The sequence below is a fragment of the Peromyscus californicus genome, unplaced genomic scaffold (assembly GCF_007827085.1).
Source record: "Peromyscus californicus insignis strain IS unplaced genomic scaffold, ASM782708v3 Scaffold_9__1_contigs__length_137607984, whole genome shotgun sequence".
Taxonomy (NCBI): Eukaryota; Metazoa; Chordata; class Mammalia; order Rodentia; family Cricetidae; genus Peromyscus; species Peromyscus californicus.
The window spans coordinates 129014578-129158756 of record NW_026294617.1 but is presented as its reverse complement, the minus strand read 5'-3'; the positions used below and the strand labels follow the sequence as shown (position 1 = coordinate 129158756).

The following is a 144179-nucleotide window of genomic DNA, read 5'->3' as shown; positions in this document are numbered from 1 at the left end:
GAGTTTGGAACAGGAGACGAGAGAGAGAGAGAGAGAGAGAGAGAGAGAGAGAGAGAGAGAGAGAGAGAGAGAGAGAGAGAGAGAGAGAGAGGCGGGGGATATAATGTAGGTAAGAACAGTGGCACAGTGGCGTAGTACATCTTCTATTAGGATTTATGAACTAGTGTCAGCTCCTAATTTTTAGAATGAGGAGGAGTTATTACAACATGAAGGATACTTTTGTTCTGGGCTTTGAGTAGGTCTGTGTGCAATAAATACTGTCCTATGATCTGGGTAGGAAAATTCTACTTTTTACTCTTTGCTGTAACATGGTTTCCAGAGAACTCCAAGAACAGTGACTATACTACATTGGAGAATTAGATTCTGATGTGCTCCCCAAAGAGTACTCTCAGCTGTGATCCTGAGACATGTTTTTATGACCTTCCAGCAATGGATGTGGACAGAAGAAACCAGACAGGCAATGGAGAACTGGACAGACAGCACTGTGACTTCGCTTTAAGTTACTTTGTATTTCCAGCTTCTCCCATTTTCAGAAGTGTCTGTGGAGACCTAGGGAGATTTGTGACAGCTTGAAATCAGGGGTACAGAGTGGAGATGGAGCTTAGAGACACTGCTGTGGAGGCTTTATATGTGAGTGAACTTTCATTTGTACTCACTGGTTCATAAGGCAATCGGAAGTTAATCATCACTCTCTCACACGGAGTAGTGTGTGGTGTTGAGTTATAGAGACACATACAGCATACCTATTGGGGGCTAGTTAGTCAACTCCTATCTTGTCATAAGACAATTTCAGTTGGTGGTGGTTGGAAGCACATTTCCTTTGTACTCCATGCATATAATCCGAGTACTAGCCAACATGTTTTCCCAAGGTCCATTAATGGAAACACAGTCCATTTTACTGCACTGCTAAAGCACATCTTGAGAGCACATCCCATAGTCCTATCTGAGGAGTAAATGCTGCTCAGGGCTACTGTGTCCTCGGAATGTCTGTGTGGACTCCCCATTAGTGTTTAATAGAAGCTGGGCATGTGTATCAAGGAGCTAACACGAAGAGCACCTGAGACTGTGAAAAGAACCCATAATATTAGGGCTTTCTCGTCGAATGGACATAAAAATGATTGAAATCCTGGTTTAAGGGGAAAAAAAATCCATGTATTCATTTTAACTGTCTTCTTTGGTGGTATTTATAGAAACAGTTTTTATTCTTTTTCCAGCGGTTTCTTTAACTGTGGAAAAAATAAATGATCTCAGTATGATTTAATGTAATATATAAGCCCCCACTCTGTAGCTGTTCCAAGTGCTCCTCAGCTATAATAATATTCCCTGGAATCTGGAAGACTGGTTATAGTGGACTACCAAAACTTGATTTGAATTGAAAGGATTAAAAGATTCCTGTAATGTCTTTGTACATATATTAGTACATATAATAATTCCTCTGTATGTCTCTGTACAGGTATTGGTACATATAAGTGCAAAATGCTCTTGTAGAATATTCAGATATGTACATAAAATAAATCACCTAATTCAGTTAGAAAATGTTGAATATTCTAAATTCTGATTTGATCTCTTTTCAAGGTTGGCTTATAAAAAATGCCTTGTGTGTTTTTCTTTTTTAAATTTCATCTTCTGGTTCCAGTGACATTACAAAAATAGTTTAATTTTCAGGAAACATTCTAATAAATCTGCAAAGGACTAAATGAAACTATTTTAAAATTCTGTCTCTCTGCAGTTAAGGAACCCACTGTGATGAAGCATAATGGCTTCGGTTTCGTTTTTAAAGGCACATGCCCCCAAACCTCACATTCAAATTCAGTGAAGAATCCCTTGAAGAACTCTTACTAGAGGCTGTTTCTCTGAGTGAGATCTGTGGAAACTGCAAGGATTTCCTTTCTTTTGACTCCAAAAAGGCCCTGTGTACGAGGCCGGGCCTGGTTGTGGACCCAGGTATTGAGCCATTTTTCCGAGAGTTGGGAACACTCACCTGAGGAACCAGCCTTTCAGAATTCAGGTCTGTAGAGACCCCAGGCACTCTGTTGGAAGCTGTCTTGTTACGTTCAGATAAATCAACACTTGCGTCTTGTGAGGATTTTGTCTTTGCATTTTATTCTGTACTGAGCTCAAGGTAATTAAAATTTTAAAATTTAATTTTCTTTTTCAAACACCATATGTGCTGTTTTGAATGTGTTTCTGAGATGGAATTTCATTTCTAAAAGTCAACCCTATTATTATTTAAATCTATTTAAATTGCACATCTATTGCTCCTCATATTGGAGTCCCTTTTAGTGAATCCTGAATCAATGTGACATTGTCTACTTATATTTTCTGGAATTTTGAAGTAATCTATCTTAACTCATGATTTAATTTTCATGTAAAATTATCTTGGGAAGATTTTTCTTTTAAAGATTTCCCACAAAACATGCTAAAAGTGCCTAAATTTTAAGTATCTCACGCACAAAAAAAAGTCATATCAGTCTAAATCCTATTTATTCCTGTCTTGACCCATTTTCTCTCTTTCGTTCATCTTTTTTTTTTTTTTTTTTTTTTTTTTTTTTTTTTTTTTTTTTTTTTTTTTTTTTTTTTTTTGTAATTTATTTTAATTTATTTTGCAATACAATTCAGTTCTACATATTGGTCACGGATTCCCTTGTTCTCCCCCCCTCCCGTCCCCCTCACCTTCCCCCCAACGCCCCCCCCCAATTTGTGTTGTTTCTTTTTTTTTTTTTTTTTTTTTTCCCCTTTTCTATTTTAATAAAAAGGAAAAAAAAGAAAAAGGTTATAACTAACAAAAGAAAAACTATATACAAAAGTACAATGACTATATACAATATATACAAGTAATAAATGTCTAAACAATGTCTAGTCCATTTGTATTTGACAAATTCAGAGAAAATAATTTCATTATCTATCCTATTTTGTTAAGTCCAAAATGTATCTAATTCACTTTCTATCCTAATTAATCTTCAACTATAACTAACTAACCTTCAACTATAACTAACTAATCTTCAACTCCCTCAGAGACCCAAGAAGGAAATAATATTAGCTAACAAAAATAAAAACAGAAAGTGCATGCAAGCAACTTCCAAAAAATTTGTGAGTTGACAGAAACAGCCAGCTGCCTGGACAGTCACCTGAGGTTTCTCCACAGTGTTGGGGCATCATCTTCAGCCTATAGGCTTAGCATATCTGACAGACTCATTTGTGAAGTAGGATGTACACAAGGTCGACAGTTCAACCTCACATTGGGTGAGAGCAGTCCATGTACCAGAAACACCTGAATTCCACTAGTGTCATGTCATGATTCAGGATTTTAAATTCTGGAAATTGTTGTTGATTTTTTAATTCAGCTGTCCATTCTTGGCTGTGTATATATGGCTTCATCTTAACGTCGTACTCACTCATAGCAGGATACTAGACATGAAACAAGGATGACTTGTCTGCTACTCACATCACCAGGGAGGCTACCTGGAAAACAGGACCCCAAGAAAGACACAGGGATCACCCAATGACAGAGAAATGGAATGAGATCTACATGAACAGCCTGGACATGAGTGGGGGTAATGAAAGGCGAGGGTTGAGGGAAAGAGAGCTTGGGGGAGCGGGAGATCCCAGCTGGATCAACAACAGAGAGGGAGAACAAGGAATAGGAGACCATGGTAAATAAAGACCACATGAGAATAGGAAGAAGCAAAGTGCTAGAGAGGCCCACAGAAATCCACAAAGATACCCACACAACAGACTGCTGGCAGAGGTCGAGAGACAGCCCGAACTGACCTACTCTGGTGATGGGATGGCCAAACACCCTAATTGTTGTGCTAGAAACCCCATCCAACTACTGAGGGATCTGGATGCAGAGATCCATGACTAGGCCCCGGGTGGATCTCTGGGAGTCCAATTAGCGAGAATGAGGAGGGTTTATATGAGCGAGAGTTGTTGAGACCAAGGTTGGATAAAGCACAGGGACAAATGGCCAAATGAATGGAAACACATGAACTATGAACCAATGGCTGAGGGGTCCCCACTGGATCAGGCCCTCTGAATGGATGAGACAGTTGATTGGCTTGATCTGTTTGGGAGGCACCCAGGCAGTGGGACCAGATCTTGTGCTCATTGCATGAGTTGGCTGTTTGAAACCTAGGGCCTATGCAGGATTGTTTGGCTCGGCCTGGGAGGAGGGGACTAGACCTACCTGGACTGAGTCTACCAGGTTGACCTCAGTCTGTGGGGAAGGCTTTGCCCTGGAGGAGATAGGAATGGGGGGGGGGTGTTGAGGGGAAGGTGAGGGGGACGGGAGGGGGGAGAGAACAAGGGAATCCGTGGCTGATATGTAGAACTGAATTGTATTGCAAAATAAATTAATAAAAAAAAAAAAAGAAATGAAAGTTAGTAGTTAGACATTACAATAGAAGTTGTAGTCGTTCATCTTTTTAACCAAACTCCAAAATATGAAAACTTTCTTTTCTTTGGATAGGTTTGTTGTTTGTTCCAATTATTTCTAAATTAATTAATTAATTGATTTATTTATTGCACGTGTTATTAAAATCTCCAGGTAATTGTTGCTGAGTTTAGGAAAGAAGAGTAAGTTCGATTTCCTCACCTCTTGCTTTCAAAGACTTTTCCAGGAGGTGGCAGTAAAGCATCATATAAAGGTTGTGTCATGCTTATCAATTTTAAAATTACACCCACCTGGAAGAAAAAAAAAACATTTCAGCAAGGTCAAGAGGTTGTGGTATGCAAAGAAGGTCTGTTTGCAAACAAACAAACTACCAAAAAAAAAAAAAAGAACACTTTTTCACTTGAAAAATCTTAACACCTTAACATTAGGTGAACAGATTAGAAATGGTTCCAATATTTAAGTAAACCTTTTCTTCTGAATAAAAGAAATGAATATTATAGAGAAATGAGGATTTTGTAAAAATATGTGTCTCCTCTGGCAGGAATTAATAGAGGCAATCTTTGTCTGCAAAGAGTTTGCTAAGTGTTGTATAAAATATCACATGAAATCTGCATAAAATTGGAATTAAAAATGTATTTATTAGTATCCATATGGTTATGGACTCATTTCAACACAAGGGAATTGGCGTACACACTCCAACTCCTATTAGTGTTAATGGGAATTATATGTGTGAATCCCCAACTCCCAGTACTTGGAGACCGAAGTCTCCAAAAGGATTTTTAAAGTCTGTATTTGTATTGCTTTTGGTTATGGTGAAACTAAAATCAAGGTAGGTGTTTTTAACATCTCTAAACTTAGTAGGGATGGCTTGCACCTGAAGCAACAGCCCCAGAGTGTTATTTATTCCAGTTGAACATTCAGTCTCCTGATGATCAGTTCAGAGCCAAAAGCTAGAGCAGTTTCTTGCATTGCCAGGCCTGAGTTCTGGAACAGGGCCATCCTCAAAGAGCTACCACAGCTGTTCCCTCAGTAGCCAAGGTTGCTCTGGGTTTAGCTTCTAAGAAGAGAAATCTTTTCGAAGCAAACGGGAGAGAGCAATGCTGTTTGTTCCCTCCTGACCCTTTCTTCTGCACCGTCTTCGTTTCAGACTGCAGGACTGCCGGGCATTACTGATTGCTTTCTGGTCCTTCTTACTCTGCTTGGACCTGAAGCTGGTAGGCAGTGGTCCCGTGGAAATAGGTTCTTCCCAGAATGCCCCAGTTCCAGAAGCAAAAGGTGGATGAGAGCTATACTACAGCAACGAGCAAGTTCTGACTGACATCTCTGGTTTGGCACGTACCCAGGAAAGCGAAGAAAGAGTTTTGACAGCTGGAAGATCCCCTGCCATACAGACCTAGAAGATTCTTGTGTGGGTAAAGAACCCTTCTACCCAGGACTGCAATAAGCTAGCCAGTCTTTCCCTCAAACAAGGTGTCTTCTGGCCCTGCTTCTCTGAGTTCTGCCATCCTAAATGACTAATAAATATGGAAGGCTGGGAGACTGCGTGTGGCCTCCACGCAGTGGCATCCCCTGCCTTACTGGGTCCCGTAGGCTTTCTGGCCACAGGTAGAAGCCTATCTGCTCTTGAGTATGTATGTCCAGTAGTCAGTTTTCAGCTTTCTGTCGCTAGATCAGACGATTAACCAGTGCTTATTGAGTAGTTCTAGGGTGGCCGCTGCTGTTTGTGCTGCTTATATACTGGCTGGGCTAAAAAATTCCCACTCCTCTCCATTTTCTTCTTCTTCTCCTTAAGCCTCTTGGTTTTAATTGGCCTTGAAATAAAATTTAAAAAAAGAAAATTTATTTTCTCTCTTCTAGGTGGGTTGTATCAACCACTTTGGACACTACTGGTTGTAATTGCCAAAATGGTGGTTATCGTTGGTTTTTGGATTTCATAACTAGGTTTCAGAAGGGTATGACTGAGTACATTCTATAGAGACAGAGTTCTCTTTGGTTTTAGGAAATGAGTTTTTTAAGTCCTTTGTGTTAACTCAAAGATTCACTCTCCTTTATCTCTTTCAGGTTTTTTATTTCTAAAGGAAAAGAAAATAGCTGCCTGCCTGCTTGTCTGTCTGTCTGTCTATCTATCTATCTATCTATCTATCTATCTATCTATCTAATCATCTATCGTCTATCTATCTCTCTATCTATCTGTCTATCGATCTAATCATCTATCGTCTATCTATCTATCTATCTATCTATCTATCTATCATCTATCGTCTATCTACCTATCATCTATTTACCTTCCTAACTATCATCTACCTTCCTACTTGTTTGTAGGTATCTATCTTGTATTTATGTATCTATCTGCTGTCCTTTTTTTCACTTCATATTCAAGGCAGGAGTGAAAGCTGCAGGCTTGTACTATGTGTGCAGTGATGATTTGCTTCACTGATAGAGCAAGTGACCTGTTGACAGTGTTGACTGCAGTTGACATTGCCTAATAAGGGATGGAGGCTTTTTATTGATCACAGCCCAAAAGTACCCAAACTGAGCTTTATCCCTTTACTTTTATTGACCCTGTAAAATGGAGAACTTGTGCCTCTTCAGTTTAAATTTACTCTGATATTACAAGTACTTTTTACTATCTCTCTATTCACACTCTCTGAAAGGACATACACATTTATTCAAAGAAAGAAAGACATAATACTATTCCTTAGCAGGCTCTTTGCTTAGGAACACAGTCCCCCAAGCAGAGAAAATCCGAAGAAAAAGATGAATATATTTTAAGTTTAAGGGACATTTTGAGGTCCTTGCTGAAATGTTTTGATTTAATGTCATTTTTTCCAAGTTGAATATAAAATAGTATTTCTGTAGCAAAGGATCTTCAATCCATATCTCATTTACCATATTTAAATACCTAATCCTCTAATACCAATTCAAATAGCAGTCCACTTACTAAATGCCAACTTTGGGTCACCATTCAATGAGAAGTGACAGGCAGTGAGATCAGAAGAACTCACTACCAAGTAGATAATGGGTATCAAAGAAAGCCTGGATGACTCAAATGGCCAGAGTTTATAAATTACCCAATAAATAAGAATTTTCCAATCATTGTGCTAGACAGTGACGGAAGCAATAACCATTCTCAAGAAAGCATTGCTGTTTCCCAGGGGCATCTGGGCTTTGGGAAGGGAGAGCACAGGGATGGCTACAGGTACAAATAACAATATAAACCTCCTTATTCTTTTTTTAAATTTTATTTTACAATACAATTCAGTTCTACATATCAGCCACGGATTCCCTTGTTCTCCCCCCTCCCGCCCCCCTCCCCCTTCCCCCCAGCCCACCCCCCATTCCCACCTCCTCCAGCGCAAAGCCTCCCCCACGGACTGAGATCAACCTGGTAGACTCAGTCCAGGCAGGTCCAGTCCCCTCCTCCCAGGCCGAGCCAAGCATTCCTGCATAAGCCCCAGGTTTCAAACAGCCAACTCATGCACTGAGCACAGGACCCGGTCCCACTGCCTGGATGTCTCCCAAACAGATCAAGCCAATCAACTGTCTCACCCATTCAGAGGGCCTGATCCAGTGGGGACCCCTCAGCCATTGGTTCATAGTTCATGTGTTTCCATTCGTTTGGCTATTTGTCCCTGTGCTTTATCCAACCTTGGTCTCAACAATTCTCGCTCATATAAACCCTCCTCTTTCTCGCTAATTGGATTCCTGGAGCTCCACCTGGGGCCTAGCTGTGGATCTCTGCAACCAGATCCCTCAGTCATTGTTTGGGGGTAAACCTCCTTATTCTTAATGCCTCATGCCGGCTAAGCACCCAACATCCACCATCTCCCTAACCTTCAGAACCACCTCATGAAATATACATCCCCATCTCCATTTTACCAATGAGGTAATTAAGGCTTAGAGAGGTCACATTGCATGGCTAAGGAGTTCCTTAGTAAGTGACAAAGGCATCATTGTAACCAGAGATTGTCAGACATCTGAGATGGAGACCTTTCTCCACACCTTGCTGGCTCCTGCCCTTGGAAAAGCAAATGATTAAATGAACACTGTGAAACGGGTGAGGCTTCACAGAGCAGTATCACTTGGGACTGAGGAATACATTTTCATTTTCTTGGCACATTTCAATGGCTAATTAAAAAAAAAGAAGTGCTGGGGTAGTTATATTTTATTCCATTTCAAGTTGGGAAAATACCTTGCTTCAAAGCTTTGTTTTTTTGTGTGTTGTGGTGTGTGTGTGTGTGTGTGTGTGTGTGTGTGTGTGTGTGTGTGTGTATTTAGAGGGGTGGATCATATTGTTGGCAATTTGAAGGAAATGTTTGTAGTTATACAGGCTGGGAGTCTGGTCCTTCCCCAACACATATTTTAGCATACAGCAAAACACAGCCACAATATAGTCCTGCTGTTCAGAGCTTGATTCTGGGCCATATAAACTGGAGTGTGACTTTGGGAGGCAGGAGTTAATTCTCTGTCTTTGGCATTTGTAAAGTCCTTATCCACGCTTCACGCTAACCAAGTGAAGCAATTCAAACAAGATATGTAGACCCTAAGAAAACCCAGAGGAGAGGGGAGGACTAAACAAGGCTTTCTTCAACTTCATTTGAAAGATTTTATTATTCATCAAATATTTCAGCATCCGGGAATCTCCAGAAAGACACAGCCCCAAGGGCTCGGTCCAGATCTGGTTTACCAGTTCAAACTACTGTAGTTGTGAGCCTTGCTGTGGATACAAAGACTACTCAGGTCTACACATAGGAGAAGAAAGGGAATCAACAAATTCACAAAGGAAAAAGTGGTTCATTCTATTGTTCCCTGAGTGGCCATGGATGATTCTGGTAGGGTTGAACTCTTGAGGGAGTTTTCTCTAGGTTAGTGGGAGAATTTCTTGTGGGGTCAGTCTGTAAAAGCAGACCAGGACTCTATGCTGTGTTCATGGGAGGTCGATGGAACAATAGCAACATGAAGCTCAGGAAGTGAGACCGGAGGAAGGGGGTCAAAATTGAAGGTGATCTCAAGCATGGAAGGTTTGAATGTCATGCTAAGAAGTTCTTAGGTTTTCTTTTCTTTAATCTGTGAAGAACAGAACTAAAATTTATTAAACTGTGATAGGATCACAGTTCATAAGAAGAAATATATAACTTATAAAAATATTCTTTCTTAATCCTTAAAACTGTGCAGAGACATGGAAAGTTTAAGCAATGTTCTCGTTACCTATCCTGAAAAGAACATGTCTGTCTGAATCTGTGTCTGCTTGCCCTGAGTCCGGGCAGGGCAGCAACTGTTAAGTCAGAATGCTTTGTTATCAGTCGGTGCTGGGGAAAGAACTCATGCTATTAAAATCATATTATCAATCTGAAGGATGCCTTAGAAATACAGAAAAGCAGAGATAATAAAATCAATAATATTATTGCAGTAGTCCAAGGAAGCATCATTTAAAGATACAGACATAGAAACAGTGGCTGAAATGAAGATTTGACTGAGATACAAAGGTAATCTAATAAGGACTCAGTTGGATGATAGAGTATTTCTAATGCTATTAGGAAAATAGTTTTTAATCTTCTCTTAACATTGAAGGTACACTGTCTTCTTGTGATTGGATGGGGTCATGCAATTAATTTGCAATAAGAAGTTGTAGGAAGAAGTAAAGTGTCTTAACTCTTGCCTGCATGTTTAACCTCTAGTGCATGGCTTTTTAGAGTCCATATCCCCTCTTTCTCTTTAATATTGGAGAAGGTGAATTCACTTTCAGCCTAGTCCTTCAGTGCCTATAGGGAGTAGAGGCCTGCTGGCCCACAAGAGACTTAAATGACATAAAAACAACCAACCAACCAAACAAACAAACAAATCCCCCCACATCAATGCCTGAGGTAGGTGGGAGAGGTGGCCCTGAGGTCCTAAGAGTGGGAGATCTGTCCCTGCCCTCTACCAGCTACAACATTCTGGAGAGTAGACCTTGCCCCTTGCCTGGGTATTACAATAGAGCTGTCCCTGAAGGTACAGATATGGGAGAATGACCCTGAGGACATGAAAGCCAGAGAACTAGCCCTATCCCTTGTTGACCTCTGCAAGAGGTGAACTAGCCAGGGCAATACTGAAGAGCTCACCCTGGTGGGGAAGACAGGGGAGAGCTAGTGGGGTGATCAACCCTGCAAATAACCAGACCCAGAACCAGAGTTATGTGTTGGCCCACCCCAACATCCACCCTATCTGTGATCTGTGATCTGCTGGAGCACGGGGCATGGGGGCCAGTTTTGCAGACTCCAGGCTGCAGGATCTCCCCAACACAAGGCAGCAAGAGGATGTCCAGGAAGAGTCCCAGTGAGGGCCCGGCATCAAACCAGACCAGTGATTCTTTGCGGTAACCGCCTGCATGTAAAAATTTATGGATAAAGCAGTTTAATGCATGAGTGACTCTCTGTGTCACACTGCAGCTTCCATGATGAGATTTTCTCCTTCCATTTTTTTCTTTCTTCCCCACCCCATTTATTCTCTCAAATTTTGTTTTATTTTTTTGGGGGAGGGAGATGGGCAGGATTGGGAGGCATGATGTGAAAGACACAAAGAATAAATAATAAATAAATAGAAAGAAAAAAGAAAAACAACCAACAACAACAACAAAAACTCACCCTCCAACCAGACAAAATCTGTTACAACACACTCCGGTGCTTATTTGTTTCTATGGCAAACCTAACCTGTTGTGTCATATAGACAATGAGGCCAATAGCTTCAAGTTATTAAATACTCACTGTGTCCCTCCCAAAGGCAACTGGTATCATTATTACTCCTACGTTAAGATGAGGATCTGAGATGTGCTATTGTTAAAAAAACTTGACTAGTGGATACTTAAATACATAGCCCAGAATGTGGACCTAGATAATTTCCCCCAAAGGCTCACTTTCTTGAAAACCGTCTTCTCTGTGTATCACATATCCTTGTCTTGAAGACTGGGGTAATGGCCATGCATATTTACTTGAAATAGAAAGAGCAGGATTCTTCACTGTGTGTGCAGAGGCGTTGTATTTTAAATGCTTTTAAGTAAGGTTGGAAATTGAAGCCACAGAATCTTGGACAACTTTATATAATTTACTACTTGGGAGAAAAATTAAGGTTAGTTTGTTAGACAGAATAATGCTTTTCAAAGGTATTCCACTGTAATCACAAGATCTGTGTATTTATTTAAATGACACAATAATTTGTAGATGTGATCAAGTTAAAACCTTGAGATAGATTTTCTTAGATTATTTGAACATTTTCAGAAATCAACTGAAGAGTCTCTATAAGGGAAAGAAAGAAGAAAGAAACGCAAAGATCAAAAAAGGCAGAATGTTGAAAGTCAGAGGGAAACCTGAAGAAGCTTTCCCGCTGACTTTGAAGGTAGAGGACAGGGTCATGAGCCAAGGGAAGCAGACATCCTCCAAGTTCTCCTCTACAGTCTGAGAAAAGAATACAGCTATGTCAACCTACTTCTGACTTCAGACCCCAAATTCAAACAATTCACTTTTGTTGCTTTAAGCCATTAACTTTGGAGATGGTTTATAGTTATTGAACAACAGTAGATTTGGGTGGTTTTCCTAAGGAGACAGATACTGACACTAATTGCTGGTGAGACTGTCTGGAGAGGAATGCAAAGGGAAATGGGAACTGCCAAAGGTTGGGCCAAGGTCAACTATAAATGTTTTCAAGAAGAAATCTATAGAGGCAGACTCAGGCCATGGCAAAGATAGGCCACCACAGCTCTGTGAGATGTGGTATCCAGCTACCTACACATCTGCTGTGAAGTAAGTGCTGCTTACCCCTCTATGGTTGGCTTTTCTATGGGTGCTGGAGGTGGAACTCAGTTTTTATGCTTTCAAGGAAGGCACTTGATGGAATACCATCTCCTCAGCCCCTAAAATAAATAAGCTGTTAATAATACCCCAATAGACGTAGCCACTACAGGTGCACTCTTGTTGATCTTGATGGTTTCAGACAATACAAAGCAAACCCAAAAAGTCTGACCTCCCAACCTCATTGCACTACAAGAGAAAAGGCAGACTCACTAGAAGTGTAGTGGTGTTTCTCAGTGTAGAAACAAGGGAGAGAATTCTGGGAAAGTACAGAAACCAGTCTGTCTGGAAATCCCAGCCAGGTGAGTGCCGTCAACACGCACTTAGGATCTGTCTCTTTTATGTCTCTGTTAGCATGTATTTGCCATCTCCTACAGTGAAAGGACTGCCTCCACTCACTACTGATCAGGTCGTTTGGACTTTGTCAGTGCTTCCCGCCACCTCATGAGTGCACACTCATCACATGGGCAGCCTAGCAATGTTTCTCAAAACTCACTTCCTTCCACTCTTCCAAATGCTCCTCCAGGCAGTCACAGTGCTCGGTCGGTTCTTCGTTGTACCTTCCAGGAACACTCCTACAACAGGCTCCTGGCCCATCGTCCCACCCCCAGATGAAAACACTAGCAGCCAAGTATTATCCATCACATTCAGACATTGTGCGGTAGACTCTACTGACAAACTAACTCCTTTCATATTCATCCACAAAACTCAAAAAAAGACAGTGTTTTAAATCCAACATCATAACTAATTCAAGGAAAGGTATTTCACCCCCCAAAAATCACATAATTAATCAATTTCATAGACAGATTCAAGTCATAGCTTGAACATGGCTGTAGGGTCTGAGATTTTGTATCTTACTTTCTATTTTTATCAACTCTTTTTAACTACTCTTTTCTTCAATACCAAACCAGCTTACCTAAACTAAAGTCTTCACCAATCTCTATCTTCTTCCCATACTCTGGTATTTCTAAATACTTGGAATTATAGTGTGTGTTTATTGGTTGCTGCCTGTGCTCTGCAAGGCCCATAGAAACATAGCCTTGATCTACTTGTCTAACAACCTGGTATGGAGTGACATACACAGCTTTGATTGACTCAATGATTAAATTATTGGGTACTTACTGCAGACCAAGCATTGTTACAGATACTTGTCAGAGGATTTGAAGGGAAGAGAGAGGACAGTAATTATGACATCATAAGAAATGTTTTAGTATGGTTCATGATGATAAATTATATGAGATCACCAGGATTTAGAGTAATGAAGAGACTATCAGAAAATGAAGGAAAGAGCCCCCTATGGATGAATGCAGGCTGAGGTCATGCAGCAAGGCAAAGGCCCTGATGCTGTGCTCAGCTGCAGAATGATTTTCTACTATGATCAGGGAAGGGAAGAGGATGTTAGAGTGAAAAGCTGAGTGAGGAGATAGAAGGGAAGGAGAGAAGAAAAACGGGTCATCAAGAGCCTTGGCATTGTAAATGAGCAGGGAGGTGACTTGAGTATGGAGGATGAATAAATGAATCAATGATGATTTAAGAAGTCCCAAGTCTCCATTGTTGATGGTCATGTTTAAAAACATGTGAGAGTGACTAAGTATCTGGACCTGTCTCTATTTGTGAACCAATCCATAATTATTTCTGGGGAACAAGAGTAGATCAAATGTGCTCAGTTTTTGTCCTCAAATTTTGTTTTGTCTACTTAGATAATTTTTAATAGTTTTATTTGTACCATTTGGCTATTTTGGAAAAGAACAGTTATTTCCTCAATGGTCAGAAGACAATTTCAGGTATGGTCTAGGATAATAAATTTTAACAAGGGACTACCAGGCAAACAGTGGATTCTAATTACATTATCACACTCTTTTATCTCTTTTAGTCAGTGGGAAACATTCCTTTGGCACTTGTGGCCTCAGCCTTAGATTATCTTTCATTAAAGTCACTGTTCCAGGCATTGGGAACATAAAATTAATTGACCAAGACATGCCCTCAAGAAGCTCATAGTCTAGTCAAACAAAATATAAACAAATCACATTAATACGACGTGCTGCTTGGCATAGTGGAGACACACTGCTTGCTACGGGGGCATGCTGGCTGGAGCACTTAGCTCATGTTCACGACTCAGAGCATCCCACAGCCTTGTTCATAGACTGCCTTTACTGTAGTCTCCATGAAAGTGTGTGTGTGTGTGTGTGTGTGTGTGTGTGTGTGTGTGTGCTAACGCACACACGCCCAGCCCATGCCAGGTCTGTGGATTCGGCATCTCTACAGATCAGGTTCAGGGGCCGCCCTTTTGACCAGACTCCCAAGGACTTCTACCCACACTAGCATTGTTGAACTGCTGCCACGTTTTCCTCTCTCCTCAGGTGCTGCCTGGTAACAGGGCTGAGCACTGCACCTGTTGAAATGAGCTGGTTTTTTTCAGCTGAGCTGAGTCAGGGGAGTTCAGAAGGAAGTCAGTCTGCTGCAAGCTGCACAGACCTGAAACTCTAGAACTGAAAACAGAATAACACAGGCCCCCAAGCTACTCTTCAGACCAAGCCACTGCCGTGGTTACCTGTGTGGAGAGCCCATATAAGTGCTGTGGGTGATGTTCTTGCCCATTGTGACTTAATTATTTTGGAAAAATAATTGGTGTTTGAGAAAGTCCTTCTCTGACCACTGATATGCTGAATGCAGTTTTCCTTAGGGTCAAATAGATGCATTTATCAGAGTTAACCTGATGATCTGATTAGAGACAGGGAGGTTGATAATTTAGCTGATACATTTTGTGCAATCTGCCTGGAAAGAAAGGCAATGAATAGCTCTACTTAGCTGTAAAGCCTCTGAACCACAACAATGACCAGCATGGCAAGATATACCCAAAGGTGCAATGGTAGCACTTGCATTTTGAGTGGTAACCAACGGCTGTCTGACTGGACTCAAGGTCTGCTCAATAGGAGGGAATTCATACCCAGTACTGCCAACCTCACCAACTACCTGTGGTTGGAATGGTCATAGCCCATAAAACAGAATCTACTTCTGTTATTTCTACATCAATATAGTTTCTAACTACTTTCCAAATGCTTATTCTTATGCCTACAGATAAGTGTAGCGTGTAGCTCCCATTTCCTCATAAAAAGCTTCCCCCCCCAGAGGCTATTCCAGAGAGCCATAACTGATCAAAATATATAGAACAAGTGATTATGGGGTGCCCAGCCCCAGGTGATCCATCTGCAGTGCAACCCCTGTAACCTAAGACTCAGAACATCACAGAAGAAGGGTTGAACAGAATGTAAGGACTTGAGGAACAGGTTGCCTTCTCTGAGGTAGTGTCTTCTAGACACGAGAGGGATGATATACCCATGAAATAGCAATGTGTTTTACTAACTAAGACCCGAATCATGACTGCACCACTGACATGCCAGTCTGGATGGGGGAAAGCTCACACACTCCCAATCGTAGATGAAGAGCTTCAGTAAATCAATGGATGCTGAAAGAGGAGGAATCGGTTTTGTCCAGCAATAAGTTACAGCTGGCCACCTCTAAACACGGGCACACATGAGCTACACTAAATAGACTCATTAGGTTTGGGGTATGTGTGCATGCATGTGTGTGTGTAGTGTATGAACACAGACATATACACATTTGCTCAGAGGTCAGGGGAGGATGCATGGTATCTTACTCTATCACCCTTGACCTTATTCTTTCTAGATATGGTCTCTGGCTGAACTGGCAGTCAGCAAGCCCTAATTGGCCCGTTATCTCAGTCCACACAGTGCTGAAATTGCAGGCTTATACACATGGCCACACTCAGTTTTTTTTTTTTGTGTGTGTGTGTGTGGCACTAGGGAATTGAACTCGGAGTCTCATGATTGTGTAGCAATCACTCTGTCCTACTGAACCACTTCCTTAGCCCCTAGGAAGTTTCTTGAAGTAGAGAATTTAGCTGAAGAAAATAATTAGGAAGGAAGAAGCATAATGAGGAGGAAATAAAGTTCAAACAAAACTGTGACAACGAGACTATCTATGATTTGATCCCAAGCTCACTCTCATTGTATTAGAGCTTTTACCGATGCTAGGCACTCCCACCTCCTTACCAGGAAGCTAAGAACTGATTTCTGCATGACTGTTTTATCTCCGATAGCAATGGCTTTTATTATGTCCTCATTAGACATTTGAAGAAGCTCAGGCTAAATAGAAAATAGTTTTTTTTTTACAGAAGTCATTCTTCAGAGTATCTTAAAGAAAGCCAGATACCCACAGGAATACATGCATAAGAAATAAAAAGTGTGTGTGTGTGTGTGTGTGTGTGTGTGTGTGTGTGTGTGTGTGTGTGTGTGTTGTTTAGTGTTCTAGCTATACCATCTAGTAAGTGGGTTACTAGTGGACGAGAGATTTCAAAGACTTAGTGGTGAAGGCAAAATAAGGTCAAATGTGATTTCCTTACTTGAGCCACAAATAAATTGATCTTGGTGCTAGAACGCACCATTTGACCTTATTTTGCCTTCCTTGACAAGACTCCTTACCATGTGAGAGAATGGTAACACCTAATATACCCTGCTAAATTACATTCTGGTCGCCTTAGGGACTTGTTCCAGGTTATCTGCATAAGAATTTTTGTCATTCCAGGGAGCCCATCATATTTCTTGCCTTCCGGACTTCCTTGATTGCATGCTATCCCTCAATACACATTTTCTTTCAAGTCTTACTGTGCTAATGTGACAAAGTTAGGTGGACTTTACCATGTCAGAGGACTTCACCACACTGATGGAAACTCAAGCCTGATCACCACTCCTCAAGGTGGACCACTTGGCTTGGACATCTTGCAAGTAAGAACAGATCTTGTTTCACGAGCTTTAGAAGCTGAGGCTATAATCATGTCACTAGCTATTTTTCTTCCTTGCTTGATACTGCTTTCTGAGGTATATCCATTTAATTTTTTCTCCCCTGAATTAGTTTATCATTATTTGTAGGCAGAGTTTCCCATGTCCAATTACCAAGTAGCAAAATTATGTACTGATACCTAGATATCCATTGTATACCTAGGAGCCACAAAGTAAGAAGCTCATGCTACATTCTTTGTGTACATAGAGACACTCTGTTTATTGTCCTGGGCAACCCAGGGCTGAACAATCCCAGCCCAGGTACCAGCCATGGGAAGACATAAGCTATTCTAGAAGTATACTCTCTAGCCTCAGTCTTTGCACCCTGATCAGCTGTGTGGCTGATATATGAGATTCTGGGCATAAAAAGAAGACAAGTTTCATTACCAGGCTCTACTAGAACTTCTGGATCCCAATGGTGGCTATATTGAAGTAGAAGCGGCTATATGCTACTAAGTTTGAGTCATTTTCCTATGGATCAAGAGAAAGCCACAGCATGCTCTGTGCTCCAAGTTCTCAGCATGTATTTTTACACATGGCAAAGAATGCTTTCTCTGTCATCTAAAATACAATTACTCCAAGTGAGAAACAGATATCCTGAAAATAATATTTTAAAATAATGTATTACCTTTTCTCCACTGTCCTCTATAACACTGTTAATGGTATTTCAAAATAATGAATTGGGAAGTTCTAACATGGGTAAAACAATATGAATCAATGCAAAACAAAATCTAGATGCAAAGAGCTCAGAAATGAGTTCAAATATTGAAGAACAAGAAGAAATTAGGTTGATCATGACACATGAAAAGTAATAGAGAAGGATTTTAGTGCAGCAGCAAAGTAGTGGGGGTCCTAGCTTGCTTTCTGCTGCAGTGGTAAAGTGCAGACCAAAGCTACCTAGGAGATGAAATGGTTTGTTTTACCTACATATCCACATCACAGACCATTACTGGAGGAGGTCAGGGCAGGAATTCAAGCAAGGACCTAGAGGCAGGAACTGAAGTAGAGAGTTCAAAGGATGCCGATTATTGGTTGACTCCCTCTGATTTGCGCTTCTCACAGAACCTAGCACCACATGCCCAGGAATGGGACCTTCCAGAGTGGGCTGGGGCTGTCTCAATTAATCAGCAATCAAGAAAGTGTCTGTAGACATGTCCACAGATCCATCTGATCCATCCATTCCTCACCAGAGGTTCTTTCTTCCTTGTTGTTGACAACAAAACTACCATGAGATAGAGTCTAAGTTTATGACTAAATAATAACTAATAAAGTGATTACTCATTTTGTTGTTGTTGTCAGGGAAGTTAGGTATCAGGTGCTGTAAACATGGCCAACAGTAAAGAAGTAATAAATGGAACCATCACATCTTGCAGTGATCAGTGTCCATTAAAACATAGGCCATTGGATAAATGTAGAAATGTTAGAAGCATGAGACAATTTTGTAGCCAACTGTATTTAAGGATTAATAATATATTTTTTATTCTACAAACAAATAATTTCCACATTAATTCCAGGACAAGCACCTCAATTGTTAAGGAAGAACAGCCAGAAAAAAAAGGTTATGCTGAGGAACTTTTAAGAACTACTTGCAAGAAATTTTGTTGTCAAAACTAGTTAGAGACATAAAGATACTTTCACATGACTTTTAAAAATGAATTTTGCTTTCCCCCATTATTCACAGTTCTCAAACAGATTAATAGAATGTTTTCTACCTGATGTAGCACTATGTTGGTTTAGGGCTTCAAATATCCAGTTAATAGCATATGATTAGCAGCTAGCATGGTATGAACTCAGTCTCATGTAAGATAACCATTATTTCACTATATTTATGGGAGGATTTGATGAGTAAACAGAATGTTTGGCATACTGTAAAGTGGTGTGAAGACAGAATAGTGTCATTATGAAACTACTCAGTTAGCTTTGGGGGATTCAGAAGAATTTATCAGAACTTTTCAGTTAAATCAAGGAGTTGGCTATGGGAAAGGGGACATTAAAACTGGTCTGGTTTCCAGATTTTACATGTAGTGATTAAGAGAGGCATGTTTCAGCATAGCTTGAATATTGGGAATTCTATCAAGTATCACAATAGAATAGACCAACAGCTATATAGGAGCCAATGATGGGCATAAAGATTTCAAGTTATAGGTAGAAATTATGTTGAACTCAATGGTGAGAATTAGTGAGTCAGTGAAGAACAGTTAGTAAAACTGACTTACATAATTGAAAGGGAATTCAGAGAAACCTGTGAGTGTCAGAAACTGAGAAACACTGGTACAGTTAATTTGTTTTATCTGTGTTCTGCTGATGTGAGCATTCATCCAGGAGTTCAGTGCAAAATTTGCTTAAAGTTAAGATTTATGTAACATTTCTTTAGTGGTTTTAATTCTCAAGATTGCTGTGTCTGATACTTTGTAATAGTCACAGTCTAGTCAATGTAGTCAAATGTGGGGCTGTATTCTAAGATCCTTCAATTTCCTAAATAATCTTTAATTTTGAATTCGTTACTGTTTGCTCTGCATAATCATTTTTTTATGGGTTTTAACATATAGTCTTGTAGCCATTATTACAGTATAATACAGAATGGTCAGTGAATTAACAATCCCTCATGTTTCACCTAGTCCTAGACCCATCTCCCCACTGCTGTCCTCTGGGAACTGCTGAACTGTTTTTGGTCTTTGAAGGCTTGCATTTTGCAGAATGCAATATGAAGGAGCTTGACAGTATGTATTTTTCTCTAGAGCAGATTCATCCACTTAGCAATATGCTCTGAAGGGTCACCCATGTCTTTTCTGGCTCCATAACACATTAATTGCAGACATCAAATATCCATCATGTGGCTGTACTGCAGTTGTTCACCCATCCACCTATTGAGGGACATTTTTGTGATTATGAATAAAGCCTTTATAAACATTCATGAGCAGGTCTGTGTAGACATTAATTTTCAAATCAGTTGGATAAATACTTAGGAACAGAATGGCTGGATCATACGGTAAGACTGTATTTAGCTTTGTAAAAAGCTGCCAGGATTTCTCAGAGTAGAGGCTTAGTATTTCCACCAGCATGGGGTGAAAATTGATGAATTTCATTCCTGAAATATTGTTGTTTAACTTTAATATTTGGCCCTATAATCTATTGTGAGTTACTTTTTTATGTATGAGATAGCACGTGCTTCTAGTTTCTTTCTGTTGTTGTCTTTTACATCCAATTGTTCAGTAACATTTGTTGAAACTGTTGTCTTCTCTCTCTTGAGTTATCTTTGAACCTTTGTCAAGGATTAGCTCAATATATGTATGTGGGTCTATCTATACTTTAACCAATTATGCAGTAAGTGAACATGATCCTCACAAGACCTTTCTTACTAGCCACAAGTTCCAGACCTCCCTTTCTCAGCTCAGATGTCTACTATGATTATCAGGATTTTTAAAATTAAAAGTATTAGTTATGTGTATGTGTGCATCTGTGTATGGTTATGTGCAAATGACTGCTGGTGCTTGTGGAGGCTCAGCATCTGATCCCTCTGAAGATAGAGTTATGGGCGATTGCGAACCAACAGAATTGGGTAGAGGTCCAAACTTGTGTCCTCTGGTACTCTTAACCACTGAGCCATCTCTTCAGCCTTGTGACTATTAGTTTTATGTATCATCTTGTCTAGGCTAGAGTACTCAGACATTTAATCAAATGCAAGTCTGGATGTTACCATGAGGGCATTTTGTAGAGGAGGTTAATCTCTACAATAAAGTGACTTTGAAGAGAGATTGCCCTATCTAATGTGGCTAAAACACTACCAGTCTGTTTAAGACTGAGTTCTCTCCTTGAGGAAAAGAAACATCTGCCTGAAGACTGAATCACCAACAGTTTTTGAGTTTCAAGTTTGCTGGATTCTTCTACAGATTCAAGCTTCTAATCCACCTTATAAATTTAGCTTTACCAGATACTGCATTGTGTTATAGAAGTCTTTAAAATGAGTATTATATTCGAATGCATTTATATGATCATATGTTATATATATAAAATCTATTTATCATATACATAGAGTTACAATGTTAGTGTTCTCAAGAAATATATCATATAATAATATATCATTTATGTATATGATAAACAGATAAAAATACCCATAAGTTTAATAATGCATTAGGAAAACTACAGTTGAGGAACACAGTGTACCTAACATTATGTTTATTCTCATTGTTATTATTATTAATTATTTGAAACAGGCTCTACTATATATTCTGGGAAGATCTTGAACTTGCATTCTTCTCTTCCTGCCTTAGATTCCTGAGAGCTGGAATCGCAGGTTTTTGCCATTGTGTCTGGAATGTTTTCAGGCTTATTATGGTGCAACTGTAAGGATTAAAATCAGCCAGAGAAAGCACTATCCATGGGATGGAGCCCAAGATGGGCCCTTACTGCAATGCTAGCCATCCTGTTCCTGTAGGATCCAGAGTACCCCAAAAGATATAGAACAAATGTGGACTATTAGGGAAACTCCCCTGATCGATTAGTACATAAAGCTTCAATAGGGTCTGCAATCTCCTGTCTCTCTCAGAGGTTAGGTCAATGTTCTTATTAGCCTCTAGTTCCTTTGGCGATCAAATCAATATGACCTGGCCAAATTTTCAAACACAAACATGTTGTTTGACTGTTTCATGGCCAAAGACCCAATGCCATCAGATCTTCTAGTCAGAGAAGAAACACCTTCAACAAGTTGCTGGCAAAAGTTAGACTCTTACTTGAACCAGTTCAATTCTTCATTAAACATCATTTAATATAAGAAAAATATACAATTTTGAAATGTTAGGAAACTGAATTTAATTATGTATGGTATCTATGATATTTACTAGTGTTGAAAAAATGTATTTTGAGCCTTTTAAAGGGAATTAAATTTTCTACCTTTCCATCAGAAAGAAAACCATAAATTTTGTAGGGTAAGGAAGACCTCCACACCTACTCTATTATTTTGACAGAGGTATAATGAACATTAAGTACTAGATTTTGTTTATAAAGTAATTATTTGTGTTTTTTTTTATAGTGATTGGACTATCATAATGTGTAAAGATCTTTCATTGGTTCCCTCAATTTATAGTACATTTGGAATGTCATTTCTTGAAAACTACTTACCTGAAATCAGAGTATGTGGTTGACATATTGTGCACCATCATAAAGCTTTCTTGGGGATCAGGGAACAGGACAGCTACCAGACAGTGATGGCACACATGCCTTTAATCTTATCACTCAGGAGGCACTCTGGATCTCTGTGAGTTCAAGGCCACACTGAAAACAGAGCCAAGGGTGGTAGCACACAGCTTTAATCCCAGCACTTGAGATCTCATATCTTTCCTTGGGAAAGACACATGCCTTCAATCCCAGGAAGTGATGGCAGGAAGCAGAAAGGTATATAAGGCATGAGGACCAGGAACTAGGGGCTTTTAAGCAGTTCAGCTAAGGATCTTTTGGGTGAGGACTCAGAGGCTTTTAGTCTGAGGAAACAGGATCAGCTGAGGAGTTGGCAAGGTGAGGTTGGCTGTGGCTTGTTCCGTCTCTCTGATCTTTCAGAATTTACCCCAATATCTGGCTCTTTTTTTTATTAATAAGACCATTTAGCAATTCATCTTATATTGGGAAAAATTTCTTTTTGAATTAATTTCTCCCTTTAAGATATTTTAATTGACTCACCAAGTCTGTGGACTGTGTAGAACAATAGAAGTCCAAGGGAGTTTCAAAGCAGCTACCTAGTGTGGTAGCAGACCGAGATGGAAATCCAGAGAGAGCCCACCACCTATCAGGGGAGGAGAAGCCAAAGAGTCTCTGGCCCACATGGTTGGAGACTCCGGCCACAAGCAGCTTGGGTCTGTGCGATGCAGCTCAAGCCTGAGCCAGGGGCCTATAAGGCCATAAGTGGCTTTTTAGTGAATTCATGCCACAAACGTTAGGGCTCCAGATATAAGACACATTGCTAAATGGTCTTACTAATACAAAAAAAAAAAAAAAACCCAGAGCCAAATATTGGGGTAAATTCTGAAAGATCAGAGAGACAGAACAAGCCACAGCCAACCTCAAGAGTAGCTGTCTGTCTTCATTTCATCATGTTCACACCTGTAGTGTCACTTCATTTCATCATGTTCACACCTGTAGTGTCACTTCATTTCATCATGTTCACACCTGTAGTGTCACCACTTGCTATCAGCTGTTACGTTGAGATCCAACATTATGAGAAAGTGAGTTAGCCTAATTAGCCTAAACCAAATGGGTTAAGTTTTTGTAGTGGTTTATTTTCCCTTCAAAGTGAGAGACATAAGCTCCAGCCAAGGCTGTGTGATAAGAGGGGCAGTGCTGCCGTTCTGTGTTGTTTGGGAGGTTTCAGAGGGAAACATTTTGAACATGCAATTTCTCACTCTTCCTCTATTCTCTCCAGCTGGGTGCGTGGTATGATTACGTCTGACTCAGTAGTCTGTAATGCTCTCATCTCACTTGGAAGTGTTGCATACAAATTATCCATTAAAAGGACAGGCTGGAAGACATCACTGAATGCTGTTTTAAGATTCCAAAGATACCACTTCCATTTTATGTGGCTTCAGGGGAGGCATCCTTGTAAAGGACTTTTGTTTAAAACTCATTAGTATCCTCACTAATTCATAAAATCACTTTTCTGTAAATGCCTCCTCATCAGTTTTCTTTCCTGTTTTGTGCAAAGTAATAATGAGAGAGGGATCTAGGAGCTCTTTGATGTCGGGAGTAATGTATGTGTTTTTCAGATTACTGTTCTATCTAGCCTTAGTGTTTAACTTTTAGGTTACAACCTTGGACACACTAGTTATGAAACAAAAAGAGAATGACATAAATTAAGTTACAGTCTTATTTTTTGTCTCAATCAATATATTGAAATGTGAAATCCATTCCTACATGTATAAGCTTTTCTCATATTAAATGTTTGCATTCTGATTTCTCTTGTTTCTAGTCAGACAAGTGTTTTGAAATATTATTTTATAAGCAGCACCTGCTTCCCAGAGCAGTGTCAGAATGGTATGTGATTATATAATCTTGAAAATACTTGAATGTACTAATATTCAGTATAGAATATTAGTTAACTCAGAGTAGAATATATGTATATACTCATATATATAATTTGTGTATACATATGGGTAAATAGGTAAAGTCTTCATATTTTTACTAGTTTTAACCTTTATTATGGCACTGATGTTTTTCATTAGCTTAGCTTATGTCATAGAATCTAGTTATTCATCTTTATAAATGCCTAGATCTCATTTGTAAAGCAATACTTAAAAAATGATTCTTTCATTTTCTTATTCTTTTGTTTCTATGTGTATGTGTGTGTGGTATGCATGCATATGTGTACACATTTTTCCTGTGTATGTAGGCATACATGTGTGCAGTTGCTTGCACATGTGTGTGAGAATGGGTGTGGAGGCCTCAAGTTGTAGTCAGGAGTCTTCCTTGATTTCATTCTACCTTATTCAATGAGGCAAAGCCTCTCAGTCAAACCCGGAACTCACCGATAGAGGCTGTGTAGTATCAGTTGACCCAGAGCTCATTGATAGATACTGTAGGGATTCCTTATCTCTGCCTTCGGAGTTCAGGCATAACAGAGAAGCCTTCATGCACACTGGCATTATGTAGGTGCTAAGGATTTCCAGCTTTAGTCTGCTGAAGTGAGAGTTAGTTCTTTCAATGATACATCTAATCTTGAATGCTGCTGTGTTTTCTCCAATGTTTTAAGTGACCTACTTCTTAAAACAACACTATGCCATAAGTTCTATTGTCAATATTCCATAGACCACTGAGACACTGGACTGTGACTTGCTAACAGTTGCAGAAAGGAGACGTCAATGGGGCCGTTTGACCACAGTCCTAGCTGGATCCATAGCACCGAGATACCTTGAGGAAAGAGAAGTTCTAAGATGCGCAAGGCTATTGTTTATTTGCACCGTCCTTCAGCAAAATCTGTGAAACTGACCTGAGTGTGAAGATGGACTTGGGGAGCATTCAGTGGCTCTGCAGAGGAGTCTTCACTGGAAGAGCAAGCAGCAAGACTATTTTGAATAATTACTTCCCTTGGGTCACACAAGGTCTCTCTGAAAAGCCGTCTGCATTAGATTGAGTGAAAGATGTAGTTGTCATGATTGCCGAGTGGGTTGAAGTGACAGAATAAATGACCTCCTCAGCACAGTGCCTCTCTCTGGGAGCCAGGATGCACACAAAAACAGGGGAATTTTAGGGTAATTTGAGCAATATTTGCAGTAGTTGTAACACATGACTGTTTCCTCACAGCAGGCTGTGGTAGCAGGGAGTCTTTTACAGGGCTCTGTCTTATAGCCTAAAACCTCCAAAGCTTAACTGACTGCCAGGATAATTAACCCTCCTGCATCCCGAAGGTTCCTTTAGATCCACTTCCAATACAATGAGGAAAAGAAAGAAAATAATCATTTTCAGGTTGATCAGCCTGGCCCTTGGATGCTGATACATGGCAAATTGCAGCCCAATAGGAAACAAAACCATATTTCTCAAGGACAATATTGAAAGAAACCTATTATTTTTTCTCTTATTTTGAGTGCATGAAATTGTAATATACTTTATAGATTTTATTATTTGTAGTGCCTCTAGGTGGGTGGTTGAAACCAGAAGCATAGTATCCTGGCACCGAAGAGATCTGTTGTAGTGAGCCCTCTCATTTTATATTAATCATAGCTCTGCCACAAACCTATCATGTATACTCTCTGAATAAATACTAAGCAAAAGATCCACACCTTCAGATTTCCCACTGATCTTAATCCTTACTCAAACCAACAACCCATGATGAATAACACCCATTTTTCCCTAAAATGAAAATGCCTGTGAGCTTTGCAGGTTTCAACTCATAACAGTTTTCACTAAATAATTGCAAAAACAAGTGATCTTTGCTTAGGAGAGAGGGTTATTAGGTTAGTCAGTTTTCTGCTACTATATCAAAATACTGGACATAGTTAATGATAAAAAGAAGAAAAGTTTATCTTGGTCCATTCTTTCAGACTTTGTGCTACATGACCCGCTGGCCCTGCTGTGTTGCACCTGTGGTGAGGATGGCATTACATCATGGTTATGAATACTTGGTGCATCGACCTGTTAACCAGGGAGCAAATTTAAAAGAAAAGGGGGGGAAACAGACTCCCACAATCTCCTTCAGTGGTGTCGCCAATGGACTAACTTCCTTCCATTTGGATGTACTGTCTGAAGGCTTTACTTCCTTCTGATAATTCAGACCCACCAAGGAAATAAATAACTGTTAGCTTAGCATTTTCAGCACCACTACTGAGCCATATGGTATAGGTAATATTATTTCTGAAAAATACTGGAGTCCTGCAAATGTATTATTGCACAATTCCAGACTGAATACCAGCTGTGGGGTTTATGGTTCAACCTTAATATGGAATATGATTCAGCCACTAAAAAGAATGAATGAGCTATTAGGTAATAAAAGCAAGCAGTATAGATAATTTTATATCAAGAGCTCGTATGAATGAGTTCAGTATGATGATGTGAATAGGATGGGAAATATGGCAGAATAAAACAGTCTGTTAAAATGAAGTGCTTGTCTGATGTGTGAGTGGGTGACAGACAGTGTGGGGAAAGACAAAGACAAAAGCAAATACTTCCTCTGAGGCTTATGCTGTGCACTGGTTCCAAGTTGAAAGAGTGTTGGAATCCTGTCGGGGAGAAAGGGATGTGATGCTTCTGCCAACGGAGACACAAGTTTACAGCTGTGGCTGGAAGGCAGGAAGCAATGAGTAGCCTGGGTCCAGCCTTTTTAGTCCACTGCCCAAGCACTCTGTCTCCTTCCACTTTACCCAAACAGGTAAGGGAAAGCTTGAGTGGGGAGGTAAAATTTTCTGGGCTTAGGGTCCAAACACAACAGTGACTTTCTGCATTGAGAACAGCAATAGGACACACCCAGGTTACTGCTGTGGGATGTTCTGTATGGCAAATGTGTTGCTAATTAGTCAATAAATAAAACACTGATTGGCCATTGGCTAGGCAGGAAGTGTAGGTGGGACAAGGAGGAGAATAAAGCTGGGAAGTGGAAGGCTGAGTCAGAGAGACACTGCCAGCCGCCATGATGAGAAACAACATGTAAAGATGCCGGTAAGCCATGAGCCATGTGGCAAGGTATAGATTAATGGAAATAGATTGATTTAAGCTGTAAGAACAGTTAGCAAGAAGCCTGCCACGGCCATACAGTTTGTAACCAATATAAGTCTCTGTGTTTATTTGGTCAGGTCTGAGCGGCTGTGGGACTGGCAGGTGAGAGAGATTTGTCTTGACTGTGGGCCAGGCAGGAAAACTTTAGCTACAGGTTACTGTGAAAATTAAACATGGTGGCAGAATCTAGCAAAAAATTGTCCATGTCCCTTTTAGTGACAAAGTGATTTTTCTATAAACACCATTATTAGATCCAGTCTCTAACTTCTGTCATCTAATACTTATGGGTTTTAGGCTTGAGCACTGATGGACTACTTCACAATGAATCTCAGAAGTGCTGTATTATTATGCACAGTGTGTACAGTCACACATCTGTAACTCGGAACCGGGAGGTGGAGGCAGACCATCATTTGAGATACATTGGGTTCAAATCCAGGCTTGGATGCAGGAGAGCCTGTCTTAAAAAAATAATTACAAACTAAAGTTGTAATGACTGTGGAAGCAAATAAGAACCAACTTGAGGCTTTGTCGAAGTTGGCCTTGAGTGACAGATGTACTTTGCTTGCTAGAAAGCATTCCAGGTTGAAGAAAACCCTCCCCAAAGGGGTGCTCTTTTTGGCCATTCTGAATTCATAATTCATGACTTCCTCAAAGGTTCCATGCTGGGGAAATTAGACAAGTTGAGGTAAGCTTCTGAGGACATAGGCCAGTGCTAGAGTGTTTGTCCAGTGTTCACAAAGCCCTGGGCTCAAAAAGTACATATAAAGGATCATAGTTTGTAAGGAGTTTAAGATGAGTTCAGGCAATTTTCAAATACAGTTATTGATTACTTTTAAGTGTTTTAATTGGCTGACATTGATTGACAAGGCTGCAGAAATAATGCTCTCATAAAGTTAGCATGTGAAGTTTGCTGGCCATGCTTCCTTGGGGGACAACAAAGTGTTTGCTTCCTGACTGCTGTATACTTTTTATACTGCATATAAACACATTTTTCCTAAACACGTTGTAACATTAAACAAAGATGTGTATAAGGGATATCATTTTTTTGTTATTTATAGTGGTTTCCACAGTCAGAGGATTTTCTGACACATCTTTGTTATCTTATTATTTGAGGCCAGGAGCAAATATTGTCTGACTCCTGAGATCCTCCAAGCCCCATGACCATTTGTTTATGGAGGGAAATGAGTGTATATGTCAGCCTTTATTGGTGTCTATGTGCTGTGGGATGGTCTTTCTGTATGCTGTGAATATGTGTTGCTCTCATTGGTTGATAAATGAAGCTGTTTGGCCAACAGCAAAGCAGAATAGGGTTAGGTGGTACATTCAAACTGAAGACGGAGATGAAGAAGGGTGGAGTCAGAGGAGATGCCAGCCCACCACTGAAGGAGCAACATGCCAACAGACTGGTAATACCATGGCCATGTGGCAATACATAGATTAATAGAAATGGGCTAATTTAAGATAAGTGAGCTAGCTAGCGATAAGTCTGAGCCATAGACCAAACAGCTTGTAATTAATATAAGCCTCTGTGTGTTTATTTCAGACCAAATGGCTATGAGACACAGGAAAACTTCTAAAACTATGTGCTATGTACTAGGGTTTAAGAGGTTGAGTTTAAACCAGGCAGCGGTGGCGCACACCTTTAATCCCAGCACTCAGGAGGCAGAGCCAGGTGGATCTCTGTGAGTTCAAGGCCAGCCTGGTTTACAGAGCAAGATCCAGGACAGGCACCAAAATTACAAAGAGAAACCCTGTCTCGAAAACTCCCCCCCACCCCCCAAAAAAGAGGTTGAGTTTGCTTTCCTAATGTGTGTCACTTTCTGTCATATGACAGAGGGAGAAGGGTACATGGATATGGAGAATGAAACACATTTTATCACTGGGCAAGTTCTGTTCACATCCCTGGAGTCCCAGCACAGCATAACCTTATGGCTGTATTGGTGGCCTGATTCTGATGACTGTCTACACTCTTTTGAAATTGCATGGGAAAATTTCTAAACCGACTTCCAGTATGTGTTATCTGACACAAGGGCCTGGAACAGCAGGATAGTGCAGTGTTCAGAACTGTTACCATATCAGTCACATGGCCAGGAGACAGTGGATAAGTAGTGAAGAGACAGCGAACCTGGACAATCATGAAAATGTTTTTACCCTTGATATGAATAGTAACTTGATCTGAAGATGTTAGTCTATAAATATTTTCAGTCTTCGTTCCCTATAGCTACCTCATAAATGGAATGCAGTGAAATAAAATAAAATAAATAAAAGATGACAAATTTAGTGGCTTCAATAATAGAATTTTATTGTCTTGCAGCTGTGGAAATAGGAGGTCCAAAATGGGTGACTGAGACTAAGATAACAGCATCTTCATGCTGACTTCCACAGGGGTAGCAGGATCCTTATCCAGCTGAGATGAGCTGAGCCAACTGCCAGCTTACTTCCCCCTTCTTCCCACCATCCTCCATAGTCCCAGGTTCTGAAGAGCAGTGCATGGATATTTGGGGATGGATATTCTGTCTGCCACATAGCTTTGATTGAACTATTAGGTTTTGATACCCCACTTCTACAGTACTATCTTGGAATGCCAATGGCAGTCTTGGGTCACAGATTTAATATGTAAGAAACTGGGAGATGAAATGAAAGTGTATTGTCTCACAGACTCTAGAAATGCAAAGTCTTTCTTAGCAGGTGAGTGGTCTTCTTGAGAGCACATCCCAACCAAACAATGGCAGGACTGCTTCACAAGCTGGCTTTTTATTTTCAGGAGAGGACATGTCAGGCCTCACCCAACAGCATAGATATTAAAATCATAGTGTCCCGTGAGTCACATCCTCAGGAAGGTATACAGAACAGTGACTTTCTGAAAAGAAAATCTGCTCTTCATTTGAATAAGAGACTAGACAGGAGCCACACATAGAAACAAATGGACTTTGATAGGTAGTAGCAAATGGTGAGCAAATAGATCCACTATGAATCTCCTACAGCACTCAGTGACTTCATTACAAATAATGCTTTAATGGTGCATTTTCCTGATCAGAAAAAAATTACAATTCACTTTATGAATACTTTAAATTTACAATGCCCTCTTAAAAACTGTCAATTAAAAGGAATGGTTGCAACATGAATTATACTAGTTGTAAGATTAAAAACAATGAAGTATTCAAGTATATTGCTCTAATATGAAAAGATAATTTTCACAACAGTAAAATATTGTAGACAAAATACTTCACACTCTATTTCTGCAGTACAGACATAAACAGTATTATAGCTTGACAAATTTGCGCTTTACTGACTATATATTTGAAGTCTCAATCTGAAGAACAAAAAAACATTTCACACTCAAATCTAATGTTAATGTAAGAGCATACATTCTGTATATTTCATTGTAGGGATTTTTCTTTGTTTTCTTTTAGAATAGTAAAAATGAACATGGATATAGCAAATTTAGGTCTGGGTCTTTTAAGTTCAGGCCAATTCCCAAACTGCTAGGTTGTATTTTTTTTCCATTATTTTATCTTGAAATTTTCTCATCAAGTTGAGAGAAAGCCAAGTTTATTGGGATGACAATTCCTCATCAGAGAGGCTCTCTTCCTCGCTTTGTAGTCTCCCCTCCAACTCTCTTATGTTCTCCTTTCTGCAACAGAACTCATTACTAAGGTGGTAGGGGACTCGTTTGAAAGGCAACATGAGTCACAAAGATATCAAGCCAGTGGTTTCCTTCAGGACATTCATATATTTCTTATGTTAGAAAGAAATCTTTCCTTGGGCACAGTGATATCACTCCAGAGAAACCAATTACTTTCCAAATATCTGCAGTACTATTTTTGACATATCTAACTATGTCATGTAGGAAAACACACTGTAGCTCTCTGGTCCATAATTTTATCTCACATTAAGTACATCCTTTTTACTGTGAATGGAAACATGAATTTGAAATTAATTACTAACAATGAAAGAATGGGTTGCCTTTTACACACGGGTTATCTGAAGTTTGAAGTTTTCATTTCATTGGAGCTATAATTATCAGGAATTCTCTTTGTTTACCTTAAACAGCCAAAACAACAGGGGACATTTTTGAACAATCTATAATATTCTTCTTGAATCTTGATGAAAGAGAAAAGAAAAAACACTACATTATTAAGACAGTCTCATAGCATTACTTTCAAATCACAATATTTGCTTTACTGAAGTCTTATTGCTGTTTGAATATAAGAATATACTCAAGTGAATATAAGCTATATAGCTTATATTATATTATATTATATTATATTATATTATAATTATATTATATATATTTAGTAACAAGGCTTTTTGCAAGGCATATTTGGATATGGACAGCTATATTCTGTTATTTTAAAGTAAAATTATTTTAGTCATTATTGTATATTTAAAATGGACTACAATTAGGCAATAAAAGGTAGAAATCAAAAATCTTCAAGGCTAAAAATTTTCTATCAGTTTGGTAATATGCTACACAAATATAATCTAGTTTTGACCAAAATTTTTAGAATCCTTACCTTTCTAGATAAAACACATAGGAACAAGAAAATGAACATCCCTTGGAAGGCATTGCTGACCGTGAAGAGGTAAGCTGTCACCACAGAAGCATGTACCACGTGCAGAACCCCAAAGATCCAGGTGGTACCCAGAAGGAAGAGGAGGGCAAGGGCGCCTCTGGCACAAGACCTGGAGTGTGTTTGAAGAGCATCCGTCAGAACCCCTGCAAGCCCATGGAATGCCCAGTTGCAACCCATATCCAACATATCCCCCAGTTTTTCTAAGGATTCCCAGAGTAAGTAGTTTATGACCAGAAAAGTCATAAATGACTTAGATGCTGACAGCTGGCTTGTGGTTTGATGTGATAGCCTTCAGGGTAAATATCTTCCTGTTCAACCTGGAATCTGCTTCAAAAACTAAGGTCTCATTATTAAAATGTACCATTTTTGAAGGAAATACTTAATTTTAAAATATTCTAAACTAGCATACTGCAGTATACAGGCTTTGATTTCATGTCTACTGTGACAGTGGTCCTGAAAGAGCATCCTGTGTGGACTCACATCAGCTGGCACTTATGTCTTCGAAAGTGGCTTCTGGTTTATTTTTAAGTTCAATAGTGATGAAAGAATAGAGTATAAATCTAGAATTTTGTCACTGTTGCTGCATTTGCAAGGTAGAAACCTCAAAACAAATTCATGTCAGAATATCAATGTCTTAAAATTTAAGGGAAATATGCATATGTATATTAAGCTATTGATATTTTCAACCAACTGTCAGTGACTTCAGGTAAAACAATATTAAATCTTTCTCACTGAGGACATGGCTTTGAAAATGAAGCTGCTAGGTGCCAGGTGGTGGTGGCTTTAATCCCAGCACTTGGGAGGTAGAGGCAGGTGGATCTCTTTGAGTTCGAGGCCAGCCTAGTCTACAGAGTGAATTCCAGGACAGCCAGAGTTACATATAGAGGTCTTGTTTTTAAAAACCTAAATAGACAAAAAAAAAAAAAAAACCTAAATAGACAAATAAATAAACGAATGAATAAATAAATAAAACAAAAGAAAAACAAACAGACAAAAACAAACAAACAAACAAAACAAAAAGAAGAAGAAATAAAATGCAGCAACTGACGTTTACTGGCTCACTCTCTGATTCAAATCAGCAGGGCCATTGATGCATTACTGCAGGTGTGCTAGCAACGCACCTCCGAAAATGCACCATTTTGAACTTTATTGAAGCAAGGACACACATGAAACTCGTACTATTGAGAACTGAAAGAAAATAATCGCTCAAACACTTGCTAAATCCCAACTATGAATCTTCCTGGAGGTCTCAGGATGGCAGGATGCAGGAGTGTTCCCAAGCAACACAAGCTGCAGCTGCTTCCTACACTCCTACTTCAGCTTCTCCTGAACAAAGCATTTCCAAGGTCTTAATAGATCAGTCTTAGAGAGGGAGGTAAAGGAAAAATCATAGCAACATATAAACTCTGAATCAGAAGAAAGATTTGCCAAGTTCTGAGAAATATCTTACAAAATATAGTCATTAAGATCTATTTTTAGCTTAAAACAATGATCATCTTTTCTCTTTCAAATGGGAGTACATTTTCGAAGATGGATTCACTTACCATTTAATCTCTGATATTTATAATTTTATTAAATACATTAAATGCTTTTCCCTAATATATATTATAAATAAGTGAAAAAACTAATTCTTTTGAAAACATAGTCTCCCAGATTATTTGTTGTGTAGGTGATTAAGGGGCTGAGAGTGTTGCAGGGTGATTGAACATTTGCCTACCACATGGGATACCCTGTGACTGAGTCTGTTATAACCCAGACCTACAAGAAAGAAAGAGAGTGAGAAGAAAGAAAGGAGAAAAGCAGGCAAGCAAGTAAGAAAGAAAAACGAGTTGCTAAAACTTTTAAGTAAACTTTAAGGACCACGTACGTACCTTATGTTCTCATAGCAACTAACTTCTGGTTTCAACCCCGCAGTGTGGCGAAAAACTTTGTATATGATAACTCCAAAAGCCAAGAGATTAACCTGGGGAGATGCAGTAATGTCAAAAGGAGATCACTTTCATAGCATGCTCTTATTTACCTAATTGTAATAAATAAGCAGTAAATTTTTCAGTAACAGATATCCCTAAGACTCATGTGGCACACACATTTGTGTGTATGTGTACATACACATGCAAGATGTAGGCAAATAAACTTCGTGGTTGATTTTGATAGTGTCAAGAAACTTCGTTAGTACACATTGTAAGCAGTGTAAGCGCCGTTTTGTTCATTGTTTCTTTGAAAAGAAGTTTGGGAAACAATTTCTACAACCATTTGGAAATTTATCTGGGAAGAATTCACAGGAAATTAGTAACTCAGCAAAACACCACATCCCTGACTCTAGAAAAGCCTTGAATGCACTTTGTTTAATACAGTTCATCTTGTCATCTTGTCCTGACATCATTTTAAGATTTATTTTCCTCATGTTTAATTTCAGAAGCTTTGAAAATACCAATAAATGAAAAATGTTGGTTGAAAAATTCTTATTCTTTTATTTATATATTGTACTTTCTAAGTACAGTATTCACTTTGTTATCTTACTGTCAAATGACTGTGAAAATACACTTTCTTCTTCTTTCCCTCTGGTTTTAAAAATATGGATTCATTTTATTTTATGTGCAGGAGTGTTTGCCTGCGTATATGGCATTGCATCACATGCATGTAGTACCCAGCGAGGCCAGAAGAGGGTATCCGATTCCCAAACTGTAGTTAACAATTAGGCCTTACCATGTAGGTGTTAGAAAATGAATCAGGATCCTCTGAAAGAGCAACAGGAGCTCTTAACCACTGAACCATCTCCCAGCCCTATTTTCCTGTGTTTTTGAAATCTTACAAGTGAGACATGCAATGTCCAAATGTTCAATGCAATCCATCCTAATACAAATATATGAATTACAAAATATTAAATGTTATATATGCAATTAACACATTAATATTTTATTGGATATATGTTAGTTTAAATGGATTTTTCAAAATACATTTTGGAGTGATAGTTCCAAATGCCATAATTTTAAATAGCTCTTATATTAATAATTTAGAAGCTTAGCATTATGGGAGGTTTTCCCCTATTGTAAGGTGATTTCTTTATCTATTGTTCATGATTCTGTAGATGGGGATCAGGACCTTGCACACACTGGAAGAGTGTTCTATCTCTGAGTGACATCTCTTATATCCTAAGGAGTTTTGTAGACTTTCTCTGAATTCAGTTGAGTAATTTCTATTAAAATAAGTATAAAGAAATGGGTCAGAGAATTTCATATTGCCATTTACCCATTGAAAGCTCTTTGAGATGAAATCTTAAAGGAATAAGGGTTCTACCCATTTTTTTCTGCTTCCAACTGTTCATTACTTCTAATTATATGATTAATTAATTCCAATTACAGCAATACTTCCATTAAAAGACCTTAGCAATTGCAGAGGCGAGATAAAGTATTTTTAAATTGATTTAGTTGACAGTTTCACCCTATTTGGATGTTCAAATAATGAACTGAAATGTCTATGTAATAATATTTAATAAATACGATTTAATAGTTATAAAATGAATATGTAACATTTTATACCTTTTAAAAACCATAGTTTTGCACGAAATTAGAAACCACCATGATTAATGCCATAAATACATGGATATATATTTTATGCAATAAAAATGTTTAAAAAATTGGTTGGTATAAATGATTTATGCCACAATTGCCTTGAAACTCTGTATTTAATGATATATTAATAGTGAACTATTGTTGTCCACAAAGAGCTATAAGATAAAGTAAGTAATTAAGAATTTATTCTAGATCTATAATTTTTACCTACATGAATAGATTGTTTAAAACATGTGGTGCTAGACACATGAGAGGTTAATTACTATACCATAAGCTCACATTTCTTCAAATGTAAAGAAAAAAGTTTAAGATATCTCTACCAAAAGGTATAGTAAACATAGAGAAGTTAATGAAAAGTGTCAAGAACACTTCAAATATTTTATTTTTATGTGTTGATAGCACAAATGTCTGGGTGCTAAATTTTTATTTATTTTAGGAATTTTCCCAAGGGTCTCAATCATCCAGTGTCAGACACCAGTGAGAGCTTGGTACATATAAATTCATTTAAATTTTTATTTGTTTTAGGAATTTTCCCAAGGGTCTGAATTATCCAGTGTCAGACACCAGTGAGATCTTAGCACATACAAATTCTTGAATAAAACTGACATGATCTTTTGTTGTTGTGGATTTTACTAAGAGAAGAGAAGGTAAGTAGGTAACCTGAAGATGCTCATCAACCCACTGTCAGGAGAGCAAAATGCCATAAGTTAGAATGAGGGGTTAGGCATCATCCTTTCTAGGTCTTCCAGAACTTCATCAATTATAGTTCACAAGAGAACCAAAGGAGGAGGAAGGAGAGAAAGATGCACCTTTGCACTACCAGCTCTCAGAAAGGACATGGAGACTTATTAATTGTAAGAGTTCTGCCTACAGCTTAGGCTTGTCCCACTAGCTCTTATAATTTAAATCAATCCATTTCTATTCATCTATGTGTCGCCACGTGACTCGTGGCTTTTACCTCTCCTCCTGCATGTCTTGTTCCCTCTTTGTCCAGCTAGTGACTCTGCCTTTCTTCTTCTCCAGACCTCTCTGTCCCCAGAAGTCCTGCCTAACCTCTTCCTGCCTAGCTATTGGCCATTCATCTCTTTATTAAACCAATCACAGTGACACATCTTCACACAGTGTACAAACATATTCCACAACAGGTGGCTGTTCTGTGAACACAGTGGTGTCATATGTGCTGTATGGGTGAATAGAAAGGGAAAATTTTTCTCCTCTTTTGTCATAGATTTATTTTGTTTTGAGTCAGGGTCACACTGTGTAGACCAAGCCAGCCTTGAACTCATGATCGTCATATCTCAGCTTTCAAGTACTGCATTGCAGATATGTTAAATGTAAAGATAAAATTGCAGTAAAGTTAAAATGATTTTTAAAAATTAATAATTCTAGTTAGAGTGTTAGTATTTTGAAATAACTTGAATTTTTCTGCAGTTATTCATGTTTACTATATCAACATTACATTGGATCATATGGTGCAGCAGCATAACCCCAGGGGCAAAGCCTACATTTATTTCTTAACATTACTTGTACAATTTTTGGCCCATTAATATATAAATATCTTTAAATGATTTTTTATTGATTAATAAGCAGTATATAAATAATCAATATTATCTAAAGGTGTTCAAAGACATATGACTTTATGTATATAGAGAAGGAAGTAAAGTTTAATCTCTGCAGTTTACATGGAAGGGGAAAAATATTTTATAAGTATACATTGTAAAACCGTGTAAAGGATCTGAGCTAAGGTAATAAAGAGTACCTTAAAACAACTTGATATAGAATTTAAAACTTCTGATAATGAGACTCTTTGTGATTAACCTACCTTGAGATTAGATGATAAGTAGACACTTGCATTTTGGGTTAAATAGTTGGCACTACATTATTAGCATTATGATTATGTGGTGATATCTATATGATTACTATGGGATTGAGAGCGTGAGTAATTTTTAAATACAAGAGAAGCATTCATGTTAATGTTAATTAATAAGTTCATTTTCTCATTAGCATCTACCTAAACTATTTGAAGGTTATGTAAGCTATGATTCTGATACAATCATAAAGGACGTAGCTTTTGTAATTTTGTCAGTTGTAATTCCTTTGTCATTTATACCTAAGTGTTAGTTTCACAAATGCACAAGGGCTCAGGACTTATAAATGGACTTTCACTGTTGAGTTTTTGCCTTAAAGTTTAGACTTCCATCCCAGAATCCAATATACCTATATAGAAATAAACAAGCAACAAGCCCTAGATGGCAAACCAAATAACTCCAGGGTTTATTGCTGTGTGTTGGAACACAGAAGAGAGTAAAGAAAGCCATGTGTTATCAGTGTCATGAACAATTAACACTGAAGAGAAAGTGTTAGTTTAAATTTAACATCATTTGCCCTTGTAAAGTGGTCTTTGTCTACACTGTGATCTATTTTTAACATCAGTATTTCAATGCTTGAAACATATATTTTATCTGATAGTCTATTTAAAAAACTCTTTAAGTGGTCTTTCTATCCTTCTAAATTTTTCTCTAAAAAGAAATTTAAATAGAGGAGCAGACAAGAGAGCAAGAGAGAACTCTGAAGGACTTGGACCATCAGATACCTTCAACCAAGGGCTTCAAATCCACAATTCAACATGCAGCATCTCAATCAGTCATTTTTCTTTTCTTAGTCTTTCCTCAATAATTGATGAAGCCATTTATATGCTGATGTTGGAGCTCACAGAAAAGAATGGGAAAATATCTTTTGCAGTACTTTTAGACTAACAGTTTAATTTTTCATTATATCAAATAAAATCAGGTTCATTTAAGACTGTGTCATGATTACAACTTACATGTCCTTTCAAATAGTTTTAATACCTTAAAAATAACTGGCACCAGACAAACATGCTTCTGTCTTGAATAAACACCAGGTTTCTATTTGACTCCTGAGTATCCATATAAAGCATTTATTCCTTTCCAAGCCATAGACCACTTTCTAAATAATGAATCAGTTCAGTTTGAGAACAAAGAGAGTATGCTCCATTAATTGTATATTAGCAAAATTAGAATCAAAGGGTTGTAATCTTGTCTTCTGTTCACTTTTATGTTTATTGTTTATTCCCAGTTGGAATACTCTCTGAAAATGCTTCAGTTAAATTGTAAATCATACACTGTATCGGAAAAACTGGGGTATGTGGTAAGCAGAATGTCTTTCCAAGATTTTTCATACTGTAGTACTAGTATCTGTGAGTATGGCACAGACACACACAGACACACACAGACACACAGACACACACACAAAATGATGCTTCAGGTAGAAGGAAGGTTGTAGACTCTTGGATAAAGAGATGGCATTGAATAATGCCATTAGCCCCAACCTAATCATGTGAGCCTTGATGACAGAATCGGTCTAGAGAAGAGAAAGCAAGAAAGAGGAAACCTCCGAAGAGAAATGGAGGTAGAGATGCCCACTTTGAAGACAAACTGGCTGCATGTGAGGGTCTCTATGAAGCCTCTACAAGCAGAGAGCGGCTGCTGTGGGATGGTCTGTATGTCAAGTGTGTTGCTGATTGGTCAATAAATAAATCACTGATTGGCCAGTGGCCAGGCAGGAAGTAAGGCGGGACTAACAGAGGAGAATAAAGCTGGGAAGTGGAAGGCTGAGAGAGAGACACTGCCAGCTGCCACAATGAAAAACAGCATGTGAAGATGCTGGTAAGCCACGAGCCATGTGGCAAGGTATAGATTAATGGAAATTGATTAATTTAAGCTGTACGAACAGTTAGCAAGAAGCCTGCCATGGCTATACAGTTTGTAATCAATATAAGTCTCTGTGTTTACTTGGTTGGGTCTGAGCGGCTGTGGGACTGGCGGGTGAGAGAGATTTGTCCTGACTGTGGGCCAGGCAGGAAAACTCTAGCTACAAGCAGCCCCTTCACACAGCCAGCTGGGATCTGGGGCTTCAGTCCTGCACTTACATGGAAGTGAGTTTGGTCAAGAACATGAAGGACCATAGAAACAAGTTCTCCCCTGGAGCCTCTGGTAGGGCTGAATTCAGGACAGAGAGCTTCTTAGAACTGAGGCAGTTGATCAATACAGACTTCTGACCTGTGTACCTGTGAGACACATGTGCATTATGCATGCTAAAAAACTTTGGTCATTTTTATGGCAATGAAGACAAAGAAATGAGGAAATCTACAGATGTATGTGTAATGTATACAGTTAGCATATATAATGAAAGTCCCTATGATTATGGATGATTATTGATTATGCTTAAGTAAAAATTAACCCTTATATAATATACAGTCATTTATCATTAGCTCATGTTTATTATTGATGTTCTATGTATTTAATTAAAAATCAATTATGTAAGGTTGTCTTTGTTTATTATTTGTGGATTATGCTCCTGTTTCTTAAATCAAATGATTAATATTAATTATACTAACAGCTGACCTCCTTTGAACTGTCACCCATGCTACTTGTTCTTTCCAGTTCCTCCCAATCTCCTTTGTGCTGTACTCCATTCCCAGCATTGCCTGGTGTGCTAAATATACACGTTACTTGCCAGTTTAAATCTCAGAAACACAATGAGTATTTTGTTGTGTGTGCTCCATACTATATTTGGGACACACACAACTCATTATTTATCTAAAATTCAATTGGCCTGACACAATTTATTTTGTAGGTTAACCCTGATTTTTACAGGCTTACAAGTGTTCACACTCAAATTCCTGCACCATTGAGGACAGGACATCTTAGAGGAAATCCCAAGGCTGTCTCCCTCTCCACAGAGGCCAGTTTCTAACAGCATAAAAAGAGCATGTCAAAGTTTGAGGGGGTGAAATTTCAGATCCTGTCATAGAACCTAAACATGTATGTATGTGTAAAGACTGCCCACATGCTTCAAAATTAGGAAGTGGGTAAAAGCACATAAAGCCCTGAGTGCAGGAAAGAATGCACATAGATTTGACAGCATGCTTTCTCTTTGGAAATACCTCACAGTACATAGGAAAGCTGTGCCAGGAAGCAAGGAATTGGACTGATGAACACCTTTGTTAAAGTCTTCATTAGGGGCTGGGCTTGTGATGCAGTTGGTAGAATATTTGCTTAACATACACAAAATCCTAGGTTCCATAAAGTGGGTAGTGTGCACACTTGTAACATCAACACAAGAGTCATGGAGGCAGGAAGATTAGACACTAAAGTCATCCTCAATTACATAATGAGGCTGGGATACATGAGATCTTGTTTCTGAGTAAGTAAAGTAATGGATAGACATAAAATCTGCAAATTTTACTATAAAAAGGTAAAAGTTTACTGAAAGTTCACAGAAACTATGACATCTCAGTATATGTTGACCTATTCTTAACACTGTGAAGTCAGCTGAGTAACTTCTCTCCCACAGAGGCCGAGACAACACCATGTGCTCCATCTGGCTTAGCACTTGCCTCAGAATAGCTACCTCAGGAATATCTACAGAGTTAAAAGCTATTCCTCTGCTAAGATTCCAACACTGGCCCGAGAGAGAGTAGACAACAGAGAAATGGAAGGACAGTGTACAATTATATGACAAAACAACTGTTGAGTTCCAAACATATTGAAACACCTGAAGCAGTCTGAAAACATAATAGGTCCATTCAAGAGGGCTCTAAACAACATCACAAGAGAAGATCACCAATAGACCTCTCTGGGACAGTGTGTGCTTTCTGATGTTACACTAATCTCTTGAGGTTTACATGTTAGTAGGCAGCAAAGTTTTCCGAGCAGGCAATGCCTGTTGGGAAACACACTTGGAAAAAGAGTTGATCTTCGATAATGTATCTTTTCACAAGTACTTATAAGTGGCTGAAACACTGACATTCACCAACTCTGACAAAAATACCTTTTAACACTAATATTCATTGAGTGAATAAATATTATTAATGATCTATGTGGTACTGTTCATGACTTCTTAATTTTCCTTCTATTATAATTATAGAATTGTAACTGGTGATGCTTTTATTAACTTTGTTTTCTGCTTAGGACGTCGGAATTACAAAGATATTAAATAATTCACATGAGATTATGGGTAGGAAGGACCAGAGGGCAGAGTCATTCCTAATAGGTTACAGAGTTTATGCTAACAAATATTTTATAAAACTATCAAACTGCAGATGAAAACCAGCAAGGAGACACTAAAGTGATATTAAGACTTGAAGACATCCATCACACAAGCATTGACTTGTAGAACTGGCCAACAGTCAGTTCATTATTGGTTTATTCTTATTCAAATTGGTCAAAACATCAATGATGGAGCCTTCTGGTGGAGACTAGGACAATGTGCAGAGAGAGAAGTCCTCTCCTGAAGGCAGACATCCTCTCAGTTTTCCAGGGATCAGAGAATGTGACGCTAGTCAACAAGGCTTTCCATCCGGCACACTCTGAATATGTTTTGCTTGTTCTACTGGTGTGGCAATGTGGATATATGATGTGAAAATAATCTAAACATAATTTTAGCATGGCAGCTGGTAATTTTCTAAGGATTATTAAGTGTTCACATTTAAGCTGGGAGTGTCTCTATTGCCCTTACATGTTCCTGGCTGTATGAAGTCACAGGTCACACGAGAGTGTTGCAGAGTTTTGTTTCTCCAAGTAGTAGGTTCACCCTCTGCTGCTTTTCTCTCTACTATAACATATTATAAGGTATGCACATGGGTGCTCAGGTCACATCATCTACCTTTAACAAGGGATCTCAGTAACACATACAGTTGAGCTTCACATGTCTCTAAGGGCACTGTGGTCAAACAGCACCAGTAATAAATATACACATGAGAAAATATCAAATGAACATTTTTCCTACTTCTAGAGTAAAAATTTTGCCAGCCAGGTTGCAAGAGTCTGCACAAGCCAATAGGGTTGATCTCCATAAAGATCTGATCACATTTGATACAGTGAGTTTAATTGTCATGAAGACAATACACGGCATAGATTTAGATGCATTTTCCAGTTGCATTTAAGATTACACAGTATTTAGTTCAATAGATACCTTCTCTTATGTCAAATACATGTCTAGAGATGTTGTATATGCGTCTTCCTAATTAGTCATTTGACTAATGTTCTTTTGGAGAAAAGTGCTGGTCTTCATGAGGTAGTAAACTAACTTAAATAGTGCAAGGAAGAAAATCAGGTGGCAAATTTAGGTGTATTTTTTTCCTATAAATTTAAGTAATGACAGTAAATTTGGTAAATATCATTTCAAATGCTAAAAGACAGCATCACTGAAGAGGTTAAGGAGTATTGGAACAGTCTTCTGTGATGGAGTCTGGTACACAGTCACCTGAACATGAACATTAAATGCATCTGTGTGAGACTGGAGCTGAGGGAGTCTTCTAAACAAAGTAGAAATAGGGATGCATCTCAGAGGCTTGCCTAGGTAAGCACAAAACTCTGGGTTCAATTTCCAGCACAAAATAAAAGCAGAAAAACACATTCTATTTATATAATTTAATTACTGTATTTATAACAAAATAAAATTTTAATTTCAGATAATGAAATTTAAATATCTTAGTAGAGTATATATCAAATGCATGAAGCATTTTTATTTCATGTTTAATTCTTTAATCTTTTCAAGAATGTTTTATAATGTATGTACTACGTAGTGTTAGGAAGTGTGCATAAACCAGTAACAGTTTTCTAGATGTGAAGACATATTCAATAAAGTGTACACTTTCTTATGGATGACTCAACTTCTAAATAGAATACATGACTTCTAGAGCAGCATTAAGTTCAGTTCCAGGCCTGATATTAACTAGATGGCTTGTTGAGCTGTCTTCAGTTTGCTTTCTTAATACATAAACCTGAGCAATATTAATGTTTATCTTAGAGATTTTTGTCTGAATAAAATTATACAGTTATTGTAAGGTTCTCTGAATTATACTCAGTATGTATGTGTCCAACAAATAGTGAATCAATAATGGCTCTTGGTCTATAATCCATGACCCATAAGAATAGAGCTACTTCTAAGTTTTGTTTTTGGAGTCTCAAGGTCAGGAATAATGATTTGTATCTAACAGGCTCAATATTCACATGTTATGTAGAAACTAAAATTCTAATTAATTAAAAAAATAGTATTCTATACTCAAGTTATCTTAATCGTCTGTATAAAGAAGCCATCACCTGATCAGCTGTTAACTGAACAAATGTGTAAAATGACCATAATTTGTCTCACATCTTGATGATTTTGCTACAAAAGTTTCTCATTAACACTAAATTATTTGAAGACAAAAGTAACTGTTGAAACAGAGACATGAATTATCAAAATGTAATGATGCTGGAGTGTAGTGAAGTAATGGAGCACTTGCAGAAGGTTCTCTAGACTCTCAACACCAGAGTGAAAGAAAACAGAAACAAGTACATTGCCAGTTGTCAGAAGAGGATGACCCTCTAGTAAGAACTGAGCAAGGAGAAGGATGCGCAAAGTGGCTGCAAAGACTGTGTTCCACTTCCTGGACTTTATGGACAGACTAGGGGTGTCTCCATGTTGACACCTTTCAGGAATCACAGATATGTCGTCCTATGGTGTGTGCTCATCAGAACACGGCCTGGATACAAGGATAAAAGCTTTTGTACTGCAGTTGTCTGTTAGGATATATCCCCTTCCCACCCCAGCCGATTTCCTATGATAGCTAATTAAGGGCTCTCTCTTCTTGGCTATGGAAAAAATTTTGTTCTAACAATGGTGATCTTTGACAACAAGAGAACTATTTATAATTCATATTTTAGCTTGTTTCCATTAGAAATATTTTACACTACAAGGTTTTTGATGTTTAAAAATATTTTACTAAAAATGAAAGGAGGGAGAAGAGAATGGAATACTTATAAACTAGAGGATAAAGTGACCCCTGTGACTGGAAGTAAATGTCGTGGGCTCGTTTTTATAGCTGGTTTTAACTGTAGTTAGTCACAGTCCATGGAAGCAGAGGTGAAGGAGAAAAGCTGTGTGCAAAAAGCGTTTACTACAGTTGTTCATTTCAACATCACGGCAGAAGAGAAACTGTACGATGAATTCTTTTTTGTTACGGTTTCAGAAATGAAACATTCTCCTTTTATACCCACTTGCAGAATAAAATGTGGCTGGAGGTTAGCGGGAGCAACAGCACCTTACATAAACGTACAGTTACTTGACTCTTCATTAGACTTTAAGGCAGACTTTGTATAGTTTAATTCAAAGATACAGCATTCAAATCATTGCTAAGTTAAATTTTTAAAGTTATTTTTGTTATTTTTAATCATGTGTATGGCCGCATACATAAATGTAGGTGCTCCTGAACACCCAAGATGTCAGATCTCCTGGAACTGGAGTTACAGGTGGTTGGTAATTATCTGACTTGGGTGCTGGGACCCATACTCTGGTCCTCTGGAAGAGCAGTACACATTCTTAACCACTGAGCCATTTCTCTAGCATTCCACCCTGGGGAAGCTAGGTTTTAATCTAAAGGGGAAAATCAAAGTGATATAAAATTGTTTCCCAAAATATTTAATTTTCTCCTCCTTTTTTTTAAAGGATACTCATATTCTTATAACACCATTTGCAGTAATTCTGTTGTAGAGTTTCTGTCGTTATCCTCATCTTCGTACTAGAGATACAGGGCACAGAAAGGACTCCCTGAGTGTTCCCTTTACTAATTATGCTGCCGTTGAGACCTCTGGCACTGCCTAGCCAGGATTTTATTTTGTTCAGATGAATTTAAAACACCACATTACATGTTTTAGTGAAAACATACTGCAGACAGCCTTGCTGGCCAGAGACAATAATCCTTCCTAAGAAGAAAACCAAGTAAACATGACAGATTTTAGGGAAAGCTTCCAAGTTTTATGCTTGATTTCTTTCCTTACATTTCCTCTGTGGGAAAGGAAAGAGTGCTTTTGAACAAATTCATCTTGGTGCATCACTCATTTATTTCCTCAACAGTATGACTTGAGTGATTATTGCACATTGAGCCTTAAGAAAAATGTAGTGAAGGAAAATCCATAATATTTTCTTCTCACAGACCTTAAAGCCACCAAAAGAAGATAAATACTGACCAGTCATGAATCAGATGTTTAAAGAACTTACACACATTGTAAACTGGGGAAAGAATTCACAAGAAGAAAGTATAGACTTCTAATTCTAAAAGCATGAGCCAAATATTTATTATAGGCCAATGAGTTAGACAAGACTTCCCTTAGCCATGTTTGAATTGAAGTATACAAGGTAAGTGGGAATTAACTAGGAGAAAAGATGAGAAGGGATTGAGACAAAATGGTTCCATATATAGAGAGAGGTTGCAGAAGGTACAGAGAGGGCATGCCCAACAACCAGCGTGGTTAAACACTGAGAGGCCCTGTAAGAAAGCTGACTAGGTGGGTTACAAGATACAATGTGTCCTATGAAAAGGGTCTGCATGTCGTTGTTGGCCTGGACTGTTGAGCAGTGTCCTTTTCAGGTTAGCATTCAATGGACATCACATTAAAGTAAGCTAAGAGAGACCCAGGTAGTCGACCTCCAGCTTCTGCTATATCTACTGGGGTACCCTGTTCTAGTCACACATGCAAATTACATTCCTTTGCATGTGGTTCAACATGCATGGAAAAGCATGAGCAACACCCCACTTCTATTTCCTTATTCTATGCCTATCAGGGTGGTTACCAAGTGTGGTGGTATCATGTTCCCCAAAATATTGTGCACCCTAATAAACTTATCTGGGGTCAGAGACAGAACACCCACAAGATACAAAGACTAGAAAATGGTGGCACTCACACCTTTAATCCTAGCATTCCAGAGGTAGAAATCCCTCTGGATCTCTGTGAGTTCAAGGCCACATTGGAAACAGCCAGGCATGGTGACACATGCCTTTAATCCCAGGGAGTGATGGCAGAAAGCGAGGAAGCTGTGGCCTGTTCTGTCTCTCTGATCATCCAGCGTTCATCCCAATAACTGGCCTCAGGTTTGATTTTATTAATAAGAACTTCTAAGATTCCCGCTACAACCAAGTTCACAGAAACATACCCAGACACTGGAGTAGTGGAAACATGTGATGGCCATTATGGTCAACCACATAGGATTTTACTACAAGTCAGTTTTGATTTGTATAAAAAGCCCCAATGTAAAAAAAAAAAATAATTTTGGCATGGAGGTGTTTTATAGATGCCCTACACAGTAGCACTAACTTGAAGTATTTTTATACTCTCAAAAGTTTCTATGGTTTGAAGATAAATAAACTAACAGGGCACTCTTAGAATAAATCATATGCAGAGTTATAGACTTGATCCCAAGAACACTGTGAAGCCAAGAAAGATGGTAATAGAGCACATGGAGGGGGCATCACTTGGCTGCAGATGACTTGTGCAAGTGCCCTGTGCTACTCTCCGAGGATGATCAGAATACATACTTGCCTCTTGATTAAATTAAACAATTAAAAAAATTCATCATGAACAAATTCTTGAAGGTTTTATGACTTAGATTCAAGATAATATAAATGATTTGCTTTATTGTAATCAATCCACTTACAGAAATTTATCTGCTTCTTAAATTATAAATAGTAGAGAACCCCTCTAGGCACTTCTAAACAGATAAGTCTAGATTATAGTACCAAAGTGCAAAAATCTTGTGAAATCTGATCTACCAAATGCTGTTCCTATTTTTATTTTCATGCATTGCAGAAACTTCTGTGAGGATCAACTGAGACATATTAAAAGGTTTTGTGAAGATTAAAAGATTATGCAAATGTACACCAAGTACTAATTCTAAAGACTGTGTGGACCTACCAACACTGTCAGTGCCTTCCTCTCCTGGGCTCCCCTGTAGAACCCCGACTGCAGAAGGATGCTCACAAGGGAGCATTTGCAATCAGCATCATTTTAGACACCTCTTTATAATTGGGTTTGAGAGACTTAAGGTAATTTTAAGAAACATTTTTATTTTATCTCTAATTTTTACAAGTTTATCCAACTCTTATGAAATTCTCTAGTGAGTCCCCAAAGATTATCTTTGAAAGTATTTTCAGTAACAATACAGCTCCTGTGTATGAGAACATATTGAAAACCAGCAATGCATCATTTATATTGCTTTTCTTTCCCTCTCAAAAAACAGCCCCTCCACTTCATGTCTTTAAAAAATTCTAGCTATCTATTGTTCAAGAAGTTTAGAGTAATATGAAAAACAAAAACTGAACTACTTATTCATACATAGTATAGAGAAAGGCTGGAATATTAAAATGCTTTAAACCCCAGATATCACTGGAAGATAGAACAAAAAGCATGCTGGCATTAAATTGAAACTCTCAATGAAAATGGTGGTCTGATCTTCACAAGATTAAACTTAAAAACTGGTAGCATTTCTTAGTATAGCTTTAATGTGGTTATCCTATGTACAGTGGCTACTCCTTGACTGTAATTTCTCATGTCTGTGCTCTTTGTACAAGAATACAGCTAATGTTAGTAGTACAGTCTAGACTAGAGGCAGCTCCCAGTGAAGGGAGCATGGGATATGTTCCACAGGAGACTTTTGACTCTAGAGATGTCTTTGGTGTCTTCTGAAGGTCGTATTGCTCCTGGAATCTAGGGAGTAGGAGCTGCAGGTGATGTGAACTTCCTCAATGTCTTGGGCAGAGTTACAATGAAGGCTTTGCCCGGTGTCAGCAAACCTGTGTTAAAGAGTGGAATCTCATTGTATGTGGATCCAAGCCACTGCCTCCTCCCTTAAGAGTTAATACAGTTTGGCAGGGCAATCACCTGCCCAAAGGAGCACCAATTGGAGGATAGGTCTACCTTATGGTGTGCTAGAGAGGAGGAACGGCTCACCCTTGAAGGAGATGATGTTCTTTTTCTTCTTAGAATTACACTCTTGTCACTCTCTCTCTCTCAATCACTCCTCCTCCCCTCCCTCTCCTCCCCTCCCCCTCTGCCCCGCCCCCTGCCCCTCCCCCCTCTCCTCTGTTCTCTTTTCCTTTTCCTGTCTTCCTTTCCCTTCCTAACTCTATTCTTTTCCCCCAGGTAACTGCTGAGATTCACAACTTGATTGTCCTGCAGTATTTCTTTTAAATTCTAATAAAATTTCCCTTGAGCTTCTGTTTGAGTCCATTCTTGGAGTCCATTCTTGAATTCTTTAACACTGAGACTAAGAACCCTAAGTGTGAACCCCAGTTTCTACAGTACTATCTTACAAGTACAAAGGGACTCCCCTGAAATTCCAGTAATACTTGGTCTATTGTAATCCTCTCTTTTGTCTTTATTTATTCTAACAAGTTGATACCACAGTAGGTAATAATACCGAATATTGGCATAGATATTAAAATAAAGACTTTCTCATATATTGTTGGCAGAATAAAAAATCAATTCATATAATTGTTTTACAGGATAATTATGTAAAATTTAAAACCTGCACATACTTGCATTTCTACCTCCAAGATATACTGCCTAAGACTGTCTTAATGGATATGCAGCTGTGGTGGGACTTGGACTTTTTTTTTATGCAACACTGTTTTTTAATAAGGAAGTGCTAGAAACAAATATTCATCCTTAGGGAAGTTTTAAATACACACTCATAATAAGCAAGGGTAGAAATGGTAAAATTGTAGGTTCTAATGAGGAAAGACAGATTTGATATATTGTAGGCTATAAGTAATTCAAGTTTTTTTTCTAAGTTTGTAATTGGGTGTGTATATACATACAACAGAAATATGATCTACTAAAATACAGAGTAAATATGAGGAAGGAAGTATAAATGACCCGGCAGAAGTGTGTGTGTGTGTGTGTGTGTGTGTGTGTGTATGGATATGTACATGTATATGGATATACATATATATTTTTTAAAGAGATATTTTAAGTATAAAATTATCAGTACAAAGGCAACCAAGAAACTGGAATTTTCCCAGCAGTCTCATGATGAGCAAAGAGAATCCTGGACCAGGCTGTGTGAAAACTCTCCTCTTCAGGAAAAGATTTACAGCTATACGGAGACAAGGCTGGTTAGTGAAGGGGGTGACCACACCTTGACAGGGACTGCTTTGGTGTGTATATCCTTGGCCTTCTATGTAAACTTTAATCTCACTTCAGGACGTCACTGGATCTCTTCATTCTTCCCAGTGACCACACTGAATAAATCTCCTTTATTTGCTTTCTATAACTAACTTGGCTGTTTTAATTGGTTTCTCCAGAATAGGTGAACAAGTTTGTCTTCTTGGGGCATAGATAGTGACCCTAAGTTCTGTAACAGGAGTGATCCACTGCAGGAAGTGCAAGTGTAGGGTGGAATATACGGTCTTATGGCATTTATATGTTTCTCAATCTTGGACAATCATGAAAATCAAAATGTAATGACATCTCAGAACCTGTGCGTGCATACCCCCCCCAAATGCAAATGTTCACAAGTCCTACCTCGTGTGAGTTATATGAATAATTCATTTTCAGTAGTTTTAATTGGCATTTCTTGAAAAGGGGCTAGGAGATTAGACACAGAAGAAGAAGTCAGAGGGGCATGCTGCAACACCTGAGTGGTACACTATTGGAGTGAATGCACACTGCATTGCTCTATTACATCAGTTTTGGTTTAAATCCTAATGAAAGATCACAGCTTTAAAGAAAGTTGGAGGTCTCCATCAGGTCCTTCCCTTTGGCTTGGGGAGCCCTATGGAAGAGGGGAGGAAAGATTGTAGGAGTCAGAGGATGGAGAACATGGGCCACAGAATCAGCACAGAATCAGCTAAGCAGGGCTTATGTATACGTTATAGCTGTAGCTTGGTGTTCTTGTGAGACTCCTAACTGTGGGAGTGCGTGTTTCTCTGACTCTTTGGTCTGCTCTTGAGACTCTTTCTCTCCTATTGGTTGTCCTGTTCAGCCTCACTATGAGGGTTTTCACCTTGTATTATTGTATCTTGTTTTGTTGTGTTTGACTGTTATCTCTTGAAGGCCTGCTCTTTTCTGAAGGGAAACATAAAGAGGAGTAGAACTTGGGGAGAAGATAGGTGGGGGAGGTTGGAAGGAATAGAGGGAGGGGAAATTGTGGTTGAGATGCATTGTATGGGAGAAGAGTCTATTTTCAATAAAAGAAAGAAAATTCCTTATGTGGACTAGTTTAATTAGCATTTGGTTCAATCAAGAAAATCTTAGCTGAGTGGTGGTGGCTCACACCTTTAATCCCAACCCTGGGGAGGCAGAAGCAGGCCAATCTTTGTGAGTTCAAGGGTAACCTGGTCTACAGAGCTAGTTCCAGTACAGCCAGAGCCACACAGAGAAATCATGTCTCAAAAAAAAAAAAAAACTAATGAGAGAGAGAGAGAGAAAGAGAGAGAGAGAGAGAGAGAGAGAGAGAGAAAGACAGAGAGAGATTCTATTTTATTTTCTCTATTTTAGTTAGCTTTTTTTAGCAGCATGTATTTTAAACCACAAATTCTAGGTAATAGCAGGAACATATATTATATTTTGCCATAATTAAATGCTGTGACATATTCATTAACATTTTAAAAGCTAGGATCAGCACAGGCACACATACTCACATGTGTTGTATTTGATCACACATATTCTAATGCATATGATTTGGGACTTTGGAAATTCTGTTTCCAAATTTGTCTTTTTGTTTGACTTTTTAGCACAAAAGGTAAAAATAGGAGAGTCATAACATAAGATTTTCTTCTGAATAATTTGGAATTTTCCTTTTTTAATTGCTAAAGAATGGATACTTTATAAAGTGTGATGTTTATTATTGCATTGCTGAGTTATTTCAGCATCATTTATCTTTTAGGTTTCTAAGACACAAAGCCATCAACTACCCAAAGAAAGACCACATGGCCCTTCATGTGGCCTCATGTATTACTAGGTTTTTATTAGCAAATCGATTAAAATTCAAAAATGATTACTAAGGACTCATTAGGCACTTCTAGGGTTGCCCAAAAATGTACACAGAAAGTTACCACACATAATAATGAAGTGTGAAAGGTACAACAGAAGATTAGAATCCAAACTTTATGGGAGCACATTAGAGAAGTAAAATAGTTTCAAGTCTGTGAAGTGTCCTGTGAGTCTCTGCACTAGTTAATACTTCTTGGAAGAAGAACTTCCCAGAAGGTAACAAGATTATTGAAGGAAAAGACTCCCAATTTTTTTTCAAGCAAGTGTCGTGACAAGGATAAAGGTCGTGATGTGAAGAGATATGGTAAGATAAGGTTGAAAACAGGAAGAGAGAAGTGTATTCCCAAGAACTCCATCATTACTCCCTGGTCGTGGCTTGTCTAGGCAAGGAGAACTGTCAGCACTAAGGCCAAGGCAGTAGGCAATGAATTTACCTTGGCTCAGACTATCCCAACATGAAATCTAATGGCAGGAAAAAGAGATCGGAGGTGATTATAGAAGAGTCAAAAAAAAATGAAAGCTGGGGTTTAAATAAAGGCAAGAAATAGTTTCACGCCCTACTTATGGAGCTGGAGCTCAAGCCAGTCACTTACCACTTTCAAATCTTATTTTTAAATGCTCCAATGGGATAGTAAAGCTATAGGCTAGCAAAGGACACAGAGTATTAAGTACTAGCCATGTGTATCAGAGTAGTGTGTAGTAACTTGTAAAGCAAATACTTATTATTAATACAAGAAATTTAGTGGGGGATAGAAAAGGCCTGATTGTTAAGGTGGAGAACTAGATAAGTTTATTTACTTACTCAGTAACTAGTTAGTTTAGTTTGTTAGTTAGAAATGACAGTCTAGACCAGGGTGACAACTGTGGGAAAGGTAATTCTTGAATACTTGGAAGAAAAAGCCTATGGTGGTACCTGGTTTCAGTGATATTTCTTGCTCTGCTCTTTCCTTATTCTCTGGAAGAATCCCACAAGCTGAAAGGGCTGCTGGACAGCACCTCAAGTTCACATTTAAACCCTGTCCTGTTTCACATAAATGCACAACCCGCTCTTGCTGCCTCTCTAAGCTGTATCCTCCATCCCTGTCAGGGCTGTTGGGAGGCTATGACAGCCTCCTGATCTCTCTGAGGCCACTGGTGTCATTGTGCAGTCCTCTGCTGTGTGTTCTGTCTGCTTTCTCGTTGGAGCTACTGCATGCAGGCGAGTCACTGTCACATTGTCACAGTACTGCTCGTGCTGTGTCATTCTTCCACTATCTGGGACTTTGTTACATGGTTCAGCATGTTTTCCCACTACAATATTCCCAGTGATTTCCCAAAGAATAGGTGTTCACTGTCCCCCAATGACAAATGATAAAATTTGAATATCTGAACTCCATACATAAGGAAATCTCTACTCTGTTCACATGCTTTAACTCCCTGTAGAGGACTGGGGAGGTTGCATGACTGGGTCTTGGATTCTGTGTGCTCTTTGTCCAGGTCCAGTGACTCTCCATTTTTTTCCAGAATGATCTGCTCACCTACTGGTAGGGGGAAACTTTATGACATCACCTTAGTTTTGTCCTTTGGTTCTTTACTTACTTATTGTTTTTGGTTTATGTGATGATCTCCATGAAGATTTTATACATAGGCATTTATAGTACTCTGTTTCTACACTGGTCCTGTTTAATTGTCAGAGAGAAGCAACCATATTTCCATTCAACACTTTCTCTTAGCTGTTTGCAGCATCATTTGGCCTGGGGAGCCTGTGACCCTTTCTCTTGTTTCTCTTTTCCTCTTGCCTTTTCTTTCTCTCCTTTTCCCCCTTCCTCCCTCCCTCCCTTCCTCCCTCCCTCCCTCCCTCCCTCTCTTCCTTCCTTCCTTCCTTCCTTCCTTCCTTCCTTCCTTCCTTCCTTCTCCCTTTTCTTTTTCAGTGTTTTATTTTGAAACAGGGTCTTCTTTTTTAGCCCAGACTGGTCTGAAGTTGCTGCGTAGCTGAGGATGACTGTGGAGCCCTGATACTCTTGCATTAGTGTATCAAATTCTAAGATTAGAGTTATGCACCAGTATACCTACATATATCTCTCTGTAGAAGAGCTGAAGTTTTTGTGTGTCCCCTCATCTTTCACTTTCAGGAACATGGCATGATAACTCTTTTCCTTCTGCTCTGTTAGATATTCTAGGAAGCATGAAGCCTGCAGGAAACCCGGATCAGAAATGGGTGATGGTCTCTGTGCTCACATGTGGCCTTCAACCAGGAGACACATTTCAGTGAGCTCATAAAAGTACGTTCACCATGCCCTGCTGTTCTTGGGTGATCACTGCCTTTCCTTAACACTGGCAGCAAAAACAAAAAGGTCTAGAAACATTGCCCTTTATTGTGGCCAAGGACTCCTAACTGTGAACTATCTGTGTTGAGACATCAACTGCCCTACTGTCTCTTTAGAAAAAAATATGTGGAGACTCAGTCCAAGAAAAAAAATTGCTGGCACACAGTTTCTCTGACTTATCATTGAACAAGGAACTAGTCTGTGGCAAGAGGAAACAGTTCAATTGATAGCATGCTATGCCATTGCACTGCGAGATGTGTAAGTGTGGCTGCAGAGTCAGGGTGACTAGAATGGACTAATTCACTTCGATACAGTAATTAATAGTTTGGGGTATTTCATAAGACACAATAATTATAATGTTATGTTATAGAGACAGCCAAGGTCTCTCACCTGTTTCTTAAGGAACCCCAACTTCTGGTTAACCTGGGAAAGATTAGCATGATAAAACTGCATGGAGGTGAACTGATTTGCTCATTCCAAACTAGAACATTGTGATGGAGTTACCTTACACTTTTGGAAAGTTTTCAGGATTCAGTTTTAGATAGTCCATCCAGAGTCTGAGTAATTTACTCTGAGGTATGTATCTTCATGTATATGCAACTTTAAAACACGATTTCGTAGAAAAATACTACCCCATCTTGTTTTAGAGAAACATGGTCCCATTTCTTCCTGTTTTCAGCATAATTCCTAGATTTCCATGTTCATCTAAGCATGAAGAATTATTGTTCACCAAACATTCACTTGCTTTAATGAGAAGAAATCAGTAGAACAGAACACATAAAATGTTTTCACATGAAATACTCATATAAAAACCACCAGTGAAGCTGTATGAATTGGACACCATTTCATCTGTACTATAATATGGACTGTAATACTGGAGCTATAATAAATTATATTAGCTCAAATAATTTCAGTAGATATCTAGCCAGTAGTTTAAAAAAACATTTGCCTGATTAATTCTGAGAATAATAAACAGTTATCTGTGGTCATCAGGAAGCATAATTTTTTAAATATACTTGATTTTACCCACATCACTAGCAAAAAAAGCTTGATGAGAATTCTCTGCTTTACATATGAAGTCATTTCTACTTAACAGTTCCCTCACAGCCATAAAAGATTCAAGAGAAAAGAGAGGAAAAGGAAAAAGGAGACCAGTTTATGGCCAAATCATATGGGACAAAGTTGCCCAAAATATTGTCACAGTTTTTGTTCTGACAACACATTCCATTCTTGCATCTCGTCAGGCCTCCCTGACTCATTGACAGACTGTTATATTCAGAATGGCCGCTGCAAACTTTGAGCACTCAGAAATGCTAGGAGACATATAAAAATGTCTTTATTTAGACTAGACCGTATAAAACCTGCCAAATTTGTAGGTCTGAAACCACTTTCAGTAAGAATTAAAAGGCCTTCTTCCTTGTTGAAATAGGACTATCAATAGTTGACTTGTCTGCTTGTGAGAAATAGTGGGTTCTTGTCTCTGATGTTGCAATTTAGTGTAAAATCACTTTGTGATGACAGGGTACATAAAGACGACAAAACACTAAAGATGACAGTCTAATTTTCAAAGATGACCGATCATCGATAAAAGATTAAATAACGTAAACATTTGAAATGCCAGATTATCAGGTGGTTGGCACACTCTCAGTGTTTCAGATGCAGAGACACTACTGAGGAGACAGAATGATACATCTGTCATCCTTATTTTATACTATGCAAAAACCTATCCTTCCCCAAGAAAGTAAATGATGGTAATTGCTTTTCACTTATAAGTTATATATTTTTCTCCATCTTAGTTCAATATGTTAAACGGTACCAAATGACAGACACAAATGTTCGTAATCAGTTTTTACAAAGCAGAATGTCTAGTTTGGGAAATTTCTTCTCAACCATAGCTAACCCTTAAGTTTTAAAAGCAGTTTTTATGTACATACAAGAATGATTAGACATGCTGGTCCTATGAAGCTCCAAATGAAGTTGTTTTCAGTGCTCAGCCAACATCTGAAAAGTGAGAGATAAAATCAGTAAATACGTTGCCTAGACTATAGCAAAACAGCATTCTCAAATATATGCAGAGTATTCAGTAGTGTCTTTCAAATGCTCACAAAGTCCATTTTACTTACACTTTGGTGGTACCATAATACTTGTATCCTAAGGACGCTGAGAATCCAACAACTACAGCTGGGCTGAGATAGCCAAAGATATAAAAGTTCTTGTGCAAAAACCCTTTGTTGTAGATGATTCCCACAACAATGAGATAAAGGTGTATGCCTTCAATGCACATCCAGGCAAAGGCAGCTAAGAAGAAGTAGTGAAGCAGGCCAGCAGTAATAGAGCAGACCAACTACAATGCAAAAGAAGGAAGAAATGATAAGTAACATTTTCCTTAAAATTATCATATCATCCCTCAACTTTCTTCATGAATGTCACTTTATATCATGACTGATCACACTAAAATACTCATGTCTCAAAAGTTTTGTTTTTAAATGTGCTACTTTGTAGTTGATTTAAAAGAACTACATTCCGTCCATGGAAGTGTTAATGCACCCTGCAATAAAATTACACTATTGTCTAGTCCAGAGATTTGTCATTTTAATGCATTGATCTTCTAGGATAAATTGGGGACTCTTCAGACCTAAACTATTTGTTTCTCAGTGGCTGTATGATGGTTTAAACTGACTACTGTCTGGACATAATTCTCCTTTCCATTTTGATAAAGTCCAAAGAACATAAATTATTGTTAAACCATCCAAAAGAAAGGGAGCATCTTGATTAAGTGTCAAAACTTCAGATGTACAAATAGTACGTTTTACCAAAATACCCATTGTAGAATTGCTTCTAGTTGTAAGATTACTACATACATTTGAGATATGTTTTAGTAAATATTTTTCATGAGTATTTACTTATTACTTAGAACTGGAATTAGATTTAAATTTACTTTTAAAAGAATACATTTGAGATATGTTTTAGTTAAACATTTTTCATGAGTATTTACTTATTACTTAGAGCTGGAATTAGATTTAAATTTACTTTTAAAAGAATGTGTGTGCTTGTAAATCTACTTGTCTGTCTGTGTACTATATGCAGGTGGTATCCTTGGAGGTCAGAAGAGAGTGTTAGATTCCTCGAGACTGTACTTAACAGATGGTTTGAGTCACCAGATGTGGGTACGGGAAGTGAACTATGGTCTTTGGCAAGAACAGCAAGGCCTTTTAAGCACTGAGCCATCTCTCCAGCCACTGTAGTTAGGTTTATCAAAACTAATAAAAAAGGTAGCTAGCCATACCCTGATTAGTAATTTTAGGAAATAATATTTTAGTAATTTAATTTAATTTAGTAATTACTAAAATTAATAGTATCTATGGAGAGGCCACACAACATACATACTTATTTCCCTTCTTAAAACAATATAGGCAGTGGAGAAATGGCTAGGTGGTTATGAACATTGGCTCTTGCAGAAGACACGGTATGGTTGCCAGCACCCATGATGGCATACAACCATCTGTAACTACAATTCTAAGGGATCCAATGGCCTTCTCTGAACTCCTTGGGCTCCAGGCATGCAAGTGGTATATATACACACATGCAGGTAAAACACTTATAAAATAAATAAACATAAAAAAGTCAAAATAGTATAATTCAAGAATAAGCAGATTACATGTCAAAATATGTTGGAGACATTTGTATAAAGTTGGGAAACAGAAAGATTTCTGGAAGTTGAAATTTGGAAGTCATTTAGGAAATTGGTGTTGAGCTAGAGCTTAAAAATGGGTAGATAGGATAGGGAAGAGTTGACAAAAATACTCTATGTAATATTTGCAGAGTAAAGATAAAGGAAAGGGGGAAGAGAAAATACACACTGGAGGGTTGAGGGGTGCATACAACCCAGAGGTGTCATGAATCCTGCTGCACAGCATAGCAATATTTGTGTAAACTAATTAAATGGATGTTCCATGGTACCCAATTCAGAAGGAAAATTTAATGACCAGTTACTAGCTTCAGTCCTGGGAAGATTTCCTGGAGGAACAGAAAGGCACAGACACTTTCCTGGTCTGTGGTCCCAAGAATTCATTTCTCGAATCAGTGCACGGAAGGTGCTATTATGTCAGCTTCAGTGTTGCTCACACCCTGACCTAGGGCTGCTGTCAGCCATTGGGTTACAGATGTCCCAGCTGCCTAGAGACCAAGGATGAGTCTTGTGATCAGTAAAGGATTCCTCAAAGGACTCCATGGCAACCATGATGAACTGTTTTAGAAGTGCACTGTTCTTCCTTTTTTCCTTCACTTAGGATCAGACCTTGTCTGCTCCCTCTTCCAGCCTGTAATCCCATTTTTTTCTCATGAACACAACCTTTAATAAATGTGTTATATGTCTAACCCCATTATAGGGCCTGCTTCTGTGCAAATACAGATTAATGAATTATGAAACTCTTTGGTGAGGCCCCAGGTCACTCCACCTGTTTTGTGCTTACTCTCAATCCTAAAACCAACTTCATTTCGATTTCTCTTTAGTCTTTGCTTAATGCCCATGCAAAACCAGGTATTTCTTTGGTATAAAATTTTGGTTTTCCCAATAATTCACATAATGAAGGATTTTTTTTTGTCTAATGAATTTGACGAGTATGTCCTTTAGATATGTTAGCATTATAAAAACCTAGAAGAGATAACTCAATTATCTAGCATGTCTGATCAACTAAGACCTTTATTATAGTTCGTGTTTATGTGATTTGTGCATTGAGAAAATACTAGAGAAAAAAAGAATTAAGCACAGTGGCAGGAGGGTTGTCTACCTTATTTGTATTGATGTTGATCCCAACAAGAAAAACAAGTTCTGCAAGAAAAAGGCTGCAACAGAGGTTCTTGTGAATCGTGGTCCTGGTGCTTTGGATTTCACTGAAGAACCAGAAGGTGAAAATACATATGGCGAGGCAAATCAGTGAGATAATTATTCCAAGCTGAGTGATCCTTGTCAGGATATTATAATCTTTAATTCCCTAAGGGCAAATAATAACAGCATTGTTAAAAGGAAGACTTAGTGACTTATCAAAGGGGCTACAATCCCTAATGAACTTCTCAGGGAAGCATTAATCAAAATGTTCATAAAATGTAAAAATAAAAATGTACATTTTGATGAGAAAAACTTGTACTTGGTGCCCAGAGAACTCTGATATAAATCATGTAGCAGGCTAACAGTACTATAATTAGTGATTTTTTTTCTCTAAGCATAGTATATATTAGTACATGCCTGAATAATGTTATCACCATCAGTTGCATGATGTTGGAAAGGTAATTCATCATTGTAATGGGAAAATGGTTAATTAAAGCAGATTTATCAGTGGTAAGTCCAAGGCTTATGTCTATGAGGTGATTCATCTAAAACACATTAAACAAAGGTAAAAGAGAAATGGGATACGTGGAAGACCAAAACAGTGTAGTTGAGACTGAAATGGAGATGAGTTATTTATTTTTTACATAAAGAATAAAAGCTTTCCCCCCTTAATACACTAGAAAAAAAATCACCATTATGATTGCTACTACTTTAAACAAATGTATGCGATACTTAATAAACTTCATGGATTATAAGTATTAATGGAAGCAAATCAATGACAATGATGAAGAAACTTCATCAGGTTGTTGAAGAATACAACACAGAGATACAGAGAAAGAAATTATATAATAATAATAATAATAATAATAATAATAATAATAATAATAATAATGTCTAAGGAAATACTGAGGAAAAATATGAATTATGAGGATGCTTATCTTACTTTTTTATGTTTGAAAATCTTTGTGGTTTTATGTTCTTAAAGATATATGGGGTAAAAAAGTGCCAAATTTTATCATGCATCAAAATGACCCCATTATAAAGAAAAAGGTCTCTAGATATCATGTCATTAAAATGGGTGGATAGCTATTGAAACATCATGTAAATTCCAGGGCCATGGAAAGATATTAGCTTTAACATGCAACCTAAGAGATGCTATGAACTAGACAAGTCCTTGATAGGAAATAAACTAAAAATTATTATGCATATTATGCATATCTTAGAAGGGAATAAAGAAACAAAGAAAAGCCCAGGCTTTTCAATTACAGTAAGCATACAGTTGGTCCCCAATAAAATATAAAAGTATCATTCTTTTGATGACACCAGGTAAGAAGAGAGAGAGAATGAGGACGATGAAGGATGGTGGGCAGTTTTGGGAACACAAAGCACAAATTTGGCTTACAATGGAGGTACTAGAAGACATCAAAATTGCAAAGTGTGTCAGGTGACTACAGCGGCATGAGGTGTGGGTGTCATTTGAGTACGTCAGTTCACAGCCCTCAGATGACCAGCTGCCGTTGTTCATGGCATCGACTGAATAGTTCCAAAAGGCACAGTATGTCCTGTACTTATCTGGGACCTGAAAAACAGACACTCCACTCATGAGACTATACATCAGAACTGCTTTGGTTGTATTTAAAATATCGCTGGTAGGATAGCTCAATGCTTAACATGTGAACACACGACCAATGCTGACAAGTGACATCTGTTCTTTTGTAGTGGATTTGAAATTTATATTGCAGCAATGCTACATTGTTTTTCAATTTTATAGAGTTGTGATAATTTTTATTAAGTGAAATCATGTATATTTCAAATAGAAAGAGCATTACAGGCATTCATAGCTGTCTTTATTCAGCAAATGCTTATTTTTTAATGATTCATTTATTTTTATTTTATGTGCATTGTTGTTTCGCCTGTATGTATGTCTGTGTGAGGGTGCTGGGTCCTCTGAAAGTGGAGTTACAGACAATTGTGAGCTGCCATGTGAGTTCTGGGAATTGAACCTGAGTCCTTAGGGACCGCTGAGCCATCTCTCCAGCCTGCAAATGCTTATTTTATCAAACAATTGTCAGTTATACACTAAAAAGATAATGTTGACCAAAACAATGTGTGTTTACTGTTGATCTTACATTCTACTTGTAAATAAAAAAATTATGAAATGAGAAAAGCAAAGGAGAAAGAAGAAGAAAATGGAATAGAGGGTAGCCAAAGACTTTTCTTAGGAGATGATGTCTGGTCATGCAGATACATCCTATTTGTGTGTGTGTGTGTGTGTGTGTGTGTGTGTGTGTGTGTGTGTGTGTGTGTGTATGTGTGTGTGTGTGTGTATGACAATGCTACAGCACCCAGCTTCTGTCATGTGCATGTATTTCTGAAGGATTAATTCAGGTTGTCAGGCTTTGCTCACTGAACCATTTCACAAGCTCTTAAATAACATCTTTACATCCTTAAAGATATGGGCTTGGAAACTGCCAAAATTAATAATATACTTAAAGTAAAACTAGGAGATAGCTTAACTTTAGGACATTAAACATATGACTCATTGGCATTGACAAGAAGCTTTGGGAAGAACTAGAAATGCAAAATATTTTATAGAAAGCTAATGAGTGTTGGTGTTGGAGTTCATTGGCAGAGGGCAAACACAGAACAGAAGGACTTGGGTTCTAATCCTATCACTGAAAATGAAGGATCAAAACTATATTACCCTTTTTTGTTTGATTTCCAATATACTTTCTCTCTAAAATTTACATATAATTTAAGTAATGCCACCTGAACATATACCAGTTCATTGAATACATAGCAATTGTAACTAACATTAGACAACAACTTACCTTTACATGACTTAGTGTAAATGTAATTTTTTCAAGTTCATACAGTGTGGGTGGATTTGAGCTGATTGAGGCTGAAATCACTGAAGAAATGACTTTTTCCTTTTCTTCAGGATTATCATTATTCTGAGGGTCCAGTAAGAAGTCATCAGATGGGGAAAGCAAGGGGCCGATGCTCTTATAGCATAGGAATGCAACGGCAACACTGCCTGTCAATCACACAAATGTAGTCAATGGACACATAAACTGAAAGAGTATTGAAGTTCTTAAGCACACAAAGTGAGCGGACAAAAGTTAGACTACACAGAAACCATGAAAACTCGATTGGAATGTGAAGTACAATATCTCATATGCATCATCATATTACATTCCTGTCTTACATTCTTTTCCTCTGTGAACTATTTTGGCATCACCTTTTCACAAACTTTGGTATTCCTGGATAAACTGAGAGCCTGATCCTGACAGAGAGCCAGATTTTGAGATATATTCACCCCTAAAGAAGTGAGCTTTAATTCATGTGCAGATGAATTGGACTACAGAGGACTGAGAACTGATTAAGCTGTGACATGCCACTGAGGTCAGCCTTGTAATCCCTGTAATGCTCCCTCCTAATGCTGAAAACATTCAGTTCTGTGGAGTCAGAGGATCCGTGTTTTACCTTAGTGCTGAAGTGCAGTACCGGAATACAACCCATTGCTGCAGAATCACAAACATAAATATTGACATTATATTCAGAAAGTACCGTGGTAACAAAAATGGGCTCCTCCAAACCACGCTGAAAAGTAACATTCCTTCCATATAATCGTGTGAATTATAACTTCCAAATTACATTCTCGTTCATTTTAATTGATACAATGCCTTATCTAACCTAGATACATCACATGATCTTTCCTTGACCTACTAGCTAGCTTGAAAGACATCTATCCATAAAACATATAGCTAATAATCTATGTGGTGATTAAACTTGCTGGTCAACACCTGTGGAAGAGGGAACCTCAATTGAATTGAAATATTTCAATTAGATTGACCCGTGAGCATGTCTCTGAGGAATTTTCTTGAATGCTAATTAATGTAGATGGGCCAAGCCATGATGGGTAGTGCTGTCACTGGTATGGTATGTCTGGGCTGTGTGAGGAAGGCAGTCTGAGGAGCAGCCAATAGTTCCTCCTCAGTTTCTGCTTAGTTCCATCCACCAGGTTCTCCCTTGCTTCTCTTCATGGTGGACTGTGACCTGGAAGTCAAATAAACTCTTTCCTTGCCCCAGTTTCTTTTGGCCAGTGTTACAGAATTATAACTAGAACAGGCTGATGTATTTGGGCTAGTGATATCAAGACTCTTAGAAATGACAATGATGCTAATGTTTTCTGTGGATTGGCCAGAGCTTGGAGGAAGAACTGTAACTTCAGGAAGCATCAAGTCCACTTAGAGGGATGGTTACTTCTTAGGAGTCATAGTAAGAAGTGGTCCCAATTCAAATGAAAAGTTGGTTTAAAAAAGTATCTTTAAATTATTTTATTAATTACTGATATCTAAAATGATACTTTTTAAGCATCAAATTGTGATTTTGGATAAGGGGTGTCATAGAAATCCCCCAAATCCCCGTAGTATTTCCTTAATGGACATTCTTTAAGAATTTTTGCCTTTTCAATTCTGATGATTTCTTGCTAACTTTGTGACTAATTGACCTTTGAGCTTCCTTACAAGATGTTGGTTTAAGTGTGAACTGTTCCCTAATCAGTTGTGTTTTGAATGCTTGGTCTCTAGCTGGTAGGGATATCTTGAAGGCTAGAGAACTTTTAGTAGATACTGTCTGCCTTGGAAGAGGGAGCTCACTAGGCCTGAAGTTTTGAAGGTTGTTCTTACTTCCAGTTCCATCCTACCTTCTCTACTTCTTGGTCTTTGGGATTATGAAATTTTCCATTCCTCCACTTCCTTCTGCCATGCACTCCTCCATGCCTTCCCCACCATGGTGGACAGACTTAGCATGGACCTTCCCAAATTGTGAGCCAAATAAATCTTTCCTCTTGGAAGTTTCCCTACCAGATATTCTGCAACTAACACAAAAAGTCTGTACTTTCTACTAAAAAATAAGGCTCTCTCACCAACAAAAGAGATTACAAATGTAGACTATTTGAGAAGACTACATCATTTCATACTGAATTCCATCGGCTCTCATTTTTCTTTTTTTTTGCTTATGGTTTATGCTTTTTTCTGTCCTGTACTTTCTATATTCTGTCAGCATTAGCATATTTTTTTTCTAAGAATAAAAAACACCGTTTCATTCAATGTCTGGAACAAACGTGTATTTATTTAGTGCAAATGACTGTGTTAAAGTTCTGGAGATGTCATTTTAAGATATATATATATATATATATATATATATATATATATATATATATATATTTGTTAGTAGCTATTTTCCCTTAGATTCGTTTGTTTTGTTTCTTTCTTTGTTTTCTGTTGGAATGCTACCAATCAATTTTTCCCCAGCAATGCAATAATGCTTTGCAACCTAGACTGCTGAAAAACCATCAGGGCGAAAAAAGTTAAGATTTCCCTTTAAATTTCAAGAGTAAGTTTTTCAAGAGTAACTTCTTAGAGACTCTTGTTCCCAAAAGTGTCATGCTCTTTTTTTTTTTTTTGAGTATGCTAAATGATCTTCACAGCAGGACATTCTTCAGTGGTCTGTTTGGGCATCTGATTATTGTCCCAATTTCACAAATACTTAAAAGAAAATATGTAAAATTCCTTAGCAGAAGTCTATTATGTTTTTATTGTAAAGCCACGGTTCAGAGCACTGAATTTTGTTTTGTCACACCATCCCTATCACATTGCTAAATTCAGCTCACAAAATAATATAAAACCCATCTGTACCTCTTGATCCCCTCTGCATTCCTATCAATGGCACCGTGTGTCTTTTCTAATGAATTTTACAAGAAAAATCTCACGCAGACATTGTTGGAAGGCGAGATAAGTTTGCACATTTGCCCTTTCCTTTAAGATTCAACCTTGAGGAAAAGACGTTTTTTCATTCTGCCTTATTGAGATCTGGTGTTATCATCTCTTTCAACTGTCCATTTATGTGTGCCATCATTAAGCATAGCAAAGCTACCATACAATCAGTCAGCACGGCTCTGAGATTTTAATTCTGTGACAATTTCAACATTTGTCACCATAATAGGTATTTTCAATGTGTTTTCCACAACTTCTAAACACTATTCAAATTGTCTTTGAAATTTCAACTGTTTACCAGGGTCTGTGGATATGTTCACAAATATTATATGTATGCTTCATTGATTACAGTATGGCTTAGTAGCATACGAGCTAAGGGTTCAGTGGCAATACATCTTGGTTATTTGTTTTGTAACTGTATGTTCCTCACTTTGATCAGAAAATAAATAATGGTGAGGACAACAAACAGAGAAAAAAAAACTTCCTAAGCAATGGAAAACAAAATGAAATGAAGCAAAACTGAGAAAATATCAGGAGGTTGGCTTGTAAGACGGTCATTAAACAGAAATTCTAACTGTGTATAAAGCAGTTTCTATGTGTATTTACTGTACTTTTCATCTCCATTTATGGCTATCCACCTACTCTTTGAGAAAAGGTTCCAGTTCACGTTTACCTTCAATGCGATGCTTTTACCTCTTAGAGAACAGCCATAGCAGGAGTTATGCTACGCTAGGGAGGATTTTCTGGGCACATTACTCCAAGAGGAGATAAACATAAATTAAAACAGTAACTACTTGCTTGGCTCCAGTTAGGTGACAAGGAAAAGGTTGTTGAATTGATTTCTTTATTAACTTCTTCCTTTCTAGGATTGCTCTAAACTATTTGCTGATAAACATGAAGACAAATCCATTAACTTTGCACCTTAGTTCCATTATCTACCAAATGAGATTGTTAAATTAGATAACCACTAAACTGATTGCTACTAGAATTCTGTCTTAAATTCTTTAAAGTTTTATTTGACTTAAAGTTTACTATACAAAAGCCAAGGGATGATGAATCCAAAGGAAAGCTGAAGTATATGCAATAACTGAGCACTTTAAAAAGCATATCCCTTCATGTAACCACAAATGTGTTTTCATGATGGAGAATCAAGATATTATTGGTTAAAATTTTTCTCAGACAGTCTTGCCAAAATGCATCTCAAATATAAACATGGATATTCTGTATATGAACTTAAAGTATTTCCATAGGAAATTATATGTATATTTATGACATAGCCAAGTGCATATTAATATTTATTAGAAATACATGAATATGCATAAGATGCTAAAGTCCTACCAGTTGAATCATATGAAGTTTTTCTCTTTGGGAATATCTTTACATAGCCTCTGTCCACATTCATGTGGGGATGAGCATGCTTCACATGATTTGAATCAAAAACGAAAACCTTGAGAGCTGAAATAAGATAGTGGGAATAAGAAATATTCTAAAATTAGTTTAACCAACGTAATTTTTAAGTTTAGAGACAATTGAATCAAACACCATTTCATTTAGGCTTTTGGCAGTACAGTGCATAGCCTAAAAGTTGAAAACACTAGGAAATTTTGTTTTCTTTTTCTTTTCACTCACCATTGCATTCATGGTTTTATCTTTACTGAGTTGAAATGAAAGCTAAAATCTCTACACATGCAAAAGCACCCATGCACTATTACTAAAGCAATAAGGACTACAGTGTCTTATAAGTCTGTCTAACCCACAGCCTTTAGGTTACATTCACCCAAGAAAGCTATGAATATGGCATCACATGAAATAGTAAATTTAGTTAAAACCTTAAGATTCTTTGAGACTGTTTCTGTAACTCAATTGCTTGTTTCTCAAATGTGAACTTTGTAGATGACAATGTCCTGCCTCAATGTCAAAATGTTGGATGTGCCTGTTAGACTATCTGTAATGCAAATATAACTTACTATCTAAAGATTGAGAGAATTAAAATTTTAAGTAATAATTCCCTTTTGGGGTACATTAGCACTTCTTTTATGCAGAAACATAGAAATATAGTGTGTCTACATTTCAATCTCATCATTTTCACTCTTAGTTTGGGTAAGTGGTGAATATCAATGAGACAATCATTCTGTCAATATACTACCGCATGGCAGGATAGTAGTCACAGATGCAATACAGACACATGTAATGATTACTTAATTAAACATACTTAGTTTCTTCAGGACAATTTTATATCCATCCTCAACTTTATCTATAATTTTTTCCCCAGTAAACCGCATGAAGCAGGAAACTGAACCTCATTATTGTAATGGCCTCATGTTACCACAAGGCTAAGCATTCCTAAAGAGAAATTTAAATATACTATATCCATAATTTCTGATGTAAATATTATAGGTTAAAGTCAGGAGACCACTGAGTGTATATGATAAGGTAGTGATGTCTTCTGCAAACTTTCATGCTACACAGTTTATGAATAGAAAAAGGAAGGCAATATAAGACAGGAGGAACATCTATATAGTCAATCTTTCTACTAGCATGCTTCTTCATTCATATTGCTCTGGTAATATGAACCAACATTCATTTCTGCATTGACAAAACTATGTACAATTTAGTAGCATTTCAAGAACCACATCTTACTGTCTTGTTTGGTAAATACTACTGCTTTCAAGCAAACCATTTACCTTCACGCCTTACCCACATCAGTAGAATTTGTATCAAACTGAGAAGTCTTTTGGAAGTTCTGAGATATTCTTAAGGTGATATGCTCAACAGTGTGCATCAGTTTTGTGAGATGAAGTCGTCTATGATTTGTAGGTAATTGGTCCCAAATTCTAAGTGTATTCTTTTGAACAAAATTATTGATGGTTTTTACGAATTCCTATTTAAGAAAAAAACATGTTTTTAAAAATACTATTATATCACACTGAACAGAAATATAGGAAACAATTTAAAGATCAACTACACTATGGATTAAATATCAACATACTTACAGTAAGGGTTGAATTGGAATGATCATCCTTGGATGAAGTGGTGCTGTTCACATAGTCTAGAAGTGGGGATAATTCAGCAAGTACCTCTATGTATGTGACTATATCCATTGGTGAGAGCTCACCCTCAGAATTTCTGCAAATTTCTTGTAGTAAAGCCACCTGCTCCTTTATGGGTTCAATCTGAGAAAAAAATGAGTTCAGAAAAAGAGAATCAGATTTCTGTTGGAGGATTTTAAGAAGAAAATTTATGGAGTGGGGAATATGGTTCAGTGAGAAAGACACTTGGCATGTAAGTTTGAGGACCAACCTTCAGATATACAGACTCTGTGTAAAAATATTGTGTATGGCAGCCTACCTGCAATCAGTGCTTTGGAAGTGGAGACAGAGGATCCCTGGGGCAAGCTGTCTAGATAGCCTGTGAGCTCTGGGAGAGAGGGAGAGGGGGAGAGGAAGGGAGGGAGACAGGGAGGGAGGGAGGGAGACAGGGAGACAGGGAGGGAGGGAGGGAGGGAGGGAGGGAGGGAGGGAGGGAGGGAGGGAGGGAGAGAGAGAGAGAGAGAGAGAGAGAGAGAGAGAGAGAGAGAGAGAGAGAGAGAGAGAGAGAGAGAGAGAGATCCTATCTCAATAACTAAGGTGAAAAGTGATTGGGGAGATCACCTAACATCAGCTTCTGGCCATCACCTGCACATGGCAATCACATATATGAACACATGTACATATATGTCCACCAGACACAAGTCCACTTGCAATAAAATGCAGAATAAGACATATTTCAAATTTACCCAGAGGTTGATTTTCTTGTGTTATCTGGATAATAAATTATCAGATTAGACTGAAATCATTACAAGTAGCAATGAAAACAGAATTTATTTAGAAAGGATTCACAAGCAACTGGGAATGCTTTAGTATATTTCAGAAACACACAGAACATGTTTGAATGGATAAATTAAAAGAAATAACTTCCTTTTCTCCAGTATAGAATTATATACTAGCCAGTGAGGCTATCTCAATATTTAAATTCATTAGTTTGTATAAGTTTTGATATCATAAGTCAGAAATTTTGACTCAATAACTTGAATCAGATTGTTTTTCAGCAAAGCATTCCTCATATGTGATAAAATGGAAAAATGCCTTGGCTGAAGGTTCACTCCTCATAGTTTGATTCACCCATTCAATCACATAACAATTTTATGAATGTCCTACTTTATTTGCTCTTTGAAGTGTTCACTTTGAAGTACAAAATCTAGTTGCATTTAACTACATCTCTTTAGAACGTGGGACTGGGTTTGAGCCAATGTGTGTTTTTACCATTTTACTCAATAACTTCCTTTCATGTTGAAAACAATTTTCCAATACACCAAATAATGAAAAAAATAACACAAATTAAACAGGATAAAGTCTTCCACAATGCTTTGGAAAGTTTCAGATTAGTCTATATGCCATGTAAGTAATGCTTACATGGCTGTTTGCAAAGAGTTTCAGTTCCACATGAGGTTCAGCTGCTAATGTTTTCCAATAGGACCTTGGTAGCACTTCTAACTGAGATCAAAATGTCAAAATAAAATATGCTTTGACCTAGAGTGTCTACTTACTCTCTTTAAGGTTTTGTTAACATTTGCAGCAATGCAGGCGAGCTCTAAGTGGCAATTTGAACTCACACTTTCTGTGGAAAAAGAAAACACATTCCATAGTGAGTCTACAGACCATTTCTTCCTAAGCTGATTGTGTTGACTGGAATAATTTTGTGCACTTAAACATTAAAGTGCATTCTTTAACATTTGAGATTCCATTTGAATTCCAGAATATATAATGTATGACAGAAAATGGAAGAAAGTAGTTTAAGGAAGAGGGAATGAATGCGAACTACATTAAACATGCTGCTTCCACCTCCCACTAAGTGAAACAATACACCTTTCTTAATTTATTTTGTCAATCTTAGTGAATCCTGGCACAGATCTTGGAAATGTAGCTCTTTGATACTTCACAAATGTGTGGTAAATATTTTATATAGTTTAAGATTGAAGGCGATAAATCACCTTGGCAGGAAGAGCCATCGTTAGGCGTGAACTGCGACTTCCCGGTGGAGGTCTGGTAACCTTCCCTGCAGAAGCAGTTAAATCCTCCGTTCACATTTTCACATACAGCATGATCACCGCAGACAGCCGACTCACTGCACTCATCTATATCTGCAAATTTTTCAAAAAGTAATTTCTTAAATTACTGTTCTTTTACTTTCTTGTTTCCTGATAACAATATTACATATGGTTAGTGATTTCATATCAACTGATGCAAGAAAGCAGGGGAAATCCCATCATTTGGGAAAAGAGAGAACAAACTCAGCTGCATGCATTTCTTAACTCTAATTTGGCCAATCCATTCTGACAGAGTATTGAAAATGTTATTCATGGGCCACACTCTCAAATTGTTTTCTGAGTAGCATGATTCATCAACAAAGTCAGTAAATCTATTCCCATCATCTAAGATGTAACAGTTAGTTCTAATTTAATAAAGACTCATTTTTCAAAGTGCACTTAAAATTATTTGCCTGCTAGTCTTAGGCTAAACTGATGATAACTCAGTTTAAAGTAATCTGGAGGATAAAGATGGACTCACTTTCTCTTTAAAGCCTCATTTCTGCATGTGACTTAACTGAAAACTAAGGTCCAGCACATTATGTTACTCAACTCTCTTAAGATTTATCACGATTGATTACTTTTGTTCATATTACATTTGGACCATGATTCTAATATGCAATCATCATAGTTGAGTATGGATGAAAAAATAAATTGCACAGAATTAAGTCTGAGGTTCTCAGTAGCTATATATTGACACTGTAATAAAGGTGCTGGGTTTTTAGGTTCACATCATTTATATTCTTAATTTAAAATTTTACACACTGCAGTGAAATGTGCCTTAAAGTTATAAATACAATTTAAATATGCTGCCAGGTTGGGGAATGATTCCAAGGAACTGAATAGTCCAGATCATTACCTTAAACTAATGCAAAGATTTTTTGTGTGTGTGTGTTGAGCCCAGTTCTGGCATCTTAGAAACACTTTCTATTAGATTAATGAATGAACCTGCAATTTTAATTTACAATTTGATTATTAAAATAACAAGATGGCATGTTACCATTTACCAGTATAAAAAGGAAGGGAGCTATTAAAGTCTAATTTAAAATGTCATCAGGCTGTTGTCTTAAATTCAGCTGTTCGCAGTTTTTCACTTAAAAATGCAGTGAAGGCACAGGAAAACATGTGACTCAAGCCACAGAAAAGAAAGTCAGCACAGAGCCCTTTGTCAGGTTCCTAATGAACTTTACATTAGCTAGAAAGGTGATGATACTAGATTATAAAGGACATTATCAGAGTGAAAGGCTACAAACCCCTGTACTGATGAGGTCTACCTACCTATGATGTGTATTGCCTAGAAAGCTGGGTATACAGTCTATAAAGGAGCACCCTTCTTGCTTATTTTAATTTGTATATATGTTCAAAAACTATCATCCAACGCAAATGAATGCTTACTAACTAAAAATGGAAAAGCTATAGATGTTGACTCCTGTGTGGAAGAACAATCCACCTATGCTTTCTAAGCTGAGTGGAAAGTGGAAGGAATGAGGCCTGGGTACAGACAAAGTCAATAAAGTGCAGAATGTGGGGTGCAAGCCCAAGAGCCTTTCACTCTTGTGTTGACACAAGGTTCTTTCTCACAGTGCTGGTCTGGAGCTCACTATGGAGCCCTTGAATTAATGATACTCTTTCTGACAGTCTTCTAAGTTCAGTGATTGCTGCCTGCCAGTCACCAAAGAGCCCTCCTCTCCCAGGGCTGTTTTAGAAACACAGGTTGCACTCCAATGGGAAAAGAGCCCAAATAAGGCTGTGTGCAGACCCATTAAGTATCACAAATGGAATTATGTAGACAAGTTGCTAAACAGTCTTATTAATAAAAAACAAACAAACAACAAACCAACACGGAGCCAGAAATTGGGGCTAAACCTGAGAGATCAGAGAAATAGGACAAGCCACAAGCCAACCTCACCTCACCGACCCCTCTGCTTCCAAAGAGACCTACTTCCTGTATACCCACACATATTTTCCTTTCAGTTCTGCTAACTCACTTCTTCTCTGCTCAGGTACATCACTTCCTCTTCCAGTCCAGCTCTGTCACTTCCTGTCTGTCTGTGCAGACCTCCAGACCTTTATGGTTAGTGCTGGGATTTAAGACATGTGCTACCACGCCTGGCTCTGTTTCCAGTGTGGCCTTGAACTCACAGAGATCCAGATAGATCTCTGCCTCCTGAGTGATAGGATTAAAGGCATGTGCTACCATTGCCTGACTTCTATGTTTAATATAGTGGCTGGCTTTTTCCTTTGATCCTCAAATAAACTTTATTGGGGGATACAGATAAAATATCACCACAGAATTATTTCATGGGTGGGGCAGTTAAGACATTCTTTGTATATCCGTATTTTGTCATGTCAGAGGCTTGTAAGAATTGATTTCTTAAATGTGTAACATTATCGTGAACTCAATGTAACACCATATGAGCAGTATAAAAAAAAAAACAAAACATTCCTCTGTAAAAGCCACTTTCTCCATAGTCTGCACAATGGGTTTAAACACACTTGGTGATTATACCTTACTATTACATTTTTTTCCCCAGGTCTCTTCTATGTTGGTTTGGTTCTATGTTGGTTTGGGTTTCTCTCTTTTTTAAAAAAAATATTCATTCTTTGGATATACATTTATATTCTATACCTTGATCATGTCCATTCCACTCCACTTCTCACTGAGACTCTCCTCTGTCACATTTCTCTCCCAACTCTGTCTCCTCTCGGTTTGTCTTTCTCGCTGTCTCTCCTCTCTTTCTCCCTCTCCCTTTCCTATTTCTTTTTACATGTTATATCCCACTGAATTCAATTAGTGCTGCTATATCTGTATGGGTGTGGGCCATCCACTGGCCTTGAGGAAGCTACGTGGGGTCAAACTCCTAAATAAAAGTGACTCTTCCTCCTCCAGTAACCATGAACTACCAATACCTCCTCAGACAGGGGCCAAGTCTCTGGAGGCCCTTCCCAGTTCATGGTGGAATTTTAAACTGGCTTAATTTTGCAGACAGCTTATGAAGGTCACCATAGCTGCTGTGAGTTGGTGTGTGCAATAGCTGCATCGTGTCCAGAGGGCAGCATTTCACAGTGCTGCTATAGTTTATCCTTTGATGCTTTCATGCATGCTCACAGCATACCCTGATCACTCATCCTCTCATCTCCGGATTCCACTACGTAATCTCTTGCTGTGGGATGCTCTGTATGTCAAATGTGTTGCTGATTGGTCAATAAATAAAACACTGATTGGCCATTGGCTAGGCAGGAAGTATAGGCGGGACAAGGAGGAGAATAGAGCTGGGAAGTGGAAGGCTGAGTCAGAGAGACGCTGCCAGCCGCCATGATGAGAAACAGCAGGTAAAGATGCCGGTAAACCACGAGCCATGTGGCAAGGTACAGATTAATGGAAATGGATTAATTTAAGCTGTAAGAACAGTTAGCAAGAAGCCTGCCACGGCCATACAGTTTGTAAGCAATATAAGTCTCTGTGTTTACTTGGTCGGGTCTGAGCGGCTGTGGGACTGGCAGGTGAGAGAGATTTGTCCTGACTGGGCCAGGCAGGAAAACTCTAGCTACAATCTCTTCCCCCAAACAAGTCATCCTCTCATCATTTTTGTTTTGTTCTTGATTTTGGCTTGTTTAACCTTGAGAATGTAGCTCATTGATACTTCACAAATGTGTAGTATTTTCATATAGTTTAATATTGAAAGATATATATATGTTATATACATATATATATACATACATATATATATCTATCTCACCTTGGCAGTTAAAGCCATCATTAGGCATGAACTGCGACTTTCCTGTGGAGGTCTGGTAATCTTCCCCACAGAAGCAGTTAAATCTTTCCTTCACATTTTCTCACACAGGGTGATTATCACAGATAGAAAACTCACTGCACTCATCTATATCTGCAAATATTTCAAAAAGTGTCTTCTTAAATTAATGTTCTTTTACTTGCTTCCTGATAACACTATTGTATACTGTTAGTGATTTCATATTAAATGATACAAGAAAGAGGAATGCTGTTGTTGGACTTTCTCTTTTGGTGGACCCACCACCACCCACCTCCCAAATTAATCACACACAGAGGCTTATTCTTAATTATAAATGCCTAGCTTTAGCCTGACATATTTCTTGCTAGCTTTCTATAACTTAAACTATCCAGGCTACCTTTTACCTCTGGGCTTCTCCAGTTCTCTTACTTCTGTAACTTTTACTCTTATTCCACAACTTGCTGTGTAGCTGGGTGGCTGGCCCTTGGCAGCTTCCTCCTTCTCTGGCTACTTCTAGATCTCTCCTCTCCCAGAGCTCTCCTTTTATATATTCTCTCTGCCTGCTGGCCCTGCCTATCCTTTCTCCTGCTTTGCCATTGGCCATTTAGTGCTTTATTAGACCATCAGGTGTTTTAGACAGACAAAATAGCACAGCTTCACAGAGTTAAACAAATGCAACATAAACAAAAGTAACACACCTTAAAATAATATTCCCCAACAGAGGAGAGCTATCGCCTGGAGCTCACTGAGAAGCAACTCCCCAGTCACCACACCCATGAGTACAATGACTCTCCTTCCCTCAATAGCCTTCAAGGCCAACAGCTTCCTGAGGAGGGGCTGGAGCCCAGGAGCATTTCCTCTGTTCATAGCTGAATGTTGATGAGTCTGGTCTTATGTAGCCTCTAAGCAGGAAACCGAGCTTATCTGAGTTCATGAGTGTCATGACTACTAGGGACCTTGCTCTACTTGATGGCTTCCTACTGCTGTTCCCTCAGATGGTTGCCATCCCATCATCATGGACCAAATAAGGCATTTCAGCTTCTGAATTTATTGAATGGCAATGTGATGATCTAATAATGGTAAGAATGGCAGTAGTGTCCTGAGATGTTAGTGTTCAAGATTAAGCTCATGCAAACTTTTTATATTTAACATCTACTTTTTTATGAAATAATATCAATTATCCTATCAAACTAATGCTTCTTAAACTTTAGTCTGATCTATACATTCACTTCTATGTCATGTAAAGAAGGTATTAGCTAGTATCAGGCATTCTGTTCCTATGGCTCTTACAATCACACACAAATTGTTACACACACACGTGTAACATACTTATAAATGCAATCATATATATACAATTTTCACTAAGAATGAGGAGGTCATGAATTTCGGTAAGAGTCGGGGTGGTGATGCAAGAGGACTTGGGTTGGGACTGAGGGAGAAGTGTATTTTCCTGAATTTGATATTGTTGCTCTGGGGTTTCCTGGTAGAAGTGCTTGAGTTTAACCCAGTAATAGTAGGTGATAGTACAAATGGATTGTCTGAGCATTCAGAAGTACTTCCATTGTCTTTGGGACATCACTCTGTGTCCCTCTTTTACCTAATATTTTTTAGAAACATCCTATCTCATAATGGGCTAAAGCTCGCATAGATAAAATAAATAGTTTTTATCTATTTATTGTAGCAAGGTCCATGCTAATGTTGCCTGCAGTCTCTTATGAGGCCCAAATGGCTTGGACCTACTACATCTACACTGTTTCTATTTTCCTACAGTTATACTCATGGGGATGGCTAGGTTTATATCCTAACCCGCTTGCACTGTAGCTGTAATACAGTAAACAAATATACTCAATGCAGAAGAGGTGTGTATCATAACACACAAGGGAATGCATTGAAGCTAACAGTAGTGCCAAGGCTACAACTGATACCTGATCTGAAGCCTGGAAAATCAGTGATTGATTCTGTTCCTATCTGCAGTGCCCCTAATTGCAGGAGCCCTGAGAGTATGTATACTCAGGATGCAGAGGAATGTGTTGGTAGGTTGTCATGTCTTGGTAATTATCAAAGTTGTCTAAGAGAAAACGAACACTGGCCTCCATCCTAAGGAAAACTAAACTGCAGCTATATCTGGTTAAGATTGACTGAGAAAGTTTAATAACTGGCCCAATTTCCCTGCTATTAACAGCTCTTGCCTTTGTGCTAAAAATTCAGTATTACCTTGAAAGAAGCACAATCTTTACAACCTCAAGTTATCCACTAATTTTAATTTAAAAGGCCATCTATGATTGGCAAACCCAGCAACATTTTTACTATAATCTTCTTTCAAAGTGTGATTATATGATGTTTTTGATTATATACTATTTACAATAATTGTTAATAATGTAGTTTTCTAATGTTGTGTTATAGAATGTAGAAGGCAAATGTTTAATTATTGGAGATAATTCACAAAGGTAAGATTCAATTTTAGTATTGTTCAGTTTCAAGAAAACAAAAATCACTACAGTTACAAGGAAAATCCAAGATAAGTAGAACATGAAAACATATATGTGGTAGCATGGCTCCAAGCAGAGGGGTAGAGGGAGAAATGATGCTTTCTACTCTCCAGCCTTTAGTCACTTTGGCTTCTGGGTACTTAAGTTTTCCCATCTGTGAAATGCTGGACTTCAAAGAGTCTTTTCAGGGTTGAGTAGCTGACATTCTGTTTTACTCTGACTCCAAGAAGAAAAAAATAATGCATTGTACTCTCAACCTACACTGCCTGAAAAAACTACCTTACATGTGCAGAACTGCATTTAAGTATGTACTAAAGTTAAAGAATCTTTCTTCAATCATTTCTTCCTCTGAATAGGAAACTTGGTTTTCTTTTTATTGATGTTTAATGACGTTTCTATATATATTGATGTTTACTGACCATAATCACTGCATACATCGCATTTAAGAATTAACTGAATTGCAGACCAGAAGCTCTACATTAAAAGGTGATAATAAGACTAAGAGGGAATAGATTTCTGGTTCTGTATGAACTCCCTGAGGATTATCAGAGTGAACAATGGAAATTACTATAGAAGCAGAGAAAATGGAAGGGGCTGCACAATGGCTCCTCAGACAAGCATGATCCTTACGGACAACAAAATTGGTGAGAAATAATATTTTTCCAGCGAATGAGTTTTTCACTGAATAATCCATCATACGAAACAGGTAAAAAAATAGGACTCAGGACTGGGGATTGGCTTTTGATACAGTTATTGTGTTTACAAACCTCTTAAAAGATCTACAAGGGAGTTAGCTAAGGCTTAGGGCTGTTCTGCAAAGTCTCAGTAGAAATGAAGATTGGAAGAAAGAGTTTTAAATTACAATGATTACAGTGATCACTCTTCTTACAATGTTGACAATCATCCTCTGTGAGTGAGTGAGTGTGCATGCACGCACGCGCGCGTGTGTGCGTGTGTGTGTGTGTGCGTGTGCGTGTGCGCGTGTGCGTGTGCGTGTGTGTGTGTGTGTGTGTGTGTGTGTGTGTGTGTGTGTATGTGTCTGTTTTCTCTGGAGTCTGTGAAATAGAGCCTTCTTTGAACTGAAGAATATTTAAAATAAACCTGATCCAATGAGAAGATAGATGTCTTCTGAAGACCGGAGGCTACAGAAAACTAGAACACAATTAATTTTTTCTTTAATTACAGTGTTACCTGTTAGGCCTCCCTCCCTACTCTACTCATGTTTACTGAGGTACATAATCAGTAATTAACTCTTAACAACGAAGCATGTTATGTGACATTCTAAAGAAATCAGCAACTGGAATGTAGGCTTGAGAAGTTCAGTCAGAGTAACAATGAAATGTTGCACCCCATTGAGTCTCAGGTGGAAACAATAGTTTCTGGGTATAAGACTGTGAGTGTAGTTCTCTCTTTATCTGAAATGTGTCCATGTGGAAGAATCTTTCACTGTTCTTGGGCATAAGCTAATACTTTGCCCATCTACATCTATTTAATTATTCTATATAAATCAATTATGATGCAACTATATATACATACTTAGAAAGCAGAAATATGTACATTGCTGTACCTACATAATAGAAATAAAGGCATCCATCTATTTATCGTCTATCTATCTATCTATCTATCTATCTATCTATCTATGCATGTATATAACAGAAATTAAACCACTTCATGAAAACTAAGTGAGAGGAGTTCATAAATTGCATGCAATGCATCTAAATTAGGTTAAAGAAAAATATTTCACCCACATTGGGTTTGAGTCAATCATTTAGTTACTCAAATATTTATGGAGCCATCCAGTTCCCAAATGTGAATGTCTATATTGGGAAATAAGTAAAAATTAATCAAAAAGTCAGGATCTGTGCCCTCCTGTCAGAGTTCACATTCTGAAGGTAACTTACCACACAAGCAGATAATTGAGTTTTTATTAAAATAAAAGTTTTCATTTATATCTCTAAATTCGAATCCTATTGCGGAGTGTTGGGGGAAGTTTATATTAAACTTTAAAATAAATTGTGTTTTCATATCAGTTATTGGTGATATAGAAAATGATGAGGATTGAATCCCATGTGGGCAACCACTACGAAAATAATATGCAAACGTGCATAGGAAAGGGTTCTCTAGATCTGAGGTCCTAGCCTAAGTCTGTGCAGTTGAGCCCCTTATACTGCCCAAATGAGTAGTTTTGAAAATAAATTAACATATTAATGTGCTATTTAATTCCAACACATCTTTATTAATATTGTACAACATATTCACAGAAAAAAATTGATATTTAATTTTGTATTGTTCCTTGAGCATAGCATTGGACACTTGACCTGTTAGCTTTCTTATCAAGAATTAGCAAATTAAAATATGTGCTACGTTCAAGTCTTTCAAACTGGATATATAATATAGACAAATTCCCCAAAGTTCCTATTCAAATCTTGTTCAATAAAATACCATTTATCTGAAAGTAACCTTCAGATAGTGGATAGATAAGAAATTATTTTTTAGAAGTTATATATAAATATGAATTATTTAAATACCCTTAAACTTTTCAGTGGCAGTGACTAGTTTTATATTAATTAACCATTAAAGAGAAATATCCTTTAGATGGGTAGACTGTAGAAAAAAAAAAGCTGCTTCTTGGACTGGAAGGATTGCTCAGTGGTTAGGGGTATATATTGTTCTTGCAGAGGGCACCCATATCAAACTGCCCACGGCCATCTGTTTCTCCAGCTCTGGACGGACCTGGCATTCTCTTTCAGCATCCATGGGTACCAACACTCATACCAACACATGTCCACATACAGAAACATGCATGCACATAATTTAAAGCAGTAACACAAATACATGTTTAAAACCTGTTTCTTTTGTTCTCATTTAATACTCTAAATTACAGATATTTGCAGTGATTCTATGTTGAATTTATCTCTATGCTAATTCTTCATATTTATATAAACATATTTGTACTGATATTCTTTTAAATCTCTCATAAACATTTAATTAGAGAAGACTTTAGAATTAAAAACTGTTAATAGGGAGACATATTTAGCATCCTTTCAGTAATACTTGTTGGTCCATCCTTAACATAATGAACTGAGTATGGCAAGCTCCAAGGCACACACAGTCCCCAATAAAGGTATGCATAGCCATTGGAAAAGATGTATCGAAGACCCGAATTGCCAGAGTGAAGTGTTTGTATCAACTGTGTGGGGTCTTTAGGAAACAGCGGTATTACTAGGCTACAATGCAGAAAAGGGAATGGCTTCCTTAGGCCATCTTCCGGATATAAGGATTTATGTTATTTGCAAAGATTTCAAAAAGAAAGTGAAGCTGGAACCAGGAATTGCATTGTAATTAAGAGTTTAGGGAAAGAAAAGTCACCGTGACAATACACTCAACCAAAGAAAAGAGTTCTCATGACTAGCTGGCAGCATAAAAAAAGGAAAATTATATTATTGAAACATGAAATATGGAGAGGTATTATCAACACTGGGGAAAGACATGCTAAGCATTTGGAACTAGGTCAAAGCTGGTCTTCAGCAGATTTTATATAGTAAAAGAATAAGCTTGAATTTGAGTATCAAAGCAGTTTTGAAATATAGGAAGTACCAATGAAGATCTTTGTGGAACCTAATGCTTGAGGATGACACCAAACCAGAGTGAAGAAAGAGGCACACCATGTTTTATAATTACTTAGAAGTTGAAGCCGATGGCCTAGAAAAAAGAAAGTGGGTGGAGTCAGAGCAGAGTAAAATATGAATTGAAAATTGTTTCATCTGGATGATGGTAAATGCAGATTTTTAGTTTTGACTAAAGTTATTTCATAGTGAAATAACATTTAAGATATATTTTTGTTGTGATTGGTTAGTTACTTTTCTTCAGGTCAGATCAAACCTTGGATCAACATGATTTACACCAATAATTCAAAAGCAGGAAAGGAACATGAGTTTCAGTTACTCTTGACTGGAACATTTTAATGACTTAATTATCATGATAACAAAATGCCTAGTTTTACTAGGAAACTACAACTGGGAAAGTTTAAATGATGCCAGTACAGAGGTAGAATCAGGTCGATGTAGCTTTTATCCCCAAATTCAAAAACAATGTGTTTTCATTGTTGAGAAAGGTATTTTTGTCATAAACAATGTTTCTAAATAAGGCACAAGCAAAAGCATCTAAACCTCCAAATCCAAGAGTCCCAAGTACCTTAGTGACTGCAAACTTGAGCCCTCAAACTGTGTGACTACAGTGGTTCCACATGTAATAAGACAGAATTTTACTGCTTTTATAGGACATGGATACTCTGAAATACTAACAGGATTTTATTTTGCATCGTAATTTCAAATTTAGCTACCAAAGATGAGGAAAACTGACTTTAAAAGTTGAGATACTATTGGCAAGTCTCAAAATTGATGATAACAACTTAAAAGGCGCAGACTTTGAACAGCAGTTTCATCTTGGAACCATCGTCCCTCTGATCAAGACCGCTAGTAGTACTCAGCAAATTGGAACACTAAAATGACCATAACCATTATGTGATTCTGCATGACACAGGTCCTGTGTGTCTAAGTTGGAGCAACACAAAAAGCTTTATCTGCTCTTCATCCCGGTGCAGCTGCTCAGTTCATTTTTTTTTTCTTTCTAGTGGCACCAGAAAAATCTCTTACACCTGGTCCTCTAAGGAACTTAGAAAAATTACCATCACTCAATGCCTCAATTTTGTACAATCCATGGACTGTGTTCTCCTGGTGATCATCAAGGCAAAGATGTAGGTAAAGAGGTGAGCTGGATGGAAAAGTCAGCCAAGAGGGAGGAGGGAGGGAGAGCTGCAGTGAAAACAGTGAGTTCAATCAGGCAAAGGAACCAGCAGACTCACTGTGTGCATGGCACAACTGATATCCTTACAATGTGCACACCACAGCTGATGTCCTTCCAATGTGCACACCACAGTTGATGTCCTTCCAATGTGCACACCACAGCTGATGTCCTTCCAATGTGCACACCACAGCTGATGTCTATGAAAGGCCAGGGAAGGAGAGGAAAGACATAAACTTACATCCTTTTTCCTTTTCCTCTGGGACTTCTTTGACCTCTCAATATTCCAGAGAAGGAAATAATTCAATACAATGCACACATAATCCAACTCTGCATGCATATGTACTAGCACCTGCAAGATTATTGGTTGACAAGACACATGAAACCATAAATCCAGTACTGAAGGCGATGTGCCCCTCTTTCCCACTATTGAAATGAAGGATTAGTGTAAGCTCACATTTCCTTGACCATGGATTTTAGTGAGTCCAATTTACTAAAGAAAAAGTCAGAAGCATCAAGTGAAAAAAGTTACAATTTGCAAGGTAAACAAAGTAGAGTTACACAAAAATAAAATGTTTGTGCTGGGTGTTTGTTCAGATCTTTTAGTTTCTTTAATGGAAATGTGATTTTTAACCTGTTCAAAACAGCAACTATTATTCCAAGATCTTTTGAAAAGAAAAATATGCCTTTGACGATGGATCAGCTTTTGAACGGAATGCAGAAGCTGGGGCGGGGAGGGCCATGACAAATAATACATGCACAAACATTCTCTGAGGCTGTTTTTGCAATTACTTTTTTTTTTAAGGAAAATGTAGCACTTAAGAAAATACTCCCATTTTCTGCTACTATCATTTTTGGTCTTCTCTTTGTCAGAACTATTAATGCACACATATTATAAAAACAAGCACACTGAATACAAGAAGAGGAGGAAAGTGGAAGGAAAAAACAGCTCTATTTTTCTACACACTAGAAACCATTTCTCTTGCTCATTGGATACAAGGCTGGGACAAAATTCTGACACATTTCTTTCAAACTATCAATCAATGTTTCTGCAACATTTTCATTCCCTTGTACCCATCAGCTCTGATAGTAAAGATGAGTAGTATTCTCATAATCTCCCTGGGACTCAAATGATGGTTATGAAGTCGATTCTGTGAAACTCATTTTATTGACTTTTGTTTCTAATCATTGAAGTGATACATATGCAATGGGGGAATCAAATCATTGATAGAAGGTCTTACAAGCCCTCAATGCAAAAACCTTGATGGTTTACAAAGGAACACTGAAAAGGGGAGTTTCAGATTATGCAGCTTGGAGAAAGTAGAGTAGTATGTGCAAGTTACTGAGATAAAATGATTCCATTATTCTCTAATCAGCTAAAAAAAGGTTTCATCTTGCTGAAAGATACAGGGTCACACAGCAACTCACATATGAATTATGTTAGGAAATGTTAAAGAAGGCATTGTAAGGAAATGCCAATCATTTCAGAAGACAGACCTCCACATAAAGGTTAGATAGTGTGGTATAAGTCATAGGTAACAAACCTTAAATGTATAATCTCACAGGGTTGATGACTGTGTGATTATAAAGACAAAATCCATCCATCCCTCCTTGTCTACAGGGTGTATGCTCCCATTGAGGCCCTCGCTTGACATCTGAAACTTTAGACAGTACTATGCATGCTTTGCTTTGTCCTGTATGAGATGAGAAAGCTTCACTTAAAAATTAGGCACAATGGGATGTGAAAAAAAGTCATAGTAATAAAACAAGACAGTTACAATATTCTGCAGTGGAAGCTATGGGGATATTGTTTCTGTCAGAATATCTTATTGTACAATAGTTCTTGGCAACTTCATAATAAAATATTTTATATGAACATATGTGATTATTTTTTCTTCCTAAAGTTGTAAATTTTCTCCTTTCCACTTAAAGAAAGTGCTCTATGGCTTCTCCTTGAATATCTAGCCTCACTATTTTACATTTTGCAATCACCATGAAGTAAAATAAGGGATTTTTGAACACAAGATCTCAGATGCCCCTGTACTGTTGACCAAGATTGCTAATGAGTGACAGGGTACACTCAAGAAAAGGCTGGATGCAGAGATGATGCCCATCTAAATGGAGATGCTTGAAATATTTCATCAAACTACCCAGACTCCTGCTCAGTTTGAAATTTGTGAGTTACTCATCTGTGAGGTTTCCCATTTATTTTCTCAATATCACTGTTAACTAGTGTTAACTAATCACAGAAAGAGAAGCTGCTTTCCCAAGGGAATTTCTTACAGGTGCTAATTAGCATGCTAATGCATTCCTAGAGGAGAGGATACTAAATACTCTGGATACTATAGGTTCCATGGGCTCATATGAATTTGGTCACTGGTCAGCATGGGCCAATATATATAATATATATATTAGATAGAACTGCATTTTCCATCTTAACTTTTGAGTCTGTACTAGCTTTTTTACTTCTAAGAATGAACAGCTATTGAATGCAACATTTTGAAAAATATTGGCTGACTTCATATATAGTTTAATGGGTGAAACATCTGAAAAGCAAAGATGAGCCCACCTCCTACTGCTTATTGATTGCTTGAGGGGATCACCCACATCTTTCTTCAGTGACACTTAGGGGCATATTGTCACATAGACTAATTCTTCCAAGTGCAAATGTGGCATTTGTTTTTGAAGAATAACCTTGTATCATGATTTTTCTAAAGCATGACATATTTCAGAAGACTTGATATTTTAGCTGAATACAGGATATTTTAACTATCTCCATGTTGGTTTACACTATAAGTGATGTGAATAATATTTATCATTTAAAATTACCATCTAACCATCAGAAAAAAACATTTAGCTTCTTGATAATTATAAGACTTTGGAACATCCCATAGGTATATAAAAATTGTGGTTCTTTCCTTTTGAATAATACATATGGCTTTGGCCACTTAACATAATTATTAAAATTATCCTCTATCTTAGACCATGAACACAGCAGGACAAACTGGTTCTGTGACATGGTGTAAGGAAACCAAATATATTATTTCAATCTTTAATCTTTAATCTTTCCTTTTTGGATAATATTTCATAAATTTTTTCACAGTCCCATAATTACTAACTGCTTATGTACACTTGTACACTACTTCAATCTCTGCAAAATTCATCTGTGGAAATTCACTTCCACCCTCAGTGTTTTCTGGAACTGAACATGGCAAGTTGTAATATAGACTATTCTTCTTCATGAAGGCAGTAGGTTGCCTTGTTCTTGTTCTCTTGTTCATGCCATAGTTCCACCAGCCTCCTCTGGGTCTGTGCTCATGACATCTCTGTTCTTCTCTCATCCTGTCCTCCCCATACAAACAGAAATTTATTTATTTCTTTAGATACTTCCCACAAATACCTAAGCACCCTTCAAAATGGTAGTACAATTCCCTCTGTGTATTATGTTTTCTAACTGTATATAGGTAGAAATATGTTATATCTATATGTTCAAAGAAAATAATATAGAAATTAGAATTCAGTGATTCTTTTCTGTCTCTGCCTGAATTGGAATATTAGATTGCTTTATACCTATAATAAATGCCACACAACAATGATCTCTCTATCCACAAAATGAAGTATAATAATAGTGACATCATATTTAAGTTCTGTGGCTGTGTAAAATTAATAAAACACTCAACCCTGATTAGTATAAAATGAAGTTGCCAATCTACTTAGGAGAAATGGCCAAGGAAGTTTAGAAAAGTTATATTCAAGCTATGCTGCTATAAAGGGTCTTCTTGTTTCTTTATTATTGACAAATGTTTTGTCAATTTATGCTATGTGGAACTGAGATTCTCAAGTAAAAAGGCCATAAAATATCTGTTTGTCAGGAATGTGTACATAGCTGTCATATCAAGATACAACAAATTCTAGCCCACTGAGGGAATCATAATGTTGAGTTTTCTTGCTTGGGTATAAATCTGGACATGTCAGGTATCTATTGTCAACTAGCTGTTTTACCTGAGTATCAGTCCATCATGTGTTTCACCCACAGGGCAGCCAGGCTGTGCTGCTTAGTAAGCAGTCACAGTTCATCTTCCCTTTGCCTCAAACACCCTTTACTGACTTTGTTACCTGACACCAGTTCCATCGAACCCTAGAAGAAGCTGAGGAGAAATACAGGGATGGGAGCATTCTCACTCCAGGATGCAGTCTAGGTTGTCTTTCATTGTCTTTGAAAACTTCATTGACAGAACCATCTGATCGAATTTGTCCATTTTAAAACTACTCTGGGACTACATCAAATGAGTTTTGCATCTAAAATTTCTCATATGCATGCTAGTAGGATGAAGTATAACATTTGTTTGTTTCTTAAGACAAGTATGCTTTATCCTTAAACTGTGCCAAAAAAAAAAAACCCACTATTGTTTCATTATTTATGTCTGGCTGGTCTCAAACTATCAGTCCTATGATAGTCCTATATGATTCCTTCATAGAATCGGTTGAAAGTAAATTTTCACATAAAACCAAAGCCTAAGAAGAAATTAAAGCATGCAAAAAAGCCCTGCCTTGCTTTCAAGGCTGTGGACATTCCTTCCATTTTAGAAGACTTCATTGATTTCAAAATTGTTACTTTTCAAAAAAGGCATTAGTAATTTATAGCTATTTAAATAGAAAACGGTACTGAGTGTAGACAAATTTCAGGTTTCCAAGCCTGAAAATAATTGCCTCAAGGGTCAGTTGGAAATTGTTTTCCTCCAACAGTTTTGCAGCCTGAACCACTGGCAAGGGAGGCCCAGCCTTGCAGAGATGATTCAACTAATACCTCAGACCCTGGGAACAGACACGAGGGCTTATTTTCTGGACCAGTGATCTGGACCCAACATGGGGTGGTAAAACCGATCCTATACCTTGAGATATGAATTCTTAAGTGCAAAGGGGACTGATTCAGAAACACTGTACAACTTGGAGATGATTGCTCAGGATCAGAGTGATTATGATAGTACCCATGAAATGTACACTTCTTTATCACACTCTGGTGCTTTTCTACCTCGGAGTGTGCAGTTACTGCATGTTTTAATGTTCAATAACAGCATTCTATGGCAATCCACTGAAGTTTTAAAGGTATCTTATTCTTATTCTACATGTTATTTTTGATCAAAGTACACAGCAGGAAAGGTTGCAGAGCAGCCTGAAAATTAAGTGGTTTCCATCCCTGTTTATGATGGAAAAGCAAGCGAAAAGAAGGACATTGGAAGCAATTCATGAGTCTGAGTTCCTACTATCTGCTGAAGATGTCTTTATGCTTTCTTTTCCCCTAGCACTATTGTTAGGGATGTCGTTTCAGAACCTAATAAAATCCTTCCACTTAAGCTCTTTCCTCCTGTGGCTCCTCATCAATCACAACAGAACTGTGCTCTGTCATGGAGTAATTGCAAGTTGGCAAGCTAAAAAGGGCATCTTCATGTCCCATCCCCTTATCTTTATGCAGGACAAGGATGACAGCCAATTTATTAGTTGAGATACTGTTAAACTCATCAAATACAATAGTGTGTTCCCCCTTTGTGATTTTTTTTTTGTTATAGAATCAAGGTCCTTCCTTTGAAATGCTTGTTAAAAGATTGCTGCAATAGCAGTGAGCTATGCATAATGATTCCTTGGGTACCGACTTACTGCAAGTGAGCACTTCTCATTAAAGGGCCCAGATTAGGGACTTTAGAAGAGGAAAGGTATGTGATCCCAATGCAGCTTTGCTTACTAGTGTGATGTCTTTGAGTTGAGATCAACACCAGCCTTGGTTTCTTTACAACATGTTCTTTTCTTTATTTGCCCCAAGTCCTTTAGTTCTATGTTGTATCTGTTTTTTAAATCCTCTACAAAATTAGGAAATAAATTCTGTATCTTTAAGTTTCTGAAGTGTTGCTTTCAGAATTAAGTGAGATAGAGATTAAAAATGGACCCGGAAAATATAAATCCGTGAAACTAAAATATTACTAGCATTTTATTATCTAAATACTTAGGCAACCAAGGCAGGTAGATCTAGGAGTTCAAAAATAGCCTAAGTTCAAAAACAACACAAGAAGTTTCAGGCAAGCCATGGCTACATAGTGAGACTCTTCTTAAAATAAAATGAATATTGATCTCTAAAAATGAGAAATTGATTAAGTCATAAAATAGAAATCCACTTGTTGCTTGTGGTTATCAAATCCAGTTTTCTAGTTTGATGCATATATTTATTTTCAGAGTTGTTTTTAAACTTAAAGACTAAAATATTATAGCTTAGCATTTTTTAAAAGGACAATTGTTTGTACCAGGCTTTCTTTTTTTTGGGGGGGGGCCATCAACCAGCTCCCAAATCATGTTATACACTTAGCTAGAGTTTTCCTGCCTGGCCCACAGTCAGGACAAATCTCTCTCACCCGCCAGTCCCGCAGCCGCTCAGACTCAACCTAGTAAACACAGAGACTTATATTGCTTACAAACTGTATGGCTGTGGCAGGCTTCTTGCTAACTGTTCTTACAGCTTAAATTAATCCATTTCCATTAATCTATACCTTGTCACGTGGCTCGTGGCTTACCAGCATCTTCACATGTTGCTAGTCATGGCAGCGGCTGGCAGTGTCTCTCTGACTCAGCCTTCCACTTTCCAGCTTTATTCTCCTCCTTGTCCCGCCTATGCTTTCTGCCTGGCCATTGGCCAATCAGTGATTTATTTATTGACCAATCAGAGCAACACATTTGCCTACAGACCATCCCACAGCAATTAGTCATGAATGCTTGGCCTTAGCTTAGCTCTATTTTTAATCTGTTTCTCTTTATCTACATTTTGCTTCAGGGCTTTTTACCTTTCTTTCTGTATGTCCTACTTTCCCACTTCTCATGTCTGTCTGTCTGGCAGCTGCTTGGCTTCTGGCCCCAGGCATATCCCTCTCTTTCTATCTTGTTTTCTTCATTCTCTTGTTCTCTCTCTCTCTCTCTCTCTCTCTCTCTCTCTCTCTCTCTCTCTCTCTCTCTCTCTCTCTCTCTCTCTCCTAGATTTCTCCTTCTACTTACTTTCTCTGCCCACCAGTCCTGCCTATCCCTTTTCTGCCCTGCTCTTGGTCATTCAGCTTTTTATTAGACCAATCAGGTACCTTAAGCAGGCAAGGTGAGACAAATTTTTACATCTTTACATGCAACACATCTTTACATAATTAAACAAATGCAACATAAACAAATGTAACACATCTTTACATAGTTAACAAAGGGAGCAGAAGCAAATGTAACCTCCCTCTCACATAGTTAAAGTAATATTCCTCAGCATGAACAAATGTAACATATCTTTGCTTAGTTAAAATAATATTCCGCAACAATTGTCCTTAAAAATGACTCTAGAAAACCATTTGGTAGTGAGAACAGAGAGGTGGATCATCATTCAATGTTTCCTATGCTAGAACAAAAACTATTTGGAGCATTGCCTCTTTGTTCAGGCTTGTTTATCCCATGTAAACCTGGCAGGCTAATAGAAAAGTAAATATTAGAGATCAACATGTCAACATTTCAGTTGCTCTAAGTGTCCCAGGGACACTAGAGCAATTAAGTGTTAAGAAAACAGTAAGGTCTACTGCTTACATCACAAATCTATGACTTTGCAGCAAGCAACACAAATGCCTACAAAAAGAAAATATAACTAGAGTCTTCATTGCAATAAAGATACCTAAAGACCTAAAGTTTTAAGCAGCCAGGGAACATGTGTATCAAATCTTGCTGAATCAATTCCTACCTGTCACATATAAGACAATAGACTGATGGAGCACTTAAGTCCTAGGCCAAACTGTAGTTTAAACATACAAACAAACCTCCCCAGTACTAAACACATAAATGAGATACTGTGTACCTCAGGGCACGGCATTAGACTGTTGGAGAAAGCTTTTAAATCTGACCCCTGATCTGTGTAGACACTAGAAAATCTTTGGTAGGATTTCCCTCAAATATACATATTTCTAAGAGAAATATTCTTCAACAGGAAAATAATAATTATTTTGTTTTAATATGACTAGCAACACAGAAACATGCTCAAATAATTAAACAACACACATGTATATTTCTGTTTGATAAAGGCCATCCTGAGCAAATGTGGTTCTCCAGATTTTCTTTGTCTCCACAGTGGATATCTACAGTAAGATGAGCTGAAGAACTAAGAAGCATTGCGAGTCCTTAGGTAGTACCAGGCAAACCATAGGGGCTGCATCAATGCGGAGATGATAAACCTGGCCAGATGCTGAGTCTTTGTGTGAGAAACTTCACCATCATTTTTAATTTACAGCTGGGTTACCAAATCCAACTCGGTTGATGCAAACTGTGCATGTCACCATCATGGAGCATTATGAATGGACTTGATGTCAGTATGAATGTTTACATTCAAGAGGGACTCTTAACTGAGGCAGTCAATTGAGAGTTACAAGTTTTGAGGTAGTTCTAAGATTCCAATTAATTAATCTTACTCATCATCAGCATTCTATTATATAGTTAGCACAAATGAGAATTACAAATAGGTGAAAAGGGATAAAATCCAAAAACATGAAAAAAGATTAAAGAAGAGAGAGAATATAAGAGGCAGCAAGCCTTATTCCTACAGTTAGACTCTGAAGTTTAATTATAGTATATATTCACTACTAGTGTGTTGACACACATTTATAAAACATAAAAATATACAGGTTGGGAAACAATTTTTTTTGAAAATGTGAGAAATGATCTAGACTATTTGGTCTCATAAGTGGAATCTGTTAATCATCAAAGCACTCCTCTGCTCCTTGCTATTCTATTTCCTGATTCAGCAGTGGTTCTATTCTATGATTAATTTCTCAAATTATAAAACTTTCCACATAACTTCGTGGCCAGCATACATCTGTGTCTGGTTCCCGGCAAATGTTTTTTTGTTGCAGCAGGACTCCATCTGTTGTTGCCGTCTATCAGGGTGCAGAAAAGCGTGGGAAGCTGGGTTGAGGAACATAATTGCCAGTGGACCCAGCTCTTGCCAGGTGCAGGCCCCTCAGCTAGCGACATCAGACAGCATTCAGTTGCAGAGCACATATTTCTGTGTTTTTTAAGGGAAGCCAGACAGGTGGTCCCCTCAGGTTTTAGCATTTGCATTTTTCTCTCAAATGTCATTTTCTCTGCTTTATTTCTCTGTTTCCCTCCTGATTTAGCCATCCCTTTGCCCCCATGAGCCAGTTTCAAAACATTGGAAAAATGGCTACTTAATTTTGATTCCTAGTTCAGAATTAAACAACAACAACAACAAAAAACAAAAAACAAAAAAACCCACTTTTTTTTTTCTTTCCAACCCATGTGTCTTTTTATTTATATTTAAGAATTTTTCTGTATGGAGTTATTTTTGTTTTGACTTTGATAGAAGGGTGTGGGTGGTGAAGTGTGAGCCCATGGAGGCCAGCAGAGGGCATTGAACCCCAGAAGGTTAGAGCTACAGGCAGTCATGAGCTATCTGATGTGGGTACTGGGAACAGAACTCCGAACTTGGTTCTCGACAATGCAGCAAGGGTTTTTAAATGCTGAACTTCCTCTCCAACCCATTTGTGTTTTATTTTATTTATGTGTATAAATTTTATGCATGAGTTTATTTTATCTCTAAATGACTGGTTAAATATCTTTTAACTCCATGTGTATTTTAATGTATCTAAACTTATATATTACTTATAGAGATGTGTGTATGAGCATTAACCATCCTTGCATATGTCCACATATACGAGACAGAGACTACCTTTAGTTCTGTTTAATTATTTTTTTACTGTTTTCCCACACATAAATCAAAATGTTATTTAAAACATATAAACATAAACAGAAGCTAAAATTGGAATCTTTCATGACAAATCCAGGTATATAGCTAAGTGATAGACTTTGCCCTATGTACACAGGTTCTTGGGTTTGGTCTGCATCACTTTCCTATTCCAAATGTTGAACCAAACATGTAGAACAAGTAGATTTCTCCCACTTGCCTGTTTTGAAAGCAAAATGATTCAGCTATTTGTCTCTTTGCTATACAGTTGAGTAGGTAGTTATCCGTGAACTGGCAGTTCTACATCTCAGCATTTACTTAAGAGGAGCACCTGTATAGGCCTACACTGAGCCATGCTTTCAAATGCTCATAGTGTAGCTTTCATAAGAGTCCCAAACTATAAACAATTGGGATGTATATCTACAGTATGATTAAATCACATAATAATTATGCTAAGAAGAAGTTGTTGGATCATAGAAATAAGATTTTGTGTATTTGATATAAATGCATACTAGAGTTAGAAACTCTCAGAGCTGGTTTGGAATTTGGGAAAAGACTGATATAGAGATATAGGAAGGTTTTGAGGTGATGAGACAATCCAGATATTGATATTGAATCAATGATTTAAAAATTTTATAGAAGCCCATTAAATAATGAATTAATGCTAGTTACACTTAGTAAAAAAAATAAAATACAAAGAGATGCTTTGATAATATACTCATGAATATAGGAAAACAAATTAAATGACTTCAGTAGTGACAAGACAATATTGAATTCCATTAACTAAGACAGTGTGACACTGTTACAAAGACAGATGCAATAGAAGAGGTACCCAGACAAAAATTCACATGCAAAAGTGAGGTGTGTTTGTTGGGATAGTGTGGAGATTCTGTACTGTGTTTGAACTGGCATTATCAGACCCTAGCTGTAATCACCCATACACACCAGCAGATAGTGTTTTGTATTAACCATCAGCTTAATATTAAGTCTATTAATAGGAAAAGTCCTTTCCAGCCCAGTAGATTCTCACCCCACTGTGTAACTGTGGTAGCCAGTGCTCACAACTAAATGTAGGCTGGCAGATGTGGAAAGAAACTCATTAAGCAACGAAGTATGCTTTTCTAAATCACAATTCAAAACTTTAGTACTCTAAACTAAATTTGCTTCTGTATAATTATCTACATGCACCTCCAGCATTTACCATGAGCACATAGCAAAGATTTGGGACCTGGTTTTTGGTATGCAGTGCTGTGAAGTTTGGAGACTTAGTGTGAGGACTCTGTCTCCTGTATCAAATCTTCCCATCATTCCAATTTCCTCCCCACTGGAAACATCTCTGAACACATGGTGTCTGCATCTACTTTAAGGCTCTAGAGTTCTGGTGATTGTAGGACTATTAAGGGACTGTCCAGCCCTCTGGAATTGAACATGTAATAGAACATTTTACTCACAATGCTATTTTTAATTTAAAAAACTTGTTGCCTACCACATAGGTGGAACTGTGAAAATGAAGCATGTGTCTTGGTCCAGAACACAGGAGATGAAAAGCTACAGTTGACAAGTAAAAACATATAACATTCAACACTTCATTCCATCTCTTGTGTAATTATCCAGGCAATCATTGGATATTTACATTTCTAATTACTATATGTTTTTCACAATACTCATCAACATACATGATACACACTTTTCTTTGAGGATCTCCTACACAACCTCAATGTATGGTACAAACACAGAGAGAGGGTTATTGCAGTGGCACCCCAGTCTTAGATCTGTGCAGGCTTTACACTCACTCCTTCAAACAGTCCTCATGAAAAATCTTGTCCTTTATATTTTATGAATTGTTTCACTACTTGGAAAATTGGAGTCAAAGTCATAAACTTTAGGCCAAAAACGTATTCTTATTTCTTTATTCATATTATAGTATTTATAATAGATTGATGATCTAATGCCAGTGTTCCACATTTTATTATTTTTAAACTAAGAATTCAACTGGACCCTCTGATACAGGCCTGTAATTCCAGCTACTCTGCAGAGTAAGATAGGAAGATTTCAAATTCCAGGCCTTCCTGGGCTACAGCCCACCCTCAAGGCTAGCTTGGGACACATAGTTATAACCTGTATCAGAATTTTAAAAGCATAAGAAGTGGCTGGGGATATAGCTCAGTAGCCAATCACACATCTTGAGTGTGCAGCACCACTACATTCATTTTTGTAGACAGCCACGTTAGTTTGTAGAATTGGTTACAGGTTACAAGTGCAATCACTTCTCCAAATACAGATAAATAAGGACACAGAAACATGTCAGTGCTCCCTAGACTCAATGATTGTCCTGCACACACTTCCTAAGCAAATCAATCCAGTTTACAAGGAAAGTTGCTGAATGAGGAATCAAACCCTCAAAAATAAGCACTGTTCATGAAAGCAACAATGAATCCTGCCTTTTTCTGACATAAACAAGCTATATTTCAAAATGTATATATTCAACAACAACACTCTTCTATTTCTCTCTCTATCCTTCTGGCTAATCTTCTAGGAATGATTGAGAATCTTCAAACATCTCATGTCCCTCATCTTTATAACAATTAAATGTGGTATTTAAGTCATAAAGAGTGCCAAATTGTTGGTCTAACTTCTGATCTGTACACACACACACACAAACACATAAACACAGCACACAGACATACACACATACATATAGTAGAATATTATTTTAAGGTGTGTTACTTTTGTTTATGCTGCATTTATTTAACTCTGTGAAGCTTTGTTATTGTGCCTATGTAAAACACCTGATGGTTTAATAAAGAACTGGCTAATAGCAAGGCAGGAGAAAGTATAGGCGTGGCTGGCAGGCAGAGAGTATATATAGAAGGAGTAAACTGGGAGGAGGGATATAAGATTGAGCAGCCAGAGAAGGAGGAGGACTCTAGGGCGCAGCCACCCAGCTATATAACAAGCTATGGCGTAAGAATAAGATTTACTGATATCAGCCGGGCGGTGGTGGCGCACGCCTTTAATCCCAGCACTCGGGAGGCAGAGCCAGGCGGATCTCTGTGAGTTCGAGGCCAGTCTGGGCTACCAAGTGAGTTCCAGGAAAGGCGCAAAGCTACACAGAGAAATCCTGTCTCGAAAAACCAAAAAAAAAAAAAAAAAAAAAAAAAGATTTACTGATAATAGAGAAGGGGAAAAGTATGGTGGTATTTTACTTGTACTGAAATGTGATTTTAATTGTATGTTAATAAATAAAGTTGCCCGGGGGTCAGAGCTATTAGAGCCATAGCAAGAGTGTGGCTGCGGTGGCGCACGCCTTTAATCCCAGCACTTGGTAGACAGAGCTAGGTAGATCTCTGTGTGTTCAGGGATACAGCCAGCATTGGAGACACATGCCTTTAATCTCAATACCAACCATAGAAGACCTGGAAGTCTCTACAGACAGGCAGTGACGAGGGCAGTCATGTGTTTGGATTTACAACCAATGAGAAGGCAGAACAGAAAGACTATTTAAAGACATACACACAGGAAGTAGGCCCTTTTCGGAGAGCTCTCTTGGCTGAAGAGGATCGCTGAAGCAGGAAGGGTGAGGCTCTTAGCTCTGACCTCTTGGCTTTCTTCTGTGAATCGGCTCTGTGTTTCTTATTTAATAAGATGGTTGGTTACATCTACAGAAAAGCCCAGAGGCTAACGGTAGTCAGAATAAGTGAGGAAAGCTGGCTAGAATCTAAGCCAAGATAAGGCCGGACATTCATAATTAAGAAAAAAACTCCATGTGTGATTTATTTGGGAGATAGGCGGCAGACATCACAAAAGAGTAAAACACCAACATCAACACACACACACACACACACACACACACACACACACACACACACACACACACACACACACAGAGAGAACTTTCCCTCCCTCATATGGTTACCTTGCCTCACTATGCTTACTCATGCTGAGTTCCAGACATATTTATTTATATTTGAAATTGTCATTAGTTTGGAACACACATGTAAAGAATTGTAAAGCAAAACACAAAACTCTGCTGTTTATAGTATCCCCTTTGACTGAGAGCTAAAAATCAAGTTCATATTAGAGTCTTATTTTTAAACAGTGCTAACTTCTACAACTAGAATAGTTTTACTTAATACTTGTGAAAGAGGAAATTTTACAGCCACTGAGGATTTGAAGTTTATAAAGTCAGAAAACTTAGAAGAAATCCTTTACCACAGCTTACTATTGAGAATGCTAACTGAAGTTTAATGTAATTTATGAGCAGATTTTAGGGAATATTTTATTTCTTTACAGAATTGCAAGGTTGGGAATGACATGGGAAGGTCATGCGATGTATCTCTAATGTTGAAGTCACTGCACAGAGATGAGAAACGGTGCTATTTATAAACATCTCTAGAAGGTGTAGGTGAGGCCTTCTCCCTCCACCGTTTCAGCACTTAACGCCATTCATACCCAGACTCCTTCCTTGAACTTTACCTGAGCTGCTCATGTTATACTTTCGCCCTGTTGCTTTTAGCATAGACATCACCCAGGCTCTGAGGCCAGCAGGGTGGTTAACCGCTCAACGTGCAGCTACCGCTCTTACACACTGTCCCCTTTACTGCATTCTCCAGTAAGTCCTTGTCTCAGGCTAGATAGTCATTTCCCAATAAGTTGTTAATCTTTTCCACATCTGGGTGTTCTCACAGAAGCCATCAGCTGCCCTGTGAAGTAGCTTTCTGATTTTCACTCTTTTCTCTACGTCATAAACCTCTCCACAGAGCAGGTTTGTCCTCATGTCATTGGGCAAAGCTAAAGGAGACAGGAAAAAAAAAAAAAAAAGACCAACTGGCCAATAAGCTGGGTAAAAAAATCACCAGGTCAAAGGAAATCAAAAGTTCAGTGTTTTAAGTACTAAGATGGATTAGTTATGAAGTGCTTGCTTCCCAGGATGAAGAAGACTGGAAACCATACTAGTTGTTATGAAGTCATGATTTTTAATACACAATTTGCTTTATATTTCTAATTATTTTGTGTCAATTTATCACAACCAATTCATATGGAGAAAAGTTACACTTGTTTTTCTCAACTACAAAACACACTAAAACCTTCTGGTCACAGAGTTGATGGCACTCTTGTGAGCATGGGTAGTAAAGCTATTGTATTCAGTAGGTGCTCAGTAAATATTGTGTGGTTTTATTTATAATAATTCTTTTAATTTTTATACTGTTAATAATTCTTTTAACTTTTACACTGCAAATTTATGAGCATCCTTCTATGTTTTTTTTTTTTACTTTTATTTTTTATTTTTTTGGACAGGATCTCATGTAGTGCAAGCTCACCTTGAGGTACCTAAACAGCAGACAGTGGCTTTGAACTTCTAATTCTCTTGCTTCTGTGTTCCAAGTGTGCCATCAAACAAAGTTTAAACTGTATAAACTCAGTCCTACTGTTTAAGGAAAGCTAGGCAAGCTCTCTACCAATTGAGCTGCATTCCTAGGCCACATTGTATAATTTTAATTCTAAAGCAAAACATAACAAAAAGGAGTATGAAATAATGAGGAAATGCACATAGCAGAAAAAAGTCTACTTGATATCCTAGTTTTCTTCAGTTTTACAAAAGTACAACCTAAGCATAATTAAAATATCTGTTTTGTATTTTGAATTAAGTTTGATAAATTATTAATGCAAAAGAGAGTTTAAATACAAATTAGATGATTTGCATTATTACATTTCTTCTCTCTTGCCCTTCATCCAACTACAGAACATTTTATCATTTTCAGTTTATGTTCAATATATAATGTAATTGTAATTCAATATAACTTCACTATTACACCCATTTTTATAGTCTTCTTAAAAATCAGACTCATTTTGCCTGTCTTTCATTTCCAGTTGTGTTCAACACTTAAAATCTTATAAATAGTATGTGGAAAATTGAGATAAACATAATTTTTCATTGATATATTTAAGTATTTTTTAAGGTTGCTGATTCATTATAGATTATGAACTTAAATTTGATCTCAATAACCAAAATAGATTTATAGCAAAGCCCCATTTGTATTTCCTATACTTTCAAGCAACCAGTCTGAAAATCTGTGCATCAGTTTTTATTTGTCCTGGTAGAATCTTTGTTTTAACATTCTGCCTGAAAGGTAAGTCAGCAATTTCTAGCACTATGGTCCTAAGTTTAACATGTAAGTGGGAAGAGTTAATGACGCAAATGAAGAAACTCATTATTCGGTCATGAAAAATGCTGTTCACTTAATGTAATGGAAAAGACGTTTTTAAAAATTATTATTAGTTATTTGAGAGTGTCATGCAATGTATTTGGATCACATTTGCCCCCTCCCATTAGCTCACCAATCCACTCCACCCTCTACTTTCCTACTATCCAACAATGTGTCTTCACTTTAAAATAACAACAACAAACAGTTCGTTTTTGTGCTGTACATATACTCTTGGGTGTGTACACATCCACCCAAGCATAGTTGACCTAACAGGGTTCACATTCTTAAAGAAAATGGACTTTTCCAGCTGTTATCATTTGTCAATAGCTCCTCAGCTAGGGGTGGGACTTCCTGCCCACCTCCCTTCCCCAACAATGCCAGGAAAGCCTATTTCAAAGTGGCTTAAACGTAAAACAATCATATAAATCAACTATGGGGTTGATTAGCAGAACATTCAGGTCATCGAGGTTTTTCTCCTGTCTGTTCTGTCATTTGGAGATTGGTATTTTCCCCTGGACTAGCTAAATGTTTTCCTGGTTATAACATGATTTATAATGAGTTTTGATTTCATAGTCTAACAATGTGAGAGAAAAATCTTAAGAGAAAGTTAAAACTAGGCAGTAAAACAAAGCGTCAAAGACTTTCAGGACAATGATGATTTTATTGGCCCTTTGGAGCTTGGACTGAGGCATCTGCCAAAAACCAAGACATCAAAGTGTAGCACATCCAACCACAGCAAGGCCAGGAAAGAGATCAGCACCTGGGAGAGGAGATAAAATTATTTGGCATGACCCATGCTGTGTGCGAATGGATGTGGGCTAGACATTTAAGACTTCACAATTCCGTAAGTGTTGCTATAGGAACTCCAAGCTAACAAAGAGCAGAAACAGACCTATAGGTGTTAGGACAGATGGAGCAGCCACTGGGCAAACACAAATGTATCCTCATCCTGCACAGAATATCTTTGGTGTAAGCATCACAGTTCCCCCAGATACAAAGTCTAGAGTCAATTTTTTTTTCTGGGTTTTTTTTTTTTTTGAGCTGAGGATCGAACCCAGGGCCTTGCGCTTGCTAGGCAAGCGCTCTACCACTGAGCTAAATCCCCAACCCTAGAGTCAATCTTTTTAATCGAAATTAAACAGGCCATAAAAATTCTACCACTTGTCAAGAAGGGCAGAAACAACAAATAGTAAATTTAGAGAATTTTAATAATAATAATAATAATAGTAATAATAATAATATATAGTATAAGCTATGTTTAAACATCAATGAGGTAAGGGATGGATCTTAAAATATGTGAGAGAGTTTTCCATTAAGTAGTACACTAGGATTTTAAAGAATCAAGTAGTGCTTGAGTGAAAATACCTAATAATTAATTAATTTAGTTTAAATTAAAATTAATTATTTAAGTGGTTACATGATTAGAGACAGCTCCAAAAATGTTTGAAGTAAAAGACATGGAGCCAAGCAATGAAAATAGTGAAAAACTTAACAGAACAACGGGAAGCCCACAAAGAACGTTTGCTTGTGATCCTAGTCTGGGTAAACAAGGGTTAGTTTAAGGAACTAATGAGGAATAAACTGGCATAATCTGAGCCCCTGGGAATGTGAAGCAGAAAAATTGCCTTGAGTTTCAGGATATCCTGGGCAACAGAGGGAGATCCAGTTTTGTGTAACTGAAGAATATAGATTTGATAACAATAATATTAAAATTCGGGGAACATAATTCTTAGCAAAATTAAAAGAAATCTAAACATGGACGTAACAATGAACAATTTCAATGTATCCTTCAGCTGGTGCTATAAGCAGCTATGGAGAAATGGCAGTAGAGGGTATTCTTCTTAAACAACAGCATCTAGACTGTGATGAACCACGTGCCGTCAAAGATTCAGGAAATGCATCTATGAACTAAGGGTATATTCTAAGGAACAAGAAAAATTAGAATTTCAGATTGACAAACATTGACAATTCGTGGTTAAATTTAGGACAAAGACATGTTGAGCTCAGATGGAAGCAAAGGTGAACATGAAGGGCTGGTGGGCAGAAGTGTGTAACGATCTAGGTCGTGGTTTTGGCAGCACTATTAAGCCACCACAATGTCACTAATCTTAGGAAATACAACAGTTTCTGTAACTGAAAGCAGACTCTGTGAATTATATAAGTGAGATGCCAGACACAGAGTAGGCAGCTTTTCCTAATTCTTAATGTTATTATTTCTTCGTGTGTGTGTGTGTGTGTGTGTGTGTGTGTGTGTGCGTGCGCGCGCGCGTGCGTGTGTGCGTGCGTGCGTGCGTGCGTGCGTGCGTGTGTGTGTGTGTGTGTGTGTGTTCATGTATATACAAGTGAATGTGTGGGTGCATGGAGACCAGAGGTCAACCTACAGTGTTTTCCCTCAGGATCCATCAACCTTATTTTTGAAAAAGGGTCTCTTACTGGGATCCTGCTTTGCTGATTAAATAAGACTGGCTGGCCAATGAGTCCTAGCCCCTCCTGTCTCAGCCTCCTGAGTCCTGGGCTTGCAAGTGGACTACCACGCCACTTTCCACACAGATCCTGGATCTAGAATGCACAGCAAACACTCCATTGATTGAGTCCTTCCCTAAGTCTCTGTAGTTAGTTACTTAAAAATAATGTTAGAGGAAAGAAGAATAAAGCATGTTTCTAGATCACAATAACAAAAAGGGGTTACAGTTCTTGGATTCTGAGGTGCATAAAAGTACTAATTCTTTTTTTTAACTTTTACTTAAACTAAAAATTGAGAATGTTATTAAACGACATGGTAAAGGAAAATACAAGACCTTATCTGCATAGGTTCTGGATGTACCCATGTCGGCCGAAGCGGTGTGTCACTGATGAGAAACAATGCCAGACAGACCCCAAACGCTGACAGGCTAACTGTCAGTGCTCAAATCTACAAATTATGGTTTACAGAAATTAGTTTGACTTGAAATGATGTATCCTGACAAGGTCTCTGGGTATAAAGGGTAAGACACTTGCAAATATAGATAAAAATAGAGTGAGAATACAGTTAGGCAAAGATAAAACACATTTAGTGGAGGAATTCCTACATGCTGGAGTGTAGGTCAGATGTAGAGCAATTGCCTACTATGTATTGGATTCTGAGCTTTATCTCTAGCTCCACCCAAAAGATAACATTAAAGAATTTAATCGGAAAAAAAAAGAATTTAATCGATGTATTTTAGTCACAAAAAAATTTCCACAGTGAAAATTGCTCAAAGGAAACATTGATACCCTTTAAATGTAAAATCGAAACAAAACTACAGAGTAGAACAGAATATCATCAATACTATGACCCTCATCACATACAAACATACATGAAACGTGTGACACCAGCATAGGCAATTTGAAGAGAAAGAGACTAAAGCAGAAAATATTAACATAATGAACAATAATTCCCGCTTGTATCAACTGACCAAACAGTAATGTCTGAAATCAAAATGAATGCTTAAAATCATGTAGCTATTCTACATATTTTGCTTAGTTATTTTGATATTATTTTTTATTGTGGATAAAAATAGAAATCTTCAATCATAATTCTTTTCAATTTAATTTTCTCTTTCTTCTGGTAATATGAAAGTGGCCACCTTTCAGTGAAAGATGGTTTGAGTAACAATTCAATTGTTATAGTAGCATCTGCCTATCTATCTATCTATCTATCTATCTATCTATCTATCCATCCATCCATCATTTATCTATCTATCTATCTATCTATCACCAATCTATCATCTATCTATACATTATCTATCTATCTATCTATCTATCTATCTATCTATCCATCCATCATTTATCTATCATCTATCCTCTACATTACCCAGAATATTTGTTTATCGGTTTCTATGCATGGAAATGAAACTAGCATGATTTTATTTAATTTTTAAACTGAATAGAGGGATTGGAGATTCTTGTGATGGTTTGCAAATTCACTTTTTAAAAGGTATGTATTTTCTATGATAAATAAATGTTACTCTTATAAATACATTTTATAAAGTAAATTATAAGCAAAAGAATATAGCTCATTCTTAATTTAATCAATCTAAAAGTAACATCATAGTTCTGCCTTTTAATAGCTGTTGCACAGTGAGAAAAATATTCTTCCTTCGATAGAATTTGTAGGCAGTTGACAGATACCATGTGATCTCTTGGTTCCTATCTACATTGATTTCCTTTTTGATTTTATTTTTGGTATAAATTATTAAAAATTAAAGAGATTATGGGGAAATGACCAAAAACCAAAACAAGTCCAACCTAACTACAAACAAATAAACAAACAAACAGAAACAAAATCAAACCCACACAACTGACATGTGCCTTTGAACAGCAAGTATGAGACACAGATTGTAAAATTTTTTCTGATTACTAATCTGGTCTTGCAAACTAGCTACAGTCATGGAAGGCTAAATTTAGAGGTAAAACCAGACAAAATGTTTATTTAGAAACTGGATTCTTCAAGTCAGAATACAGAGAGCAAAACAAAGGTTAAGCAATATATGAAAAACATGATTCACATTTCTTACTCAGCAGAACTATGAGTCCTTGTCTCTGTCATTTGTGTGACATGATCTGCAGTGAAGGTGCCAGTTTAAAAATCTGTATGCATTCATTTCTTTTCTCCAATTCAGAGTTTTCAAAGTTTGGATATGCAATAATATTTTGTAGCTAATAAAAAGTGAAATCCAATGCAAACTGTGTTTCTGCTCAAATTCAAATGTTTTCCAAGTTGTTGAGTCATCACATCTTAGAGCATCTGGTGTCCTATCTGAAATTACTGCAAACAATCCAATAGAACTCCCAAAGATGGAAAAATACATCTTAGAAAAGAGATCGGATAAGGAGTCTAAAATTGAATTCAACCATAAGGGAAGTGTTTTAAAAATAAGATGTTTCAAAGGCACTTTAATATTAACATGTGTACTATGCTACAAAAATAGATAGATATTTTGCAAAGTGATATTAGCGCTGTTTTCAAATTCCAGGTTTTTATGTTTTAGCAATCAAGAACATTAATTAAGAGGAGCTGCAATATCAATATCTAAATCCTAGTCTGGCAGGGAGCATAATAATTACCATTTTAATACAATTCAATACAGGATTCATTTATTTAAACCTTATCTGAATCTCAGAAATGTAGCACGAATCTTAAAAGGTCTTATTAATAAAAACAAACCTGGAGCCAAGTATTGGGGTGAATGCTGGAAGATCAGAGAAGCAGAACAAGCCACAGCCGCCTCACCTTGCCAGTTTCTCAGCTGAGCCTGTTTCCTCAGACTGGAAGCCTTTGAGTCCTCATCCAGAATGAATCTCAGCTGAATTGTTTGTTGCTCAAAAGCCTAAAAGCTTAACCAGGCTAGTTCCTGGTTTTCACGCCTTATATACCTTTCTGCTTTCTGCCATTACTTCCTGGGATTAAAGGCGTGAGTCACCATGCCTGGCTATTTCCAGTGTGACTTTGAACTCACAAAGATCTGGAAGGATCTCTGCCTCCAGAAGGCTAGGATTAAAGGTGTGAGTGCCACCATTTTCTGGCTTCTATGTCTGTCTAGTGGCTGTTCTGTTCTCTGACCCCAGATAAATTTATTAGGGTGCACGATATATTGGGAAACACAATACCACCACGCAGAAAGGATATACTGTTGTCTCCACAGCCTCATGAAATCATGCCATTCTAAACTGTACTTACCATTTCTCTCCACATACATTTCCTTTTGCATTAAAATGGTGTCATTTTATCCACCCAGTTGTTCACATTATAAGCAAGCCTAAGGCCTTTTTGTCACATCTATTTTTCTCATACTCGTAATATACAATCCCTTATGATGATCTTGGGAGCCCTTTATTTTACAGCTCCCTCCTTTTTGTCTCCTATCTTCTTGCAGAGCAACCCTGATAGAGCTATATTGATGCAAGGTAGGCATGGCAGCTTACACATGTAACAACAATGTTTGAAGGCTGTTGCAGTGGACCTTGAGTTTCATGTCATTTGGGGCTACCTAGTGAGCTTGAGGGCTACTTGGGTCATAATGAGATCCTGTCTCAAAAAAGTCAACCAACCAACCAATTAAATATACTATTGTTTCTTTCTGGATAGTAGAATAGACATGTACCTAATCAGCCAGCATCAACACTTCACTAGTTTCCAAATAATTTTCTTTCTGTAAAAACTAATGTAACCTTGAGAAATGTAAAAGTATGTAAAGATATCTAGCTTACCTGTGGATAATACAAGTAGGCTATGTAATATAGCAGCTGATTTACATAGATATACCAAAGATGTAATCATCAAAGGCAATTGCAGTGCAAACTTACTGTATTTTTTTCTTTTATTAAAGCGTATATAATGACCACTATCCCTCCCTTTACTCCACAAATATGTGGTTTATGAATCCAATTCACAGCTCAACTCTCATGACATTTTTTCTTGTGAACATTTCCTACTCACTCAGATCACTCAAATGTGTACTTCTGTAAGCAAGTTTTCATCGCTCTTCATCATTCTAGAATCAGTGGCAGAGGAGGCCTCATAGCTTGCTTCTTGATTTATATTTAACTAAACAAAGTGTCAAATATATTGTAGATGCTACACAAGTATTTATTGAATGAGTGAGGCATGAGTTAATGAATGATAAATTATCCATGGGAATTTCCAATTTGATTCAGCTTTATTATTTTAAAAAATGCAATATCATTAACTAAAAATGGACTTTTTGATTTATGGTAGAGCATTATTTATCATAGTTCTGTTAAAAAATACTATAAAAACTACAGTTACTATTGCTATAATTTAAGAGTATCGACAAATTAGAATAAAATCTAATATAATTATAGTTAAAATTTAAAAGCAATGGTATTTCAACCATAACACTTCTTTTTTTGACAAAATAGAAATGAAAGTAATGAAGTACAAATGTTGTCATGTCAAGAGTTTAAATATTTTGTTTCAGAACATTTAAGGAAGTTAATTTGATCATCAGCATCATGACAATCATTTTGAAAAGACAAATTGGAACTGATGATAGGAAATTTAGGCCTAGAGGATGTTGGTGGCAGTTTCTATTAATGGCCAAGTGCTTAGCTAGCTGTTTTAACAATTTAAAAGTATGTAATTGATCTGGGTGTGGAAGTAAAATTATGGAATACAAGGACTTCAGAGGCAGAGGCAGGGCAATCAGGAATTGAAAGAGTCTGAGCTACATAGAAAGACCCATGTTAAACAAAACAAGACAATACACAACAGAACAACAAAACAGAACAAAAACAAGTAAGAAAAAGTAAATATTCTACTTACAAAGATACTTTGCAGTCTTAAATGGATTTATATTTCCCATCCAGGGATTTATTCAAAAGGTTTCTATGTTATTAGTTGGCCTTTCCTTAGTACAAAATTCCTGAAACAGATGGTTTTACAGAGAGGACAGTTTTCTCTGAGCTCACAGTTTTGGGGGCTGATGAGCATGGTGCCTACTACAGCACCCTTCTGCTCCAATTCCCTCACTGCAGTCAAATCAAGACACACAGGAAGTGAGTGAGAGAATGGAGTTCCCAGGCCTCTTCCAAGGACATGACCCAATGGCTAAAGACCTCCCATCAGATCCTACCTCCCTCACTGACACTCTGAGGACAAATCAAGCCTCAAGTCACCACAGACCCTCATGAAACACAACTAATCATGAAAGAACACCCAATCCATGGCAGTTTCTAAGAAATTATGGTAGGTTCAAGTGCCATGGTTAAACACTTGGTCATCTTGAACTTATGTTTAAACCATAACTCAGAAATGGTGCTGAAGTGGAAGTGTTTCAGCATGTTTCGGCTCAGATCTGTCTTTCCCAAGGATAAGAAATCACACTGGAAAAGTCAGACAGCTTCTAACCATTCCTCTGTTGAGTTCCTGTCAAGGCCTTTGAGTCATTTCAAACACTGAAGACCCTATGAATGTGGTCTTATCACACTGTCTTGTGCTTCCGTGATGTTTCTCTCCACATTTAAAAGTGTGACAGGGGATTTTATACACCAACTGGGCAGCACAATTGTGGCTAGTAATTAATCCTTCCACTGTACAAAACAATTTACCTCTCATTTTCCAAGAATCATCTTGATACACACACACACACACACACACACACACACACACACACACACACACACACACACACACATTCTAATGCCATTTGTGTGAGCATGTGCTGAGGCTTTGTCAAACTTTCAAAGTAATGCTTTAAAAAGGTTTCATAAACAGACATACATATCATCTCTCTATCCATCATTTATCTTCATTTTTAATTTTTGTTTTTTTTTCAAGACAGGGTTTCTCTGTGTAGCTTTGGTGCCTGTCCTGGATCTCTCTCTGTAGACCAGGCTGGCCTCGAACTCATAGAGATCCTCCTGGCTCTGCCTCCCGAGTGCTGGGATTAAAGGCATGTGCCACCACCGCCTGGAATCATTTTTAAATTTTTACATTTGTATTAATTTTTCATGTGTGTATTTGAATACATATGAACACCCTATAGATATAGAAGTCAGAGGGCAATTTGTGGGAGTCAGTTATCTACCATGTATATCCTGGGTATTGAACTCAGGCTGTTAAGCTTGTTGACAAGCACCTTTACTCACTGAGCCCTTTAGTTAGGCTTCCTCCTGTATTTCTATTAAAGACTTGCTTTATTTTCGTGTGTGTGTGTATGTGTGTGTGTGTGTATGTGTGTGTGTGTATGTGTGTGTGTGTATGTGTGTGTGTGTATATGTGTGTGTGTATATGTGTGTGTGTGTGTGTGTGTGTGTGTGTGTGTGTGTGTGTGTGTGTGTGTGTGCATATATGCAAGCTTTGAATTCCTTGGGACTGAAATTTTGGGTGATTGTGAGCTGCCCAGCATGAGTTCTGGAAATCAAACTTGAATCTTCTGCAAGAGCAGTGAATGCTCTTAAGCACTGAGCCCTCTCTCCAACTGCAAACCTTCCTTCATGTATTTTCTACAAGCTAACTTCCATTAGAGATTTTTGGGCACTAAACACAAATATTTAGAATGTTTAAACAGTTTTTTTTAAGTTTTCATGTAACCTTATTTATTTCAATCAATAAAACATGTAAAGAGTATTAGTATATGTGGTAGTTAATTTTAATAAATAATCATTGCAAATTAACTAATTGCTGAAAATTCACATTTGTTCTTTAAGATTTATTTTTATTTTTAGTGTGTGTGTTTGTTATGGGTAGATGCTCATTAATGATGGTGCCTGCAGGGGCCAGACTTGCCAGGTCCCCTGGAGCTAGAGTTAGATTACCTTTGTCTGACTCCCAACATGGTGATGGGATCTGAACTTGAGTACAGTGGCAGAGTAATATGCGCTCTTAACTACTGAGCTATCTCTCCAGTCACAAATTTATACTATTTAAACATGCATTTCACTGTAGTTTAGATCTTTCATTAAGGATCAGGTCTTTCATGCTACAGCACTGTTTTTCCTGATTCCTTAACTAATTGATATGTATACACACATACACGCACACACATATAAAATTTGGATTAACATTATATATAATATATTTAATGTAATTATATAATACACTATAATATTTAATATAGCAGATGATTATTGACATCAATGCAATTATATACAACTTAGGAGAAATTAGTTTCCAGATATTTCTTTGTAAAACTGCTTTGCCTTCAAATGCAGGCTTCCACCATACTAATCAGGTAATCCATACAGAGAAAATGTAAAGAAACTCACTCTTCAGAGAAAGGTAACTAATAGTCAAATAGCTTTTTTTAAATTGCCTTTGGCCATAAGAAGCATAAATTGTAACTTGAGAATTGACAGGTTGTCACTGTACATAAATGGAAGTGAACATGTGTGTTGTTCTTTGGGGAAGGCAGGGAAACGTCTCCTTGCTGTGTGATGACATTAACTTTGAAGCTCGTGGCCCAGTCTACTTAGCTCAGTGGAGTGAGAAGACAAAGCATGTGCTTAAAAACACTTTTGATGAATGAAGGCACCATGGGAATAGGGAGAAGCAGAGTGCTAGGGAGGTCCCCAGGAATCCACAAAGATGACTCCACCATACACTGCTGGCAGTGGTCGAGAGGGTTCCTGAGCTGACCTACTCTGGTGATTGGATGGCTGAATACCCTAACTGTCATCATAGAACCCTCATCCAGTGACTGATGGAAGCAGATGCAGAGGCCAGGTCCCAGGCAGAGTTCCAGGATTCCAATCGAAGAAAGAGAGGAGGGATTCTATGAGCAAGAGATATCTAGACCTTGATTGGAAAAAGTACAGAGACAACTAGCCAAACTAGTGGATACACATGAACTGTGGATCAATAGCTAAGGAGCCCCCATGGTACTGGACTAGGCCATCTGGATAAGCGAGATAGTTGTTTGGCTTGAACTGTTTGGGGGGGCCCCCAGGCAGTGGGACTGGGACCTGTCCCTGGTACATGAGCCGGCTTTTTGGAGCCTGGTGCCTATGGTGAGACACTTTTCTCAGCCTTGGTGCAGGGAGGATGGGCCTGGACCTGCCTCAATGGAGTGTACTAGGCTCTGCTGACTCCCCATGGGAGACCTTGCCTTGGAGGAGGTGGGAATGGGGGTGGGTTGGGTGGGAAGCCTGGGGGCTGGGAGGAGGGAGGACAGGGGAATCTGTAGTTGATATGTAAAATAAATAGAAAATCTCTTAATAAAAGAAACACTTTAGACAGTAAGTGACTGGCAAACTTACATGAACAAGTCTTAATTTATTGAGAGCTTTCCATAGGACCATTTTAATTAAGTGTCTAATTTGTATTATCTTCTTTAATCTTCAAAAATGACTTTGATATTGACAAAATTGTGTATATTCAATAGATGTAGGCACTGAAAAATTCTAGGATGAGGATTCAATCCCACAGATGGCTTCCTTAGAGGTTCTGCTTTTCACAGTGCACTGTAATTCATCTTTTTACAGATTAGAGGGCAGTTTCATCAGGCTTCAATCAATTTGGGCTGTAATCATCCTTTTTAAGTCTAAAGTACTGAAGCCCGTATTTCACTGGAGTGTCTCACCGTGGAATTCACCATCTGAAATCTGCCATGTCTATACAGTAGCCATTGTTTCTTTATGCTATTGTCTGCCCTTGATGTCCTGCTTCTGAACACTGATCATAACTCAAACCTTAGTTTTAAATGCCAATGAATGAACAATTTCGTCAATAAAGGAATGTATATCAAGATATTAGAAGCAGTTGTTAGGAATCAATAGCTTCTGGTGAAATTATTTCACTAAAATTTGATAAGATGTAGGTTTTATTATTATTTTTTAGCATGATAATGCAGTTTGTACTTTGCATTAGGAATAGAATAACAAATTGGGAATCCTGGTGATATTGTGTTCCCCAAAATACTGTGCACCCTAATAAACTTACCTGGGGTCAGAGAACAGAACAGCCACTAGATACAGAGGCCAGAAATTGGTGGCACACACACCTTTAATCCTAGCATTCCTAAGGCAGAGATCCATCTGGATCTCTGTAGGTTTTAAGCCACACTGGAAACAGCCAGGCATGGTGACTCACGCCTTTAATCCCAGGAAGTGAGCCTTTAATCCCAGGAAGTGATGGCAGAAAGCAGAAAGGTATATAAGGCATGAAAACCAGGAACTAGCCTGGTTAAGCTTTTAGGCTTTTGAGCAGCAGTTCAGCTGAGATTCATTCTGGATGAGGACACAGAGGCTTCCAGTCTGAGGAAACAGGACCAGCTGAGGAATTGGCGAGGCGAGGTGGCTGTGACTTTTTCTGCTTCTTTGATCTTCCAGCATTCACTCCAATAACTGGCATTGGGTTTGGTTTTATTAATAAGACTCTTTAAGATTCATGCTACAGGGAACCCTTAATAGCTTCTACTGCAATTATTTCACTGGAATTTGGTCATATTTGGGCCTTTTGTGTTTGTTTTTTCAGCATAATAATGCAGTTTGTTCTATGGTTACTCTCTGAAACTCTCCCTCTCTTTCCTCCCCCTTCTCTCCTTCAATTTCTTCCTTCCTTTCCATTTATTATTAGTGTGATTATGCATGTGTGTGTGTGTGTGTGTGTGTGTGTGTGTGCAGTGTACATACTTGGGGGCATGCATGCAAAGGTGAGCATGTGTAGAGATCATTAAAAAGCTCACAGAGTTTTTCTGCATTGACCTGGGCTCAGGTAGTCAGGAATACAGAGCAAGCACTGTTATTGGGTGAAACATTTTGGTAGTCCTTTTCTTCCTTTTTTGAGACAGGGTCCCACACTATAGCTCAGGCTGCTTTGGAATTTACTGTGTTTTCCAGGCTGGCCTCAAACTCACAGCAATCTCCCTGCCTCAGTGTCCTGAGTGCTGAAATTACAAGCATGATTTATCATGCCCACAGTGTCTAAAGCTTTTCTTAAATTCAGACTCACTCTGTGCTTGTTTATTCATCAGGCAGACATCTGAATTTTTCCAAAGGATAAGTATAAAGTGATTGTTGACTATAAAACAACAATTAATGTATCTACTGAAAAATTTCAGTCATGCTTGTGTCCTAATGAACCGAAATTCAAAGTCCAAAACACACTTTACTGATCATTCTCCTCCACATGGTGTTCCATTACAGAGCTGCTACAATGAACATAACATTAGTTGAACAAACATCTCAGCCTAATCAAGCATCTGCTCGCCGTCCCACATTGCAGAGCTGCAGAGATCTGCCGCACTTTCTTTAGTATTCTCAATGGGTTTCTGTGTTTATATAGGTCCAGAAATAATCTCAGAATTTCTTCTCCATATGGTGCCAGGAAAATTGGCTTAAGATTCTTTCTGACAGAAAGCATATATGGCTCTCTTTTTTCAGAATATCAAAAGTTTGCCACAAAGGCAAAACTATCAAACAAATGTTAAAAACCACCCTCCACTTAATCTTATCACACTGATTTAGGTCCCGCATATGTCAATTTTAGTGCAATGGAAACAAACAAAAGTCTGTGTATCCTTCTCTAATTTAAGACCTACTTGCTAAGCACGACTTCAATTGAAATTTTAGTATTAATTTCTTCAAGACACAGGCTATATTCTTGTTTGGCAGAGGGCCAGAACATGAAGTCATTCTGTGGACATGATCTATGTTTTGGTACTGATTACATACACAAAAGAGACAAAAAGAATAGATGTGGATGGTTATTGAACAGATAACTGGCTCAGTCATTCAGCCTAAAGAATCTCATGGATAATATGTGTTACAGTTTCACAACTGCCTCAGACTTCTGAAATGATTTTACCCTGTGTAAGTGAAACCAGAATCAAAACCTGTTGAAGCATCTACACAAAGAACGTAGACAAGTACATACTAAATTCTACATTTCAAACTTGCAAGTATACACACTCTACCATCTTTAAAAGTGTATTATGAAAGTGAATGACTAAAACTGATGTCACTTTTATTATGTCTGAATACAGTCATCAGCAAATACTTCTGTGTATGACTTAATGAATAGAAGATTTAAGATATGTTGAGCCAGACATAGTAGTGAGCACCTCTAATTCTGGTATCTAGGAGGCTGAAGTAGAACTATATGTTTGAGACAAGCCTGGAACACACAATGAGTTCTAGTTCAGCCTGAGTTACAGTGTGAAACTGTCTCAAAAACAAACAAGAAGCAAGCAAGCAAAAAATCAAGAACATATATTAAAGCTAAAATATTAGAAAATATAAAATAGTATAACCTTTGATGATGTCATTCTTAAGTTTCAATATTGATTGGAAACTAGACGGAATGCACGTTGTATAAAACCCAGGCGGCATTAGGCAATAGTGAGCATTGGCTTGGGCAGTGTCCTGGTAGTAAAGTTTGCTTCCTTATATGGTAATGAAGAGATTTAACTTCGGAGCTCAATGTGAAGCAATAATATGGTTCCAAGTACATATGGTCCCTTTAACCTGGTCGAGACACATTGCCAGATACTTCAATTAATGTGCACCAGGGTCACAAAATCCATTTCTTATCAGCCAAAAACACTCGTGCAGTAAATTTTATTTTCAAACCCCAATCTCTAAATTGAATCTGTGTACCTAAAAACTAGAGCACAGAAGCCTAGTCATTGGGTTTTCTCCCCGATAGCATCTTCAGAAATGGCACACGGCTTTGTATGCTATATTTAGCTACAATATTTGGTTAGATTCTCATCGTCACAGAAAAAGTCACCATCTTTGTCCATGGCAATAACAGACCCAAGCGTTAATTTCCTCCTGAGTCTAGGGACAAGGTTTGAACTCTCCTGACATTCTGTCTCACAGCAATGGTAATTTATTTGGGAACTTGAAAACAATTGTAACATGGATCTATGAGTCTGTATACTAATTCACATTTCTTAGTGGTATAAATTATGTATCTGAACACAAGATTGTAGAAAAAATCTTGTTAATATGGAAAATAGCATTACCATGCAGTAAATCCCAGGAGAAGCGATGTTTCAGGAGTTGGGCTTGTCTGACCAACGCCACTCAAGATAATCACATTTTTAATGAAAATTCTTTGACTTGAATATAAAATACTATCGTCTATTACATCCCGGTGCTGGAACACTCTCCCTGTATTCCAGTTGTTATAAACACAGTTTTTTGGTTTTTCTTTTCCTTATAGCCTCATTCTCATCATGGTGGTTTCAAATCAGTGTCTCTACCTATGGCCAGCGGGAATGGACCAAATATTTAATTAAACCAGTCAAAACATTGAACCAGTCTTGCTTAAGGATTTAATTTTCAGAAAAATCACAATCTCCCCACCAAAGAAGTATGCTTTTATCCATTTTTAAGAGCAGCCCAAATGTTATGCACATTTATATCCCTGTTACATAATATGTGATATACCGTGGAATCTTCTCATGAAACCAACTAGAAAATTATTAAAATTCAATATAATGTCAGACCAAGAATTGGATGTTTCATAAAAAGGAGAACATAAAATTGTTTCACAAACAATCATGAAAAAGTTTCAGAGATATTTACAATTTTTAAACTTATCCCTTGCCGTTCTCTTGAACCAGTAACCTTGTAGTTGATTATAGCTCTGCTAAATAGAATGGAATAAAATCATTTTTAGAGGAAAGGAGTCTGAGGTGGCATACTTGTGGAGTATACAAATACAACTTTGTATTTAGATAACTTTTGAGGATGGCAATAGAAGTTCTTTTTATAAGTTTTATATTTTGTCAAGAATCACATAAAACGACTTGAAGTTGTGTAGAGAAAGAATGTCTCATTTCTCCCCAACATATTTGTGTTCATTTTTTCCATTCAGTCAAACTTATAATTGGGTAGGAACATAAAATATTTTAGTAACTAATTATAATAAAATCAAGTTTTTCACACTGCACATATTAATGCAAAAAGGTAAAACCTGATCTTTGGTAGTTTCTTAGAAATAAACAAAGCTATATGTTAAGTTGTATTTATAAAAGGTTGGTTATAGAAAAGAGGGAAGGGTGTTAGCTCTATGAACAATACAGGAAGTTCTTTTTATAACTAAAGAAAAACTCTCAAAGCTATTTGCAAATTAGAAACAAAAGGCTCATTTTTTTTTAAGTGCCAATGATTTCGTGCTTCTTAGAACTGTGAAAAAAAATCAGGTTGATAAGAGAAAATCAAGCAAGAAAAAAAATAATAATTTTGATCCATGGGCTTCTCAAAAGACAAAGGCCAGGGCTCCCTTCCTCAAACACAAGATCCTAGCAAGACCTGAGTGTCAACAGTGCAGCTGTCTGTGCCAATGCTAACTGGTCACTAACCTCTGAAAAAGTTTCCAAAGCAACAAATTAAAACTCAGGCTTGCCTGATTGGTCACTCAAAATGAAACAGGAAAACAAAGATATAGGGAACAAATCAACCTGAAATTTTGTGCTTCCTTTGATTATTTTTTTATATATAATCTTCAGTTGACTATACTGAGTATTTCTTTCTAGTCAAATATTTGTGTTGAAATTATATATCAGAGACTCTCTATACAATTATTAGATAGTGAATAAAATTTAACAAAGGTAAGTACTGGATTAAAATAGAAATTCCATTCATGGTGCTCCGTGGTACTCTTTTGTTTTGTGTGTGTGTGTGTGTGTGTGTGTGTGTGTGTGTGTGTGTGTGTGTGTGTGTGTTCATATCCATGCTAGGATATGTTTGCATTTGTGTCAGCATACACAGGATAGAGGCTTACGTGGAGTCTCTTTCTTGATAGCCCTCCACCTTATTTGATATCTCTTCCTCATTCTTTTCCATGCTTCCATGATGACTCATGAGGGTGCTGGGGATCTAAATTTAAGTCCCCATGCTGTGCAGCAGGCACTTTACCCACTGGGCCACCTCGCTAGCTCACTATTCACAATGTTTTAGCAAATTCCATGTGTGAAAGGCACCAGGTCCTCTGCATATATGTTATTGCTGCCAGCTTGGTGTTTTTGTGGGACCCCTAACAGTGGGAGCAGGTGTATAGCTGACTCTTTTGCCTGCTCTTGGGACTCTTTGCCTCTTGTTGGGCTGCCTTGTCCAGCCGTGATATGAGGTTTTCACCTTGTCTTATTGTATCCTGCTTTGTCCTGTGTGGCTGTCATCTCTTGGAAGCCTCCTCTTTTCTGAAGAGGAAAAGGGTGGGGAGAGTGCATCTGTGGGGGAGAGGAGGGGAAGTGAGCTAAGAGGAGTGAGTGCGGGAAATAGTGCTTGGGATGTATTATATGAGAGAAGAATCTATTTTCAATTAAAAAAAGAGAAAGGAATAGCAATATGGGAAGGCATTGTTTACAGGTGCAGCATGTTATAGATTGACAAGACATTTTGTTAGTTTCTAAGAACACAAACAAGAATAAGAAAAAGTCACCAGGGTTTTTAGTCACTACTGAAATGCACAGACATTCTGGAAATGCACTTCAAAATGTATTGATCTAAAACAAAATGAAATCGCTATGACATGAAAAAAAACTGTAATTCATAATAAATAGAATATTTTAGTCTTACAAAGAAATTGACTTATGAGTTGTGCCTTAGACAATGAATATTAGTTTATACTATTCCCAATATTGAAATAACTCGGTTTCTACCATGAATGCTAACTGATCAATCTGTCTCATTCACTGTGCCTGATATAAAGATATGTGTATGTGAGACAACACCTATTGCCCTACATATGCACACATTCCACAAAGGGTAAACTCACAATTACAGGTGATGATAACTAAATTTCCATAAGTAGGTAGACAAATACAAAAATCTGCTTTGCTAACTTATTTGTTTTTATTATTCAGAGATGCTAATGCAGTACTTGTTTCAGTTATCTTATTATATTTAGTAGCTTACATTTTAGTATTGTAACTGTAATATATTTACAGGAAGAATCTCTGAAGACTGTCTCAAAAATTCATTTATAGGGAGAAGAAGGCAAAGAGTTATCAGCTATATGCCAACCTCAGCTGATTTACAGCACCTGCCTGGTGGCATTGAGAGATGGTCTGAGGTTACACACGGCTGATCAGAAAGTAGCATCTGTACCTGGGGCCTTGAGTGAGGAGGACATGGTACAAGAAGATGAAAATGTCTTTTGCATTGGCCATGCCAGCTCCAAAGTTTAGCTAAAACAACACTCAGTGATAGATGCATGAATTTTATATTTCTGTCATCTCTATTCTGTGTGCTGGCTATTTTCATGGGGCAAGAAACCCAGGAGTGGAGACTGTAGTTTTCATCTTCTGGTGCAGTGTGCACATGGAGGTCAGAGAACAGAACTGGTTCTCTCCTTCAGCCATGGGTTCCGGAGTTTTAACTCAGGATGTTAGTCATCCATGGAAAGCGTTTTCCCACTGCTCTACCTCCCAAAGCCTCTTTACTGTTTCTAAACACACTATGCAGTACTGGAATTTCACCAGCTGATTGCCTTGACGTCCTTGATACTGCAGAGGGATGTGAAGAGAATCTAGATGCAAGAAGGCGAGAGACACGCCAAGTTTAGGAATGTCACCAAAGGATGTGTTTGGTATGCCCACTCTTTCATGTTTTGACACCTATTCCATTTTTCGCAGTTTAGATGCAAAATTGGTTAAGATTTTCTTGAGCATATTTATATTTAACATTTTCCCTCGAAACTGTTCCCATTTTATTTCTCAGGCTGTTTTCCTATTTATTTCCTTTTACATTCATGGTATTGTCTTTTCTTCAGTGACCGGTTATGGTTCAATGATGGCTACATGTTCAGTTATAGAGTAATGTGATATTATATATAACTTGGCTCAGATCTTTTTCTATGAGCCATGATAGCCTGTTTAATATAAGAAAATTCACAGAGTGTACATGATGGGGAAATAGCTTTCATTTCTCTGCATTATTCCAGTATCATAGGTGGTAAGAAAGCACAAATTTCGCATCAATTTCCACCAACAAGGGCTCCAATCATCACCAGAAGATGATTAAGTTTCCTTTGGGAGCATTCATTTGGTTTTATCTGGGCTAATCAATGGTAGATGACAGTCTCCGATGTATGTAGCCTTTGGAAAATGGTGTCTTATCCAATCTAGACACCTAGATTTCTACTGCATTTACTGAAAAGTGAAGAGTGCCATTGCTACAAGGGCAGTTTATTATCTTGAGGCACTAATCTTTGTGTGCAGCCAGTGGGCCCTTCAGAGCTTCCGTGAGTTGAGCCGTCAGTTTTAGACATCTCATGTTCCCCTGTGAGTTCCACAGTGTGAAGCTCCTGGACTTCCAGGAGTGTATGGAAAATAGGTAAACACTTACACTTCGTTTATGACTTTTACTAATGTGGTAAAAATTATAAACATTGTTTAGTTCCATTAACTTATGCTGTCAGTTTATACTTTCAATTCCACTGAGCCTATTGTGGGTGGGATAAAGAAGGTGAGGACTATGCTAGAATTAAAACTATTTACTTTTACTTCAGTGAGATTTAATTTCCTTATTTGTGAGCCTACCTCACCCAGTAGTTTGAAGATTGTCTAAAGTGACTGTTGGAATATGTTTTCCCTATCAAATTACTTATTTATAAATTGGGATAATACTAGCTCATATTTCTGAGAGTTATTTTGAGAATTGAATCCATGAATATGTGTGAAGTCTTTTGAGTAGTGTATAACGTGTAGAAAACATTAAACTTAACATCAGTGTATCACCAGTTTTGTTAAGCTGTGATCCTGAAACAATTTGAACGTTATAAAGATTAACTCATGTAGAAGAGAAAATATATAGGAAAATAAAGAATAAAATATGTGTGATTTAGTACCACCCTTTAAGTGGGCTACAGGTAACTGACATTCACAGAACAAAGGAAATGTCACCAATTATCCAAAATAAAGTGGAATCATTAAAGAATCCAAGAACAATAGAACTGTGACACAAAGCAGAAATCTAGATGAGGTTATTTGATGATATTGGAGGCATTATATTTCTTTAAAAATGTATTTACATCTGATAGAGGTCTAGTATCCAAAATATATAAAGAACTAAGAAAACTAGATATGAAAAAAATAAATAACACGATTAGAAAATGGGATACAGATCTATATAGTTAATTCCTAGAAGAGAAAACCCGAATTATTGAGAAACACAAAAGTATTTAGCATTCTTAGTCACCAGGAAATGCAAATCAAAACTATTTTGAGATTTAACTTATACCACAAGAATGGCTAAGATCACTAAAACAATGACAGCTCATGTAAGAATGTGGAGCAAGGGGGACACTCATCTATTGCTGATGGGACCGAAAACTTGTACAGCCACTATGGAAATCACTGTGTTCCCCAGAAAACTGGGAATAGATCTACTTCAATATCCAGCTAATCCATTCTTAGGCATATATTCCAAGGATGCTTCATCTTACTAAGAGACACTTCCTCCATTGTTTACCTATTCATAATAGACAGAAACTGGAAACACCTTAGGTGTTCCTCAGAAGAATGGATAACAAAAATTCTTCATTTATACAATGGAGTATTACTCAGTCATCAAAAATAAAGTCATGAAAATTTCAAGTAAATGGATGGTACCAGAAAAAAATCAGCCTGAGTAAGGTAATCCATATTCAGAAAAAAAAATATGGTTTGTATTTGCTTTTATGTGTATATTAGCAGTTAAGTCAATGATAAGCAAGCTTACAATTTATAGAATCACAGAGGTTATGTATGTGTAATGTGTAATTACATTACATGTGTAATGTAATGTGTAATCACAGAGTAATGGAATAGGGGAGGGGCAGATAGATCTCATTAGGAAAGGGAAATAGAATAGATAGGGATGAATGAGAGGGGCATGGAACAGGAGGATCAAATGGGGAGAGGTGGGTGAGGGAGGGAACACAGGGAGAGGCAGCTAAAACTAAGAGCTATTGGAGGGATACTATGGAAACCTAATACAGAATAGAATATTCCTAAAATATATACCCATATAAAGGCTGAAATCACCAAATAATGAGGAAGACACAGCTCCAACTGGCCACTTCTTGTCACTAAATGAAGCTTCTGGTCCCAGGACTGCATAACATCCAATTGAGTTGTTGGCCAAAGGAGTCCAATGAAAATCCCCAAACAATCAAAGCTGTTGTCAAAATTATAGATTGCTCTCCACAAACTGATTGCAAGGCCCCATTGCTGAAGACAACACCTAAACAATACATTGAACAAGGAGAAGTTGAACTGATGCCCACCTATAGCCTTCACCCCTACGTGCTAGCATCATTCATATAAGAAGGTACTCCACAGTCTCCAAAAGAGGAATGTAAACATCAAGCCAGCCACAAATTCTTTAATCTACAATGGTGTCCTGGCTACAAGATATGCTGTGGCAATGATGGCACAAATCTTGTGGGAATAACAAATCAATATATGATTTTACTTAAGGCATATTCTATGAGAAGGAACCTATACTTAATGCTTCTTGGTTGACCAAGAACTTGAGACTATATAGCCCAAGGTCTTTGTTTAAAAAGAGTATCAATAAAATAACTCCTATGACATTCTGTTATAGATCAGTGCCTTGCTCATTCAGCATCAGAGAAACTTCCTCCTGCAGCAGATGGGAACCAATGCAGATACCCATAGGCAAACATTACCCAAAGAATGAGAGACCTTGGAACACTCAGCCTTTAAAGGGATGTCTCTATCTAATCCTTCCCCTCAGAGCCCAAGGAATCATCCAGAAAAGGGGCAAAAAGAGTGTAAGAGCCAGAGGGGATGGAAGACAACAAGAAAACAAGACCCTCTAAATCAATACACTCAAAGTACATATGAACTCACAGAGGCAGAGGCAGTGTGCACAGCCTGCATATTTCTGTACTGGATTCTTTATGTATATATTATAGCTTCCAGTTTAGTGCTTCTACGAGATTCATGAGTGTGCAAATGAGTAGGTCTCCATTTCTTGTGTCTTCTCTTGAACTGTTTTCCTTCTGCTAGTTTGTTTTGTACAATTTTGATGTATTATTTTTTGTTTTATCCTATCCTATCATATTATATTATATTATTATCCCTTAGTAGCTTATTTGTTTTGAAATGAGAGACTAAAAATAAGTGGATCTGGATGGGAGGGGAGGAGCTAAGTGGACTAGATGGAGGGGAACTGTTCAGGATATATTATGTGAGAAAAATATGTATTTTCAATAAAAGGGGGGAAAGAGTATGGATATTGGCTCACATGTATGTGTGTTCCACCTGTGTGCCATGGACTGGGGAGATGGATCAGTAGTCAAGAGCATGTCTTGCTCTTGCCTAGGACTTAGGTTCAGTTCCCAGTACTCACATGACAACTCACAGTCTGTAACTCTAGTTCCAGTGTCTCGGACACCCTCCTCTGGCTTCCTGAGGCACTGCAATCACACATGCACACACACAGAAGTAGACAAACTGTCACACACATTAAAAATATCTTTTTAAAGAAAGGATAAAAGGAAGGTAGGACAAGAGAGTAGAAGAATGAAAAATGGGAAGATGGGGAGGAGGAAGATAAGAGGAACTGAGGGAAGAATAGGTGTCAAGAACAGCTCAACTCTCTGCTGAAGATCTAAGTTTCACACAAATACAATTAACATTTCTTTTATTTTATTCTAGCAGGAATTATGCTTGTGCCTTGGACTGAATACTCCTTCCATATTCTGATTCCATGGATTATTTCATCTCAATCCTTAGAAAGCTCCTGTAACACTATTTGTATACCTTTGCTGGTGTCATATTGCTCTTCACATTATGATAACATTCTTCCAGTAGAGTTCTATAAGCATCGGTGTGCTCCTTAGATAATGATGAAAACTCATTTTATAACTTATTTATTTTTTAATACATTCATTTGTTTTGTGTGCGTGGGTAGGAACAAGTGGCCACAGAGTCTGTGGGAAGGTCAGAAGACAACTTGCTGGAGACAGTAGGTTATTTCCTTATTTTGTCTATCACATGGGTCCTGGGGATGAGACTCATGTCATTGACCTTGGTGATAGGCTCCTTTACCAGTGGAGCCCTCTTGCTTCCCATGAATGCTGCTTTGTGAAGTGTGTCATATTTATAGTACAAACCAGTACCTCCTTGTTTTCCCTGGGTTGTTTGGTGATAGACATGTTCCAAGCTATGAAAACATGTTTATACATGTGCGCAAGCTGTCCACATTGCATCTTTCCTGACACTTCCTGTCCCCACCTGGGACAAATTGTTTGTCTCATTCAGATTCCATTCAAACCCCAAACATTGCTTTACTTAGTGAATGTTTCTGCCAGGAGGGAGCCAGTCTCTCACATCCATCCTCACACTTCCACAAGCTCTATATTGTATAAGTGTTGTTTAGACATAATACAGAAAATCCATATGCACTAAACCTTCTCCTGTTACTTGCTTTTCACACTTTCCTCCTTATTTCACGGTGAATATTCTCTTCTTTCCTATACCTACAATAGTTGTGCACCAAAGTGCAACCAAAAGTGTGTTAAATGCATAATTAATAGCAATACAGATAGCAAAACTAAGAAATCCTATGTTAGGATTAAATAGTTTCAGCAGTTTCATGAGCCTTTTTATTGTACACTAAAATTTGTATACATATTTCTTACTTTCTGAAAGTAATCTCAAATATCTAGGCACTACTAAATTTCAAATAAACTATGACCATTATCTCCATATGTCTATTAAATATCTAATTTCTGCTCAAAGGTATTGCTCTCTAGACCTAGCCTTAAAGACTCTACTAGCCTAATTATGTCAACTGGTTAAGAATATGTTTGCCTTCTTTCGCTGTCATTGTTAGAAAGTCTCTGTCCCAGGGTCTGGGTACTGTCTCTACCAACTATTCTTACATAATAAGGAGATCACATTTCCATGGCTCTTTTTTTTCTTGTGCACAAAAAGCTGTGGCATGGTGCTTAATAAATGTTAGTATGATCAGTTATAGTGGAACATGGAGGTCAAAATAGTACCTATTCTTTATGTTTAAAAAAAATATACCTTAAACCTGAACATGGATGGGGTAGAAGTTCATTACCTGTGATGTGTTGTACAAACATATAGTTCTGATGTTTATACAGGTTTCTACAATGATGCATTGTCATACATTTGCTTACTCTACCATATAGGTTAATCTTTTTAATACACAAAATTTATTGTGTAACTCAGTTACTTTTAGAATTTGTAATATCTCTTCTTTGCTAATCAAATTATATTCATAGTATCAACATCCTGACTGGCCCTCCAGTTAATGTATTCTACCATAATGCATGAAGTACTTGAAGCTTCTGAAAAACTTCAGATATGTTCAACTTCTAGTCTTGTTTACTGCTTTTTGTCATTTAGTTTATTCCAATGAAAAAGAGAGTTACATTACAGAAATTGTCCAGACTCTTTATTGGTCAATATTGTGCATTTGCCTGCTTTCTCATTGCTGCTTTGGATATCTTGACAAATAGAATTTACTTTTCTATTATTAGCCTCAATGTCATTTTGACTTGTCATACTTCTACATTCTACAGATTCACTTTATAGCACCACTTCAAAACCATTTAACAGATATTTAACTGCCCCACTACATACTTTCTATGCCAAAGACAATCGCTTATTTATATTTTCAGTCTAGGGCCATGGGGATATTCCTAGCCATCTACCCATGACTAATGAAGTTATGGAACCTAGAGGAAAACCCACCATTGCTACTCCCTTATACAAGTAAAATTTCTTCCTGCATTCTAAATACTTATTCTTTTACCCACTGGTAAATATAGCTCTTAACCTTCATGAATGAAGCTTCTTTTGAAGCATATGGAGACAATTACAGCCACAGATGGTTAAAATGCAGAGAACAACTCACCATGGGGTGTACAACTTAAGTGGATACACCTACAACATAACTCCTACACCCAAAGCTCAGATAAAACACAAAAGAGCAAACAGAAAGCTTGTAAGAGCCAGAGGACTAGGATGTCTGCTGAGAGACTTTGTCTTCCATATAGGACTGAAAGGCTGCATCTATGAAATTTCAGCAATATGGTAGACTATACAGAATTTGAAAAATGTCAATATCAGTTGACATGCCAGTATGGATGAAAGAACACTCACAAGGCCCTATCCCTACATGGAGAGCTACAGTTGATTAATGACAACTGACAGAGGGACAATTAAACTTCCCTAGGTGGGAGTAAACTTAGTTGATTATACATTACCAAGTGGTCAGCCCTAAAAACATGTACATGCAAGCAACCCTAAATGGCCTGAAGTCAGGAAGATTATATGTATGTATGTATGTATGTGTATATATATATATATATATATATATATATATATATATATATATATATGTATTAATATTTAAAGAAAAAGTTATAGCTGTTGAATAGGACAACATTGGTAAAGCAATTTTTTCACCACTTCTTGGCTGCATCCCTTGATCTGTTCTCAAAAGATAAAAGGGATCTTTAACAGGGGAGGCATTGTAGTAACTCATGCCTTAGAATCAATGTGCAAAAGTTATTGTCAGTCTCAGTGAGGATAGTGATGAGGATAATGATGATAAAGGTGACCAATGACTACCTGTCAAGTAACAAGTTGATTAGGTAAGATTAATTTATTATTGCTAAATCTTGTTTGCTTAGAACCATGTAAGCCATATTCTATGTGACTTGTTTAATTGGACTTTTGTCATACTGTTTGCGGGAGTGAGTTATCACCAAAACATGTATCTGGTATTTTTAAAATAAAATCAAAATTCTGTATTGATTATGTTGGGGATAGTTATGATACTGGAAAGAAAACAACTTCTAATTTTAAATCACTTGGCATCTTTATAGCTGAAATCTTATCCAGACATTTCTTGCTGACATGGTGCCAAGCTTGCAAAGACACATAAGAAATATGAGATATATCTATTTAGAGATAAAAAATCCAACAAAACAATCTTCATAGTCAACCTATAATCTACACTTTTCAGTAACTGAAAATGTAATGCTTTAAGTTTGATTCTAAAGAACATATTAGCATACCTGCTGAAAAGATGTTGAAAAGAGGAAAATCACTCTTTAGCACTTTTAGAAGACATTACAAACTCAGATGATGAATGCTGAATCAAGTGAACACGAAACTTTCTTTAAATAGAAATGGCATTTAACTTAACGAGTTTTTTTAAAAGAAATATTTTCCATTACCATTTGTGTTCAGAGTGAGAAAAAAATGCAAGTCACAGTTCCTTCTGGTTTTATTTTTTTTCTTTCAACAATAAATATTTTCTTTCTTTCAGGCAGTGGAAGCATAGACAACACTGTGTATCAGAACATATATTTTTCAAAGAAGTCCTGAAAGTCATGATTATCAGCTCATTGGTTGTCAAAGGCCCAAACCAAAAATCTGTTGACATTAATGATGATAATCATGACAGTAAAAGTATCTAAATCACAGAAAGGCAATAGTGTCTGTTAGTGCTACAGAACAATTTGTAAGATTAGTGGGGAAGCATGCTGATATATTGGAAGCAATATTTTGAAGGTCATTCAGCTATCAGCTTGCTTTCATGCTAGTCAATTAAATACACACTAAAAAAATCTGTGATTATTTATGGAAAGCAGTTTGTAGTGCTTGTAGAATAGTATATTACAAATTCTGGCTGGATGTAAGAACAGAAACGGCTGATCTAATGCACCATTAAGCAAACTGCATCTTTGCTGTACATTTTTTAAGCATTAAACTAATTATGATGAGGTTTGAATTTTACTATATACTGCATATTTAATCTTTTTAAGAGCCTATCAAGTTGAATCACGAGACACAACTTGTTTATGCTATAAGCAACAACATGCAATATTAACAAAGCACAATATCCTAGCTTAATTAGAAAAAGTCCATGTGTTTTTAAATACATTTAGAAGTATAACACCACATAGCTCTAATGCGAACTTAGTATTTAATTATATTTGAAACTAATTTACATGGCATGCAACATTTTTTCCCCTTCTCCATCTCTCTGTACAGAATGTTCCACTAATGATCTACTTAAAAGTAGCCTCTGTTGAGGATCATGGGAAACAAGAAAGAGGAAGTGAGTCTTGTTAGCAGGGAGAAACACTGGCTGAGGTGATCACAGGGTGGAACTCAGCTGAGTTGTATTACCAGGTGGCATTCGTTCATCCTATCTAGTCAATTCTCTGAACTGCATCTTACAAAGACCTTACCCACCAGGCTCCGTCTGGGCTCCACCATGACATTCTACAGCAGAATCTACTCAGAGAAGAATCTGCTTTAAAATTCCCTTCTCTCCTCCTTCCTTCCTTCTTTCCATACTTCTGCCCCTCTGTCTCCCCATTTCTCTCTTTTCTGTACCTTTTCCTTGCTCTCTATACCTCACTCTCCTTTTGTCTTTTCTTATGAGAGGATCTGTATTGGGCAGGCTGCCCCCAAACCTGCTATCTTTCTGTTTGTCCTTCCACAAAGCATTCTGATTACAAGTGTGCACCACCACAACACAATTCTCTTTCCTACTCTTAACATCAAATTTGAAATTAAGTAGTTAACTACTACAGAAAACACCCAAGGAACACACATGCCAGTATCGACTGGGCTGTGGGAACTTTCACGGCTATTAACTCTCTTTTTTTGTGCTTGGACGTTCTGGCTTAATGACAGAGCAAGCTTTAACTTTCAAAATAAAAAAAATATGATGGATAATCAATATCAATATGCATTTTGACATAGGAAATTCATGCTTGTTGAGCAGTTAACTTTCTTTTTTAGATTCCTATGAGCTTCACAGCACAGGTGAAGCAAGAGAACAGAGAGGAGACATGCAGAACCGAATCCATGAGCAGATCAAAAGAGATCAAGACTATTTACCTTCACAAATCGTGACGCCATTTCCAGAGAACCCCACACTGCAGAAGCAGGCTTCCACACCATTGTGGATTTCACATTTGGCATTTGGGAGACACGGTGTCTTGGTGCAATTTTGTGTGTAGCAACAATTCAACAAAGTGGAGAAACCCACTAAATAAAATCAAGACATAGATCTTGTCAAAAACAAGAGATTTCCCATCCTTGTGTTAAAGATCAACACCCACAAATGTGCTTATTTCTCTTCATCTAGAAAGGTGAATTATGAAAATTTCCCAGTGACTCATTAATTAAATCATAGAAGAAAAGTGACTAAGCCTAAAGATTAAGGAGTGTATCATGTAAATTTCATAGAACTAAAACATAATGGGGAATCCAGCTTTATCATAAAATCTATGAGGTTATCCAGTTCTGAAAACTCAGTATCTCTTGTCACTGAAGTGAAGTGCTTACTTGCAAAGGTGTTTCCTGACTGCAAAGCAATTTCCCTTCTCCTGCTCTGGGAGTTACCTTCTCCCTCCAGAAATCAAGGTAAATTGAGTATCTGGATCTGCACAAACTAAAATCTTTTATTTTTAAGATGTTACTTGTCATATCTAGGAGGAGAAGAAACGCATGTCCCTTCCCATCTGCCAGTCTTCTGGCAATTGTCGTTCTGCCCTTTTCATGACAAAAATGCCTTTTCTGGTATCTTGTATTAAGAGAAATTAAAACAAAATTCAACATACTGTTCTACAATTGATCTCTCAGCCACAGAACACCTGCTCAACATGACAAACAAAACTATGTTTTGAGGACTGTTAGGAAACGATAAGCTAAATCATAGAGTGTTTCTTTTTATTCTCTTGTTCCAAGCCCACTTAAGAGCAAGCTTGGGCCGGAACAGGGATGAATCACAAAGCCATTGTTTCGAAAACAGTTATCTTGGATAAATTGTCCTTATCTGGTACCTAGAGATTTTTACACAGTCAATTTGAAATCCCAGCCCTTTATAAGACTATATGTACTTCTTAAACCTGGATTAATTTGCCTTCAAAGAAGTGATTTATTATCTCTCCCCATGCATCACCAAAACAGGGTTTTAAATGAACCCAAAATCCAGGCAGGCAGTAGCCTTAAAATGTCAGGAAGCCTCTCTCTCAAGTATTTGTGGTTTAGATTTCCCAAGTTTCTTGGAGGCGATCACAAGAAAGGTCAAAGACTGAGACTTCGAAGACTTTCGAGATTTCTCCAGGAAGAATAAATAGGTAAAAGCCCTGGGTCGTAAGGAGCAAGATCCAGAGTGGAAAGGCCAAGCAGAAAAACATCCTGTGAAAGCCCAAGTCTGTTTTCCTTGGAGACCTTGCCAGACACACTTAACACTTGAACCCCAGCTGGTGAAAAGTCTCCTTCCCTGCTTCCCTGCAGGTGGACGCGCTGCAGCCTCCCAGGCCCAGCCCATACTCACCTAGAAGCGGGAGGAGTCTCATTGGAAGCCACAGGGCTAGTGCTGAGGGCTTGAGGCTGGAGTGCGGGTCTGTCCTGGAGCTGGCCAGGCGCGGCCAGGGTCCCGCTCAGTCCCCTGTGACGCACAGCTTCCTCCTGTCACTTTCCGGCCTCTTTTGTGTGAATATGTACACAGCCCTGAGTCTGCAGGCCATGTCCGGCGCCAGGCCCCTTCACCCTAACAGCCTGGGCTCCATTCCCAGGCTGTGGCCACAAATTCCCTATAGGATTACAGCTGGGACTCTGATGTGGCTTCGCATTGCTCCAGGAGCAGCCACCAGAGTGTCCTCAAAGCTTGTGCTCACAGATCTCACAGACCTATTGGGAATTCTGTCTGGGACAGTGTCCAGAAGAGAGCACTCACGTTGCAGAGGGCCTCTGACTCCTCTTCTGTTCACTGATAGCTGTCCTAAGGAAAAGGGGCTAAGATGGCAACCAGAGTCCGTCCACCCTCTCTGCAGCACTTTGTCAGTGCTCATTTTTTACCTGATGGGAGATCAAGGACCCAGGAGTAAAACTGTGGTTAAAGAAAGAGTGAAAAGTAAAAACACAAATAGTAATAAAGGTCAAGTTTTCAGCTAAAAAATGTGGAAGCACAAAACGTTCTTTTCTCTTTTGGAACTAAATATGGAGTACGACTCACCACTGCACCCCCCCAACTCATCACACCCCCAGGACAATTTGTGCATCGTATTCAACTTTGTTTTAATTGTTTGTACACGAGTCCGTTATGTGAGTGACTGTCTGTCAGGTTGGAGAATAGAAACGGAGGAAAGATAATATGACCCAGAGATGGCCGATGACTCAAAGGAAACAGCGTCTTCCAGACGCAACAAGACTGACACACATGTGAATTCACGTATGTAACAGCACGCAGAAGACCTGCACAGGTTCAAACCAAACTCTGGACGTTAAGTCCCACCCCTAAACAAAAAGCTATTTGCAATTGATTCCTGCTGGGAAAGGGAAAATCCGTTTTTTCCAATGAAGTATCACTAAGGTATATCAACCACAGTCCAAGGCAGGCCCCATACTCAAGAGCTGCCTACACAAAAAGACTATACACTATTTTATGGGCTTTTTGTTTAGCTTTGTTTTGGTATTTTTTGTCTTAGGAGGTTTTAAAATTTTTTTGACATAAATTTTGTTCTTCTCTCATACATTATATCCTGACTAGAGTTTCCCCTCCTTGCATTCCTCCCAGTACCCAACAACCTCTCACCCTCCCTCTCCCTCAGAACCACCCTCCTCCATTTCTCTTGATTTTCATTTATTTGAGCATGGAAGAGAGGAGAAAATTAAGTTGACTTAATCAGGGTAGAGAGGTGGGGAGGATCTGTGAGGAGCTCGAGGAGGGGAAACACGATCAAAATTGCAAATAAATAAATAAATAAATAAATAGAGCTACTCAAACAGAAAAAGAAAATAATTCTAGCTTAAAAAATAAAAGTAACTTTCAGACAAACTAATTTATAATAACAGAAAGTAGACACGCATTTGCCTGAGACTGGGACAAGCGGGGACGGGCTGCAGAAAGGTGCACCGGGGATCCTGGGGATAGAGGGATGTCACCTCTACTGAACTGGAGATGACGTGAATGCGTGTGACTGACAACATTTATCGAGCGGTGTACTTAAACTCGGTGCGCCCTACTGTGTGCAAGTTGAAGAAATGGTCTGTGTGAAGTGGAGGTAAAGAAATGACTAAAGTACATTCCTTTAGCACAAGGCATTTTACCTTACGAATAGGGTAACACTCTGATGCACCCGGCGTTTACCAATTGACTGCTGAGAATCTACCTTGTTTGTACAGAGCATCTTCTTATAATGAACATCAATGTTCCTCAACTCCATGGATATTACAATAATGAGTCAGCTATTGGAACCAGCCACTAAGATGCAAGAGTTTATGGATGGATCACATGTCCCTTGTCCTTTACAGCATTCCTGAGACCCTTCTTGGCTTAATTTAAGGCAAGGTAAATAAATAAATAAATAATGAATAAATAAACATTGTTCCTGAGAATCATTCCACCACATGTTAAGAAAATGAGGACCAGAATGTCATGTGACTTCCCCACAGCCCCACAACTAGCCCAAGGGGCTGGTCCAGCTGAGGATGACAGCTGAGGATATTTTTCTCCAAGACCATGTTGTCGGTGGTCCTGATTGATATATAGTCTTTCTCTCATGGTACTCCCCTTTGAAGATTGTGTCAAGAAGGTGGAGATGTCAGAGAATGTAGTCAGGGAGGTTGAAGAGATGATTTGGGTGCTAAAATTTCATGAAAAAGATGTTTGTTAATTTAAAAAATAGTTTTCTCTTTTTAAGCACTGGATAGCAATGTAAAGGGCAAATTCTAGGACTGTCTGAATGATGAATCCCAAAGAACTTTCCAAGGTAAGGAGCAGTCTGCACATAGTTGAAGAAACATGGAGTGACTACCTGGACAAGAACAACATGATGGTTCTGGGAAGACATGGGCAGATTTCTGAAAGAGTTGGAAGAAGCCAGAACGATCCAGCTGATTCCTGTGGCCATGCATGGGTGGTGATACATTCTAACTGTAGCTTGGTTTGAATGCCTTTGAGACAGGGTGTGGAGGTGTTCAATTTGTTTTAGGTGGGAGAGGTTGAATTCTTTTACAAATGCAAGAAAGCTGGGATGAGGACTCATTTTGAAAGGAAAAAGGAAGGAGCCTGCCTTCTTTGTGTTAAACTAGAAGCTTTCTAGTGATCGGAGTCAATCTGTGTGGTGTTTCTTAGGTTAAATGAAGTTGAATTTCAGTGTACATTTACAGAGACTAACTTCAAAGGGTTTAAATATAGAACTTTATTATTTTATGAGAGAAATTATACACTAAGACACAATACCTATTTGAAAAAGCCATTAACCTAAAATCATTTACTCCACCTATCAGACACACACATTTAACCTTCGGTTTTTCACAAAGATAACAGAAGATAGCAAAATCTTTGAAAAATGTTATTCTTGCTTTAAATATTAACAAAAGCAAATTAACACTTGAATGTTGTATATAATATGTTTTCTCTGTTTTTATTAAAAGTGAGACTTATTCATACTTCAAAAAATGATATCATACAGAAGACACAGAGTGTTTAATAGTGCTTCTGGTTTTCAGATCACTCATCGCAAGATCAGAATCATTTTAAAGTGCATTGTTTGAGAAAGTCTGTATTGTGTGATGGGTTAGATATCAGTCCATTGGATGGCTGGGAATCCACTGTCTTTGCAGTACTTCCAAAAGACACTAAGAATTTTCAATAAAAATATTTTGTCAGTGAAGGAAAAAATCTATTTTAGAAGCAGTCATTACAAAGGAATTGTGTGTGTGTTTGTGTGTGTGTGTGTGTGTGTGTGTGTGTGTGTCTGTCTGTCTGTCTGTCTGTCTGTCTGTGTGGCTTTATGTACACATGAATGCAGTGTGGATGAGGGCAATGATTGCTCTGTAGCTGGAGTTACAGGCAGTTGTGAGCTACCTGTGGTAGGTACTGGGAACTGAACTTCAGTCCTCTGCAAGAGCAGTATGTGCCTATAACTTGAGTCATTTCTCCAGCTTCATGTTTAACTTTGGAAGACAGCAATCATATGCGACTTTACTTTGTTTGAAGTATAGCACATGGAAAGAAGTCACTATAAGCTTCCTGTCTGATCATGGCTTTGGGGAAAGACTGGTGCATTGGTGCATTCCACCTTGAATTGTGAGGTTTGTCTTAGTGTTTTATCTTACTTCCGTCTGCAACAGGACAGCCTTGAGATGACCTTGGGAAGGTCAGACTGTGAAGGTCTTGGCTGAGCACTTCATTTCATATAGAGTGGAATCTGGAAATATTGCTGATTATCAGTTGATTCCATGTCATAGAAGCAACACCACTCCCCTGTTAGAGGACAGTGTACATAACACAGTATGTTACACACTACATACCAAACATACCTAAATATAAGACATCAGTACACAGTGGGTACGAAGACATTCTCTGGAGCCATGTTTATTGTTCCCACAAAGACCAGTGCTAGGAATCCTATGCCCTTTCCTCATGCCTTCGTTAGAGTAACCTTTTTAGTGGAAACCTTGTGATTGGGTTCTTTTCCAGGCCTGTTATTATTGTTCAAAACATTGGTTATTTTCTACCTTTCAAATTTGCTAACATTAGTGAATTTTTGTCCCCAGTTTATAAATTGAAGTAATTCATTATGACTTCACATCATCTATTTCTTTAGATGTTCAACAGAATACAAGTTTCTATGTAGAGTTTTCCAAAATGTTCAATTAGCTTCAAAGGCAGCACTAACAGGATCTGGGGGTGTGACTCAGTTGGTAGAAAGCTTTCCTCGTGTGCTTGAAATCTTGGTTCAATTCCAAGCATTGCATAAGCCAAATATGCTAGGACAGGTCTATAATCCCAGAACTCTGGAGGTAGAGAGAGGATCAGAAATATAAGGTGTACTTGGATATGTTGTAATTTTGAGATTAGTTTGGATAAGTGATACTGTCTCAAATAGAAAACAAGACAATGCCCAAATACAACATTCACAGTCTACACTTAGAAAACATGCTATAGAAAAGCAAAGAAAGAAGGAAAGTGAATTATGTGTAAATGACTAATTTGATACAGTATGATTAATATTGAAACGTTCAGAAGCTTTAGTTGTGTCTCAGCATGGACAGCATATGACAGTTCTCAAGAATAGATAAGGACTGAGGTGACACACAATGGACTTATCCGTTTAAGGTTGTTCTTAACCTGGTTTCTTGGAATACTAAGGTCAGGGCAATAGTTCTGTAGTTATTTCTTTCATACACTACATCAGTGGGATAGTTACGTAATTAAACAATGACTGATTGTTAGGTGCTGTGGCACATGGGAGGCTGAAGTAGGAATATTGCCTGGAGATCTAGGTCAGTCTTGCCTACATCGTTCCAGGCTAGCCTGGTAAGACACTGCTGTAGCACAGCAATGACAATAAAACAGTGGCTTTCATTGACTGACTCAATAAGTAAATGCTTTTCTACAATAAATCAAGAGTAAAATTTGTTCAAAATGCTATTTTGTTTTGAGAGACTAGTTGGAAATGCTTGCCTCAGAAATCTTCAGTGTTCCAGATGCATGTTATGGCATTGAAATCGCCAAGGCCTACATTTTCCCCAACTAATTTAAACAACAACAACACAAAAAGAAAATAAACTTAATTATTTGGACAGGAATTCATAGTTTCTAAACAGGATGTGGGAGCACATCTTTCCCTTTTTGTCTTCAATTTATGATCTAACAAGAGAATGAGGAGATATTGTAGTGTTCAGACCTAGATACTGCAAGCGAATCTCAAAATGTGTGTCCTTTAGAGGCTATAATATATCGGATCTTTATAAATATGTTATATCAAAAATAGGGATGGGGAGACAGCTGGACTGATAAACCTCTTGTTATTCAAGAGTGGAGATAGGAATTCAGACTCCAACACTCATGTAAATGCAAAGTAGGAGTGGGGGGAGGGGGGGAGGGCAACTAAAATTCAGCACTGGAGGAGAAAACAGGGTTTCCCAGGGCAAGTGGGCTAGGAGACTAGCTGAACTGGTGAGCTCTGGTTTCAAGGTGAGAGACCCTGCCTCCATGTGTATGGTGAAGAACAAGTGAGAAAGACACCCAGCATCAAACTCTACTATCCACACATGCAAACACATATGGCCTCCTGCACATGTAAACACATATACACATATACAAGCATACCATGCCCCAGATATGTAAAAAAATTATTGTGTCTTAACATACATTTGTACTTAAGTATTAGTCATTTCTTCATCCAGTTATCAGGTACTTTTGTATTTAAAAGAGCATTTTCAAAGTTGGCTTCCCAAATGTGAGCAGGAATACTTGCCTAGTTTTCTAGCTGGGGATTCTCTCAGTAGAAAGGGGTCAGAGCATCTGAAGATTTTCAGTGTTTCATGGAATGGAGGGGTCGAGATTCTTCAGAAGAATCACTGATCTTTCAAATATTCTAAGTAATAGTTTCCTATTCTTCACAGCTGGTTCACACTTAAGGTTCTACTTCTGAAGGTTTATAAACCAGCACCCAAACTTAGGAATAGTGCCTTCTGAACTAGACATAGAGAAGGAAGGGAAGGCAGAAAGAGACAGAGGGAGGGAGGGAGGAAGGAGGAATAGTGGGAGAGAGAGACAGTGACAGAGAGAGAGACAGAGAAAGAGAGAGAGAGACAGAGAAAGAGAGAGACACACAGACACACACACACAGAGTCACATCTATGCTAATTATTTGCCTTTTGTCAGATTTCCAAATTGTTTCATTAATTTATCTTCCTTTGTTTGAACCTTTCCCATGTCATACAAATATTAAAGTGACCTCATCTTTTCAAAGGGCAGCACTTCTAAAACAGATATCACAGTGAAATAGCTTTCTATTTAATAGTGTTGAGCATTTTAACTCTGCTTCCCACATGTCATAGTGCCGATTCATTCATAGCTGATTGCTCTGGTTCATCACATTGCTCTGAATAACATCTCAAGAGGTTACCAAGTCCATCAGGATGTATGAGTAATTTAAATAGTTTCTTTAGGTTTGCAATGCATTGTACGTTATATTAAACTTCCTCTACCTTTGGGCATTTCAATTGCTAGTTTATTTTATCTTCTTATAATTCTTCACAATTGATCACTTATTTCAGGGAAATTAAATATTGTAATTGAGTAGTAAGAGCAACCAGCATTCATTGTTCATGACAAACACATGAAAGATACAAGTCTGCAGTTCAGAGCCCTGGGGAGCATCCTTTGAAACTTCCTGTCACGTTGGGAATTATCCTTTTAGACACACTCTTTCTGCTTTGTCACACAACTTTAATCTTGGCCAAGATTTAATTTTCCTTTATAACATGTTTTATTAATATCCTTCAGGAAGGGATAGTGGCTTAAAAAGTGCTTTGGAAATCTGGGTTGCATTAACTGATAATCCTTTGCACTTTATCTTATTTTATTTTATTTTTTGAATAATGGGCATCAGGTTCTTAATTTTCTTCATTTCTCAGTCTATACTAGGGTGGGTCTTCCAACTTTAAATGGGATTGAGGGAGTCCTCACAGGAGTTGGGCCCTCAGCAAAGTGTTCTGATTCCATGTGCAGTCAGGTTGACAAGCAAGACTAACCATCACAGCTAAATTCACTTTTGTGGGGCTACCCTTGTGGATTCCTGGGAACTTCCCTAGCACCCTGTTTCTCCCTGTTCCTTTGATGTCTCCCTCTATCATGGTATCTCTTTCCTTGCTCTCCCACTCTGTCCCTGTTCCAGCTCGACCATCCTGTTCCCTTATGTTATCATCCCCATCTGCTACCCTCCATTGCCCCCCTCACTCCCAGTTTGCTCATCGAGATCTCATCTATTTCCCCTTCCCAGGGCGATCCCTCTTAGGGATTTTCTTGTTAGCTAGATCTGCCTCAACTGAATATACCAGGCTCTGCTCACTCCCCATGGGAGTCCTTGCCTTGGAGGAGGTGGGAATGGGGGCATGGGTTGGGGAGGAAGGCTGGGGCGGGGGTGGGGGGGGTGGGGGGGAAGGGAAGAGGGGGCACCTGTGATTGGTATGCAAAATAAACAGAAAATTTCTTAATAATAAAAAAAGAAAAAAAAAGAAAGTGGGGCAGAGTTAAAGCTGCACCTTTTCAACTGAATCTTGTTTGTGAAATATAAGCAAAATTATTTAAGGTGTAGACAGTAATGAGGAGGAAGCAGGAATACATTACTTTACTTTTGTGGCTAAATATGATTGCCTAGGGCAGAAATTCAGAAGAAAGGGATTTTTCTTTCATTTACTTATTGGAGGGTTCTGCTTCTATTCCATTCCAAACTTGCTCATATCAGGCAAATACTCTACTACTGAGCTATATCCTCATTCCTAAGAGGTTTTTTTAATGCAGATATTCAGATACTTACAAATCAGTTTCTTGATAAAATGCATAATTTTAAAACTGAAAGATTTCTAACTAACATTGGAAGCTAGTTATGAATTTCTTTTATAATAAAAGACTGAAGTTAGCCACTTACTGTCCGCATAATTGGCCATTCAGCTTGAGGTTGAGATTCCATTTGAGTGTGTTTATCATTTTGTCTAATTGAATCAGAAGATAATTAGATAATCCTGTTTTAAATAAACATTTCATTAATCTAGGTATTTCATATTCTTTAAAAAAACTCTATTAAAAACTATTTTAGTGTTTTCTAATTTCTAATAAGTAAAAATTGCTGATGCTCCTATTAAAATACTAATATTTTTATTATTGGCCAGATTTATTGTTGATTTTATTTCATTAATCTCGCCATCCTATCAGTAGTAACATATCTTCTCTTGCTTCTCCAAATGCCCGTATTTTTTTAGCATAAAAAATATTTTGCTCATAATTAAGGGAAAGGACATTTGAAAAGTTTATAAAAATGCCTGTTACTGAAGTTGTGAGTCCTTTGTTCACGGACTTCCTTTTTTTGGAAAGCTGAAATTAATTTTATGCATCACTTTTACTGTTGAAGCTAAAGTTGATAAGGTTGATTTGTACAATATTTAAGTGATGCCTCTTGTTTACCATGTGCTGTGGTCCATTACTGTAGCACTTGAGAGGCACCATGTTATTATGGTCTTAAAGGTTGTCCTGTAAATACACTAATTTTGTTCCATTTCCTCCTGTCCTTGTCAGTGGGTGGCTAAATCTCTTGTTTGTTTTGTTGTATTCTGTTTTCTAAAGAACTTATAAGGCTGTCAAGAGTAGGGACTAATTTTGTGCTTATGTCAACATAAAATCCTCACACCTAACAAACAATGCTATTTGAATTTAAAGTGTTCTATACAACGATTTTATTGAGAGGTAATTCAGTTCACAAACAAATCTGTTCTTAGCAGAATTTTTGTGACTCCATGGCTCTGTCAAGGACTGCACAGTTTTGAACAAGGGTATGGGTGGTAAAAGGACGTGCCTAAAGCAAGCATTTTTTACAATAGTGTGGATGGCAGCAGGTTCACAGTGGAGAATGAGAGACATTGAAGGCTTCTATGACAACTCCCCACACCAACAAAACAAAAACAAACAAACAAAACAAAACAAAACAAGAATCCCAGCTGTCTAGACAGGAAGTCTTTGAAGAGTCCTTGAAAATTGTAATAGGGATGCTGAACTGTAGCTGTTCATAGTTGATGGCTTCTGGATGGGTGTGGAGTGTGGGGACAGTCTCAGTTATGTTTAAGGGACTGGTCACTAAGAATGTGTTTATGCTTTAACGAATGTTCGGGCAATACAAATGAATTAGGTGTATTTTTTCTCTTTTTCATGGGGGTACACAAGAGTGAGTGGGTGGGCCTGAAATGGGAAGTGAGTTTGATAGGGTACATTGTACAGTAATCCCAAATAATCAATAAAAATATCATATTGGAAAAAAAACTAGAACCTGAAAAAAAGATTATTCAACTTCTTTCTTAATAATTCAGTATTCAGGTATCAAATCACTTCATTACTGAATCATATGCAAGTACTATTATTCAATTAAAGCAATAACTAATTAAGATAAGGGAGCAACATAATGTCATATGCTTCTTAATTTCCTGCATATTATATCTACTGCATCCTAGACTATATACGTCATGCATTGGTCATTTGTACCTTGCTTCATTAGGTGAGTAACATGAAATTTGAATTTTCAGAGGACCCGCCAGGTGACTAGTGCTTTTTAAGACAACTATTGTCAACAACTGGCATTAAAACTAAGATAATGCTTTCCTTTAAAACTGTCAAGATTGAACTTCTACTTAGCTTACCAAAAGGGAAAGTAAGACCTTGTCTCTCAGAGGTGACTAGTCAACTTCTGGAGATCATAGAGGCCTCTGATGAGCACCTGGATGCCTGAGCCATCTTCTCTGTTGTTGACTCTTGCCTTGCATCTTAGGCCTTTCCCCACTGCTTATCGCACAATAACAAAGACTCAGTAAATTATGGCGAACATAGATTTATTTTCCTCATGGCTCTGGTGCAAGTTTGAAGGTATAAATCTGGTGATGAACTTCTTGTCTTCAAAGTCTCAGTGCAGCCCAGAGCAACAGGAGAGGCAGGGACTGCCTCAGGGACCTGGCCAAACTGGATTTATATTGGAATCACAATCCTGAGGCATTAATCACACGGGTTAATTAGTTCTTTCCTGAACATAGAGCCCTTATCATCTCTTTAAGATCCTACCTGGACCTAGATCTTCAAATTGCATAATGAGGATTCAATTTCAATTTGAGCTTCTTAGAGGACCTGCTGTTTTAAGAACATAAGGACCTTGTATTAGCTCTCTTTCTTCTGTCTTCCTCCCTCTATCTTTATCTCTGTCTCTATCTATCTCTTTTCTCTCTCCCAATGTTTAGAGATTGGCCCTGGCTACATATCTCAGAACACCTTCCCAAGGGCTAAGAGTACAAACATGCTTAAGCAGGCTTGCTCCAGAGCAAATTTTAAATACATTTAGTTGGATTCTTCCCAGGAAATTCTTATTGGATTTCTGTGGAAGGAATTTGTCTCTCTTCTCCTTTCTTGCAGGGATCATGTGAAACAACATCCTTTTTAGAGGGCAGCAAATAAGTAAAGTTAGCAAAGTTGGCTTTAGACCCTAGCAGTGGGGACAGCATGGCCCTTGGGAGATGACTAGTCTTCTGGTGTGTTGTAGGGTGAGGGAAAAGGCTGCCTCCTGTTGGGAAAAGGATGATCTCTTATTCAAACTTTCTTGCTGGATGTGCATGATGAATTCAGGGGGTTACATTGAGCAATGCCCCCATATATGAAAATGTCATAATCCGATGTAGTTCAGTGATATTAGAATTAGGAAAAAAATGATAAAAAATTACAATGCCAGGACAATCAATAACGGTACAATGAACATAGTGTGCTCTGTTGGTTGCTTTCCTAAGAAATATTAATTTATTATTTTTTTAATAATGATGCCCTGTACTTGAGGCTGTGAACCTGGTCTCCTCAAAGATAGCTGGCACTTCCCATTCTACCCTGCAACTAGGCTAGCTGGGAATGAGTTCTGACTTTTGAAGTATTAGTATAAGCTTTGGATTTCAAATTTGGAAATCTTAGATGTTCCTTTGTCTCCTTGCCTGTTCCATCTGTTGCTTATGATACATGATTGATATTTTCCAATCAAGTAGCATCCCTGAGAAGTGCCAAGCCAAAAACAGTGTCTGTAAATTTGCAGAAGTGGCCACTCCTCCCAATCCTTCAATTAGTAGACAATTTGCCTCACATCTTCTTTGAGTCATCATTGAATTGGGATACACTTGTAAGTATGCAAAAGCCTAACTCTAACTGATTAATTATTTCAGCTATATCATTAGTTTGGAGTTGAGATAGCTGGGGACGAGGACAGGGTAAAGGGATACCAAGGCTGTGCTTTGTAATTGTCCTTCTGCACAGATACACAGTTACCTCTCTCTTAATAAAATATACAACTTTGACTTGATTTATCTTTGGCTTCTGATATAATCAAACTCTCAACAAAGAAAGTCAGAGGGCAAAGAAGGAAGTATAAAAATGAGAAAAAAAAACTAGAAAAACTGAAGTTTGATCCCAGTTGCAATTTAGAAAGTTAAACACACATTGCTACATACAAACACATATACTGGAAACACAGACTGGGAAAGACAAAACAAACCAAAACAAACAAACAAAAAAAAAAACAAAACACACACAAACACATATACCTGTAAATAGATATAAATACAAGTATAAATCTAAATTTACCTGATTTAGAAATCAGGTAAAAATTTGAAATTATAATATTTTCACACTGAAATAAAAGTATCTAAAATTAGGATTTTTAAGAATTGATTTTTATTTTTAATTATGTGTATGCATGTATAGGGGGTACCTACACTTGAATGTGGGTACCTTCAGAGGCCAGAAAAGGATGTCATATCTCCAGGAGCTGGAGACAAAGATGGTTGTGGCTCTGGGCTCTGCAAGAGCAGCATGTAATCTTCAGCCATCAAAAAATTATAATACTTAGATTCCTATGACTAGTCTAATGATTAAAATTACATTCAGGAATGTAAGCATTTTCTGAGTAGTTTCTATGGGATAATAGCTTAATGGTGTAGCCCTATCGTACAAATTCTTGGCAAAAGTTGAGCTTGTAATAGACCCTTTATTTGTGAATGAATGGCTATGATAGCCCCTGATTGAAGCATCAACTCTGTTTGATAGTTTCTTCATGAAGCATGCCATGTACAAGTCACTCAACTACTCTCGATTCTCTTCTCCAAGTGTTCTGCTTCATTAAGAGAACTACAAACCTTGAGGATCTCATTGAAGTCCATCAGGATTCTGCTCAAAAGGCTAAGGAAATATTTCCATAGAGTTGACATGGTGGCTTTGATGGATTATGAAGACAGTCATTAAAAACTAAGAAAGTACTTATTAAAGTCATAAGAAAAGCATCCCAGCATCCTGTATGTGATAACAGAATCTATTGCTTATAATAATCACATAGTGTTTTCTGTAACAGAATTTGGAGCTTTGAGTGCAGCAAATGTGGTTTATTGATAAAGTCTCACAGCCTCTAAGTAGTTGACATCTTAGAGCAAATAACATTACTAGTAAATTTCAGTTCTGGTTTATATCTCAATTGCATCTTCAGATAATGAAAGCTTATAGATGTCAGTGGGTTTGCTTTCAGAGATGAGGTTTGCCCTTTTGCCTTGAAAAGAAGTCTACAAATAGGTTTTATTAGCTGCTACACTAATATTTTTGCTCTACACTAAACTTTTCTTTCCATAAATGATTTTTTGCATTGTCTAATACCCCAATTAATTAATAGTGATAAAATACATTTGAAAACAACATTCACTGACAAACATTAAGAAAAAATTTAAAGATATTTTTCAGTCATAAATAAAATAGATCTTCAATATTATAGTCTACAGAAAAGTTGAAGGAAAATAATCAAAAAGAGTCTCACACTATGATCACACAATAGTTATGAAAGATACTCTTTGCTCTCCAATTTGGAATTGCTTGTGCCTTCATTACACAAGTACTGGTGGCTTAATCTGTCCAGTCTGACATTTATATTTACCACATCTTCAGATTCCATAAACATAACATGGCAGTCTTTCCTTTCTCATTATTGCCTAAAAATATATTTTACATTGTATTTACATGATACAGCAGGGATATGTGTAACCTACAGATGATTCATAATATATGGGGAAACATACATGGATTACCTGCAAACATTGTCCATGTCTTTTTTACAAGGAACTTGAACATTCCTGAATTTTGACATCTAGGACACTCATGACACTGGCCCTCCAAGGACACCAAAAGATGGTGGTATTGACTGTGTATCTGCAGTTAGCTGAAAGGGCAGATGTTAAGCATTCACAATATAAGCACACACATCAAAGGTTAATCACATGTACTGAAGGATGGTCACTTTCCTCCATAGAATTAATCAATCATGTATATCAAATAATTTATACACCTTAAATACATGCAGTTTTATCATTCAATCCCAGCTCAATAGGACTAAAACATGAAGATGTACAGAAGGGATAAAGAAAATCTATTGAATAATGGCTACTAGTGAGGAATTTGATGGGATCTGGGGTTGACTACAAAACACATCTCTGGGTGGATCAGTGAGAACAGTTTCTTGCAAGGATTAGCTGCTTGAGGAGGAAGCCCTTTTGCCAGAGGGAACAACATGTTCAAGATGCTGTCCTCATATACGGGGGTCTGAGGAGTCAGGGCTGCTTGCTGCTGCCTTTGCCTTCTGAGGAAGTGTGTCTACCACTACTGCGGCTGCCATCCTCTGCTAACATCAGGCTTTAGCTTGTTTTGGCATTTTTAACATGAACTGAAGGCAATAGACTCTAGGAATCCCCAGGCCTCCTGCATAACATTGGGACAGCTTCATCCCCAGAGCACTACCAAGTTCCCTGTCATGAAATAGTAAGTCCTCTATTCTATAGTATATATCCATTCTGCCAGTTCTGACTCTCTAGAGGACCCTGCCTAATATGACTCAGATAATAGATTGCTTAGTATTGAACACCCAATACACAGACACAAATGCATACCCTCAATACTGCTTTTTATTCACAGACATGTAAGTTTCAAGAATACAGTATGCTACCTTCTCCCTCTTCATTCTGTGTCCTAACAAGTTGTTGTGGTATTTTATGAAGTAGGTCCACCTCTTCCTGTCAGAGCAACAGGAAAACGAACTTCCTCTTTCTAGGAGTGGCCTGAAAAGGGAGCCAGATACCTCAGCCAATTATTGTCAGGAAAACATGTGATTATCAATTATGGAAAGATCAGAGTCCTTGTACACAAAATGACCTGATATTATAATAGATAACCCTGAACTAGTTTGAGTCTTTATCTGGAAACCTGTTTTCTTACTGACCTTCTCTAACTGACTCTCATGGTACTCACAGTACACAATCATGTGTGACAGAAACATGGGAGGCCAGAATACATAGTTCTAGGGATGTGTTCTGAGGGAATTCCTGCATCTATCTACCCCCCCCCCACATGCACATGCACACATGCACACACAATTCAAAATAAAAGGGAACATAAGTACTTTAGAATATGTAATGATTTACAAGACAAACATGAAGAATGCTATGAAAACTCAACATTAAGTTCAGATAGATGTTGAAAATAAACATGTCATTTTCACATAAACAAACCCATAGATCAGTAAGATGTCCAATGAAATTGAAGTCTAAAATACAGCTGTCTGTCTCCATTTGTAGCAAGTACAGTAATGATATTGCTGATATGGATGCAGGTAAAGTAAGATGTTGTATTTTCTATCTACTGAACACAGTACCAGCCACTCAAGAGTTCTACTCTTGGTTCTATACAGCAACATGCCCTTGGATGTATGTTCTTAGCACAAATAAAAAGGTTCAAAGCAATTCAGATTATAGTATGAAAAGCCAACAAAAATAAGTGATCAGAAATAAACATTTCTGGAAGCAAACCACAGGGAGGGGAATCTCATAAATAAATAGTTACCCCCATGTAATGTGACATTGCATGAAAATGAAAAAGAATGAAGCAAACCCCAACAAATGGAAATTTCCTTAACAATGTGTAGGGAGAAAAACAGTTACAAATGATAGCATCAAGTTCGATGTGATTTGTGTACATTTCAGAGCATAAAATTATTGTCTTAGATATTTTGGATGGGACTCATCAGAAGCAGGGGTATTGATAATAGTCAGTGTAGTAGTTATTTATAGATGAGAGACAAAAATAAGCCATACTGGAAAACAGACAACACATATGGTGGTAACTGGTTTATTATTTTCCTTTGTAGCTAGAAAGATTTATTCAAATGGCCTTTCTTCAGAATCAAACTTTTAAAACAAAATATAAGCATATAAGCAATGCAATGCTAGATACATAGTGCTCACAGTACATTTTAGAAGTATTACTATTATCCTACGTGTTTTATCCTACGTAATGTTTTACCTGTGCTATTGACCCATGGTACTCTCTTTTTCTTTAAATATATGAAGCATCCGTAGTTCTATCTACTCACAAGGGGGCCAACAAGTATTACATTGCCATGCTTATGCTTACTTCCACTATGTGTTTTGGACTATTTGTCCTGTCACTTAACTATTCAAGCAAGGATGAGGTTCAGTGAGCAAGACTGTTTATCAGTTTAAGCATATGTAAGTGATGTGATAACTGCACATGAAGAACAATTTTCTATAAGTTCAGTAAATTCCACACCTGACCTTTTTATTGGAATTCACACATTTGTTAAACTTAACACCTCTCACATAGTAATTGTAATATACTTTATGAAAATTAACTCTTTGGCTGCCATAAAATTTCAAAACATGTTAATATTACTACCTAGAGATGCATTTTAAAATATTAAGTTTTAAAAACTTATAGAAGGAAATTAGATATAAGTTGTAATTGGAGTATTTTCAGATAATCTGGAATACATTTTTAAGCCTTTAGAAAAAGATATTACTTTTTCTTGACAAGGGAATTTGACACACTTGTCTAGGAAAATTTAGAGTCACTTCTGTCTTTGGTTATTAATATTGTGGACTGAGTAAATTATTTTTTAAAGTACAAGCATTTATTTGGTTGATGGTTCTGGAGGCTAAGAAGTCCAAGATTTCTGAGCCACAGTTGGGAAGGGGCCTCATGCTGAGTTGCAACATGGCAAAAGGAAGGCCACTATGAGAGAGCTGTTGGAAATGCGTAGAAAGAGGGCCAAACTTACATCTTCAGTTCTGACTTCTACAGTAAACTAATCTCACATTAAAATCATTAATCCGTTCATGAGCACAGTTGTTAAGGTTCATACCATCTTCAAGGCTCCATCTTTCTCTTCACAGGCCAACATAGGCAATTAAGATTCATACTGGAATTTGGAGAGGTCATTCAAAATATAGCAACTTCTATAGGTTATTTGGGCATTTAAAAATGGAGACTTGAGGTTCTTATTGCTAGGCACAGAGGAACCATAGCCTAACACTAATGATAGACAGTCTTTCTTGGGAGTCATGCATAGCTAACAGATAAAGAAGGAACATAGGCCTTGTCTTCAGAAAGTCCAACACAGGTCTCCCATTTCTACTCTCAAATTCTTGATTTAGGAGGAGAACAAACTCTATGAGCCATGTAGTTTTGCTACAAGCCTTAAATGAGTTAGTGCCTAGCAAGCACAGTGCTGACCATAGTCATTTTCAAAATGATAGTGATTTTAATTACTGATACTTACTGGTGCCACAGTGTTAATGTGGAGTACTTCTAATTGGTCCCCCTTTCATAGTGGACTTGCTTAAGGAAGGAATTAGAAAAAAATGAATTTTAGATGTAAAATCTATTCTTTTGTAGAGAAATAAAATTCTGCACAAAGACCAGAAATAGACAAAAGTATGAAGTAGGTAAACTTGGTCTCTGCAGTAATGAAATGTAATTCTTACCATTCCTTCAGTTCATTCCCTGGTTGTAGCCCCTCATCAACATCAACTTCTATATCTGATCCAATGACAATATTATACAGTGTCATGACATAGATGATATTGCTAGTCTAGTCTCTCATGCTAGTTAGGCTGCTGCGGAGACAATCTTTGATACAAGAAGCAGGGGAGTTGGTCACTGAGGATGAAACTGTATGACTAAACATTTCAGTGGAGATCAGGCTAGAACTTGGAGATTTTATTCTTTATCTCTCTGGTGTGTGTGTGTGTGTGTGTGTGTGTGTGTGTGTGTGTGTGTGTGTGTGTGTATGTGTGTGTGTGTGAGAGAGAGAGAGACACACACAGAGAGAGAGAGACAGAGACAGAGACAGAGACACATGGAAACAGAGAGACATAGATATACACAGAGAGAAAGTCACAGAGAGTTTATCAGAAAGCTAATTCCTTTTGCTTACAAATATAAAATGTGAATCTTTGTGAACTTCAAAGTTTGGACTATGTTTAGTTAAAGTGACTTTACCAAAGTTTCTCCCATTTTATCTTTGGAGTCAGAAGAAAGTGTCAGCATTGTTTCTCAGAGCCTCACACCATAATATCTAAATACACCTGTCTGGGTGTGAATATTTTTAGATTTCTCTTAGATGTTTCCAGGACACTGTGGCCACTTCTCCCCTAATGTTGCCCAATATCATTCCACTAGGCCATTTCTAACCAAAAGGGTGCTTCGAAGAATGAAGTGGTTTGAACTGGTAGATTCGCCCTTGCCACTTGAATGAAGGTGGCTCCACTGGAGACCTCCTGTGGCCTGCTTCTTGTCATCCACAGACACCCAGCTCTTGACAGTATTCCCCAGGGATTTCTCAGAGACAGAGCAGGTTGTTTATTCTCTTACATGTATTGAACATGTTTTCCCTAAGCATACCTGCACTATATTCAAACTGCATACTAACTGTATAGGAAAATGAAAAGTGAGCTCCTGCTGTTGCGTGTCCCCATCCTTATAGTTCAAGAAAGGAGGTTTTCACACATAATTCAGTAAGTGAAAAAGCGAAGGGCGGAGATGGACAGTTCCTTCTGACCACAGCTACTTCCCCACCCAATGTTCTCACTTCTTAGCATTCTAGAGGACTTCTTAGGAACACTTCCTAAAGAACACTTCCTAAAATTAGTAATGATTAATAAATATAAACAATGCAATCAAACATAAATTATTTGTTATAAAACATTTGGTTTTGAACTTTGACATATTTGTTCCTAGAATGTGTATGGAAATGGAGGAAATTTTCAACAGTTATTCAGGCAATTGAATCAGTATTTGCTACAAATTAGTCAAACAATGAAACAATGTAAGAGTATCAATGCAGTGCAAGGCAGCAGTAACTGCTGACTGAACCACGGATCACCTCCTTGTCTCTAACTGCAGCCCTGAGAGATTCTGAGCTATCTATATTTTTTCACTTCTTCACTTTCTAAGTGATGATATTCAATTTCAAAATATTAAAATCAGAAATAAAAATGCCCCACCAATGCATGCAGGTTGAAATGCTTCTGCTTACATTTTGCAGGCAGCCATGTTTTCGCCCTTTGCTAACTCACTTTGCAGTATAAGCTGCAGTTCAAATGCTTCTTCTTAAATCACTATCTTGTTCATGATAAATTGCCGTGATAAAAGCGCTTCATCTGGGGGAAAGAAGTGACTATTCATTGTGCTAATGTGCCTAACATCTGTCATTTTCTCTCCCTAAATACTTTGTCACAGCAAGGGACATAAGCCTCAAAGAGCAGGTTGGTAAAGTACATTTTCATTTCAAGACTCACTATATAAGAAGTAATTTGGAGGCTGAGATGATTAAGTCAGGTTTCTTTCCTCTTCATTTCAGAACCAAAGAGTTAAGCAGGCTAAGTATAGAAACAGCAAGGTCCACATTCCCTGATAAAATAACTGCCATTTCCAGGATTTATTCTAACTCAGATTGCAAGGGTGGAAACCGATTCTTATGTCCTCATTCACACACAGTTAAGTCATTCTATGAGTTGATA

At 37.7% G+C, this 144179-nt stretch overlaps 1 protein-coding gene across 1 annotated transcript; it reads right to left on the bottom strand.

Annotated features, from left to right (window-relative positions):
- Window positions 1-30258: 30258 nt before the first annotated feature.
- Adgrl4 (adhesion G protein-coupled receptor L4) lies at window positions 30259-125398 on the bottom strand. Its single transcript, XM_052731264.1, has 15 exons — window positions 125080-125398; window positions 123636-123785; window positions 69192-69341; window positions 68748-68818; window positions 67156-67335; window positions 66860-67043; window positions 65501-65617; window positions 61214-61419; window positions 59785-59961; window positions 58345-58548; window positions 55678-55898; window positions 55489-55555; window positions 33712-33803; window positions 31781-31949; window positions 30259-31366 (listed from the first exon to the last, which is right to left on the bottom strand). Exons 1-15 carry the CDS (start codon window positions 125099-125101, stop codon window positions 31304-31306), a joined length of 2073 nt encoding a protein of 690 aa, XP_052587224.1. The 5' UTR covers window positions 125102-125398; the 3' UTR covers window positions 30259-31303.
- Window positions 125399-144179: the final 18781 nt, after the last annotated feature.

Coding starts and splice junctions, on each gene's coding strand:
- Adgrl4 (XM_052731264.1), bottom strand. CDS start 125,101: ATGAGACTCCTCCCGCTTCTAG. Junction 69,342..123,635: donor TGGCGTCACGATTTGTGAAG/GTAAATAGTCTT, acceptor AAAAATTTGCAG/ATATAGATGAGTGCAGTGAG. Junction 61,420..65,500: donor AACTTCATATGATTCAACTG/GTAGGACTTTAG, acceptor TGTGATTGACAG/GCAGTGTTGCCGTTGCATTC.